This window comes from Lissotriton vulgaris, chromosome 6 (assembly GCF_964263255.1).
Source record: "Lissotriton vulgaris chromosome 6, aLisVul1.2, whole genome shotgun sequence".
Taxonomy (NCBI): domain Eukaryota; kingdom Metazoa; phylum Chordata; class Amphibia; order Caudata; family Salamandridae; genus Lissotriton; species Lissotriton vulgaris.
Window position 1 is genome coordinate 876,676,483 of NC_141694.1, and position 144,179 is coordinate 876,820,661.

Consider the following 144,179-nt stretch of genomic DNA (forward strand, 5'->3'; position numbering starts at 1 on the left):
AAAAAATAACATCAAAGACACTCAAATGCCTTATAAATATGACCCAAAACAACCTATGAAGCTCTAGCAGTACATATCCAGAAATGTAATTGATTTCAAAAATCATTTTTAAAAACAACATATCTGTTTCAGCTTACATAAGAGACCATGGAATGGGCTTCATGTACAATAATAACTTGTGTTACTGCATGCCAGAATGCTACACCGAATATGCAGTTACAATTTCTCAAAGAAACAAAATCTACATGTATATCACTAGAGACAAAGCCACATTTTAAAAACACAGCTTTCTTCATCATTTTCTCCTTAAATCATACTATTCTCTATCTAAATTAAATAAATCTTTTCTCACCTTAGCAAATACTTTTTGAGTTTTGAAAACAGTCTCAGAAATACATCAAATTGTCTTCAGCAGAAGAAAAAGGATGCACTCCAGAGGCTGCAGCTATTGAAAGCACAGAAATACAGATATTCATTTCACATATCTCTCATATTAGCCAATCATAACTCTTCCCTCACTTTTTTCAAATCAAAACCCTTCCCCCCTCTGCCCTCTCTGCCTTTTTCCATAGCAACCACCTCCTGGAAGACCTCTCATGTTTGCAAATTCACACAACAATGTTTCAATTGAACTCTGAACTCTCAGTGCACCTGCGTATCCAGTGCAATCTTTCATTAAATGTTTCTTCCTTGACCATTCAAATTACATCTTTCAAAGAACACATCCATGCACCCTAACTTTCTGTTTTCAGAAATGGAAATGCACCAATCACTGCTAATGAATCATTAGCATTGGAAATCCACAGTTTTTTTTCTTTACAAACTCCTACTGTTTCAACTGCCCTTTCATTACCACACTTCATCTGACTGCAGCACAACCTTCTCCCACCATGTTTAATGTCTGGATTGTTGGACATAGTTACATCCACTGGGCTCAAAGGTATGTTGAGAACAGAAATTTACCTAACCTCAATTTACAAGATGTGGAAATTAAGTGGTTGGGCCAAAGAGGATTAAAATGTCACCAATTGATACCATTGGTGAAAACCTTTATGCATTTGCCAAAACCTGACCTGTTAATTGTGCACTGTGGAGGTAATGATTTGGGCACTTTGACTGGGGTAGGTCTGGAAATGCTTTTAAAGGACACCTTTGAGCAATTAATGGCACTTTTTCCTCAAACTGCCTTGGTATATTCCAATATATGCCAAAGACAGAAATGGAGGTGGTCCAACCAATTTTGTCCACAAATTGAGAAAGCGAGGAAGCATGTAAACAAATCTGTTTCAGCTTACATGAGAGACCATGGAATGGGCTCCTTGTACAACAATAACTTGCGTTACTACATGCAAGATATCTACAGAGGAGATGGAGTTCACTTCTCAGATGAGGGCAACAGAATTTTCATTCTGAATTTAAGACTGTGCATTGGTACCTACTTATAAGTACCTAAATGTACCATAAACCCAAAAGCTCTTCTCAGAGCTACCCTTCATCTGATCACTCACAATTATTATTTTTCTCTAACTTTTTTCTGTAATTTTCAACAAACTACGCTCAAAGAGCGCTACCCGGTACGCGAACTGGAAGCTAACCGCGCAAAATTTAAAAAAAAAAGTTTTTTCTTCGCACATATGGTCCTCCTCAGCCACCCTCAGAAAACCTAGGGGGTCAAAATACTTGTACCGTGCCCCCTTCTACCCATTCTGAACATTCTTTACCCTCCATTTTATATCTTAATTCGACCGAAACACAAAATGGTGGACTCCCGTTACGCTCCTAGTTCGCGGACCGGACCGTTTCCCGGGAAACGGTCCAAAAAAAAGGTGGGAAAGTAATTCACAGAAAAACGACTGGAGACACTCTCACCAAATTTAGATTAGCTTATACTACATAACAATCCCTTTCTTTTTCACTAATTTGATTGAAATTCCATTTAGCCATTAAGTCTATAGACCTCTCTAAATACCGTGAGGTAAATTACTTCACAAAACACATCTGAAGTGTTGAAATTGACAACCAATGAAAACGTTACTTTCATTTTCTACTTTTATAACCTGACATTTGATTGGTTAAATACCTGAATATATATAAAGGAAGAGAAGAAAACACAGCCATTTTGACTACTACTTCTTGTTGTACATCACATTTCAATAGCTTCCAAAAACTTCAACTTCTTTGTGAAGGTAAGTTATAATTTTTAAAAATGAAATATATTGTGCACTATAACTTAATATAGTAAACTTTTTCTGATAGATATATACTATCCCTCTGTAGTAGTTATGGATTTAGATAGACTTCTCTGTTATAGTTATGAATGGAGTTAGGCTTCTCTTGGTTAAATCACATACACTTTTTTATAGTCCTATTTCCACTCTGATACTATACACTACCAAAAGAAGAATTCACAGATAAAAACTGCCTATCTAACATTAATCCCAACAGTGCCCTATCTCTACTAATATATATTTTTTTATTTTAAAATTTCAGGCAAAATGGAAGGCGAGCAACAAGTTACATTTTCAATTGAACTGAAGGAGAGCAGCCAAGACAAAATTGATGATTTTATGGATCAAAGTAGAGACCACAAACTTCTACAATGTGTTGAAGCAGTGGATAACCTGCTTCAAAATGAGAAAATGTTACACCCTATATTCAATTTTGACATTTCTGACACTGAAATGTTAGAAAGTTTAATGAAGTATGAAACACAATCAAAATAAAAATAATTAAAAATAAAGAAAACAAAAAAAAACAAAAATAAAAACAACAAACAATTAACATTCAGTATTAAAAAAGTCTATCATTCTATTATCCTTATAGTACGCTGCCCAGAACGCTTTCCGGTTCGCGTACTAGGCGCTCACCACGCAAAAAAAAATTTTTTTTTTTGCCCTGCTGGAACCTTTTACAACCTCCACATAAAACCTAGGGGGTCAGGGAGGATCTACTATGCCCCCTTATGGAAATTTCCCCCTTTGTTTTGGCCTCCTCTGTCTCTCGATCCTACCGAGAGACAAGATGGCGGCCGCACCGGACTGTTTAGAATGTCGACAGACACCGAAGAGCCAATCAGCTTTCCGTGCGCAAAGTTCCGTTACGCGAAAAGTACGCGAACCGGATCGCTGCCCGGACCGCTGTTACAGATATATATCTTGTTTTAAACGTTAATTTCTCAAAATCCACTGGAGCACATATATTGAGACCTAGCAAAGGCACATCGGGCTAACAGTCCCTACAATTTTGCCAAGTTTCGTGCAAATCCATTCAGCCGTTCGGGCTAAAAGTGAGGCCAACCGCCCTATGGAAATGAACATGGGAAAAACGCGTTTTGGGACCCCCCTTTTTTCTCTGCCCCCCCTTGCCGAACACCCCCCAAATTTTCAGGGGCTGCTCAAAAACAAACTGTGCCATTTTCCTGAAAATTTCAGCCGATTCCGTCCACAAACGCCAAAGTTATTAGACATAGAATTTTCAGAAATCCCATAGGGAAAAAATCCTAACTATATATACCTACTGGCGACCGCCAGTAGGTAATATATATATATATATATATATATATATATATATATATATATATATATATATATATATATATATATATATATATATATATATATATATATTCACTGAAAAAACCATAGGTTATAAACCATATATAGTTAGGGATTAGCATTTACAAAACCTTATTTTACTCGCATAAAACCATTGAAATTCCATATATAGTTAGATGCGCTAACTATATATCGCGCACCCGCAATCCACTGCTGATGATGTCACATATTACATCATTCATGACATGGTCAGTGACATCACTGATGACATCACTGATGACATCATCCAGTGACTGTATGATTCTGTAAAGTTAAAATATGTCTTACATATTGAAGAATGAGTGGATGTATAAGTGTCTGGATGAAGGATTTAGTAGGTGCATGACTGACTCTATGAGAGAGTGATTAAATGTGTCTCACTGAATGCATGGGTTAGTGACTAAACTGTCTTAATTTGTGCATCCTTATATCTGTTGTTCTATAAACTGCTGCATGTGTTGATCAGTAGATATATGAGTAACTATATGGGTTATTGATTGGTTGTCCAAGTATTTGTATGGGAGAGTGAGTGTGTGTGTGGGGGTGGCTGGGAGGTGTGTGACTCTGTGCATACATGTGTGAACAGTTGATTCACTAGATCTATGGGTTCAAAACTGCATGTGGAAACAGCTGTATGGGTGGTTGACTGTGTACGAGTGTATTGGTGAGTGAATGGATATCTCAGTGCTACATGTCAAAGTAAGTACATATGTAAAACACAGTACATGTGAGAGTTGACATATATAAATTACTGTGCATAAGAGCCAGTGAATGTGTGAGTGGCTGCATGGATCATTGAAAACTTGTATCAGTGATTGTATAAGAGAGTAAATATGTGTTAGAATATGTTTGAATAAGTAAGGTGTGTATAACTGTATAGTTGAGCAAATGGAGGTGTGATTGATTCTTTGCATGACTGACTAGGTGTGTGAGTAATTCCATGGATGAGTGACAGTCTGTGAGTGTCTGTTTACTCTGAGTGTATCTAAGGTTATATTAGAGTCTGAAGAGGTTAATCGTATTATCACATGAATGATGTCATCATTGATGTGATCAGTAATGTCAAATGAGATGTCATCAGTGATGTTATCAGTGATATCATTTGAGATGTCATCAGTGATGTCATCAGTGATGTCACTGACCATGTCATGAATGATGTAATATGTGACATCATCAGCAGTGGATTGCGGGTGCGCGATATATAGTTAGCGCATCTAACTATATATGGAATTTCAATGGTTTTATGCGAGTAAAATAAGGTTTTGTAAATGCTAATCCCTAACTATATATGGTTTATAACCTATGGTTTTTTCAGTGAATTTGCAAGGTTTTGTAAATGCAAATTCCTAACTATATATGGTCTATAACCTATGGTTTTTTCTGTGAATTTCATTGGTTTTTTAAAAGCTAACATTTGTAGCTGTAAAATGTATTCTTCTTTAAATCCAAAAATATATTTTAGATGTCTATTGATAATTTTTTTTTTATATTTTTTTTCTCCGCCTCCGGTAAGCGAACCGGGAAGCTTTCCGTTAGCTCATCTTGATGCCGCGATCTAGTACGCGAACCGGTAAACGTTTCGTTAGCGCAACTGTGACGCGTCGCGGAAGCGCGACGTATCACGTTGTCGCGTAATGCGTCTTATGACGCGCCGCGTTAGCGCTCCCGGAAGTGCTCCGGACCGCGAACCGGAAGCGATCCGAGGCGCGGCGCGCTCCGCGTAACGTGAGCGGAACAGGTCATGTGACTTGTTTATTAAAGTTTTCATTGGTTCATTTCACTTTCGGTTTCCTAATGATGTAAAACTAGGTCATGTGACCTAAAAATAACACTTTTCATTGGTTTAGAACTATTTCTTTTCCCAAATGATGAAAGCCCCCACCTTTTTTCTCACTCTGACTTTCAACTTTGTGAAAGGAAGACCTGATTTTTTTCTGTGATGGCTTCAATAGTAGCTTCAGCTTCTGCACCCCCACCACCACCACCCCCATCTCCTAATAGGAAGAGAGGACCCCCTCCACAATTTATTGGAAACATAGAGGAGGAAGAGGAAGAAGAAGACGGAGAGGAAGAAGAGGGACAACAATTTGTCCAAGAGTTACCCCGAGTATCTCATCGGAAAGAAAGCTTTATATGGCAATTTTTTAGCATTCCTTCTGACGAAAAAAAAGTCAATGCACGATATGCTAAGTGCCTTATCTGCAAAAAAAAATTATCCCGAGGAACAAATAAAAAGTACAGCTTTGGAAATCACACAATGCACCGACATATGCAGAGGTGGCATCCAATGAACTACTGTCGTGGAGAGATGCGTGAACTGCAACAAAACCCCCCAACTTCGGTGCCTTCAACATCTTCTGATCTGTCTCTGTCAGTGGCCGAGGCGAATGAAACAGTGCCCAACATACAAAAAAATTTTGTGCATCTAAAGCTGACATGCTTGTATTGTGGAACACTAATTTCATGCGCTAACATGAGTGTGAAATTGATTAATCTGGCTTTCGAGAAACACCAATGTTCCAAACGCAAGAATTTTTAATTTTTTTTTTGCTCCTGTTGAGCCATTTTCAATACCTCTTTCTGTTCATTCCCTTTAAAAAAACAACAAAAAAAACAAAAAAGTGTTCATAAAATCCAAAAAAATGAAATAATGTTCAAAAAAGTTAAATAAAAAAATAAAAAAAAAGTTCTTTTCAGAACTACCTCCCCTTTTTACAAAAATTGCTAGAAAGTGTAACACTCTGGCAAGCTGTTTTTTTTTAGTTCGCTTTCCGGTTAGCTCTCCGGTACGCGAACCGGGAGCTAACCCCAAATTTTTTTTTTTTTTTTAAAAAAGGAGTAATTACAAGAGAACATGGCTAAGAACTGCTCACAAATGAGGCCTATTTTGAAACATGATGCTTCTTTTGCATTGCTTATGTCTCACAATAGTGATGCAATAACAGCGCAAAAGAGATGTAAAACCATCATAAAATTGTGTCAAACATTTTAAATGATTGTTATAGGATGCAAATAAGATGTGTGCTTTCAAGAGCTTTCTTTGAGGTGAGGCTTATTTCTTTTTTTTTAAAAAAAACAGTACCCAAAAGTACAGCACTGTAAGCATTAAAATTGACACTTACAGAAGACTCAGCTTCTCCATATCTACCTCACATTTCTAAATGTATATCATAAGTACAAAAAGCATAACATTAATTATACATGTTAAATTGTTTATTTTTGCTGTTCTCAGAATGTATCAAATTTCACTTAAATCAGTGACTTGAAGGTATTCATCATGTAACAGCGGGGAAAAAAAAACACAATCAAAATGACTGTGTTTAAAAAACCCATACAAGCTAAGAAATCTGATTTCAAAACTCCTTAAAATTAACTTACTTTCAATAAAGTCGAAGGATCTCCTATGTACAGCGTCCACTCTGTTGTGCTATAAATATTTTCAGCCCGCCACTTTCTGAAAGAAAACCTCCATCGATACGAAAAATATGTTACATAGAAAAAAAGACTTCTCTCATTCTATCACATGTTTCCACTAGGCCAAATCATGTTGCCGCGATTCGCAAGTCTTGTTATTCTTCCAATCAAATCCCGACATTTTCTATTTTTGCAACTTTCAAAAAGAAAACATTTGAGATTATTTTCACAATCCTGGACTACTAATAACTTACTCTTCTTTGTCACTCATGTTCTCCTTTTCCTATGACACTGATACTGCTTACTATGAAGCAGACTTACTTGCATCAAGTTTATATAGTTGGATTTTTAATCTAGACAGCATTGCAGACTTACATTCCCTCTACTTAAAATTTTGGTTTTAAAAACACCAGGTAAGAATTTTTAAGGTCAAACGGCAATTTTTTTTAAAAGTTACAGCGGAATCATTACAGAATGACCAGCCGTTTCCAGACTTTAAGTAAGCTGTATAATGTCCTGATGTTGTTGATGGACCATTGTGATAGATAATTGCTACAGTTACAAAAGTCCTCCCTGATATTGACAGCTGAGAAGCCACAAAATTTTTTATTAAAGTTGACAATTTTGATCCATCAGGCCTACATCGTTGGATCATTAAAATGACATACTGGCCATATCTACGTATAAATAATGTTGACATCATATCACATTTACATTGGCTACACTCCATGTTGTGATCCGCTGCATTTACTAGCTTATTAAAGGACACTGATTTACTGTCTGGCAAAGTTAAATATATAAATCTTTCTGAGTCTACACTAGTAGTACTTGATACCATACAGTTCTCGCAGTCATGCTGCCATTGATAAGAAAGCCCAAACAGGTGATCTACATCTACACCCTCATCTTGCAATACATCAAGCATATACATTAAAAACTCCTGACAATCTTGCTGATTATTTTCAGAGAAGTCTGTTTGACCTGAACATTCATCTAACAGATAACGAACTTCAGACACACTTTCTACTTTTGTTCGATCAGTGCTACATTTCTCGAAAACAGAATTCAACAAACAGCATAAAATTTGTTCTGAATTCAACAGAATCTGTTCTCTTAAACTCTCTAGTGAAAAGAGAACATTAACCACTACATTTGCATAGCAGTTGACACCAGAACTGTTTTCAAATTGAAAACCGACAACATCTTCAACAGAATCCACTTTCTTTCTGGTAACAATTTTCGGTTCATTGACTTTTAGTCTTTTTGCAACAACCTCCCTACTATTACTGATATTTCTACGTTTCCGGCCTACCACACGTTTCTCAAACAAAGGATATTGAGGCAAATGTGGCGCATACTCTCTTCTTAACCTATTGTATTCCTTAACACAATCTAGATCCGCACAAATGTTTGTGACATCACAGTCAATCAAGTACAATCCCGATAAAGTTCTAACTCGTGACAATGCCACATATGCCATACCCTCCTTGAACACAGAACTGCCAATATTCACCAATGCACAGTCTACACTTAAACCTTGCGATTTATGGATTGTCACCGCATATGCCAAGCAAACAGGAAACTGTTTACGGCGAACATATAAGTCTTTAACAAGCAAAAACCTAGCAGAACAACGACCAATTTGCTGTACTTCCTCAATGCCATCAAATTTAATTCTTAAAAATTCTATTCCATCTCTATTTCTGTATTTCTCAAAATCAACAACATTACCCATTGATCCATTTACCAGACCTCTTTCTACATGTAAATTCCTTCTCAAAATGATTCGGCAATTTAAACACACATTCAAAGTCTTTTCAAAACCCGCTGTTTTAGATATAGTCTTCTCTAATGAATCCAATTTTGATTTCAAATTGTCTGATAAAATAATTGTTGATCCCATATGCTCTAATTTGTCGATAGCTTCAAGTTTCACAATCTCTTGCTTTTCTAAATTCAACATTTTGTTGTTGAAAATGGCACATTCTGCAAGAGTTGGCATCAAACATATCCCGGATTTCTTCTCAGTAATTTTCTGAAAAATATTCTCAGGCACAATCTCTTGTTTGGGATATAAATTTGTCAGTAATCGTGCATTTAAAGCTTCTTTCCCATGCTCGGTCACTTTTCCAATTCTAATATCTTGTAGAATATTCTTGTAATCTTCATCCTTTGCCTGACGCATATTTTCATGCAGTTCAGCATAATTGAAGTTTAACCATATATTGACGTTGCCAATGCTCCCTAGGCACTTCCTGGTATCTTCATGCGTGAGTATTTTGAACACAGGTTGACCTTTTACTGGTGTCAGCTGCAGAAGATCTCCGAAAACAATGATGTGTTTGCCACCAAATAACACATCATATTCAGTTTTAAGTACTTCTTGCATTCTCAAATGCACAAAGGCAAGCATGACATTGGAAACCATGCTTACTTCATCAATGATAAGTAGTTTCATTTTCCTCAAGACTCTTGAAACTTCACAGCAAGCATCCCCAGATAACTTGTTGTATTGTAATTTGTTGTCATGCTCCACCGGCAGCATCAGTAGACGATGCAAAGTAATACCTTTAATGTTATGTGCTGCCAGTCCAGTAGGAGCGGTGACAACACAAGACAACGATGACTCAGTCCTTTCCTGCAAATAACAAGAAATTGCTTTAATGAGGAAACTTTTTCCAGTTCCCGCTTCTCCACTCACGTACAGTCGGACAGGCTTCAACGATGTACATGAGCACTCGTTCTTCTCATGACTTAATCCGTGCTCAATTTCCTTGGTAACTTCATCATATATTTTCCTCTGCTCAACGTTGAGTTGTTTTTCCAAGTCTTCTAAGTTAACTGAATCCTCCTGAGCATGTGCCATGGCTCTTTCTACTTCATTCATAGCAGTGGCAGCTTCATTTTCGATAATAGGTCCTCCAAGTGGATCTTGACTCAATGAAACAGAACTCTGACTGTCCTGAGAACTGTCTCTGGCAATCTCGGCTGCAATCGTTGCTTCCTGCTCAATTTCCAAAGTAAGCATTTCTTGATATTTAGGAAAAGCAGGACATTCTATGGACTCCTTGGCTGCATTGAAAGAGTCTTCGTAACAGAGGAAATCTCCATACAGTTCCTCTTCTGCACGCCAAGGCTTGAAAAGTTGCAAAAGTGCTAAATAGAAAAACTCCTTTTTTTCTGGAGATTCGCCACTCAATTTTCGATGGTTTACTAATTGGCATTTTCTTTGCTTGACCAGACATCCCTCACTTCCAATTACAGCATACACTCCTTTCTCAATATCTTCTTTGATGTTCCTCTTGAATATATAATTTTGTAGAACCTCATATAGACAAACATTCTCAAGGTGACTGCTTCGATTTGGATAATATGTATCCAACATGTTGGTCTTCAAAATGTCGGTACTGTTTGGCTCCTTTTCCGCCAAATACTCAATTTCCCGGACAGGTTTTAGAACTCGATTTCGCGTTGCAGCAAGACCAAGACTTGCCCAAACGATACTCCTGGATTTGGCATAGAGACTTGCTGAAGACAAGCGGTCAGAACATTCGTAAGCTCCGATTTCTCGATGCGACAACATCTTCAGACTGAAACTGTACAACTTCTTGCTGAGGCTCTTTTCATGGGAAATGTCCTCCCACATATCCTTCAGTTCTGTCTTTTCTTTTTTGGTGATGTAAGATGTCACATACCGAGCCACAGCCATACAGTTGTCAGCCACAAACTGTATATCCATCGTAGCATTCCACATGGACAAAATCACTGGGTTGTAGTCATTGATGTACTTGGACTCTTCGTTCCTTTTCAAATTGTATGTATTCTTGGGTGATTTCCTCGTCACATTATGTCGCAGCGAGGACATCAAACTGTTCACTCTTCCTTTAGAAATCACCGGTCGTGGAAAGTTGAAACGACATTTGGTGTAGAACTTGTCCTTGTTTCTGAATTTACGACGACAGTACTTTCCACAACGATGGCTTTGGAAACGTAGAACTTGTTCTCTTAGGCTTTTCTTCTCTGTTGCGTTTGGAACAGCACACGTAGAATACTGTTCTATGAAATTCATCACTAAGTCATCCGGATCTGTTCCAAATTTAGGTGCATCCTTGATCCACAACAACATATGTATATGAGGGGCACCTCTTGCTTGGTACTCCTTTCTCCAGAAGAAATCCAACACCTCTCCAAGAGGTGGATTCTTTTTATTTGTGATGAAAGACATCATAGCTTCAAATCTATGATTGAAGTACCTGCATACATTCACTGGATCCAAAGAACACAGTTCTCCAGGTGTCTTGAATTCAATGTTTTCAATATTTCCATTTGCCTCTCGTAGAAATTCAAGTAAGTCTTCCCAGCCATACTCGGCACAGCTCAGAGTGAGGAACCATGTCGGAGTTCCTAAGTTCCTCAACATACATTTTAAATCACCATGACGACGGTACCAGTACTCATTAGTACCACGCTGACACGCCATGAGATTAATTAAGTGAGAATCCAAAATACTGTCTTGGACATTGACTTTATGCATAAAGTCACTTGCCGAGATGTTTCGCATCTGTATACCACTTTTTAAGATGTGGTTCACTGCATATGACAGTCCAGACAGATCGCTTTCAAACAGGAGATGAAACAAATAGGGAATGCATTGACGAAACCTAGCATCTTCTGCATACAATCGTAAAGTCCGGTATTCAGACGCAGGAATTTGACGAAGTCGCTCATCATATCTTCCTCCTTGACCTGTGGGAAATAGCTGTGGGAAACACCGAGCTTCCAAACTTTCCTCCCAAACACTAATGGGACTCCCTTTGGCTTGTTTCATTTGAAACAACTCAATAGCATTCCCCATGACTTCCTTGGAATGCAAAGGATGAACACTATAATGTTCATATATTTCTTCACTATTAGACACCTCTACTTTCTCAATTTGGCCAGCACACAAAACGCTATCCTCTTCATCACTTACTTCCTCTTCTGCAACATATACATTCTTATAGTACTTATTATTTTTCTTCAAATACAAAGTTGCATTTTTCACTTTCCTAACATCCACTAAATCTTGCCATATTTTCTTATTCTTTGTCGGAACCCCATTAACCAAGATAACCAGAGGTTCCTCTTCCACTTTCTCAACTCCAATTGTGTTAATGTTTTTGTTCAAATCTAGAGGCAAATAAACAACTCTTCCCTTTAATCCTCTCTGTAAATCTGCTGGAGGCAACTTCCCTGTCTTTGGCTCCATTCTTACAATAGCCTGAAAGGGATGGATACTTTGAATCAAAATAGATTCATAAGTATTTAAATCCTTCAATTCTGAAGGTATCTCAACCAATTCCAGATTATTATGAACTGCCCTAGCAGGCATCTGGTTTTGATTTAATTTATTACAACAATAAGTACACACACGTTGATCCACTCCCAAATCAAAACAATTTTCTACCATCAAGTATGTGGCAAAATCCTTCCATTCACTATTATTTTCCCTTTCAGTTTTTGCATATAAATCCACTAACTTAGTCTGATTCTTATAATAAGTGCGTCGACAACATACACAAGTGAAATTAGGCCTCTCACTTGATTTCATCTGAAACGTGGCAATTTCCTTCTGAAAATTATCTGAACTAGAAACCTGTATATTATCTTCAACATAACCCTCTACTTCTGGGTCAATTTGAACATTCTCATCTCTACTACCAAAGTAACAAAAGTCAATTTCTTCACAAATATTCTTCACATCTATTTCAGAACCATGCAAAAGAGCAGCACATAATTGTTTAAGCATAATTGCTGGACTCTTAGCATAATACAACATTCTCACTAATTTTCTCACTTTATTATGATGCACTGCTAGCATCCTGAAATGATGAAAAACACTCTGGCATACTCTCCTGGAAAGACAAGCCAGTGAATGACCACGCAAACCTGTCATTTGTCTCACTCTGCAAGGATCTAAATCTTGCAACAACTTCATTTTCTGCTTCAAACTTTTCTTATTAAATGTCCGTATAAAATCACAAAGCAAATTGATGGAAACCTGTCGCACACTGCAAATAGAACTACACTTCCAAATGTACACAGGACCCTTAGGACGTCTTCCTAAAACCTCATCACTTAGCGCCTCTTCTGTCTCTGTTGTCACAAGTTGTTCTTTTTCAACTGGACAACCATCCTTCACTTCATAAGCTCGACCACTGGTGTCAACTGCAAACACCAAATCATTATCCTGAAAATAACTCTCCTCATTAAAAAATGCCTCACAACTAGAACTATGCATCCATTCTCCGGAAAAAACTTCACAAAAGTTAGTACGATTTACTACTCTCTACCATCTACTTTTAGTTTTGAAATCAGAAATTACCTTGCTTAGTTTCCTAATTCTATTGATTACCAAAATAAACAACTTTCGCTTAATTTCAAAAGCATGATCAATAATTTTCTCTACATTTTTCTTCTTCTTATAAAATGCCGCTTTCTGTTGGCCTTTTTTTTAATATTTTTCAATAAATTAACTATTATCCTATTACGGAACATTCGATGTCGAATGTCCCTAAACTGTTGTTTCCTTCTACTATCATGCACAGAGTTATCTCTTCCTCTACCAGTAACATTTTTGATGGGTCTCTCCTTTCCATTTAAATTGCTTTTCTTTTTGAGGACTGAAACATTTTTTGGAGAAATACTTTTTTTATGACAAATATGTCTTAAGAATGATTTCGTGCTCTTACCCGGACCTTTCTTGGTGTTTTGACAAGTATTTGGGGAAGAGGACTGCTGCAATAAAACATCATCCTGCTGTCTTTGACGTTTTCTCGCCTTTTTAATTCTATTTTTTGTAGGCATTTTCCAAACTATGAAAGAATCTGCAGTTGAATCTGTGGAAAAATGTATTAAAAAATGTTATTAACCACTATTACCAAACAGTAAATGAATAACAGTCATCTAAAACTTAATGCCCTACTAATTATTTAACATAGCAAATCTTTTGCACCAGCACTGCATCACAAAAATGACACTCAATGGTACAAAACAGGCATAGAACAATCATAAATCTCTCCCTAATATTTTAAATGATTAATTCAGGATGACGATAAGATGTAGCTTATCTAAAGGTTTGTTTAGGCCCAGATAAACATTGCTATTAGCAAGGTTTATCACAAATGCGATAAAAAACGGCCGCAATGCATGAATATCGCTGAAAAGTCAGCGATATTCATGCATTATCCAGCAAATGCTCTTAGCCATGTTATCCACCTTCCATTGAATAACATGGCTAAGAACTGCTCGCAAATGCAAAAAAAAACGGCCACAATGCAAGAATATCGCTGAAAAGTCAGCGATATTCATGCATTTTCCAGCAAATGCTCTTAGCCATGTTATCCACCTTCCATTGGATAACATGGCTAAGAACTGCTCGCAAATGCAAAAAAAAAATGGGCGCAATGCATGAATATCGCTGAACAGTCAGCGATATTCATGCATTTTCCAGCAAATGCTCTTAGCCATGTTATCCACCTTCCATTGGATAACATGGCTAAGAACTGCTCGCAAATGCAAAAAAAAACGGCCGCAATGCATGAATATCGCTGAACAGTCAGCGATATTCATGCATTTTCCAGCAAATGCTCTTAGCCATGTTATCCACTTCCCATTAAATAACATGGCTATGAACTGCTCAGGGCCCCATGAGGAACCCTATCCATTTTAAAAGGAAAACATAACATCAAAGACACTCAAATGCCTTATAAATATGGCCCAAAACAACCTATGAAGCTCTAACAATACATATCCAGAAATGTAATTGATTTCAAAATTCGTTTTTAAACACAGCATATAAATCAATTGTATACCTGCATTCATGAAGAAATGACTGAAAATGTCCTTGAGACACATGAAAGTGTTTTCTGGAATGCCCTAGCACCATTTTTGGGACACTATTAACATGGCTAGGTAACTCCCATAATCAAAATCTAAATTTGCCCAGAGCAATTGGGAGCGTATTTACAAGACACTTGCCCCATGAAGAACACTTTCCATTTAAAAAGGTAAACCACAATGCAAGAATATCGCTGAAAAGTCAGCGATATTCATGCATTTTCCAGCAAATGCTCTTAGCCATGTTATCCACCTTCCATTGGATAACATGGCTAAGAACTGCTTGCAAATGCAAAAAAAAACGGCCGCAATGCATGAATATCGCTGAACAGTCAGCGATATTCAAGCATTTTCCAGCAAATGCTCTTAGCCATGTTATCCACCTTCCATTGGATAACATGGCTAAGAACTGCTCGCAAATGCAAAAAAAAACGGCCGCAATGCATGAATATCGCTGAACAGTCAGCGATATTCATGCATTTTCCAGCAAATGCTCTTAGCCATGTTATCCACTTCCCATTAAATAACATGGCTATGAACTGCTCAGGGCCCCATGAGGAACCCTATCCATTTTAAAAGGAAAACATAACATCAAAGACACTCAAATGCCTTATAAATATGGCCCAAAACAACCTATGAAGCTCTAACAGTACATATCCAGAAATGTAATTGATTTCAAAATTCGTTTTTAAACACAGCATATAAATTAATTGTATACCTGCATTCATGAAGAAATGACTGAAAATGTCCTTCAGACACATGAAAGTGTTTTCTGGAATGCCCTAGCACCATTTTTGGGACACTATTAACATGGCTAGGTAACTCCCATAATCAAAATCTAAATTTGCCAAGCGCAAGTGGGAGCGTATTTACAAGACACTTGCCCCATGAAGAACACTTTCCATTTAAAAAGGTAAACATAACATCAAAGACACTAAAATGCATTCTAAATATGACCCCAAACAACCTATGAAGCTCTAACAGTACATATCCAGAAATGTAATTGATTTCAAAATTCGTTTTTAAACACAGCATATAAATCAATTGTATACCTGTTTTCAAGAGGAAAGGAGTGAAAATGTCCTAGAGACACAGGAAAGCGTTTTCTTGAATGCCCTACCACCATTGTTTGGACATTATTAACATGGCTATGTAACTCCCATAATCAAAATCTAAATTTGCAAAGCACAAGTGGCAGCGTATTTACAAGAAATTTGCACCATGAAGAACGTAAAATAGCATAATAGACACTCAAATGCCTTATAAATATGACCCAAAACAACCTATGAAGCTCTAGCAGTACATATCCAGAAATGTAATTGATTTCTAAATTCGTTTTTAAAAACAACATATCTGTTTCAGCTTACATAACAGACCATGGAATGGGCTCCATGTACCACAATAACTTGTGTTACTGCATGCCAGAATGCTACACCGAATATGCAATTACAATTTCTCAAAGTAACAAAATCTATTTCTATATCACTACAGACAAAGCCACAGTTTAAAAACACAGCTTTCTTCATCATTTTCTCCTTAATTCATACTATTCTCTCTCTAAAATGAATAAATATTTTCTCACCTTAGCAAATACTTTTTAAGTTTTGAAAACAGTCTCAGAAATACACCAAATTGTCTTCAGCAGAAGAAAAACGATGCACTCCAGAGGCTGCAGCTATTGAAAGCACAGAAAAACAGATATTCATTTCACATATCTCTCATATTAGCCAATCATAACTCTTCCCTCACTTTTTTCAAATCAAAACCCTTCCCCCCTCTGCCCTCTCTGCCTTTTTTCCATAGCAACCACCTCCTGGAAGACCTCTCATGTTTGCAAATTCACACAACAATGTTTCAATTGAACTCTGAACTCTCAGTGCACCTGCGTATCCAGTGCAATCTTTCATTAAATGTTTCTTCCTTGACCATTCAAATTACATCTTTCAAAGAACACATCCATGCACCCTAACTTTCTGTTTTCAGAAATGGAAATGCACCAATCACTGCTAATGATTCATTAGCATTGGAAATCCACAGTTTTTTTTCTTTACAAACTCCTACTGTTTCAACTGCCCTTTCATTACCACACTTCATCTGACTGCAGAACAACCTTCTCCCACCATGTTTAAGGTCTGGATTGTTGGACATAGTTACATCCACTGGGCTCAAAGGTATGCTGAGAACAGAAATTTACACAACCTCAATTTACAGGATGTGGAAATTAAGTGGTTGGGCCAAAGAGGATTAAAATGTCACCAATTGATACCATTGGTGAAAACCTTTATGCATTTGCCAAAACCTGACCTGTTAATAGTGCACTGTGGAGGTAATGATTTGGGCACTTTGACAGGGGTAGGTCTGGAAATGCTTTTAAAGGACACCTTGGAGCAATTAATGGCACTTTTTCCTCAAACTGCTTTGGTATATTCCAATATATGCCAAAGACAGAAATGGAGGTGGTCCAACCAATTTTCTCCACAAATTGAGAAAGCGAGGAAGCATGTAAACAAATCTGTTTCAGCTTTCATGAGAGACCATGGAATGGGCTCTCTGTACAACAATAACTTGCGTTACTACATGCAAGATATCTACAGAGGAGATGGAGTTCACTTCTCAGATGAGGGCAACAGAATTTTCATTCTGAATTTAAGACTGTGCATTGGTACCTACTTATAAGTACCTAAATGTACCATAAACCCAAAAGCTCTTCTCAGAGCTACCCTTCATCTGATCACACACTTTTATTATTTTTTTTCTAACTTTTTTCTGTAATTTTCAACAAACTACGCTCAAAGAGCGCTATCCGGTACGCGAACTGGAAGCTAACCGCGCAAAATTTCAAAAAAAAAGTTTTTTCTTCGCACATATAGTCCTCCTCAGCCACCCTCAGAAAACGTAGGGGGGCAAACTACTTGTACCATGCCCCCTTCTACCCATTCAGAACATTATTTACCCTCCATTTTATACCTTGATTCGACCGAAACACAAAATGGTGGACTCCCGTTACGCTCCTAGTTCGCGGACCGGACCGCTTTCCGGGAAGCGGTCCAAAAAAAAGGTGGGAAAGTAATTTATAGAAAAACGACTGGAGACACTCTCACCAAATATAAATTAGCTCATACTACATAACAATCCCTTTCATTCTCACAAATTTGATTGAAATTTAATTTAGCCATTTAGCCTGTAGACCTCTCCAAGTACCGTGAGGTAAATTACTTCACAAAACACATCTGAAGTGTTGGAATTGACAACCAATGAAAATGTTACTTTCATTTTCTACTTTTATTACCTGACATTTGATTGGTTATATACTTGAATATATATAAAGGAAGAGAAGGAAACACAGCCATTTTGACTGCTACTTCTTGTTGTACATTACAATTGAATTATCACTAAACTCTTCAACTTGTTTGTAAAGGTAAGTTGTTATTTTTAAAACTGAAGTATATTGTACACTATAACTTAATATAGTAGACTTTTTCTGCTAGATATACACTATCCCTCTGTACTAGTAATGTATTTAGATAGACTTCTCTGTTATAGTTATGAATGGAGTTAGACTTGTCTTGGTTAAATCACATACACTTTTTTATAGTCCTATTTCCACTCTGATACTACACACTGCCAAAAGATAAATTCACTGATAAAAAATGACTATCTAAAATTAATCCCAACAGTGCCCTATCTCTACTAATATATATTGTTTTAATCCAAATTTCAGGCAAAATGGAAGGCGAAAACCAAGTTTCTTTTGAAATGGACCTGCAAGAGAGCAGCCAGGAATTGATTGAACAAATTGACATGGAATTTATGGATCAAAGCATGGATAATGAACTGCTGCAATGTGTCCAAGCAGTAGATGCCCTCCTTGCAAATGAGGACATTTTACAACCTCACAGCTTGCAAACAATATTTCAAGAAAATAATGACATTTCAGACACTGAAATGTTAGAAAGTTTAATAAATTATGAAAAACAATAAAAATTAAAAAAAAGAAATAAAAAAAAAGAAAACAAACAAAAAAAAAAACAACAAACAAAACAACAAACAATTAACATTTAGTCTTTGAAAAGTATATCATTCTATTATCCTTAAAGTACGCTGCCTAGAACGCTTTCCGGTTCGCGTACTAGGCGCTCATCGCGAAAAAAAAAAAAAGAAATTTTTTTTTTGAACCCTGCTGGGCCCTTTTAAAACCTCCACATAAAACCTAGGGGGTCAGGGAGGATCTACTATGCCCCCTTATGGAAATTACCCCCTTTGTTTTGGCCTCCTCTTATCTCTCGATCCTACCGAGAGACAAGATGGCGGCCGCACCGGACTGTTTAGAATGTTGACAGACACCGAAGAGCCAATCAGCTTTCCGTGCGCAAAGTTCCGTTACGCGAAAAGTACGCGAACCAGATCGCTGCCCGGAGCGCTGTTACAGATATATATCTTGATTTAAACGTTAATTTCTCAAAATCCACTGGAGCACATATATTGAGACCTAGCAAAGGCACATCGGCCTAACAGTCCCTACAATTTTGCCAAGTTTCGTGCAAATCCATTCAGCCGTTCGAGCTAAAAGTGAGTCCAACCGCCCTATGGAAAACTCAATGTTAAAAACGCGTTTTGGGACCCCCCTTTTTTCTCAACCCCCCCTTGACGACCCCCCCCAAATTTCCTGGAGCTGCTCAGAAACAAAATGTGCCATTTTCCTGAAAATTTCAACCGATTCCGCCCACAAACGCCAAAGTTATTAGACATAGAATTTTCAGAAATCCCATAGGGAAAAAATCCTAACTATATATACCTACTGGCGACCGCCAGTAGGTAATATATATATATATATATATATATATATATATATATTACCTACTGGCGGTCGCCAGTAGGTAGTTATAGTTAGGATAATTTTCAATGTTAAATCTCAACATTCTATTTTGAATAACTTTGGCGCCGGTTGACGAATCTGCCTGAAATTTTCAGGAAAATGGTCTCATGGCGGTCCGGTCCTTCCCTGAAAGTTTGGGGGGGATTCGTCAAGCGGGGGCCGAGATAAAAGGGGGGTCCCAAAACGCGTTTTCCCCATGTTAATTTCCATAGGGCGGTCGATTTCACTTTTAGCTCGAACGGCTGAATGGATTTCCACCAAACTTGGCAAAATTGTAGGGACTGGTAGCCCGATGTGCCTTTGCTATGTCTCAAGATATGTGCTTCAGTGGATTTTGAGAAATTAACGTTCAAAAAAATATATATATCTATAGGCGCTCTCCGGTGCGCGCACCGGTGAGCGCTCCCGGCGCGACACGCGACTTGCGCGCAGAAAGCTGATTGGCTCTCAGTTGTCTGTAAACATTCTAAACAGTCCGGAGCGGCCGCCATCTTGTCTATCGGTAAAATCTAGTCATAAGAGGTGGCAAAAACAAAGGGTGGAATTGACCATAAGGGGGCAGGGTAGACCCCCCCTGACCCCCTAGGTTTGATATGGGGGCCATTAAAGGGCCCCGCGGGGCCTCAAATTTTTTTTTTTTTTTTTTCGATTTTCGCGGGGGAAGCGCCTGGTGCGCGCACCGGGGAGCGTATCGAGGAGGGTACTATGGAAAAATAATCACTTCAAAAATTGTATGTTTATGAATTGTTTTTTTTTTTATTTTTTTATTTTATGTAAGTACCTACATGTAGGTACTAATGAAGAGACTTAAATTTAATGTTCACCATCTTCTTTGTAGACATCTTGCATGTTGTTATTGTATTTTTTGTGGTATATGGAATTCATAATATAGTCTGTCTGGAAAGGAGAAACAGATCTTTTAAGCACTCCCTGAGAATTTCTAGGGGATCATGAGTAGTCTATCCTGTTCACTTATGAAAATGAGGTGTAAAATATTCATATGAGATAATATAGTGGGAGAAAGGTAGTAACTATGAGTAAACTTACTATGTAACAGAAAAATAGTTGAACAGTATACTATAAGTCTCACTTTATATTTTAAACATTTTTGGTAATACTTCATGAATTACATATAAAAAAGAATATTGTCTGAAACAATTGAAATTATTAAAGATAAATTTATTCCTCTGATTCTTTTTCATAATTTAATAAAATTTCTAACATAATATTGTCCGGAATTTCCTCATAATTATATGTACATGATTCAATTTCTTCCAAACATTCTATAAACTGTTCATCCAAAGAGTCATCCATGAAATCAACTTCTTTTTTTTCATCTTCTGGTTTTTCCACCTTTACTTTGATAGAAGTATCATTTGCCTTATTTTCTCCTTCCATTTTCTTTCTGAAAATTGCATATAAATTAACTATATTAGTAGAGCTAGTATACCAGAGAAGCCTAACTCAATCCATAACTATTACAGAGAAGTCTATCTCTATCTCTAACTATTAAAGAGGGATAGCATATCACTAACAGAATATTTTTTAAGAAATAAACTTAACGTGTACAATATACTTCCATAATTAGAAGTTACCTTAGAGAAATTAGTTGAAGTTGTCAGTGAAATTTGTTTTCAAGTGTACTTCAGGAAGCAGTAGTCAAAATGGCTGTGTTTCCCTCTCTTCTTTTATATATATTGTTGTACTTAACCAATCAAACGTCAGGAAATAATCGTAGAAAATGAGAGATACTTTTTAATTGGTTGTAAATTCTAACATTACAAGTGTGTTTTTGTCATGTAATTTACCTCAGGATATTTAGACAGGCCTGTAGCCTAAATGTCTCAATGGAATTTCACCAAATTTGGGCAAATGGTAGGGACTGCTATGTAGTAGGGCGTATTCTATATTTGATGAAAGTGTCTCCATTGGGTTTTCCGTAAATTACTTTCCCACCTTTTTTTAACGAGCGCTTAGGGGTGCGCGCTCCTTTACGCGCACTGGCAGCGTTACGGGAGTCCTCCATTTTGTGTTTCGGAACAATCGAGACACAAGATGGAGGGTAAACAATGTTCGGAATGGATAGAAGGGGGAACTGTAGAGACTTCTTGACCCTCTAGGTTTTCTGAGGGGGGCTTAGGAGGCTCATAAACGTAAAAAAAAAAAAAAAAATTCTTTAATTTTTCGCGGGGGTAGCGCCTGGTGCGCGCACCTTTAAGCGTACCCGAAAGCGTACTTTGGTGAAAAATAGTGAAAAAAGTTAGAAAAAAATAAACGCTTTGAATGATCAGAGTTAGGGTAGCTCTGAAAAGAGCTTTTGGGTTCTGTGGTTGATTTAGGTACCTACAAGTAGGTTCCAATACACATTCTTAAATTCAGGAGGAATATTCTATTCCCCTCATCTGAGAAGTGCACTCCATCTCCTCTGTAGATGTCTTGCATGTTGTAACGCAAGTTATTATTGTATAATGAACCCATTCCATAGTCTCTCATGTAAGCAGAAACAGATTTATTTACATGTTTCCGTGCTTTCTCAAATTGTGGACCAAATTGGTTGGACCAGTTCCATTTCTGTCTTTGGCATATATTGGAATATACCAAGGCAGTGTGGGGAAAAAGTATCATCAATTGATGAAAGGTGTCCTTTAATAGCATTTCCAGACCTACCCCAGTTAATGTGCCTAGATCGTTTCCACCACAGTGCACAATTATAAGGTCAGGTTCTGGCAGATGCAAAAAGGTTTTCACCAATGGTATCAATTGGTGACATTTTAATCCTCTGTGGCCAATCCACTTGATTTCCACATTTGATAAATCAAGGTTATGAAAATTTCTGCTAGCTGCATACCTTTGAGCCCAGTGGATGTAGCTATGTCCAATAACCCAAACAGAGTACATGATGTGAGAAGGTTCTGGTCCAGTCAGATGAAGTGTGGGAATGAAATGGCAGTTGGAACAGTAGGAGTTCACAAAAAAATAATTGTGGAGTTTCTGTGCTCTTGAATCACTAGCAATGATTGGTGGATTCAGATAGTTGAAAACTGAAAGTTAGGGTGTATGGTTATGTTGTGTGAAAGAAGCAATTTGAATGGTTTAAAAAAAGTCACCAAAAGCAAAAATACCCTGTATAGGCTGCTGTATTGACAGGTCAAACATCCTTGCTGAGTTAATTTGCAACATTGTAAGATAAACTTTTGAACCTTACAGTTCAGTTAGGAGGGAGTTGCTATGGTAACAGATAGAAAGGTTTGAGAGGGGGATGGGTGTTGGTTTGAAAATAGTGAGGGAAGAGTTTTCATTGGTTGAATTAAGGCATATGTGTACAAAGATAGAGATTTTCTATGCCAGTCTTGGTTTCAGTGTATTGAGAGCACACCTTCTCCTCTGCTAAAGAAAAATTGGTGTGTGTGTCTGACACTGTTTTCAATCTCCAAAAGCATTTCTAAAGGTAAGTAATGATTCATTTAATTTAGATAGAGATTTATTTTCTCTATGGAGAATATTTGGAAGCAGATAGTTATGTTTTAGAAGTGAAATTGTATGTTAGTATATAAGTCCTGCGCAGTGTTTTTTACATGTTATTTAAAAATCGATTTTGGGTGCAAATGAATGGTATTTTTATTTGGCCTTTTTTATGATTGCCATGTGCAGTTGATGCATGACTTTAAACATGGGTAATAAGTGATGCACTGGTGGCGCCAGGCTTTTATAAATGAGGCCCTGACTTTGTTTGATGATATTGAGTGGTTGTAGTTAGGTTCTGTGCAGTGTTTCTTACATGTTATTGAAAAATCGATTTTTGGGTGCAATTGATTGGTATATGTATTTGGCCCTTATTTATGAATGCCATGTGCAGCTGATGCATGACTTTAAACATGGGTAATAAGTGACGCACTGGTGGCGCAAGGCTTTCATAAATAAGGCCCTGACTTTGTTTGATGATATTGAGTGGTTGTACTTAGGTTCTGTGCAGTGTTCCTTACATGTTATTCAAAAATCGATTTTTGGGTGCAATTGATTGGTATATGTATTTGGCCCTTATTTATGATTGCCATGTGAAACTGATGCATGATTTTAAACATGGGTAATAAGTGACGCACTGGTGGCGCAAGGCTTTCATAAATAAGGCCCTGACTTTGTTTGATGATATTGATTGGTTGTACTTAGGTTCTGCGCCGTGTTTCTTACATGTTATTGAAAAATCGATTTTTGGGTGCAATTGATTAGTATATGTATTTTGCCCTAATTTATGATTGCCATGTGCAACTGATGCATGACTTTAAACATGGGTAATAAGTGACGCACTGGTGGCGCAAGGCTTTCATAAATAAGGCCTGACTTTGTTTGATGATATTGAGTGGTTGTACTTAGGTTCTGTGCAGTGTTCCTTACATGTTATTCAAAAATCGATTTTTGGGTGCAATTGATTGGTATATGTATTTGGCCCTTATTTATGATTGCCATGTGCAGCTGATGCATGACTTTAAACATGGGTAATAAGTGACGCACTGGTGGCGCAAGGCTTTCATAAATAAGGCTCTGACTTTGTTTGATGATATTGATTGGTTGTACATAGGTTCTGTGCAGTGTTCCTTACATGTTATTCAAAAATCGATTTTTGGGTGCAATTGATTGGTATATGTATTTGGCCCTTATTTATGATTGCCATGTGCAACTGATGCATGACTTTAAACATGGGTAATAAGTGACGCACTGGTGGCGCAAGGCTTTCATAAATAAGGCCTGACTTTGTTTGATGATATTGAGTGGTTGTACTTAGGTTCTGTGCAGTGTTCCTTACATGTTATTCAAAAATCGATTTTTGGGTGCAATTGATTGGTATATGTATTTGGCCCTTATTTATGATTGCCATGTGAAACTGATGCATGATTTTAAACATGGGTAATAAGTGACGCACTGGTGGCGCAAGGCTTTCATAAATAAGGCCCTGACTTTGTTTGATGATATTGAGTGGTTGTACTTAGGTTTTGCGCAGTGTTTCTTACATGTTATTCAAAAATCGATTTTTGGGTGCAATTGATTGGTATATGTATTTGGCCCTTATTTATGATTGCCATGTGCAACTGATGCATGACTTTAAACATGGGTAATAAGTGACGCACTGGTGGCGCAAGGCTTTCATAAATAAGGCCTGACTTTGTTTGATGATATTGAGTGGTTGTACTTAGGTTCTGTGCAGTGTTCCTTACATGTTATTCAAAAATCGATTTTTGGGTGCAATTGATTGGTATATGTATTTTGCCCTAATTTATGATTGCCATGTGCAGCTGATGCATGACTTTAAACATGGGTAATACGTGACGCACTGGTGGCGCAAGGCTTTCATAAATAAGGCCTGACTTTGTTTGATGATATTGAGTGGTTGTACTTAGGTTCTGTGCAGTGTTCCTTACATGTTATTCAAAAATCGATTTTTGGGTGCAATTGATTGGTATATGTATTTGGCCCTTATTTATGATTGCCATGTGCAACTGATGCATGACTTTAAACATGGGTAATAAGTGACGCACTGGTGGCGCAAGGCTTTCATAAATAAGGCCTGACTTTGTTTGATGATATTGAGTGGTTGTACTTAGGTTCTGTGCAGTGTTCCTTACATGTTATTCAAAAATCGATTTTTGGGTGCAATTGATTGGTATATGTATTTGGCCCTTATTTATGATTGCCATGTGCAGCTGATGCATGACTTTAAACATGGGTAATAAGTGACGCACTGGTGGCGCAAGGCTTTCATAAATAAGGCTCTGACTTTGTTTGATGATATTGATTGGTTGTACATAGGTTCTGCACAGTGTTTCTTACATGTTATTCAAAAATCGATTTTTGGGTGCAATTGATTGGTATATGTATTTGGCCCTTATTTATGATTGCCATGTGCAGCTGATGCATGACTTTAAACATGGGTAATAAGTGACGCACTGGTGGCGCAAGGCTTTCATAAATAAGGCCTGACTTTGTTTGATGATATTGAGTGGTTGTACTTAGGTTCTGTGCAGTGTTCCTTACATGTTATTCAAAAATCGATTTTTGGGTGCAATTGATTGGTATATGTATTTGGCCCTTATTTATGATTGCCATGTGAAACTGATGCATGATTTTAAACATGGGTAATAAGTGACGCACTGGTGGCGCAAGGCTTTCATAAATAAGGCCCTGACTTTGTTTGATGATATTGATTGGTTGTACTTAGGTTCTGCGCCGTGTTTCTTACATGTTATTGAAAAATCGATTTTTGGGTGCAATTGATTGGTATATGTATTTTGCCCTAATTTATGATTGCCATGTGCAACTGATGCATGACTTTAAACATGGGTAATAAGTGACGCACTGGTGGCGCAAGGCTTTCATAAATAAGGCCCTGACTTTGTTTGATGATATTGAGTGGTTGTACTTAGGTTCAGCGCCGTGTTTCTTACATGTTATTGAAAAATCGATTTTTGGGTGCAATTGATTGGTATATGTATTTGGCCCTTATTTATGATTGCCATGTGCAACTGATGCATGATTTTAAACATGGGTAATAAGTGACCCACTGGTGGCGCAAGGCTTTCATAAATAAGGCCCTGACTTTGTTTGATGATATTGAGTGGTTGTACTTAGGTTCTGCGCCGTGTTTCTTACATGTTATTGAAAAATCGATTTTTGGGTGCAATTGATTGGTATATGTATTTGGCCCTTATTTATGATTGCCATGTGCAGCTGATGCATGACTTTAAACATGGGTAATAAGTGACGCACTGGTGGCGCAAGGCTTTCATAAATAAGGCCCTGACTTTGTTTGATGATATTGATTGGTTGTACATAGGTTCTGCGCCGTGTTTCTTACATGTTATTGAAAAATCGATTTTTGGGTGCAATTGATTGGTATATGTATTTGGCCCTTATTTATGATTGCCATGTGCAACTGATGCATGACTTTAAACATGGGTAATAAGTGACACACTGGTGGCGCAAGGCTTTCATAAATAAGGCCCTGACTTTGTTTGATGATATTGATTGGTTGTACATAGGTTCTGCACAGTGTTTCTTACATGTTATTCAAAAATCGATTTTTGGGTGCAATTGATTGGTATATGTATTTGGCCCTTATTTATGATTGCCATGTGCAGCCGATGCAAAACTTTAAACATGGGTAATAAGTGACGCACTGGTGGCGCAAGGCCTTTATAAATCAGACCCTGACTTTGTTTGATGATATTGAGTGGTTGTACTTAGGTTTTGCGCAGTGTTTCTTACATGTTATTGAAAAATCGATTTTTGGGTGCAATTGATTGGTATTTGCATTTGGCCCTTATTTATGAATGCCATGTGCAGCTGATGCTTGACTTTAAACATGGGTAATAAGTGACGCACTGGTGGCGCAAGGCCTTTAAAAATAAAGCCATGTGTTGCTATTGTATAAACTTAAATATGTTGCAATTTATTGTTTATATTGTTTGCTTTTTAACATTACTTTGTTGTTTGCTAATAGTGGTCTTTCATGTGTTTTTTTAACAGAACAACAGATTCAAATCAACTTCTGAAAAGGAAGCAAAAATGCCTTCAAGGCAAAGAAATATCAAAAATACCATACGGAAAAGGAGAACATCAACAACAGAGTTTATGGAATCCTCTTCAACAACTACTTCAAAAAACACCAGAAAAGCTTCTGGTAAGCCAATTAAGTCTTTTCTTCGCAACATATGTCGTAGGAAAAAAAATGAAATTGCTAATGTGAATATACAGAAAAAGTCAACAAATCTAAAAAGGAAAGAGAAGCCCACAAAAAATGTTTCCATTGGACCAGGAGAGAAGAGAATGGTTAGCAATAGAAGGGTAAATGTTTTTAGGGACATTCGTAGGCGAATGTTTCGCAATAGGGTAGTTTTAAATTTGCTAAAAAATGAAAAGAAAAGTAAACTAAAAGCTGCTTTTTACAAGAAAAAGAAAAGTGTAGAAAAGATTGTTGATCAGGCTTTTGAAGTTAAGAAAAAATTATTTATTTTAATAATCAATAGAATTAGGATACTTAATAAGGCAATGGATGTTTTCAAATCGAACAGTAGATGGAAAAGAATTATTAATCGGAGTAATTTTTGTGAAGTATTTTCTGGTGAATGGATGCATAGTTCAAGTTCTGAGCCTTTTTTTAATGAGGAGAGTTACTTTCAGGAAAATGATTTGGTGCATGCAGTTGACACCAGTGGTCGTGCATATGAGGTGAAAGATAGTTGTGTGATGGAAAAAGAGAAACTTGTATCTAGAGATGCAGAAGAGGTCTTAGCTGATGAAGTTTTAGGGAGACGTACTAAGGGTCCAGTGTACACATGGAAATGCAGTAGTATTTGTAGTGTGCGACAGGAATCAATTGATTTGCTTCGAAATTTCTTACGTACATATAGTAAAAAAAGTCTCAAACAAAAAATGAAGATCCTGCAAGAGTTAGATCCTTGCAGAGTGAGAGAAAGCACAGGTTTGCAAGGGCATTCACTAGCATGTCTTTCTAGAAAAGTTTGTCGGAGTGTTTTTCATCATTTTAGGATGTTAGCAGTGCATCATAATAACGTAAGGAAATTAGTGAGGAAGTTGTATTATGCAAAAAGTCCTGCACTTAAGCTTAAACAGTTAAATAGTGCTCTTTTGCATGGATCTGAAGTGGATGTGAAGACTATTTGTGAAGAAATTGAGTTTTGTTATTTTGGGAACAAAGAGGACAGTGTAGAAATAGATATAGTAATGGATGGTAATGCAGAAGATAATGGACAAATTTCAAGTATTGAAAAGTTTGATGAGGAAATTATCAAGTTTAAGGTGAAATCAAGTGAGAGGCCTAATGTAACTTGTGTGTGTTGTCGACGGACTCATTATAAAATTCAGACTAGGTTAGTTGATTTATATGCAAAAAGTGAATTGGAAAATAATAGTGAATGGGAGGATTTTGTAAGTTATTTGTTGGTGGAGAATTCTTTTGATTTGAGTTTGGATCAGCGTATTTGCACTTATTGTTTGAAAAAATTAAATGAAAATAGAATGCCTGCAAGAGCAGTTTATAATAATCTTCAGTTGATAGATATTCCTTCTGAATTGATGGATCTAAATACTTATGAATCTATTTTGATTCAATGTGTCCATCCTTTTCAGGCTATTGTTCGCATGGAGCCTAAGACAGGGAAATTGCCTCCATCAGATTTACTGAGAGGATTAAAGGGAAGAGTTGTTTATTTGCCTCTAGATGTAAAGAAAAATATTAATACAATTGGTGTAGAAAGAGTAGAAGAAGATCCTTTAGTTATTCTAGTTAATGGGGTTCCAACAAAGAGTAAGAAAATTTGGCAAGATTTAGTGGATGTTAAAAAAGTCAAGAAGGCAACGTTGTATTTAGTTAAAAACAATGAGTACTACAAACATGTAAGTGTTGGAGTAGAGGAAACAGCTACAGAAGAAGATAGTGATTCTTCAGTTGGTCAAATTGAAAAAGTTGATGTGTCTAGAACTGAAGAAATATATGAACATTATACTGTTCATCCTTTGCATTCCAAAGAAGTAATGGGAAATGCAATTGACTTGTTTCAAATGAAGGCAGCAAAAGGAAGTCCCATTAGTGTATGGGAAGAAAGTTTGGAAGCTCGTTGTTTTCCACAATTATTTCCAACAGGTTGTGGTGGACGATATGATGATCGACCAGTTCTAATTCCTGCAGCTGAATACCGGACTCTAAGATTATATGCAGAAGATCCAAGGTTTCGTCAATGCATTCCATATTTATTTCATCTACTGTTTGAAAGTGATTTGTCTGGGCTTTCTTATGCAGTTAATCATATATTAAAAAGTGGACCTCATTTGCAAAATGTATGTGCAAGGGACTTTATGGAGAAAGTTAATCTGCAAGACAGTATTTTGGAATCTCAGCTAATCAATCTCATGGCATGTCAACGTGGAACCAACGAGTATTGGTTTCGTCGTCATGGAGAATTGAAATGTATGCTAAGAAACTTAGGAACTCCTACATGGTTCCTCACTCTTAGCTGTGCTGAGTATGCCTGGGACGATTTACTTCAATTTCTACGAGAGGCAAATGAAAACATACCAAATATAGAATTGAAAACACCAGGAGAACTGTGTTCTTTAGATCCAGTGAATGTTTGCAGATATTTTAATCATAGATTTGAAGCTATGATGTCTTTTATTACCAACAAAAAAAATCCTCCCCTTGGAGAGGTTTTGGATTTCTTTTGGAGGAAGGAATATCAAGCGAGAGGTGCTCCTCATATACATATGTTGTTGTGGATTAAAGATGCACCCAAATTTGGATCAGATTCAGATGAAACAGTGATGAGTTTCATTGAAGAGTATTCAACATGTGCTGTTCCAAAATCTACTGAAGAAAACAATTTAAGGCAACAAGTTTTACGTTTTCAATCTCATCGTTGTGGAAAGTACTGTCGTCGAAAATTTAAAAACAAGGAAAAGTACTACACGAAATGTCGTTTTGCATTTCCTCGACCAGTGATTTCTAAAGGAAGAGTAAATAATTTGATGTCATCTCTACGACATACTGTGACGAGAAAATCTCCCAAAAACACATATAATTTGAAAAGAAATGAAGAATCTAAGTACATCAACGATTACAACCCAGTGATTTTGTCCATGTGGAATGCTAACATGGATATTCAGTTCGTTGCTGACAACTCTATTGCTGTGGCTCGATATGTGACATCTTACATCACCAAAAAAGAAAAGACAGAACTGAAGGAAATGTGGGAGGACATTTCACATGAAAAGAGTCTAAGCAAGAAATTATACAGTTTCAGTCTGAAGATGTTGTCGCATCGAGAAATTGGAGCATATGAATGTTCTGATCGGTTATCATCAGCAAGTCTCTATGCCAAATCAAGAACAATCATTTGGGTGAGTCTTGGTCTTGCTGCAACACGAAACCGAGTTTTGAAATCTGTACAAGAAATTGAATATTTGGCGGAAAAAGAACCAAACAGTACAGATATTTTGAAGACAAATATGTTGGATACATACTATCCAAATAGAAGTACTCACCTTGAGAACACATGTTTGTATGAAGTTCTTCAAAACTACAGTTATAAGAGGAACATCACAGAAGATATCAATAATGGAAAATATGCACTCATTGGCTATGAAGGATGTCTAGTGAAGCAGAAAAAAGGCCATTTGATTAATCATCGAAAATTGAGTTGTGAAGTTCCAGACAAAAGAGAATTTTACTATTTAGCTCTTTTGCAACTCTTTAAGCCATGGCGTACAGAAGAGGAACTACTTGGAGATTTTCTCTGTTATGAAGACTCTTTTAATGCAACTAAGGATACCATAGAATGTCCTATTTTTCTAAATTATCTGCAAATGTTGAATGAAGAAATGGAGCAAGAAACCACAATTGCTGAAGAGATAGCTAGAAACAGTTCTCAAGATAGTCAGAGTTCTACTTCATTGAGCCAGGATCCACTAGGAGGACCAATTATCCAAAATGAAGCTGCCACTGCCATGGATGAGGTGGAAAGAGCTATGGAACAAGCTCAAGAGGATGGAGTTAACTTAGAAGATTTGGTAACGCAACTAAACATTGAGCAGAAAAAGATATATGATGAAGTCACAGAGCAGATTGAACATGGATTCAGACATGAGAAAAAAGAGTGCTCATGTATATTATTTGACCCTGTCCGACTGTATGTAAGTGGAGAAGCGGGGACAGGAAAAAGTTTTCTAATTAAAGCCGTTGCAAGTTATCTGCAGAAAAGGACTGATTCACCACTGTCTTGTGTTGTAACTGCTCCAACTGGTCTGGCAGCACATAACATTAAAGGGATTACTCTACATCGTTTATTGATGCTGCCAGTTGAACATGATAATAAATTGCATTACAACAAGCTATCTGGAGATGCGTGTTCTGAAGTTTCAAGAGTCTTGAAGAAAATGAAACTTCTTATCATAGATGAAGTAAGCATGGTCTCAAATCTAATGCTTGCTTTTGTGCATTTGAGAATGCAAGAAATTCTTAAAACAGACTATGATGTGTTATTTGGAGGAAAACACATTATTGTTTTTGGAGATCTATTGCAGTTGACTCCAGTAAAAGGACAACCAGTGTTTAAAATGCTCACGCATGAAGATACCAGGAAGTCCCTTGGAAGCATTGGAAATGTTAATATATGGCTAAATTTTAAATATGCTGAACTGCTTCAAAATATGCGACAGGCCAAGGATGAAGATTATAAAAATATTCTACAAGATGTAAGAATTGGAAAAATGACTGAGAAAGGGAAAAAAGCTTTGCATAGTCGATTAATTTCAAATTTGTATGCAAATGAAAACATTCTTCCAGAGAATATTTTTAAAAAAATGACTGAGAAGAAATCTGGGATATGTTTGATGCCAACTCTGCAAGAATGTTCCATCTTCAATCAAAAAATGTTAGACTTAGAAAATGAAGAGATTGTGAAACTGGAAGCAATAGATAAAATAGAGCATATGGGTGCAACAATTGTTTTGTCAGAAAATTTGAAAACTAAATTGCATTCATTGGAGAAAAGTATTTCAAAAACAGCTGGTTTTGAAAAGACTCTGAATGTGTGTTTAAATTGTCGTATCATTTTGAGAAGGAATTTAAATGTTGAAAGCGGTCTGGTAAATGGAGCAATGGGTTATGTTGTTGATTTTGTGAATTACAGAAATAGAGATGGAATTGAATTTTTAAAAATAAAATTTGATGGCATTGAACAAGTACAACAAATAAGTCGTTGTTCTGCTAGATTTTTACTTGTAAAAGACTTATATGTTCGCCGAAAACAGTTTCCTGTTTGTTTGGCGTATGCAGTGACAATTCATAAATCTCAAGGTTTAAGTGTAGATAGTGCATTGGTGAACATTGGAAGATCTGTGTTTAAAGAGGGTATGGCATATGTGGCATTATCTCGAGTCAGAACTTTATCAGGATTGTACTTGATTGCGTGTGATGAGACAAAGATTTCTGCCGATCTAGATTGTGTTAAAGAATACAATAGGTTAAGAAGAGAGTATGCTCCACATTTGCCTCAATATCCTCTGTTTGAAAAACGTGTGGTAGGCCGAAAAAGAAGAAATGAGGATAATTGTAGTGAGGTAGTTGCAAAAAGACAAAAAGTAGAGAAAACTGTAATTGAAAACAGGAAGAAAAAGAATTGTGGAGAAAATGTTGTTGGATTTCAGTTTGAAAACAGTTCTGGTGTCAACTGCTATGCTAATGTAGTGGTTAATGTTGTTTTTTTTCTTAAAAGTTTACAAGAACAGATTGTTGAAAATCGGGATCAAAGATTGTGTGGTTTATTGAATTCTGTGTTTCAGAAATGTAGCAGTGTTACAGCACAAATAGAAAGTGTAACAGAAATTCGAAATATTTTAGATTTGTGTTCTGGTCAAGATAAATTTTCACAGAACATTCAGCAGGATTGTCAGGAATTTTTAATGTATATGTTTGGTGTTTTGGAAGATGAAGGTGTAGATGTAGATAATCTTTTCAGTCTTTCTTATCAATGGCAGCATGACTGCCACAATTGTAGTTTATCAAGTACTACTACAATAGACACTGAAAGATTTATATATTTGACTTTACCAGACTGTAAATCAGTGTCTTTTAAAAATCTAGTTAAAGCAGCAGATCATAATATGGTGTGTACCCAATGTAACTGTACAATGCTGTCCACATTATTTATACAAAGGTATGGGCAGTATATTATTTTAGTTTTCCAACGATGTAGACCTGATGGAACTAAATTGACAACTTCTATCAAAAATTTTGTGGCTTCTCAGTTATCAATTTCTGGAAGGACCTTTACAACTGAAGCTATTATTTATCATGATGGATCTTCGACCACCTCAGGACATTATACATGCTACTTAAAATCTGAAAATGGATGGAGTTACTGCAATGATTCTCATTTAACTTATAAACAACGTTTGCCTTATGACTCTACAAATTCTTATCTAGTGTTTTTAAAACCAAAGTTTTAGTAAAGGGAATTGGCCTTTGAAGACGGGAATAGTTAATAAAAGTTAGTTAGTTAGTTAGTTAATCTAATATTTGAAATTATTTATCTCATGTAGATACTTTAAGTGGATCTCAAAGTAAAAAATACTGATATATCTGACACAAATTGGCCGTGAGGAAAATGTAAGATATGATGTTGTTAGAAGTTGATGAAATCGAAGTTATAGAGCACAGCAGACTTTTTTTCACCAAAAGGACCTTCACTATCTGCAATCTCATGTAGATACTTTAAGTGGATCTCAAAGTAAAAAATACTGATATATCTGACACAAATTGGCCGTGAGGAAAGTGTAACATATGATGTTGTTAGATCTTTTTTCATAGGAAGTCGATGAAATGGAAGTTATAGAGCACAGCAGACTTTTTTCCACCAAAAGGACCTTCACTATCTGCAATTTGGTCTCACGGAAAAGTAAGTGAATCAAAGATTAGTGTACTTATATGAGATGTATGTTTGAATGGGTTTTTTTAAACACAATCTTTTAGATTGTGTTTTTTTTTTCCCGCTGTTATATGATGAAGACTTTGATCTCACTAATTTAAGTGAAATTCAATATATTCTGAGAACAGCAAAAATAAATAATGTAACATATTGTAGAAGTTATTGTGTAGTTTGCATTGTGTAATTTATATTGTGTTCACATTGTCTTATACTCATTTTCTTTTTCACCCTTATTTACCTCTCTTTACTAATTTACACTCTTTTTTCATCGCTGTTTCTTTAGTGCACTTCATTCACAACTTCTTAATCTAATAGGAACTGTCTGCATTTCCTCTGTTCCTTCCACCACTTTTTATCTTTTTCATATTCTCACAGTACCACTGCTTTAGTTTCCTAACCCTCTCTTTCTTTTTCTCCTTTTTTTTTCTTTCGCATCCATTGTACTGTAGTTCACTTAGTTCTTCCTTTTGTCTTTCTGTGTACTTACTCTCTCACTCCTGTTTTATCCATCGTTCTATACTAACTTCATTCCTTTCATCCCTTCACTCTGTTACTTTACTTCACTCACTCTCAATCATCTTCTATTCCTCTTTTTTATTTATAGTTTCTCAATCAGACTTCTCTCCTTTTCACTCATTTTTCTTTTATTTTCTTATCTTTACTGATTTTGATTTGATATCTTACATTCTTTTAGTATCTTATTTACCTTTAGGAATTTGTTCTCTTTCTATTTCTTTTTCCTTTCTTTTTCTCTTTCTACATTACTTTCTTTCTGTTTTTGTATCCTTCACTATTGCATCATTTCTTAGTAAACTTTTGTAGATTTTTAAACCTCATGAACTGTTGTTTCTATTTTATTATATATTTTTAAGAAATTATAACGTGTTTTTTCTTTTATCTTTCATAGATACAAGTTTGCATTGATTATATGGTAAGTGTGTTTACAAAATCTTTTTTGTTATCACCTTTTGTTTTATTTTCACTATTTTTCTGTCACCCTACCGCACCCCTATTTCCTTACTTTGCTTCCCTCACTTATTCTTTTGTTCCATGTTTACTTCCGACCACATTCAATTTCTTTCAGTACTTCTGCCTATGCACACTCCTTCACTTACCTTTTTTACTGGTTCACTTAGTCCCTTTGTGACAGTCCTTCTTTTACTCTCTCTCTTGTTTGTCTCTATTACTCCCCATGTGTTACCCTTATTCACTTACATGTACCCTCTTTCACCCCTTTTTACTTATATTCACTGATATTTACTTTCCCTCAATCACTGCTATTCTTTTCCTCTGATTCCGTCACTACCTGACATTCCCATACTTAACTGTCCTTCTTTTTACTTTCAACATCCATTTACAATCTCCCTTAACCTCTGCTTTAGTCTTCTTCCTATTTCTTCTTTCTTTTGCTCCCTTATTCATTTTTCTTTTCTCAGTTACTTCCTTTTACACTTTTTATCTGTCTTACTATCTATTACACAGTCCCTCCTTCATTTTTTTTTCTTTTTTTTTGTTAGTGCGCTGACGGTACGCGCACCGGTGCGCGCACCGAAAGCGAAATATAAAAAAAAATATTTTAAATTAAAAATATTATCTCAATATACATTATAGTGTTCATTTTTACAAAAACATACTTTAGCAATTCACTAAAAAACACATAGGTATGAGTCTGTATAAAAAGTTAGGAATTAGCATTAAAAAAACCTATGAAATTCACTGAAAAAACCAAAGGTTTCACACCAGTTATAGTTAGGAATTAGCATTTAAAAAACCTATGAAATTCACTGAAAAAACCATAGGTTTCACACCAGTTATAGTTAGGAATTAGCATTTAAAAAACCTATTAAATTCACTGAAAAAACCATAGGTTTCACACCAGTTATAGTTAGCTGGAAATTTTACTGATATAAAACCATTGAAATTCCCACGTTATAGTTAGTCGGACTCACTATAACTTGCGCGTGCAATGCACTGCTGATGACATCACATATTACATCACTCATGACATGGTCAGTGACATCACTCATGACACCATCCTTGTGACATAGTGACAGACCTCCTTTCAGTATAATGTAACCCTTGAGACACATATTCAAAAATAGAAACTGAAATTTTTAATAAAATGGAGATACCTATATCAGTAACAACAAGCAATTCAGTAATTCCACTATCTATATACACATCCACTCATTCACCAACAGTTCTATATAGTCACTCATACATATACTCACTCATCATATGAAGTGATACACCTATACATCCTGTTACACACCGACATTCATCCAAAAGTTACTCACACACATATTCACACGTGCAAATAAACTATTGAACATCCATTTATTTGAATATAGAGTTATACACACACTTCCACCTTACTTCTATTTAAAATTACACATATTTATTCTCTTAAACAATCACTTATAGAAACACATACTTATTTAAACAGGAACTCTTACAATCTCTTACTCTCACATATACTCACTTATATACATCAATATTCATATATACTAGATTAAAACATATGTAGTTACTGATAAAGACACTAGTGAGACAGTCATTCACTCACTAACAAACACATATAGACACTCATCCACCCATACAGTCCTGTACATATGTTGTCTTCAAAACACATACAAACAAAGAGTCAGTCACTCATGCATCTATGTGCTAAGTAATACCCCCACCAAACCATATAGACACTCATACTGATACTAATAAAAATATCTAATAACCCATATACATACACATGAGTGGATGTGTATTAGATGGTGATATTACTGAATTGGTTGTTGTAACTGGTATGGGTATATCCACTTTTTTGAAAATATTAGTTTCTATTTTTGAATATGTGTTTCATGGGTTACATTACACTGAAAGGAGGTCTGTCACTGTGTCACAAGGATGGTGTCATCAGTGATGTCATGAGTGATGTCACTGACCATGTCATGAGTGATGTAATATGTGATGTCATCAGCAGTGCATTGCACGCGCAAGTTATAGTGAGTCCGACTAACTATAACGTGGGAATTTCAATGGTTTTATATCAGTAAAATTTCCAGCTAACTATAACTGGTGTGAAACCTATGGTTTTTTCAGTGAATTTAATAGGTTTTTTAAATGCTAATTCCTAACTATAACTGGTGTGAAACCTATGGTTTTTTCAGTGAATATATATATATATATATATATATATATATATATATATATATATATATATATATTCACTGAAAAAACCATAGGTTTTACACACGTTATAGTTAGGAAGTAGCATTTGAAAAACCTATGAAATTCACTGAAAAAACCATAGGTTTGACACCAGTTATAGTTAGCTGGAAATTTTACTGACATAAAACCAATGAAATTCCACGTTATAGTTAGTTGGACTCACTATAACTTTCGCGTGTAATGCACTGCTGATGACATCACATATTACATCACTAATGAGATCACTGATAACACCATCTAGTGAATGTCTGTCTTTTAAAAAAATAAATATGTTTTATATATGTATATGTAAAGGTCGATGTAAAAATAAATGTTTAAATAAGTGTCTTAATGGATGTGGAGGACTGTATGGATGGCTGAGTGTGTATATGTGTGTGTTAGTGAGTGAATGCATGCCTCACTAGTGTGTTTATCAGTAACAATATATGTTTTAATCTAGTTTATGTAAGTATTGATATATATAAGTGAGTATATGTGACAGTGAGAGATTGAAAGAGTTCCTCTTTAAATAAGTATATGTTTCTATAAGTGATTGTTTAAAAGAGTAAGTAAGTGTAAGTTTACTTAGAAGTAAGGTGCTACTGTGTGTATATCTGTCTATGTAAATAAATGGATGTTTATTACTTTATTTGCAAGTGTGAATATGTGTGTGATTTACTTTTGGATGTCTGTCGGTATATAACAGGATGTATAGCTGTATCACTATATATAATCAGTGAGTATATATACGAGTGACTATATAGAACTGTTATTGAATTATTGGATGTGTATATAAATGTTGGAATTACTGAATTGGTTGTTGTAACTGGTATAGGTATGTCCACTTTTTTTTATATGTTAGTTTTTTTTTTCAAAATGTGTTTTAAGGGTTACTTTAGAGTGCAAGTAGGTTAGTCTCTCTGTCACAAAGATGGTATCATCAGTGATCTCATTAGTGACGTCACTGACCATGTCATAAGTAATGTAATATGTGATGTCATCAGCAGTGCATTACACGCGCAAGTTATAGTGAGTCCAACTAACTATAACGTGGAATTTCATTGGTTTTATGTCAGTAAAATTTCCAGCTAACTATAACTGGTGTCAAACCTATGGTTTTTTCAGTGAATTTCATAGGTTTTTCAAATTCTACTTCCTAACTATAACGTGTGTAAAACCTATGGTTTTTTCAGTGAATTTCATAGTTTTTTTGAATGCTAGATCCTAAGTATGTAATCACGTTCGTAACTAGATAGTGTCACCGCCTACACGTCCTGAGAAGCGCATGTAAAGTCATGTGACTTGAAAACAAGACTTCCAATTGGTTCTTAGTAGTTTCTGTTCCGGAATTTACACGAAGCATTCCACCCCCTTTCCTCACAATCTTTTCTACTCTCAAGAGACAACAACGTCGAGCATCTTCCGGAAAAGTTTGCTGAAATGGCTGCCGTTCTGCATTCATCCTCCGAATCAGAAGGAAATGAGCGACCACCGTTAAGAAGAAAAAAGGAATCTTTCATTTGGCAATTTTTTACTTATCCTGAAGATCAAAAGAAAGTGAATGCGCCAAAAGTAACCTGCACGATATGCAATACTGAGCTCTCAAGGGGAAATCCAAATAAAAAATATTCCTTTTCTATACACACCATGCAGCGGCATGTTAAACAAAGGCATCCTGAGCATTATGCAAAAGCATCGACAAGAGCCCTGGCCATGCTATTACCATCAGAGGTGGCCAGCACATCTTCTGGTGGACGACCTGTATCTCCATCGAGTGCTGAGATGGACTTGAGACCATATCTTGCGAAGGTGCACATGAAATGCAACGAGTGTGTAGAAATTCTTTTGTACGGAGAGCAGAGCCTTGTTCTTATTCAACTCAAAATTGAAAGTCATAAATGCCCCAAGAAAAGATAAATTTCTTCACTCCACTTTCATAGTATTACATACTGAAAAATGTAGTACAAACTTTAAGAAATCAAAATCATCATACGACTTGTTTCCCAAAAAAAAAAAAAAAAAAAAAGTTCTTTTCAGAACTAACTATTTCTACCAAAACATGCTCCAAGAGCATCTTATGACATGTTTTTTCACCGCTTCATTGTAGTGCGCGACCGGGTGCGCGCACCCTCCTATCGCGTACAGGACCTGACACTTGCATGTGAAGTCATGTGACTTCTAAACAACACTTCTAATTGGTTCTTGGTAGTTTCTATTCTGGAATTTACACACAACACTCCACCCACTTCCATCACTTTCTTTTCTACTCTCAAGAGAGAACAACGTCGAACATCTTCCCTACAATGGCTACCGTTCCGCATTTATCTTCCGAATCTGAAGGAAATGAGCGACCACCTTTGACAAGAAAAACGGAGGCGACGCTATTACCATCAGAAGTAATCAGCACATCTTCCGGAGGACGACCTGTATCTCCATCGAGTGCTGAAATGGACTTGAGACCATATCTTGCGAACGTGCACATGAAATGCATGAACTGTGGAGAACTTCTTGTATACGGAGAGCAAAGCTTTACTCTAATTAAACACACAATTGAGAGTCATAAATGCTCCAAGAAAAGTTAAATTTCTTCACTTTATTTGGATAGTATGACATACTGAAAAATGTCGTAGCAACTTTAAGAAATCAAAAGCATCAAAACACTTGTTTCCAAAAAAAAAAAAAAAAGTTCTTTTCAGAACTAACTCTTTCCACCAAAACATGCTCCAAGAGCATATTATAAGATGTTTTTTCGCCGCTTTATTTTACTGCGAGACCGGGTGCGCGCACCCTTCTATCGCGTACAGGACCTGACACTTGCATGTAAAGTCATGTGACTTCAAAACAACTCTTCTAATTGGTTCTTGGTAGTTTCTATTCTGGAATTTACACGCAGCACTCCACCCACTTCCATCACTTTCTTTTCTACTCTCAAGAGAAAACAACGTCGAACATCTTCCCAAAGACTTCCCTGCAATGGCTACCGTTCCTCATTCATCTTCGAATCTGAAGGAGATGAGCGGCCACCTTTCACAAGAAAAACTGAGGCTACGCTATTACCATCAGAAGTAATCAGCACATCTTCCGGTGGATGACCTGTATCTCCATCGAGTGCTGAAATGGACTTGAAACCATGTCTGGCGAACGTGCACATAAAATGCAACAACTGTGGAGAACTTCTTGTATACGGAGAGCAAAGCTTTACTCTAATTAAACACAAAATTGAGAGTCATAAATGCTCCAAGAAAAGTTGAATTTCTTCACTTTATTTGGATAGTATAACATACTGAAAAATGTCGTAGCAACTTTAAGAAATCAAAAGCATCATAACACTTGTTTCCAAAAAAAAAAAAAAAAAGTTCTTTTCAGAACCAACTCTTTCTACCAAAACGTGCTCCAAGAACATATTATGAGATGTTTTTTTGCCGCTTTCTTTTAGTGCGCGACCGGGTGCGCGCACCCACCTATCGCGTACAGGACCTGAGACTTGCATGTGAAGTCATGTGACTTCAAAACAACACTTCTAATTGGTTCTTGGTAGTTTCTATTCTGCAATTTACACGGAACACTCCACCCACTTCCCTAGAAAACCAGTTTATCGAAAAACTTTTAAAGCCTCCTCTTATGAAATATTCGACATCAATCACATAGCAGAGTACTAAATAGCACTATATACACTCCGTCCCTTAATTATAAGAGACTTATTGCTATGTAAAAGCAACTTTTGTTTTCACGCGATAATGTGAAATGCTGAGCCTATTACATAATTTTATTTCACATATATGTTACTATTCTCCTTCGAGTACTAACACCGTAGAAAATACCACCAATAGCGGTGATATTTTTACACCGAGAACGGGCGATTTCTATCGCTTAGAGCCCTTACAATTATAAAGTTTTATTTCCTAAGTCTCTGATCTCCAACTGTGCAACGTAGCTCCCCTGTGTGTCGTAATAAGGTCCATAAACAAAAACTACAGGGCCAGCATTATAAACATGCACAAAACCACAAAACGACAAGAGCCACCATGTTGATATATATCCTTAATATAATAAACCTCTGAGAATAAATACATATTTCCGTGGCACCCCATAACACAAATGTGGCGTCCTCTGACTCTGCTCCATTACCAAACACCGTAACTCCCCGCCCCCCTCACTTTTCACTAAACTCCGCACTACACCCCACCCGAACCCCCTATTTCAAACCCCCAACCTACCCTCCCTGCCCAAACCCACCATGAACCTCAAACCGCCCCAAGAAAACTTATAAGACACAGGATTACTAAAACTCAAGAATACGCAACAGGCAGAAAATGTAAATAGTACATAAAGGCACATATTTTTTCCAAAATACTATTTAAAAACATGTTCTATTTTTTATAAATCTATCATGCATCTGACCCTCTACAACTGCTTTCAAAACGTGAACTATAAACCTCTACCTTTCATTTTCAAACCATACACTTTCATCTGACCCTCTAGAACTGCTTTCAAAACATGAACTATAAACCTCTACTTTTCATTTTCAAACCATACACTTTCAATTACATTATTTTTTTTTCCACAATTCATGTAATGTTACACACCTTTTCTAAAATACACCAGTCCCTATCATTTATATGGATTTATTTTCAGTCTTCATCAGTGACACTTTCTTCACATATAATAGAAATCACTATAACTTTTTAAACGACAATGCTAACGCGGGAAAAATAACCCTGCATTTGCTTTCCTTTAAGAATGCACACTATGTACCCCACGCATGCGTTTCCTAATCTTTCTATTTGGCAGCGAATACCGACCTTGAATCGGAAGACATGAACAAGACCGCCATTGTCACATTTAAAACTGAACGTTGCATCTGCTCACACACATATCTTTCACTAAGCTAACATTCACAGAAAAGAGCATTGATGTAAAAAAAAATTAACCTTGCTTTACAACTCCCTCAAATCACTCCCTTATTTTTTAACGCATCCTCCAGTTCAAAAAAAGCTACTTTTTTGATAACCACTAAGCAATATATAAGTGACTAGACTCCTAGAAAATGTATCAAGTCATTCTGCTCCTCTCCACTGCATAGCCGGCGACCTAATTCTGTGGAGTTGCTATACAACCGACAGTGCTGTGCCGTTTCCTGTACCATCTTGGGAAATTCAAAATGGATGTCCCTCCTGCCTTCGCAAACGAACCGGACTACTTGGAACTATTTCGACAGAGAATGCTTCTGTACTACGGCACCTTACCACTCTCAACTTTGAATACTTCATATCGATTATCATTTCGAAATTCGTATTTCACCTGTGTGCAGCCTGTATTTCATTGCCTGAGCTGTGATTTCACGTGGGCCCTGGATTTATGTCTCTGCAATTTGGTACCTCCTGAACCGAATTACAATCACATCATGAATCCGTTACTTGATCATGAACAGCTTTGTTACAATGGAGGGTTTATGGCCTTTGCAGCGATACAAGGAGTTCTGGGTCATTGGAATATATTCGCAGCGGCGCAAGATTTCCTAACAGAGAGCTACATCGAAAACCCACCGAGCTGCCCTATGATGGTAAAAGACGCCCCAATAATGACAGATCATGAATGCTCCTTTCATCTTCTCAATTGGATGGCTGACATGTTTTCAGATGATAACAATGATTTCATGTTAGAGGCACTTGCTGCATACTTTGCCTACACAATGGACGGTTAACTCTTTCCTAACAGCGAGCTACATCGAAAACCCACCGAGCTGCCCTCTGATGGTAAAAGAGGCTCCGATTAAAACAGATCATCAGTACTGCTTTACTCTTTTCCATTGGATAGCTGAATTAATTTCAAATGATAAAACTGATTTCCTGTTACAAGCAGAAGCTACCTATTTTGCCTAAACAATGCTTCAATAACTCTCAAACAAACCATTGACGTCCTCATTTCCTTTTGGTTTTCTATATTCTTCACGTTCTTTTCCATATTTTCTTTTGAAGAACAGACCTATTTGCTTTACTAACAGTGGACATTATGATTTCGTGTTGTTTGACAGCTGATTCATAAAGTAATGATGTATAACCACTTGCATTTTCATATATCGTTCCTAAACTGAAAGGCCAGAGACCTTCTTCCATTTATTAAAATATAATATACTTCCTTATAAGACTGTACAATGTTTTTTTCCAACTATATTCATTTTTCTTCAACTATAGCGTTTGTATTCCATGTACTACTGACAATACCAATTACTGTGTTTTTTGCAATTTCTGTACTCATATTACATAATGATTTGCCTTCAAAACAGTACATTTCTAAATAAACATTTCAATATTAACAGTTTCTCTTTTAATCCATAATCTCAACTGAAATGATTTCATATTGAAAAACTATTCATGGGTTCCACATAACCTTAACTGTAGTCACTGAGGACCTTATTTATGAAGACCTTCCGCCGCCAGTGCCTCATTTTTTAAAATGGGAAAAAGTAACGCACCAGTGGCGCAAGGCCTTCATAAATGAAGTCCAGAATGTTTTCTTTTCTCGACCTCACTTACTGATACTAGAACCTGCAAGCCAATTACGGCCCGTGAACTCTTTCTTAGTAGGTCGCGCACTGTAAAGACAGTTATACCACTGTTAACATTTTTTTTTTCTGTTACCAAGCACCGACACAGTTCCGCTTCACTCAGAGTTAATCACTGCTCCCACGCTTCTACAGGCCAGACGCTATGTCGTATTTCTCTCCTTATCACCCTTTCATCTCCACAATAACAAACAGTTGTCCGCCTGCCACCAGAGAACAGACTCAGATGCAGAGGCACCAAAGAGTGAACCCATCACCAACTGCCATCTCCGGCTGTTTCCATGGTTACAGCTCATTCTGAACCTTGCTGAAGGCACAGGTCAAAAGTTCATGTCTTAACGTTCTACAACAAACTAAGAACACTATTTTCCCTCCAGAAACACCTACCAATACACAGCTCTGTTACATATCTTGTTTTTTCACACCCAATAGTACTTTTCGTTTAACATAAACATTAACCTGTTCAATCTCCACTTGTTACAATCAACCAATCATTTTTATTTTTTAAACCACACCCAGCCTCTTCCTTTTTCGTTATTTAGAATTTCAACTTCTAACTACCATTCCACTTCCAGAACCGATCGGAGGACGACTACAAATCCCTTGAAAATGAAGGTCTGGCTAATAGGACACAGTTATATTCACTGGAGTGAAAAATATGCAGTAAGCAGACGAATTTGCAACCTCAGCTTACCAAATGTACACATAACATGGATTTCCAAAAGAGGATTGAAATGTCACCAATTGATTCCATTGGTGAAAACTTTTATGCATCTCCCAGAACCAGACCTTATAATTGTGCACTGTGGTGGGAACGATCTAGGCACAATCACTGGGGTAGGTCTGGAAATGCTTCTAAAAGACACCTTTCGACAATTGATGACACTTTTTCCTCGATCTGCCTTGGTATATTCCAATATATGCCAAAGACAGAAATGGAATTGGTCCAATCAACATTGTGCACAATTTGAGAAAGCAAGGAGACATGTAAATAAATCTGTTTCTGCGTTCCTCAGAGATTATAGCATGGGTTCTATTTACCACAACAACTTGCGATACCACATGCAAGACGTCTATAGGAGAGACGGTGTTCATTTCACGAATGAGGGAAACAGAATCTTCCTCTGCAACATCAGGCTCTGCATCGGTACTTACTTATAAATGCAGAAAACACTCAATTGACACAAGGGCTCTTTTCAGAGCCACCTTATATCTAAGCACTCAAACTTCTGATTTATCTCCATTTTCACACTCTTGTGAATAGGTGTGCGCGACCGGGTGCGCGCACCCCATTATTTTTTTCCCGAAAAAAAATATATCTTTTCGCGTTTAAGGGCCTTACTGCACACCCTGAGAAAACCTACGCAGAAGGACAATCTCTACCTTCTCCCCTTTCCATGTTTCAATGCTTTGAAATGAACAATATATTTACTCGCAGTGACAAAATGGCGGACAAAACTTCCTGATTTCCTTCGAATCGAACGTTAACAGACGTCACGCAGCAAAAACAAATTCCGCTCACGCGCAGCACATGTGCGCGCCTATGGATATATAATTGACTTTAACTTTAATTTTCTCAACAACTACTGAACGGATTTACACCATTCCAAAAAAAGCGTAATCTGCGAACAAGACTCTACAGTTTTGGCAAATTTCTTATAAATCCATTCAGCCGTTCGACCTGTAGCCGAGTCTAAAGGTCCTATGGAAAATAACATGGAGAAAACACGTTTTGGGACCCCCCTTATATCTCAGCCCCCACTTGACCAATCCCCCCCAAACTTTCAGGGAAGGAGCGCAGCGGACCGAGCCATCTTCTTTGAGAAATTCGCAAAGACTCATCCACCAGGGCCAAAGTTATTCCAAATAGAATGTTGAGGATTTCCTATGGAAACTAGGTCCTAACTATAACTACCTACTGGCGACCGCCAGTAGGTAATATATATATTTATATATATATATGAATCAACAAAATTTCCCTCTCCAAAAGGAAATAACGCAGGATACCTCTGGATGCTTGTAAAGATGTTTTATTTAGGCAAACGTAGCAACTGCCTACCGACGCGTTTCGCCAGTTACGGCTTGTTCACGGTCCGTGAACAAGCCGTAACTGGCGAAACGCGTCGGTGACCGGCACCCACGCAGGATCGCTACCGAGTGAGCGCCAGGAGCAACCGGACTTTTGTGGTTAAATTACCTACTGGCGAAAGCTAGTAGGTATATATAGTTAGGATTTTTTCTCTATGGAACTTTTGAAAATTCTATGCCTAATAACTTTGGCGTTTGTGGACGGAATTGGCTGAAATTTTCAGGAAAATGGCACATTTTGTTTGTGAGCAGCTCCTGGAAATTTGGAGGGGGGGGTTCGTCAAGGGGGGGCCGAGAAAAAAGGGGGGTCCCAAAACGCGTATTTCCCATGTTAATTTCCATAGGGCGGTTGGCCTCACTTTTAGCCCGAACGGCTGAATGGATTTCCACGAAACTTGGCAAAATTGTAGGGACTGTTAGCCCGATGTGCCTTTGCTAGGTCTCAATATATGTGCTTCAGTGGATTTTGAGAAATTAAAGTTTAAAACAAGATATATATCTGTAACAGCGCTCCAGGTAGCGCTCCGGTTAGCGAACTTTTCGCGTATCGGAACTTTGCGAAGCGAAGCTGATTGGCTCTCCGGAGTCTTTCAACATTCTAAACAGTCCGGAGCGGCCGCCATCTTGTCTCTCGGTAGGATCGAAAGACAAGAGGAGGCCAAAACAAAGGGGGAAATGAAGGAAAGGGGGCAAGGTAGACCCCTTCTGACCCCCTAGGATTGATGAGGGGGATATTATAGAGCCACGTGGGCCCCAAAAAAAAAAAAAAAAAACGATTTTTTCGCCGTAGAGACGCGTCTTGGTACGCGAACCGGGCAGCTAACCGGGAAGCTAACCGGCAGTGTAACGGGAGTCTGAGGAGTAGCTGATTGGCTGTCAACATTGTAAACAGTCCGGAGCGGCCGCCATCTTGTCTTTCGGTAGGATCGAGAGACAAGAGGAGACCAAAACAATGGGGGAAATGAAGGAAAGAGGGCAAGGTAGACCCCTTCTGACCCCATAGGATTGATGAGGGGGATATTATAAAGCCACGCGGGGCCAAAAAAAAAAAAAAAAAAATCTGATTTTTTCGCCGTAGAGACGCGTCTTGGTACGCGAACCGGGCAGCTAACCGGGCAGCTAACCGGGAAGCTAACCGGCAGTGTAACGGGAGTCTGAGGAGTAGCTGATTGGCTGTCAACATTGTAAACAGTCCGGAGCGGCCGCCATCTTGTCTCTCGGTAGGATCGAGAGACAAGAGGTGCAAAAAAAAGGTGTAAATGAATGAAAGGGGTAAGGCAGACCCCTCCTGAACCCCTAGGATTGATGAGGGGGCTATTAAAGTTTCCTGCGGGGCAAAAGAAAAAAAAATTGCGATTTTTCGCGGTAAAGGTGCTTCCTGGTACGTTAACCGGGCAGCTAACCGGCAGCGTAACGGGAGTCCGACATATTGTGTTTTTTGAACGTTTGTGATATGTGCACGTGTGGATTTTGTCTAATTAAGGTTAAAAAAATATATATATATCTTTAAGCGTGCTCTGGCGCGCTTACGTTTTGGGTTTGGTTTGCGCTGCAGACGATACGTCACGGTTATGCGATGCATCATGAGGCGTCTCACGGGCTACGTGATACGTCACTTAATAAAGAATATATTTTACAGCTATAGATATTAGCTTTTAAAAAACCAATGAAATTCACAGAAAAAACCATAGGTTATAGACCATATATAGTTAGGAATTTGCATTTACAAAACCTTGAAAATTCACTGAAAAAACCATAGGTTATAGACCATATATAGTTAGGGATTAGCATTTAAAAAACCTTATTTTATTTGCACAAAACCATTGAAATTCCATATATAGTTAGTTGCACTAACTATTTATCGCGGACCCGCAATCCACTGCTAATGATGTCACATATTACATCATTCATGACATGGTCAGTGACATCACTGATGACATCACTGATGACATCTCAAATGACATCACTGATGACATCACTGATGACATCTCAAATGACATCACTGATGACATCACTGACATCTCATTTGACATTACTGATTACATCACTGATGATATCATTTATGTGATAATACATCTTCAGACTCTAATATAACCTTAGATACACTCAGTGTAAACAGGCACTCACAGACTGTCACACATCCATGGAGTTACTCACACACCTAGTCAGTCATGCAAAGAATCAATCACATCTCCATTTCCTCAACTATACAGTTATACACACCTTACTTATTCAAACATATAGTAACACATATTTACTCTCTTATACAATCCTTGATACAAGTTCACAATGATTCATACAGCCACTCACACATTCACTGGCTCTTATGTTCAGTTATTTATATATGTCAACTCTCACATGGAGTGTGTTTTACATATGTACTTACTTTGACATGTAGCACTGAGATATCCATTCACTCACCAATATACTCATGCACACAGTCAACTGTCCATACAGCTGTTTCTACATGCACTTTTGAACCCATACACCTAGGGAATCAACTGCTCACACATCTATGCACAGAGTTATACACCTCCCAGCCACCCACACACATACTCAGTCTCCCATACAAATACTTGGGCAACCATTCAATAACCCATATAGTTACTGATATAGCTACTGATTTAAACATGCAGCAGTTTACAGAACAACATAAATAATGATTGCCAAATTAAGACACTTTAATCACTAACCCATACACTCAGTGAGACACATTTAATCATTCTCTCATACAGTCAGTCATGCACCTACTAAATCCTTCATCCAGACACTTATACATCCACTCATTCTTCAATATGTAAGACATATTTTAACTTTACAGAAACATACAGTCACTGGGTGTTGTCATCAGTGATGTCATCAGTGATGTCATTTGAGATGTCATCAGTGATGTCACTGACCATGTCTTGAATGATGTAATATGTGACATCATTAGCAGTGGATTGCGGGTCCGCGATATATAGTTAGTGCAACTAACTATATATGGAATTTCAATGGTTTTGTGCAAATAAAATAAGGTTTTTTAAATCTTAATCCCTAACTATATATGGTCTATAACCTATGGTTTTTTCAGTGAATTTTCAAGGTTTTGTAAATGCAAATTCCTAACTATATATGGTCTATAACCTATGGTTTTTTCTGTGAATATATATATATATATATAAATATATACATTACCTACTGGCGGTCGTCAGTAGGTAGTTATAGTTAGGATTGTTTTCCATAGGAAATCCTCAACATTCTATTTGGAATAACTTTGGCCCTGGTGGATGAGTCTTTGCGAATTTCTCAATGAAGATGGCTAGGTTCGCTGCACTCCTTCCCTGAAAGTTTGGGGAGGATTGGTCAAGTGGGGGCTGAGATATAAGGGGGGTCCCAAAACGTCTTTTCTCCATGTTATTTTCCATAGGACCTTTAGACTCGGCTACAGTTCGAACGGGTGAATGAATTTATAAGAAATTTGCCAAAACTGTAGAGTCTTGTTCGCAGATTACGCTTTTTTTGAAATGGTGTAAATCCGTTCAGTAGTTGTTGAGAAAATTAAAGTTAAAGTCAATTATATATCTATAGGCGCGCACACGTGCGCGCACCCAAGCGGCTGCGCGTGAGCGGTATTTTTTTTGGCTGCGTGACGTCTGTTAACGTTCGATTCGAAGGAAATCAGGAAGTTTTGTCCGCCATTTTGTCACTGCGAGTAAATATATTGTTCATTTCAACGCGTTGAAACATGGAAAGGGGAGAAGGTAGAGATTGTCTTCCTGCGTAGGTTTTCTCAGGGTGTGCAGTAAGGCCCTTAAACGCAAAAAGATATAATTTTTCTCCGAAAAAAAATACGGGGTGCGCGCACCCGGTCGCGCACACCTATTTACAAGAGTGTGAAAATGGAGGTAAATCAGAAGTTTGAGTGCTTAGATATAAGGTGGCTCTGAAAAGAGCCCTTGTGTTAATTGAGTGTTTTCTGCATTTATAAGTAAGTACCGATGCAGAGCCTGATGTTGCAGAGGAAGATTCTGTTTCCCTCCTTCGTGAAATGAACACCGTCTCTCCTATAGACGTCTTGCATGTGGTAGCGCAAGTTGTTGTGGTAAACAGAACCCATGCTATAATCTCTGAGGAACGCAGAAACAGATTTATTTACATATCTCCTTGCTTTCTCAAATTGTGCACAATGGTGATTGGACCAATTCCATCTCTGTCTTTGGCATATATTGGAATATACCAAGGCAGATCGAGGGAAAAGTGTCATCAATTGTCGAAAGGTGTCTTTTAGAAGCATTTCCAGACCTACCCCAGTGATTGTGCCTAGATCGTTCCCACCACAGTGCACAATTATAAGGTCTGGTTCTGGGAGATGCATAAAAGTTTTCACCAATGGAATTAATTGGTGACATTTCAATCCTCTTTTGGAAATCCATGTTATGTGTACATTTGGTAAGCTGAGGTTGCAAATTCGTCTGCTTACTGCATATTTTTCACTCCAGTGAATATAACTGTGTCCTATTAGCCAGACCTTCATTTTCAAGGGATTTGTAGTCGTCCTCCGATCGGTTCTGGAAGTGGAATGGTAGTTAGAAGTTGAAATTTTAAATAAAGAAAAAGGAAGAGGCTGGGTGTGGTTAAAAAAATAAAAATGATTGGTTGATTGTAACAAGTGGAGAGTGAACAGGTCAATGTTTATGTTAAACGAAAAGTACTATTGGGTGTGAAAAAACAAGACATGTAACAGAGTTGTGGATTGGCAGGTGTTTCTGGAGGGAAAATAGTGTTCTTAGTTAGCTGTAGAACGTTGAGAGATGAACTTTTGACCTGTGCCTTCAGCAAGGTTCAGAATGAGCTGTAACCATGGAAACAGCCGGAGATGGCAGTTGGTGATGGGTTCACTCTTTGGTGCTTCTGCATCTGAGTCTGTTCTCTGGTGGCTGGCGGACAATTGTTTGTTATTGTGGAGATGGAAGGGTGATAAGGAGAGAAATACGACATAGCGTCTGGCCTGTAGAAGCGTGGGAGCAGTGATTAACTCTGAGTGAAGCGGAACTGTGTCGGTGCTTAGTAACAGTAAAAAAAAAATGTTAACAGTGGTATAACTGTCTTTACGGTGCACAACCTACTGAGAAAGAGTTCACGGGCCGTAATTGGCTTGCAGGTTCTAGTATCAGTAAGTGAGGTCGAGAAAAGAAAACATTCAGGACTTTATTTATGAAGGCCTTGCGCCACCGGTGCGCTACTTTTTCCCATTTTAAAAAATGAGGCACTGTCGGCGGAAGGTCTTCATAAATAAGGTCCTCAGTGACTACAGTTAAGGTTATGTGGAAGCCATGAATAGTTTTTCAATATGAAATCATTTCAGTTGAGATTATGCATTAAAAGAGAAACCGTGAATATTTGAAATGTTTATTTAGAAATGTACTGTTTTAAAGGCAAATCATTATGTAATATGAGTACAGAAATTGCAAAAAACACAGTAATTGGTATTGTCAGTAGTACATGGTATACAAACGCTATAGTTGAAGAAAAATGAATATAGTTGGAAAAAAACATTGTACACTCTTATAAGGAAGTATATTATATTTTAATAAATGGAAGAAGGTCTCTGGCCTTTCAGTTTAGGAACGATATATGAAAATGCAAGTGGTTATACATCATTACTTTATGAATAAGCTGTCAAACAACACGAAATCATAATGTCCACTGTTAGTAAAGCAAATAGGTCTGTTCTTCAAAAGAAAATATGGAAAAGAACGTGAAGAATATAGAAAACCAAAAGGAAATGAGGACGTCAATGGCTTGTTTGAGAGTTATTGAAGCATTGTTTAGGCAAAATAGGTAGCTTCTGCTTGTAACAGGAAATCAGTTTTATCATTTGAAAGTATGTCAGCTATCCAATGGAAAAGAGTAAAGCAGTACTGATGATCTGTTATAATCGGAGCCTCTTTTACCATCAGTGGGCAGCTCGGTGGGTTTTCGATGTAGCTCGCTGTTAGGAAAGAGTTAACCATCCATTGTGTAGGCAAAGTATGCAGCAAGTGCCTCTAACATGAAATCACTGTTATCATCTGAGAACATGTCAGCCATCCAATGGAGAAGATGAACGGAGCATTCATGATCTGTCATTATTGGAGAGTCTTTTACCATCATAGGGCAGCTCGTGGGTTTTCGATGTAGCTCTCTGTTAGGAAATCTTGCGCCGCTGCGAATATATTCCAATGACCCAGAACTCCTTGTATCGCTGCAAAGGCCATAAACCCTCCGTTGTAACAAAGCTGTTCATGATCAAGTAACGGATTCATGAGGTGATTGTAATTCGGTTCAGGAGGTACCAAATTGCAGAGACATAAATCCAGGGCCCACGTGAAATCACAGCTCAGGCAATGAAATACAGGCTGCACACAGGTGAAATACGAATATCGAAATGATAATCGATATGATGCATTCAAAGTCGAGAGTGGTAAGATGCCGTAGTAGTCAAGCATCCTCTGGCGAAATAGTTCTAATTGGCACGGCTCGTTTGCAAAGGCAGGAGGGACATCCATTTTGAATTTCCCAAGATGGTACAGGAAACGGCCCAGCACCGCTGGTTGTATAGCAACTACACAGAATTAGGTCGCTGGCTATGCAGTGGAGAGGAGCAGAATGACTTGATACATTTTCTAGGAGTCTAGTCACTTATATATTGCTTAGTGGTTATTAAAAAAGTAGCTTTTTTTTAACTGGAGGATGCGTTAAAAAATAAGGGAGTGATTTGAGGGAGTTGTAAAGCAAGGTCAATTTTATTTTACATCAATGCTGTTTTCTGTGAATGTTAGCTTGGTGAAAGATATGTGTGTGAGCAGATGCAACGTTCAGTTTTAAATGTGACAATGGCGGTCTTGTTCATGTCTTCCGATTCAAGGTCGGTATTCGCTGCCAAATAGAAAGATTAAGAAACGCATTTAAAGGAAAGTAAATGAAGGGTTATTTTTACCGCGTTAGCATTGTCGTTTAAAAAGTTATAGTGATTTCTATTATATGTGAAGAAAGTGTCACTGATGAAGACTGAAAATAAATCCTTATAAATGATACGGACTGGTGTATTTTAGAAAAGGTTTGTAACATTACATGAATTGTGGAAAAAAAAAATGTAATTGAAAGTGTATGGTTTGAAAATGAAAAGTAGAGGTTTATAGTTCATGTTTTGAAAGCAGTTCTAGAGGGTCAGAAGAAAGTGTATGGTTTGAAAATGAAAAGTAGAGGTTTATAGTTCACGTTTTGAAAGCAGTTCTAGAGGGTCAGATGCATGATAGATTTATTAAAAATAGAACATGTTTTTAAATAGTATTTTGGAAAAAATATGTGCCTTTATGTACTATTTACATTATGTGCCTGTTGCGTATTCTTTGAGTTTTAGTAATTCTGTGTCTTATAAGTTTTCTAGGGCGGTTTGAGTTTCATGGTGGGTTTGGGCAGGGAGGGTAGGTTGGGGGTTTGTAATAGGGGGTTCGGCTGGGGTGGAGTGCGGAGTTTAGTGAAAAGTGAAGGGGCGGGGAGTTACGGTGTTTGGTAATGGAGCAGAGTCAGAGGACGCCACATTTGTGTTATGGGCTGCCACGGAAATATGTATTTATTCTCAGAGGTTTATTATATTAAGGATATATATTAGCATGGTGGCTCTTGTCGTTTTGTTGTTCTGTGTATGTTTATAATGCTGGCTCTGTAGTTTTTGTTTATGGACCTTATTGCGACACACAGGGGATCTACGTTGCACAGTTGGAGATCAGAGACTTAGGAAATAAAACTTTATAATTGTAAGGGCTGTAAGCGATAGAAATCGCCCGTTCTCGGTGTAAAAAATATCACCGCTATTGGTGGTATTTTCTACGGTGTTAGTACTCGAAGGAGACTAGTAACATATATGTGAAATATAGGCTCAGCATTTTACATTATCTTGGAAAACAAAAGTTGATTTTACATAGCAATAAGTCTCTTATAATTAAGGGACGGAGTGTATATGGTGCTATTTAGTACTCTGCTATGTGATTGATGTCGAATATTTCATAAGAGGAGGCTTTAAAAGATTTACGATAAACTGGTTTTCTAGGGAAGTGGGTGGAGTGTTCCGTGTAAATTGCAGAACAGAAACTAGTAAGAACCAATTGGAAGTGTTGTTTTAAAGTCACATGACTGCACATGCGTGTCTCGACGCGATAGGTGGGTGCGCGCACCCGGTCGCGCACTATAAGAAAGCGGTGAGAAAATATCAGCTAATATGCTCTTCAAGCTTGTTTTGGTACAAAGAGTTAGTTCTGAAAATAACTTTTTTTTTTGTTTTTTGTTTTTTGGAAACAAGTGTTATGATGCTTTTGCTTTCTTAAAGTTGCGACGACATTTTTCAGTATGTCATACTATCCAAATAAAGTGAAGAAATTTAACTTTTCTTGGAGCATTTATGACTCTCAATTATTTGTTTAATTAGAGTAAAGCTTTGCTCTCCGTATATAAGAAGTTCTCCACAGTTCGTGCATTTCATGTGCACGTTCGCCAGATATGGGCTCAAGTCCATCTCAGCACTCGATGGAGATACAGGTCGTCCACCGGAAGATGTGTTGATTACTTCTGATGGTAATAGCGTGGCCTCCGTTTTTCTTGTCAAAGGTGGTCGCTCATTTTCATCAGATTCGGAAGATGAATGCGGAACGGTAGCCATTGTACCGAAGTCTTCGGGAAGATGTTCGACGTTGTTGTCTCTTGAGAGTAGAAAAGAAAGTGATGGTAGTGGGTGGAGTGCTGCGTGTAAATTGCAGAATAGAAACTACCAAGAACCAATTAGAAGTGTTGTTTAGAAGTCACATGACTTCACATGGGAGTGTCAGGTCCTGTACGCGATAGGAGGGTGCGCGCACCCGGTCTCGCACTAAAATAAAGCGGCGAAAAAATACCTCATAATATGCTCTTGGAGCACGTTTTGGTAGAAAGAGTTAGTTCTGAAAAGAACTTTTTTTTTTTGGGGGGGGAAAGAAGTGTTATAATGCTTTCGATTTCTTAAAGTTGCTACTACATTTTTCAGTATGTAATAGTTTGAAAATGAAGTGAAGAAATGTATCTTTTCTTGGGGCATTTTTGACTGTCAATTTTGAGTTTAATATGAACGAGGCTCTGCTCTCCATACAAAAGAATTTCTCCACACTTGTTGCATTTCATATGCACCTTCGCAAGATATGGTCTCAAGTCCATCTCAGCACTCGATGGAGATACAGGTCGTACACCAGAAGATGTGCTGGCCACCTCTGATGGTAATAGCGTGGCCAGGGCTCTTGTCGATGCTTTTGCATAATGCTCAGGATGCCTTTGTTTAACATGCCGCTGCATGGTGTGTGCAGAAAAGGAATATTTTTTATTTGGATTTCCCCTTGAGAGCTCCGAATTGCATATCGTGCAGGTTACTTTTGGCGCATTCACTTTCTTTTGATCTTCAGGATAAGTGAAAAATTGCCAAATGAAAGATTCCTTTTTTCTTCTTAACGGTGGTCGCTCATTTCCTTCAGATTCGGAAGATGAATCTGGTAGGGAAGCCATTTCAGCAAAGTCTTCCGGAAGATGCTCGACGTTGTTGTCTCTTGAGAGTAGAAAAGATTGTAAGGAAAGTGGGTGGAGTGCTTCGTGTATATTCCAGAACAGAAACTACTAATAACCAATTGGAAGTTTTGTTTTCAAGTCACGTGACTTTACATGCGCTTCTCAGGACGTGTAGGCGGTGACACTATGTAGTTACGAACATGATTACATACTTAGGAACTAGCATTCAAAAAAACTATGAAATTCATTGAAAAAACCATAGGTTTTACACACGTTATAGTTAGGAAGTAGCATTTGAAAAACCTATGAAATTCACTGAAAAAACCATAGGTTTGACATCAGTTATAGTTAGCTGGAAATTTTACTGACATAAAACCAATGAAATTCCACGTTATAGTTAGTTGGACTCACTATAACTTGCGCGTGTAATGCACTGCTGATGACATTACATATTACATCACTCATGACATGGTCAGTGACATCACTTATGATACCATCCAGTGAATGTGTGTCTTTCTAAAAAATAAATATGTTTTATATATGTATATGTAAAGGTCGAGGGAAGAATAAATGTTTAAATAATTGTCTTAATGAATGTTTTTTTCAAAAAGAAATGATTGGATAACTGGCCTATTAAGTGTACCTTAGTGAATACATATATTGGTGAGTAATGTTTAAATATTTGATTATATGTATCAGTGTTTCACTTTGTGAATAACTGGTTGCATGGATTGATGAGTACCTACATGTGTAGGTATTTGGGTTCTTAGATGTTTTTTTAGTATCAGTATAAGTGTTTCTATGGTTTTTTGGGGGTATTACTAATCACATAGATGCATGAATGACTAACTCTCTTTTTGTATGTGTTTAGAAGACACCATATGTGCGGGACTGTATGGGTGGTTGAGTGTGTATAGTTTTATATGCAAATAAATGGATGTTCAATAGTTTATTTGCATGTGTGAGTATGTGTGTGAGTAACTTTTGGATGATTGTCGGTGAGTAACAGGATGTATAGGGGTATCACTACATATGATGAGTGAGTATATGTATGAGTGACTATATAGAACTGTTGGTGAATGAGAGAATGTGTATATAGATGGTGGAATTACTGAATTGGTTGTTGTAACTGGTATGGGTATCTCCATTTTTTTGAAAATGTTAATTTCTATTTTCCAATATGTGTTTTAAGGGTTACATTACACTTAAAGGAGGTCTGTCATCAGTGATGTCATAAGTGATGTCACTGACCATGTCATGAGTGATGTAATATGTAATGTCATCAGCAGTGCATTACACGCGCAAGTTATAGTGAGTCCAACTAACTATAACGTGGAATTTCATTGGTTTTATGTCAGTAAAATTTCCAGCTAACTATAACTGGTGTCAAACCTATGGTTTTTTCAGTGAATTTCATAGGTTTTTCAAATGCTACTTCCTAACTATAACGTGTGTAAAACCTATGGTTTTTTCAGTGAATAGATATATATATATAATTTCCAACGCTTCAGTCCCTCAGTCCACGGAACTTGTTTCAAAGAAGAGCACTCAAAGTCACTCCAGCGTGGCTAGCCATATTTATTCACAGCTTTGCAGTATAACAAGGGTTACAAACGCGTTTCGGTGTTGCCGCCTTCGTCAGTGTAAACCATCGCATTTTTTTCAGTGATTTAAATAACAATTCATTGTGACTTCCTGTCACGTGCACTAAAAGTAAAAATAAAAAACTGCACATTTCATACAATCCCATCATTGGAAATGGCGGCCATCTTATAGTGGTAAATAACGCGCTGACACAAATATAGGGTGCAGTGTAAATACAATCATGTATATATTTGAGCGCTTTCACAAATCATTTCGTGATTATACTGATCAGTTCATTAGTAATATTAATTCATATGTCAGTATAATACTGTATAACATATTACTGGTCGCCTATCATTTCTAAAGGCCGTTATCATGTACAGTTCTCATAATCACTCCCTTTATTAGACAGCTATCTTTAGCTTTGATGTTGGGAACTATATTAGGTGGTTCACGGATATTTTGCTTGGGAGTTTGCTTGGTTGTTGGACTCAGTGTGGCCCTTGCAATCAAGCCCTGAATGGGCTTTATTGTATTCTAACCAATGTTTTGTCCGATCTTCGGGTTTGGGAGACAGATTCTTTTTTCTCTTTTCTAAGTTGAACTCTCCCCCAAGGAATGGACAATTCATTAGATGTGGGTCCACATTTCTTCCTCGTTGTTCATACCTCCTGGGATCTTGGTCTGGAGTAGGATGATAAACCTGGATTCCAAAGTCCGCAATTTTCTTACCCAATCTCCACCTCGCTCGGTTCTGACCAGTTGGTCTAGTATAAAGAAGGTAAGTAAATTGCTGTTACTTTAATGCATCTCCTCGAAATGCCGAGCCACTGGGTAGCTCTGGTCTCTCGTTGAGATGGCTCTCATGTGCTCAAGAACTCTTAATTTAGTCTGCTTTATTGTGCTCTCTATGTATTTTCTCCCACAGGGGCACATCAAGCAATATATAGTGTATTCCGAGTTGCAATTGAGCAATGTGGATATTTGGATTTTGTTCATTTTTCCAGGTATTTGATATTCTTTAACCTTGTGTGAGTTTGTGCATGCCCTGCATTTCATGCAGGGGTAAAAACCCACCATTGGCGGTTTCTTCCTACTCTTACACTCATAGTGGCTGTTGACAAGATGGTCCTTAAATGAATTTCCTTTCCAGTATGATATTAGGGGATATTCTGATAGTGTCTTCCCTATCACACTGTCTGTCTTCAAGATATTCCAGTTTTTTTTCATGATATTGAAGACTTCTGCTGATTTCTCTGAGTATTATGTGATCATTATGACCTGATCTTGGTTTATAAATGAGTAGGTCATTCCTCCCCACTGCATTGCTTCTTATTTCAGCCTGATCCAGGACTCCTTTACAGTATCCCCTCTGACTAAATCTCTTCCTGGACTCTCCTCGCGCTTTCTCAAACTCCTTGTCTGTCGAGCAGTTTCGCTTCATACGCAAAAACTCTCCTAGTGGGATATTGTTAATCACACTTCGCGGGTGATAACTTCCTGAATGAAGGATAGTGTTGCCCGATGTTGGCTTACGGTATACTGCAGTTTGAATAGCATTACCCTCGAAATAGACTCGAAGGTCTAGATAGGAGACCTCCTTTTTACTGATGTTGCTTGTAAAGTGGAGGTTCAGGTCATTTATTTGATATTTGATATTTATTGGCATTTATAAACCGGAGGGAGCATCTTGGCGCTGGGCACACAGAAGGTCATCTAGGGGGGCATGGATCAAATAGCTGCAAGAACCAAGGAGTCGGACTGAGAATAAATCCAAGTTTTCAGAGATTTCCTAAATAGGCTTTCTGAGGGAGCGTGCCTGAGGCTTGGGGGGAGACGGTTCCATGCCTTAGCCGCCAGAAAAGAGAAGGTCTTTCCACCCTTGGATTTTAGTTTTATACGGGGTTCAGAAATAAGATTGGCGCCAGATGACCTCAAATAGCGGGTTGGAGTGTAACGTTGGAAGCGCTTGGTCAGGTAGAATGGGCCCAAGCCCCTGTTGGCTTTGAATACAGTGACCAAGAGCTTGAATAAGATTCTCTTATGGAGGGGTAGCCAATGGAGAGTGTCAAGGGCTGCAGAGGCTGAGGACCTGCGGGGAAGTTTCAAAACAAGCCTAGCTGCCGCATGTTGGACACTCTGCAGCTTTTTCAAAGAGGACTTCTTGATGCCTGCAAGGAGGCCGTTACAATAATCCAGCCGGGAGAGGATAAGTGCCACCGCGACTGCTTTCCTGGCTGTGATAGGCAAAAAATTAAAAAATTTCTTTAGTTGCCTGATCAAACTGAAACAGCGCCCTGCGGTAATACGCACATGTTCGTCGAAGCTGATGGACGCGTCGAATTGAACGCCCAAGTTGCGGGCTGAGGCGACCGCGCTTGGTGGTGCTTCAGAGTTATGGGGCCACCAGTCTTTGGGGGAAAAGAGTGTGCCTTTGCCAAGGGGAATTATTTCTGTTTTGGCGCTGTTGCATTTTAAATGATGCCGGTTAAGCCAAGAAAAAACCTCTGACAGACAGTTTTGAAATCTGATGGCTGCATCCGGAAGTCTTTTATCAATAGTGACGACAAGCTGGGTGTCGTCAGCATAGGATGTCACGAGAATCCCATGTGACTCAATCAACGTGAGAAGGGGGGCCATATATACATTGAAAAAGAGGGGGCTCAGGATGGAACCCTGAGGTACCCCTGAGATGATGGATCGTTCACCGGAGAGGAAGGGACCCAGGGAGACCGTTTGAGAGTGATTGGACAGGAATGAGGTTATCCAAGCAAGCGCGGGGCCCGAGACACCAATCTCACGCATCCTATTAATTAGAATAGCATGTGAGATGGTGTCGAAGGCCGCGGTTAAGTCGAGCAGGATGAGGACAGCCTGCCTGCCCTCATCCTGCAAGAACTTGATGGTGTCTGACAACTCAATCAAAGCGGTCTCTGTGGAGTGGCCGGAGCGGAAGCCAGATTGCTGTGGGTGCAGGATACAGTGAGTTTCCACAAAGTTCTTTAATTCCTCATGGACTAGTTGTTCCGTGATTTTGCCTAGCACAGGGAGGAGTGAGATTGGGCGCATATTAGACAAATCGGTAGGGGATTTATTTTGTTTTTTCATGAGGGGCTTGACTGTTGCCTTCTTCCACTCAGGGGGGACAATGCCGGAGTCAAGGGATTCATTCACGATCGCATTGATTAGAGGGTTAACGGCCTCAATAAGATGGTGCAAGATGACTGGGGGGCAGGAATCCGTGGGCGCACCTGATTTGCAGGCTAGTATGGCTTTACGCGTTTGCAATAGGGAGACTGTTTTGAATTGGTTTAGTGAGGGAAAAGTTGTGTCAGGCTCCTGGGTGGGGTTGGGAGCAGGGGGGAAGTCCTTGTGGATATTATTAATTTTTTCCTCGAAGAAATCAGCAATTTGATCACAGAGGACTTGCGAGGGGGGAATTTCAAGTGCCAGTGCTTTGGGGTGAGTAAAAGATTTTACGATATTGAAAATCGTTTGTTGTTTCTGTTTAGCAGAGTCTATTGCTTGAGTGAAGAATGCCTTTTTTGCTTTTTTTATATTGGAGAGATATTGCTTTCTCTGGAGAATGTATGTGGATCTGGACGTTAGATCGTAGGTTTTTCTCCATTCTCTCTCTAAAAGCCTACACTTAAGGTGGCAGTCAGCGAGGGCCGGAGTATACCAGGGAGCATTGGGTTTCTTTTTTCCTCGGACAGGTTTTTGGTTGACGGGTTTTGCATTGGCAGAGATTACTCTCTCAATCCACATGTGGAAATTTGTGGAGTCTAATGAAGCATCACCCGTGATGGAAGGGTGGGGTACAGCCGGTTGAGGGTTAAGTTTGATGTACTCAGCGACCTTTTTCCAATTAATGGGGAAGGGGGTTTGAGGAAGTTTCATGGGGGGGAGGGCAGGGTTGTGTTATCGATGGAGAAGGGAATGAGGCAGTGGTCTGTCCATATTTGTGGCACAGGGGTAGAAGCATCTAGGGCGGTCAAGTTTGTGCAAATTCCGTCCAAGGTGTGTCCGGCACAATGGGTAGGAAGGGAGACTAATTGGGAAAGACCAAAAATCTCAAGAGAGTGGCGGAAATTGAGAGTGTGGGGGTCAGTATCGGATTCCAAATGGAGATTAAAGTCTCCAAGGAGGGTGAAGGTAGGGTAGTGGGTAAGAAAAGCTGCAAGAGTATCATCAAGGGAGTCCAGGAAAGTAGCGGCATTTCCGGGGGGGCGATAGACGAGTGCTCCAGAAAATGCGGAGGAGGGACTAGTTTGGATTACAAATCCCAAGGATTCACAGTCCTTGAAAGAAGCTAAATCAAATGTGTGACACTTGAGTGCTTTTTTTACAATGATGGTCAATCCGCCTCCCCGACCAATGGGCCTGTCTCGCCTGAGGATGGTGTAATCAGGGGGGAGAGCGGTGGCGAGATCGGGATTTGAGGCATCGTGTAACCAAGATTCGGTGATGAACATGGCATCAAATTTGGCTGTTATGATAAGATCATGGATGTCTTGTCCATGTCGCGCTAAAGATCTGGCATTGATAAGACCACCGTTAAAGGAGGTTGGCTTATGCCGAGGGCGAGGGGGAGGGGGAGTAATGGGGCTGGCGGGGCTGGAAGATGACCATCCACACGGTCGGCAGGTGTAGGGGCCGCCGAGGTGGTCAGAAAAGGAATGCACACGAGAGGAAGGACTAGGTAAGGGGGGGCGCATAGATAGCAACTCTGAAGAGTCGTACCTGAGAGCAGGGGAAGTAGAAGCAGCGTGTCCTGCGCCTGGCGCGGTCTTGGCGCGGACGGGCGCAGATGGGCTTGGCTTAGGCGCGGCTTCGGCACGTATCCGGCGCGCCCGCTGCGCCAGCCCGCTGCGCCGTCTGGTTGCTATGCACATTATGTAGGGAGATAGGAGGGTGGGAGTAGGGCGCGACTAGAGCGCTCTCCCCGACTCCTCACTCAAGATGGCGCCCACCGCCGCCGAAAATCGGCTGAGGAGCGGTAGGATGAATTTCAAAGCAGAAGATAGGTATTTAGGGTGTCAGAGTACCTAGATGATCAATTCCCCTTAATGTTTGAGCCCCCAGAGTAAATTCCAAGCAGTTTTTAAAAACGGGTAAAAAGCGCTCAAAATGCGCTAATCACGAAGCTGTTAAACAATAAAATTCCTAATTACACATTCATGTGAACAACAGTTGCTCGCAGCCCCAGTTCCCTCGCTAGGGAGAGCTTCTGTAGGGCGAAGAGCTCTGCACAAGTTCCACTCAAATACACCAGGAGGGCGGGAGTAGGGCGCGACTAGAGCGCTCTCCCCGACTCCTCACTCAAGATGGCGCCCACCGCCGCCGAAAATCGGCTGAGGAGCGGTAGGGTGAATTTCAAAGCAGAAGATAGGTGTTTAGGGTGTCAGAGTACCTAGATGATCAATTCCCCTTAATGTTTGAGCCCCCAGAGTAAATTCCAAGCAGTTTTTAAAAACGGGTAAAAAGCGCTCAAAATGCGCTAATCACGAAGCTGTTAAACAATAAAATTCCTAATTACACATTCATGTGAACAACAGTTGCTCGCAGCCCCAGTTCCCTCGCTAGGGAGAGCTTCTGTAGGGCGAAGAGCTCTGCACAAGTTCCACTCAAATACACCAGGAGGGCGGGAGTAGGGCGCGACTAGAGCGCTCTCCCCGACTCCTCACTCAAGATGGCGCCCACCGCCGCCGAAAATCGGCTGAGGAGCGGTAGGGTGAATTTCAAAGCAGAAGATAGGTGTTTAGGGTGTCAGAGTACCTAGATGATCAATTCCCCTTAATGTTTGAGCCCCCAGAGTAAATTCCAAGCAGTTTTTAAAAACGGGTAAAAAGCGCTCAAAATGCGCTAATCACGAAGCTGTTAAACAATAAAATTCCTAATTACACATTCATGTGAACAACAGTTGCTCGCAGCCCCAGTTCCCTCGCTAGGGAGAGCTTCTGTAGGGCCTTTTTTTATATTTAAACCCAGATGTACTCCTCAGCTTCACCCTGTGGACCACGCCATACCACGAACAAGTCGTCGATATAGCGGGTCCACAGTATGATTTGTCCATCCATCGCTCATTTTCAACCGCCCAGGCCACGTGCTTCTCCACCAGCCCACGAAAACATTCGCATAGCTGGGGGCGAAGTAGGTGCCCATCACGGTCCCCTGGAGTTGCAAGTAGAGTTGTCCTGAGAACAAAAAAATGTTGTTTCTCAGGCAAAAGTGTGTTAATTCAATTGACATCCTATTATGTCTGCGGAATTTGAGAGCCCTTTTTTCTAGGAAACTTTTCATCGCCAGCAGCCCATCCTCATGTCTGATCGAGGTGTATAGACTTGTAATGGTATTATGTATTTAACACTGGGTGTATCAAAGGTTATATTAGAGTGTGAGGAGGTGCATCGTATTATCACATGAATGATATCATCAGTGATGTGATCAGTGATGTCAAATGAGATGTCATCAGTGGTGTCATTTGAGATGTCATCAGTGATGTCATCAGTGATGTCACTGACCATGTCATGAATGATGTAATATGTGACATCATCAGCAGTGGATTGCGGGTGCGCGAAATATAGTTAGTACAACTAACTATATAGGAGCAATTTCAATGATTTTTTAAATGCTAATTCCTCACTATATAAGTCCTGAAACCTATGCTTTTTTAAGTGAATATATATATATATATATATATATATATATATATATATATATATATATATATATATATATATATATATATATATATATATATATTCAATGAAAAAACCATTGGTTTTAGGCCATATATAGTTAGGGATTTGCATTTAGAAAACCTTATTTTACTCGCATAAAACCATTGAAATTCCATATATAGTTATAAGCGCTAACTATATATCGCGCACCCGCAATCCACTGCTGATGATGTCACATATTACATCATTCATGACATGGTTAGTGACATCACTGATGACATCACTGATGACATCTCAAATGACATCACTGATGACATCACTGATGACATCACTGATGACATCTCAAATGACATCACTGATGACATCACTGATTACAACATCCAGTGACTGTATGTTTCTGTAAAGTTAAAATATGTTTTACATATTGAAGAATGAGTAGATATATAAGTGTCTGGATGAAGGATTTAGTAGGTGCATGACTGACTGTATGAGTGAGTGATTAAATGTGTCTCACTGAGGGCATGAGTTAGTGACTAAACTGTCTTAATTTGTACATCATTATATCTGTTGTTCTACAAACTGCTGCATATGTTGATCAGTAGCTATATGAGTAACTGTATGGGTTATTGATTGGTTGTCCAAGTATTTGTATGGGAAACTGAGTGTGTGTGTATGGGTGGCTGGGAGGTGTGTGACTCTGTACATAGATGTGTGAGTAGTTGATTCACTATATGTATAGATTCAAAACTGCATGTGGAAACAGCTGTATGGGCGGTTGACTGTGCATGAGTGTATTAGTGAGTGAATGGATATCTCAGTGCTACATGTCAAATTAAGTACATATGTAAAACACAGTACATGTGAGAGTTGACATCTATAAATAACTGTGCATAAGAGCTAGTGAATGTGTGAGTGGCTGTATGGATCATTGTGAACATGTATCAGAGATTGTATAAGAGAGTAAAGTAAATATGTGTTAGTATATGTTTGAATAAGTAAGGTGTGTATAACTGTATAGTTGAGAAAATGGAGGTGTGATTGATTTTTGGCATAACTGACTAGGTGTGTGAGTAACTCCATGGATGAGTGACTGTCTGTTTACACTGATTGTATCTAAGGTTATATTAGAGTCTGAAGAGGTTCATGGTATTATCACATGAATGATATCATCAGTGATGTGATCAGTCATGTCAAATGAGATGTTATCAGTGATGTCATCAGTGATGTCATTTGAGATGTCATCAGTGATGTCATCAGTGATGTCACTAACCATGTCATGAATGATGTAATATGTGACATCATCAGCAGTGGATTGCGGGTGCGCGATATATAGTTAGCGCTTATAACTATATATGGAATTTCAATGGTTTTATGCGAGTAAAATAAGGTTTTCTAAATGCAAATCCCTAACTATATATGGCCTAAAACCAATGGTTTTTTCATTGAATTTTCAAGGTTTTGTAAATGCAAATTCCTAACTATATATGGAGTATAACCTATATTTTTTTCTGTGAATTTCAATGGTTTTTTAATAGCAAACATCAAAAGCTGTCAAATGTCAAGTACGTGATAGGTAAAAACGTTTCGTGTTTATGCACGCTGATGTGCTTTGAACGCTGCCCCCCCTCCCCACTCCCCTCTTTTCTCTTAGTAGTACTCTCTCTTTGCAGATAGTGAACGGTAGTTAACGCAGACCTTTACCCCTGTTGTAATCCGTCGTACCTGCTTGTCTCTCCATTTGATTGATTATTATCCAAGCATTTACTGTTTTACAATTGGTTCTCTTTGGATCATTCTCTATTTACAAACAAGCACAAAGTCGCAATACTCTGTTTAGTCTTTGCAGATAGTGAAAAATCGTGTAAAAAAATAAAAGTAATCGAGCAAAATCAGTAGGCCACTAATTGGATCTCTTTTTAACCTCGGTAAAATACAAACATTAGGAATAACCCTTCATGAGAAATACGAAAATAGTGAAATGAATTGAGCTCCACACCATGAGGGCTGCAAAACAGCTCGACTCCGCCACCCACACCGCCCAAAATAACGGCAAACCCTATGCAAATATTATAAATATACACAACACACCACCAAAGAAACAGAATAAAACATTTTATTAAATAACTATTTACATAACTATTTTATACTTTTTATTGCCCGATCCGGCTAGCTCAATCGATCGAGCATGAAACTCATGCACTGATAACAAGCGTTGAGAGTTTGTAGAATGATGGCTTCAGATTTTCCACATACGGTGTAGTGGCGCGAACTGGCAGGGGGCGTTTGGATTCTACCCCTTCTCCAAATAAGATTTTCATACGTGAATGTTCGTTCATGCTTTTTGTCCCTGAGTTGCTTCCATGTCACTGCCTTACATAAATGGCATAAGTCTTGGTTATTGAGTGCCATACTTCAGAATTCTAAGCAGTTCTTGTAACACTGTTTAAACCTTATTTGCACCTGCTGCAGCTTCACTATTCAAAGTAAGTGGGGTCCATTTGTGGACCTGACTGCATTGGAAAACAATGTGATACGGTGCCTCCCTAAACCGCTTGACGGAGGCCCCCGAGGGGCGGTGAGATGGCGCGGACTGAGAGGGGGCGCTTGGCTCCTGCCCCCTCCCCAAGTCGTGTTGCCCTGGTGAGGCCTGAGATCGCCCCCGGCATAGGCGGCCGGCTCCCGGGGTCCGGCGGAATTTTTTCCCTTTTGAAGAATCTTTCATTCTGGACCTTGTCCCACAATCCGTTTCACCTGAAGACACGCTGTCGTAGGGCGCCCCTTTACCGTTTTAGTTGCCATTCCGCCCGCTTTTGGTACTCTGTGCCTCTTCCGCCATTCAGCTGTTTACCGCTCGCTCTTGCGACTACAACGTCTCGCTCACCATGTAGTTGAGTTGCTCCCGCTCTTAAGATTTGACCGAACTTTTTGGACTGCTGAAAGCGGTGGAATTCCGACCGCTGGTTGGTGGAGACATTTTGACTATATTCTGCACCTGCATTGTCGCGTAATGCGTCATATGACGCGACGCGTTAGCGCACCCGGAAGTGCTCCGGTGCGCAAGGCGCAGCTTCCCGGAAACGATCCAGAGCGCGCCGCGCAGCGCGTAACGTAAGCATAACAGGTCATGTGACTTGTTAATAAAACTTTTCATTGGTTCATTTTACTTTTCTTTTCCTAATTATGTAAGACTAGGTCATGTGACCTAAAAATAACACTTTTCATTGGATTAAAACATTTTTTTTCCCCAAACGATGAAAGCCCCACCTTGTTTCTGGATGTTTCAGACTGAAGCTGGCGTCACCATGAGAGCACCACCATCTCGTAGCTCCGCCATGGCCATTCCGCAAGCAATCATGGCAGCCGCTCCCCACCGGAAGCCTGCGGGAGTCGAGGGCCCCCAAGACTTTTGTACAATCTTCAAGGCTGAGGGGACGCTTTCGAGAATGGAACCCAAGCCCTGGCAGACAAGCGTCCGAGTTCCAAGGTGTCCCAGGGCCATTTTACTGGACCAGGCCCAAATCCGAAGAGCCGGCCGCCATTTTAAGAGTCCTGTGGCAGCCGCCTACCGCTGCACCGCAAGAGTGGGAACAACTCAACTACATGGTGAGCGAGACGCTGTAGCCGTAAGAGCGGGCGGTAAACAGCTGAATGGCGGATGAGGCACAGTGTAGCAAAAGCGGGCGGAATGGCGACTGAAACGATAAAGGGGGGCCCCACTACAGCAGACAAGCCTCCGCCATGTTCTTCAAAACTGCATATGTATCTCGTGATATCAAGGTTGGGCAACCAGTACAGAACAAGCAGTTACGAGTCCCATTTACACCGGCGCCATTTTGGGCGCGGCCGGGCAGGTCCAGGATCTACTGAAACATAAAAAATGAGGCTGACGTCTCTGAAGCAGTTCACGAACAGCAGGACATAGCAAATAAACATGAACTCTCTAAAGCTGTTAACTCACTGCAGAACAAAACAAGTGAACCTGAAACCTCTGGAATAATTGTCGCTCAAAAGAACAACACACAAAACTCTGTAGAGCCTGAAGAAAAAAAAACAGAAGGGCACTGTAGTTTCAGACACACTTAACACTAATGACGAAACAAAGATATCGTCTGTTTATAAAGCAGTTATCATCTTGACAGAATTGACAAAGAAGTGTACAGACACCAATGCATCAGCATTCTCGGAGATAACATCTTAAGGAACAAAGAAAGACCTGTTCACTCTTGACACCCCAGGTGCTGTGTATATTGCACTATAGTGCTGCATCGAGAAAACGGGCAACCCTATTGATGTGGATTTTTCATTATTGATTATTGTAAAGAAATGGCGACTCCCCCCTTTAGCAGATTAGCTAAATGTTTGCGTAATTTAGGCATAAAAGTTATATTATTGCTGTTGTTGTTGTTATCGTTATAGTTCTGGTTAATTTAAAAAAATGGTTAAATATATTTACAGTTTTTGTTGCGTTCGTTATATTTAAATATTAATAAAGTTTTAAAATGTAACTGTCTTGGAGTACTATATTTTTTTTTAAAATCGGGTGAATGGGGCCTTGAATCGGGTTATTGTCATGTGTGGGCTTTGCAAGTGTACTACTACAAGATCGGACATTTCAAACTCAAATGCACGTTCTTTTTCTTACCTTTCCGAAGCATGGAGCGCAATAGCAGGCAGAGAAAAGGTGATGCACGTGTTGAACACTGCCTGGCCTGCAAATTGCTGCCAGTGCCCCCCCCGCCCCGAGTACTTCACAAATCTTTAAAAGACCATGCGCTTGTTCAATGGGAAGTGGATAACATGGCTAAGAGCATTTGCTGACTAATGCATGAATATCGCTGACTTTTCAGCGATATTCATGCATTGCGGCCGTTTTTTATCGCATTTGCGATAAACCTTGCTAATAGCAAGGTTTATGTGCGATAAAATTCGCCGAAGTGCGGCGATAATTATTGTCTCTAAACAAGTTAGAGACAAAAATTACCGCTAGTTGTTGGAAATATGCCCCCGGGTTTTTCCTTGCAGGAATCGGGAAACGAAAGACTAGCACTGAAATCAGTAGTCTCACACCTGAATCGGGAGGGTTGGCATGTCTGGATACTCTACAGCTGGAGCCATACACTACATCCGCAGGGCTAGGTGATAGCCTAGGTCCGGCCTGGACAATCGGACACAGAGGAAGAGAAGTGTCAGAGGGTGCGGTAGTGAATAGGGTGAAAGGGAGGTGTCGAACGGGCACAGGGTGTGATTCTCAGAGAAGAGCAGCGCAGATGGGGGAAGTATATGGCCCATGCATGAGAGAGAGAGCGGGGGTGACCATTGCGTGGGGGAGATGCGTGCGAGGGTGGGGAGCCATGCTGAGAATCGACGGCGTGCAGAGAGTGGCCCTGGTCAAGGCATCTAAAATGGCTGCCGTGCACGACAAAATTGTGGCATTGGACAAAAACGCAAGATGGCGCAGACAATGTTTATCAATAAGGATTCATTTATAACAAAATATTTACTCGCAGTGACAAAATGGTGTTCAACACTTCCTGATTTCCATCGAATCGAACGTTAACAAACGTCACGCAGCAAAAAAAAAAAAAAAAAAAAAAAGCTCACGCACAGAGCGGTTTTTAGCCATGTTATCCAATGGAAGGTGGATAACATGGCTAAGAGCATTTGCTGGATAATGCATGAATATCGCTGACTTTTCAGCGATATTCATGCATTGTGGCCGATGTGCGGCGATAATTTTTGTCTCTAAACAATTAAAACGAAGCACAAAATGGCGAATTCCCGTTTCGCTACCAGTTTGCGGCCCAGTTCGCGGCCCGTGAAGCGCTTCTACCGTGAAAAATAATTTTTTTTTTATTTTCCCCACGGGACCCTTTAATAACCCCAACAACATTCCTAGGGGGTCAAGAGGGGTATACCTTGCCCCCTTTCAATAAATTCCCCCTTCGTTTTTCACCTCTTCTTCTCTCTCGATCCTACCGAGAGATAAGATGGCGGCCGCTCCGGACTATTTAGAATGTTGACAGACACCGGAGAGCCAATCAGCTTTCTGTTATCCAATGGAAGGTGGATAACATGGCTAAGAGCATTTGCTGGATAATGCATGAATATCGCTGACTTTTCAGCGATATTCATGCATTGTGGCCGATGTGCGGCGATAATTTTTGTCTCTAAACAATTAAAACGAAGCACAAAATGGCGAATTCCCGTTTCGCTACCAGTTTGCGGCCCAGTTCGCGGCCCGTGAAGCGCTTCTACCGTGAAAAATAATTTTTTTTTTATTTTCCCCACGGGACCCTTTAATAACCCCAACAACATTCCTAGGGGGTAAAGAGGGGTATACCTTGCCCCCTTTCAATAAATTCCCCCTTCGTTTTTCACTTCTTCTTCTCTCTCGATCCTACCGAGAGATAAGATGGCGGCCGCTCCGGACTATTTAGAATGTTGACAGACACCGGAGAGCCAATCAGCTTTCTGTTATCCAATGGAAGGTGGATAACATGGCTAAGAGCATTTGCTGGATAATGCATGAATATCGCTGACTTTTCAACGATATTCATGCATTGTGGCCGATGTGCGGCGATAATTTTTGTCTCTAAACAATTAAAACGAAGCACAAAATGGCGAATTCCCGTTTCGCTACCAGTTTGCGGCCCAGTTCGCGGCCCGGGAAACGCTTCTACCGTGAAAAATCATTTTTTTTTATTTTCCCCACGGGACCCTTTAATAACCCCAACAACAATCCTAGGGGGTCAAGAGGGGTATACCTTGCACCCTTTCAATAAATTCCCCCTTCGTTTTTCACCTCTTCTCTCTCGATCCTACCGAGAGATAAGATGGCGGCCGCTCCGGACTGTTTAGAATGTTGACAGACACCGGAGAGCCAATCAGCTTTCTGCGCGCAAAGTTCCGTTTCGCGAAAAGTAAGCGGACCGGATCGCTGCCCAGAGCGCTGTTACAGATATATATCTTGGTTTGAACGTTAATTTCTCAAAAACTACTGGAGCACATATATTGAGACCTAGCAAAGGCACATCGGGCTAACAGTCCCTACAATTTTGCCAAGTTTCGTGCAAATACATTCAGCCGTTCGAGCTAAAAGTCAGTCCAACCGCCCTATGGAAAAATGAATGGAAAAAACGCGTTTTGGGACCCCCTTTTTTCTCAGCCCCCCCTTGACGAAACTCCACCAAATTTTCAGGGGCTGCTCAAAAACAAAATGTGCCATTTTCCTGAAAATTTCAGCCGATTCCGTCCTCAAACGCCAAAGTTATTAGACATAGAATTTTCAGAAATCCCATAGGGAATTAATCCTAACTATATATACCTACTGGCTATCGCCAGTAGGTAATATATATATATATATATATATATATATATATATGTACATCCAAGCTATTTCTGTCTCTCCAGTGCGGCACCACAGAAATCACGGATCACCAAGCAGCATAGAGTATTTAGGGTATGTTTATTATACCTTCTTTGTTCACTCTCGGCATGACGCGTTTCGGGTAATGAATACCCTTGCTCACATAGCGAACATGCAGTACAAAATAGCATTTATATGCTCATTTTTTCCAAACTTTGAAACACCACGTGATCATGGAAAGTGAAGATATACTTATATGCATGAGAAAACGGCAATACAATGGAATTTTGACTCCTTTTCCTGTTTCAAACATAATACATCACTGTTGATTTCATTTTTGCCTCATGTCAGAATATAGCAGCTTAAATGCATGAAAAATATGTGCAACAATACGCTATAAATATTAGTACATGAAAATTGCAACAATAAATAATTTAAAATTATAAGAGTATTTACACATATTACAAAAAGAGATCTTTTTTAAAAATCACATAAATAAATCTCATTATGATTGTAAAAAAGTTTATGGATCCATCTGATGTTCATTTTGGTTCCAATGTGCAAAATTCCAGCTTCAATGCTGTGATGCATGTGCAAATTACGCCATTTCTTGTGCAAAATTACTGCCTCAATATATATATATACACATTATTTTAATTTAATTAAAACATTTATTATTTTAAATTGTAATATTTATATTATTTTTATTTATTTTATTTTATTACCCTTTACAATCTAAAAACTAATCCCACCCTGCTCCCTTTAAATACCCCTGTACCCCATATTCATAACCCACCCGTACTCCTTAAAATACCCCAACACCCTTAAACACTAACCCATCTTAACCCTATAAATATACCATGTACCTCAAAACCCAAACCTATCCCTAAACCCTAAAAATACCCCTGTACCCCAAAACCCAAACCTAGCCCTGAACCCTAAAAATACCCCTGTACCCCAAAATCCAAATCTACCCCTGAACCCTAAAATACCCCTGTACCCCAAAACCCAAACCTAGCCCTAAACCCTTAAAATTCCCCTGTACCCCAAAACCCAAACCTACCCCTGAACCCTAAAAATACCCCTGTACCCCAAAACCCAAACCTAGCCCTGAACCCTAAAAATACCCTGTTCCCCAAAAGCCAAACCTACCCGTGAACCCTAAAATACCCCTGTACCCCAAAACCCAAACCTAACCCTGAACCCTAAACATACCCCTGTACCCCAAAACCCAAACCTAGCCCTGAACCCTTAAAATACCCCTGTACCCCAAAACCCAAACCGGCACCTGAACCCTAAAAATTCCCCTATACACCAAAACCCAAACCTAGCCCTAAACACTAAAAATACCCATGCACCCCAAAACCCATACCTATCCCTAAAGCCTAAAACTGCCCCTGTACCCCATAATCCAAAACTATATCTGAACCCTTAAAATACCCAAACACCCCAAAACATATACCTCAGTACCCCAAAACATATACCCCTATACCCATACTTACCTTATCCAAACATAAAAAAACATGAATTTCATTGTAAATGTATGTGTGGTAAAAGCATATAAAATGTAATGCCATGCGTTAGAATGGCATTGCGGAGTCATGGTACTTTCGTAATGAAAGTATGCGGATTGATGGTATGCGGAAAGAAAGTTGCGGAATAATGAGTGTTTACCCTCCCCGGTAAGTCAAAGTCAAATTTGTTTTATTCGAGGTAAAAAACTCATAAAAGCATAGAACATTTAAAACCATTACATCCACATTTAAGAGGTTATTAAAACATATTCACATCCTCAATGGAATTTTTAAAATGACAAAGCATTGTGACATCAATAATGTTAAAATTGGTCAATAAAACCTAAAATTCATACAGTTATTTAGCCAGTATAATCACAAAAAAGTGAGCTCTCATTAGCTGGGAGAGCAGACAATGGCCTAGCTTCATCTCATCTAGCCTATTGTTATGCAAGAAATTTCCTTCTAATAACCCATGCCCAACCCAAGAATTTAGCAACTGCCACAGCGATAATTGGCAAAGAACTAGTGCAGATAATCCTTAGGGTCACATCGCTCTCCTTAGTGCCTAGCTGTTTGCACATAGCCCTCAGCCAGACACGTCGGGGGAACGAGTAAGCCCCACACACAAAAAGTAGATGAGCAATAGTCTCAGTGCTGGATTTACAGGCTGGGCAGACATGAGAATTACCCTCTACCCATCTTTCAGTTAGTGATCTAATTGGGAGAGACCCCACTCTAAGCTGGAAGTATAGCTTCCTGTCCTGCGGTTTGGTTATAATATCCCAATAGGACACAAGAGAAGGGGAAGTTTTTATCTCCAGAATTAATCCCTCCAGGGTAGAAGGGGCGGCATCATTCCAGTTCCTGTTTTCTACCATATCCCAGTACTTTGCTTTTATGGTTGCTTTTGTCTCCTGTCCTCTCCCATAACTCATTCATGCCTAGAATCCCTAGCATTCTACGCAAATCCCCTAACCAGCCTATCATGTGGAACTTATCGCAGTTAATTACATCCAGAAAGCCCCTTGCGTAATGAGCAAGTTCGGGGGTGACCCAGATACGCCGCCAGTATAAAATGGGTCTTAATCTAGCCATGTCTGAGATGGCTCTCCTGCCTAGCTCAAAACGCAGAGGCTTCATGGGTGTACTTTTAGGGAGGCCGAAAAGGTTTCGAAGGAATTTATTCTCAGCGAGCGTTAGTGGTGATAGATTACCATAACCCCAACGCTCTGCGCCATAAAGCGCCGAGCTAATGGCTTTGGCCTCGTATACTTGAAGTGCTGGTGCGATGGGTTTAGTCTAAGACCTTCTGTGTTCAGCACTTATAACACCGGAATTTGAGAGCTGCCATTTCTGTGTGTTTCCCCCACTTTACGCCCTTAGCTATATGTATACCCAAAGAAACAAAATCCGAAACCATCTCAACCTTTTGGCCATCCATGAAGAAATTCCCTCTGAAGCTGAAATGGGGGTTAAATGTCATGAGCTTCGTTTTGGCTACATTTACTTCGAGCCCATGATCAGTGCAAAAACCCTCAAAAATATTCAAGGCACGCTGCAGGCCGCTGGGGGTTTTAGATAGTATGAGCATGTCGTCTGCAAATATTTGGATTGGCGTTTTCACACCATCCAGAGTTGGGGCATCTACAGAGGCAGACAACATACGCTCCAATACTCCATTAATGTAGAGCGAGAAAAGCATCGGGACCATGGCACAGCCTTGGCGTACCCCCTTTCTACCGGGAACTCACCAGTTACTTGCCCGTGTCTCCCCCACTGGATCTTTGCAGAGTTAGATTCGTGGAGTCTCATTACTAATGATAGAGTTTCAAGTGGCATACCCATCTCAGCTAGGACTTTCCAGAGAAGGGAGTGAGGGACTAGGTTGAAAGCTGCACGTAAACCTATAAAGGCAGCGTAAAGACTGCCCTTCGCCAACTGCACTGTCTTCCAATGCAGCAGCGTAAACCTAAAGATCTGGTCTGTCGTGCTAGTCAGTTTACGCAAGCCCGCTTGATAAGAAGATAGAACATTATTTTCTTCCTCCCAGGTCATGATTTTAGCCAGGGTCATTTTGCCTACGACCTTCTGTACTGTGTCTATAAGACTGATGGGCCTGTAACACCCTGGTGAGATTTTGTCCCCTTTTTTATATACAGGGATTATTACCGCCTCCAGCCAAGACGTTGGTACCGGTGCCCCTAGCACTACTTATATAGCCAGATTCAAAATATACTTGCCCCAGCGTAGTTTCTCGTGGAGAAAAACATCCACAGGCACCCGGTCTGGGCCTGGAGCCTTGCCCCATTTAACTGCGTCCAGGGCCACTGCTACATCCACGTTGGTAAATGGAGGGGCTTGAAATGTAGCAGTTGCTGCAGACTCCCTGTTCCTGTCCTCTGGACGGCACCTGTATTGAGGCCCGAAATATTCCAACCAGCTACTCTGGGAGACATGGTTAGAGGGTGGTTCTGGGAACCCCTTTTCCCCACCTAACAATGTTCCAAAATAATCTGGAGTCTTTGGCAGAACTGGCAGCTTTAAGATCTTGCCAGTGCTGCTCTTCCCATTGCTTCTTGGCTATAAATACAATGGACTTGTAGTTCCGCCTTGCTTCCCTAATGGCGGCTGGGTCATTGCTCTTAATGGCCATCCCCAGAGAGGTTCTAGCTGTCCTACATGTAGCGTTATACGACCCCGCTACTTGTGGTCAACTTTTCTTTTTGCCCGGCTGCGAGCGTACTACCCTGTAGAAATGGCCCTTTATCCTGTTAAAGAATTCGCAATGCAAATTAGTGATCTCTTCCATATCTGTTTTGCTCCCCGATTCTGACTTCAAAATTGCTTCCATAGCAGAGGTGGTGTGATCCAGATCTTTACTAATACTTTGTAGCGCCTTATGGTTAGCCACAATTTGGGGCCACTTAACCCGCCTCATATTGTTCGTTGGGACGATCTCCGCTATCGCTTCCGTTGTGGTATTTTGCCCCTCATGGTCCCCCCCACAGCAAGTGAGTAATACAGAGGGGGTTGTGATCACTCTCTTGTCTACCGACCACCCTCATGGCTTTTTTGCCTGTAGGGAGCTCAATTATCTTATCAAAGAGTGCCTGGCGAGCCCAAATGGTTAGACCCCCTTTCGGTCTTCCCTTGGGGCCTTTGACTGCTGGAACGAAAAAATTAAGGAAACACAGGAGAAACAAAGGCTCGCAGGCCCACGTCTCTTGAAAGATACAGACGTCGAAGCCATTTATAAACTATACCCATTCTGGTGATTGCATTCTGGAGCCCAATCCCGCAACATTCCACAAGACTATTCTACCCCCAACTACGCCAGAATCACCCCCAATGCTGCGGTGCCTAAAAGCTGTACTCCTGGGCCACATACACTTTGCGGGTCGCAACCTCCTACTGGCTCCTTATTGGCTGCGCCAATTTCATTCACCCCATCTAGGCTGGCCACATCGACCTGGGCCAAGGGAGAGCCTGCCGAGCCTAAATGTTCTGTCCTCTCTATCCTTCTACATGTCTTTTGGTGGTTACTACCCATTGGCCCCTGTTGGGCTATTGACAACTCTCCTATCCCACTAAGGAGCAGTCAATCAATGGAGTTAAGTCTGGATTTATGTGGCCCGTTCCCAATCTCTCTTGAGGGCATGGCTATGGCTAATGAGAAAGGTAATGGGGGGATTTTCCTCAACTGGATGCCCGAATTTTCTGGGGGACTTGATCTATACTCCATCGTGAATAAGTTCTCTGCTAAATTATCAGACACCGGGGTTAGTTCAATTACATCATGTGAGGCCCCGGAATGGCTGATTCTCCTAGCTCTAGCAATGTCTTCTCTAATAATCGACCGGCACCCTCCAACATTCCTTAGCCAATGGATAGCCTTATTCGTCAAAGAATCTACCCCCTCCGTCCTTCCATTGGTTCGTATTTGGCATTTGGGCACATTAGTCATATATATAGTGTTTGTTACAAAAGTACCCATTGCATGTGAATGGTGCTCAGATGGTTCCATACTATGACTTGTTGATTTTTTACAAGATGTTAAGGTGGCATTGGGCAGAGCCCTACAAGGTGTTCCTGGCTCATTTTGTTGTTGCAGCCCTTTTGGGGCCTCTCCTCCCTGTGGGTCCCCCATGAGTCCCCTGGGCACTATCATTATACCTGTTTACCACTTGGATTCCCTCACAGTGGGTCCTCAGGGTGATTGCAGTCGAAGTCGAAGTAGGGGCAGTACTTGTGATTACTGCTCCTCCTTCAACCTGGGCAGGCCAGGGCAGCTTGGTGTTTGTAGTGTCATTTTTTCTAGCTACTTGATTAGTACCCTGGGCTTTTGTAGGATAAGCAGTGAGTATATTAGGAGATGGCAAATGATGTTGACAAGTGGCACATAGGTTGCCATTTGGAATGGTAGTTAAATTTAAAATTAGTTTTTTCATGCCCTCTATCTCATCTCTTAATAGAGAGACCAAGTTGGCCAGATCACCAATAGCGCTAAAATTTGCATCTTGTAGCTGGGAACCCTCAGTTCCATTGTTAATGGTTTCTCCCTGTGGCTCCTGCTGAATTTCGGCCAATACAGAAAACCTATTGGTGCATGCTATTGGGTCGTTAGTAGTAACAAATGCAACCTGAGGGTTAGCCCCACTCACCTCACTACCTTTTCTTAGGAGCGAGTCTACCCTTCGCCCCTTAGGCCGGCTGTCTCGGCCAGACTGATCAAGAGCAACTTCCCTTTGCTTGACACTAGCTCTAAACATTTCGGGGATTACGATAGCTGAACCAGCCACCTCATGTGTGAATACATTTACATCCCCTGCCTCCCTTGCCACCTCATCAACCTGCGGGAGCCCCACATCAGAAGTTAAAATGTCTTGGCAGTCCTCAATGATAGTATCAATATTATCAATTATGCAGATCAACCCCGCATGGTTAGGCACTCTCTTTGATTTTTGGTTTGTTTTTGGCGTTTGGCAGCCTCTGCAACCACCACCCTCCCTCCATGGATTTACGCTTGCCCATTTTCACCTCCCAACAAGCGAATAGGTCCCAATCGGGTAGTCAAATGGTAAAACATGCTGTACCTTTAGTGGTGATGGGGCTTCACATCCAACTTCTTAGTAAATGACAGAGAAAGGGGGTCATTAGGGGTGTTAGTGGAGAGGCCCGTCCCGTCCTCTATCGTCCACTGATGGCCACAGACAGCCCGCCCTTTGTCCAGGCTTCATCCGGCTCGTCCCGCGCACGTCCCGGGCTGCGGAAATCGGATGCTGATTTTAAGGCTGGTGGGCGGGGCTGTGCACAGGTGGATCACGCACGGGCTCCTGGTGAATGGAGTCCCGTGCGGCGTGCAGCGGAAGCCCTCCTTGACAAATTCCTGGCGCTGGAGACAGAGCCCCTCTGGGGGCGGCGGCGGCAACATGGGTGCAGGAGGACTTTGCCTGCGAAGTGGGACCCGCGCCAGCGGGTCGGGCAAGAAGTTATCAGGTGCCGGTGGGCTGGTGGGCGTGGCTGCACACAGGTGGGTCACGCACGGGCTCCTGGTGAATGGAGTCCTGTGCTGCGTGCAGCGAGAGCCGTCCTTGACAAATACCTGGCGCTGAAGACAGAGCCCTTCCGGGAGCGGCGGCAACACGGGTGCAGGAGGACTTTGCCTCCCCGGTAAGTACATTGGTGGCACAGCGGCCCACATCTCCAGCAACATACTCATATTTTTTTACCACCCATTTGAAAAATGCACAGGTCTCTCTCATTGATGGCCAGCACCGACATACACTTTTATACACACCTCCCGCCACAAGTTCTAGAATTGCGAACTTTAGAGCTGGGGAGGTACATTCGAATCTCGGCATCAGCTCAACATTCTGTGATTCCAGGCAAATCGCTTTGTCTCCCCGTGCCTACCACAAATGAATGTGTTCTTCTGTAATGTAAATTGTGCTCATGCAATGTTGTCGAGTTCGCGCTATAGAATATTGCAAGGAAAAATAAAGTAGGGAAAGTTGAGTTCACACACTACTGAACGTGCAATCTTAAGTGCATCAGCAGTGCACTGTGAATCGGAGCGTTTCACAGGCCTGTCACAGATACGAAATGCTATCAAAACGAAATCCTACAAAACAATATACTACTGGCCGGCAGCAATTCATGCCCGGACAACGTCGGGACGGGCTGCTAGTGATATAACAAAATCAGACTTGGTCAATATGGAATGTGTGATAAAATTGGATAGTGTTCCCCAGGGGTTAGGTCCTTTGCCTAATGTTCATGCTGTGGCTACTCAGAATCGGTCAAGTAAGGTAGAAATGCTAGAACCTACTAATGGCCAGTGTCAACCCCCAGTACAAATATTTCCTGAATATTTACTGTATCTAAAGAAATTCAGTCAGGTTTACTAAGCCCCATGTGTGGCAGTCAGGACCATAGTTGTAAAAATGGGGACACTAAACTAGTAATGCACCCGTTTTATGAATCTCAGGGAACCCATGATAGCCTCAACCGAAGTTTACTATTGAAAATCATTTCAACCATCCCTGATTTAGCATTTATTAAATCCTCTGATTTGGTGTTATTACAATTCAGACAGGTTCAGCCCAATACTCCTCGTGAGTCCACTATTACCACTTAGTCATCGAGCGATATTGTTACTAAGATTTTGGGATCCAGGTTGAATTTTATGGACTGTGGAATTAAGGTTGAGATCTGGACCTCTCTACAATATCCCCCGATCTTGAAGGTATTAGCCCTTAAGATGGATATTGGTTGTAAAAATATTGAAAGTTCCAAGTTAAATCCAGTGCTTAGAGTTGCAGTAGTCCAATAAATAACCAATCTTGTAGTTCTGGTTTGTTGATTACCAATCCCCACTCAGGGGACAAAACAATATGCGAATGGAGGACTGGTCTTGGTTGCCAGCATCATTGGCAAAGGTGCCTTGTATCGATAGTAATTGAACAACCGGTGCTACTGGAGATAATATAAATGAAATTGCGATTCTCATTATAACATGACTAGAGAATCTTGATTTCATTAAAGACACGGAGGCTGACATTATGCTGCATTATGCATTATTCCTTTAATGCAGTCCAAGCAGCCGCTTACATCACAATATGAAAAGATTCCAGAATAGAAAAATAGCAGCACATGAAAGACATGAGACATCAACAATCTGCCTCTTTTAAATGTGGAGGAAAATAAGTTCATGAAACTTGAAACATCAAAACGATCTTCTGATGAGCAGGATGAAGGAGAAGGAAGAACGAAGGTAAAACCAAAGGTCAGACGACACACAGTTAAGGAGCATTACCTGAAAAGAGAAAGAAGTAAATATCTCTTGAATGTAAAAATAGTGTCAAGCTTATCAAGCTGAAAGGACAAGAGATTAAACAAGTACTGGTAATAAAAAGTACAGTAATAAACTGCAATAAAAACAGCATTAAATCATTGTAAGACCACCAAGGTGTGGGATGGGACGGATAATGTCAGCCTCCATATCTTTAATGAAATCCAGATTCTCTAGTCATGTTAATATGAGAATCGCAATTTCATTACAAGAACGGAGGCTACATTATGCATGTTGGTATCTTTGTAAAACAACATCAGACATATGTTCAATAGGCTTGCAATAATGATGTGCATAGGTGCTAGCATATGACCAGTCAGCAGCTTTGAGAATGTTGTCCAACTTACCTCCAGAGCATAGTCATAGTCATAGTCACAATCTCTTGTATAGCGCGCAGATCACCAAAAGGTCTCAAGGCGCAGAGAGATTTACTGGCAATAGCACCCCTCTAAGGGAGTGAGCTTGAAATTTCTTTTAGTCAATACCTGCTAAACTCAGGACAGTCTTAACCCATCTAGGTTATGCCTTTGTGGGGTTTACCAAAGGATAAAAGTAATTGGTTAACATCCTGAGGGTGAAGAACAAACATTCTGCGATCATACTCTCTCATGCAGTCCACAACGCAAAGTTTTGGATATAAATCAAAACGTGGGTAAGAGATTGAATCAGACATAGTCTTTGTTCTTATAAATCTCAAATTTGACTTAGAACATGTAAGATCTATTCGTAATCTCCAAGGCTTTGACATCAGAAACCCTTCTGCATGAGATTAGGCATAGTAGAGAAGCCATCTTAATGGAAAGTTTTTTTTTTTTTTTTATTGAGCAGAGTATTAACAGGCCAGTTATTGAAAAGATCAAGGATTTCATATTTCGGTTAGGAGGTCTTCTTAAGCTAATGCTTTTCATCACTCTAAAAACAATGACATTTTTACCTACCGCTTTACCATTGACAAGGACATGGCCAGCAGAAATAGCCTATTGTGTTGATATTAACTACAATTTTGTGAGTTATTCAGTTGCAATAATAGTCTATCAATACCAATAGGTACCAATCTTGTGAGTTCCTTCCATGAATGGGTCCCGTTATGTCGAATCCCAGTTTTCTCCAGGGTGCCATAGGTACTTCCACTGGAATCAAAGGAGAATGCTTAGATACCTTGGATTTGTCGCTAATGCTACAAGCGTAACAATCTCGTACCTTCTCCTCCATTTCTCGATCCATCTCCGGAAACCAGTAGTCTGCTCTTAATCTTGACTTGCATAGGCTTCTGCCCAAATGACCTTCATGGGCCAAGGTGATCACTTGCTGCCCCATTCCCTCTGGTGGAACAAGTTTTCCCGACTTCATGATGAAATTCGCTTCCACTGAAAGATCATCTTTTACATTCCAATACGGTTGAATTTCATTACTCAGCTCCTTGCACTTCTGGGGCCACCCTGACACAATGTACCTCTTCACCTTCCTCAATGTCTCATCCTTTTCCATATGCCTTTCCCATTCTTCTTTTGCCACAGCTGCTACACTTATTTCCAATATAGTGTCCTCCACCTTTTCTTCTTCTGGCTCGCAGCGGACGGGGGAACTTGAAAGAAAATCTGCCACTCTGTTTTGTTGGTCCGGGTTGTATACAGCTCTGAAAATATATCCTTGCAGGCCCAAGACCCACTTTGCAATGCGCGGGGTCATTTCCTCCATGTTCTTCTTGGTGAACAAAGGCACCAGTGGCTTGTGGTCCGTATGCACCTCGAATTGTACTCCCCAAACGTAGAACTTGAAGTTTTTGATTGCCCAATAAACAGCCAGAGCCTCCTTTTCCACTGTAGAATAGTTTGCTTCCGGAGAGGTGAGAGTTCTTGAGGTGAAAGCCACTACCTTTACTTGCTTCTCTACTCTTTGCGATAAGGTTGCGACTATTCCCGGGTTACTTGCATCTGTGGTAATTATTATGTCTCTTTCTGGATCAAATTTTCCAATAAAGGGTGCCTGTATGATTCATTTTTTATATCTCTGAACGCCATCTCTTGTTTCTCTCCCCAGTTGAAAATGCTTCCTTTCTTCACCAATTCTCTCAACGAATAAGTTCTGATGGCAAAGTCTTTAATGAATTTCGACATGTACTCCGCCAAACCAAGAAATGACACCACTTCCTCTCTGCTTGTTGGTGTTGGGGCATCTCTAACGGCGTTGACCAAGTCACATTTAGATTTGATACCTTCTTCTGAAATTGTGTGGCCCAAGTAATCCACTGAGCTCACCCCCAATTTGCACTTGCTCACTCTGGTGGTGAACCCTACCTCCTTCAACCTCCTTAGCACTCCTTTTATGTTCGCACTGTGTTCCTCCTCATTTGAGCCATAGATCAGGATGTCATCCTTGAAGCACATTGTTTTTCTGCAATCTTTGAGAATGTGCTGCATCACTCGCTGGAAGGCCACTGCCGCAGACGCCAACCCAAAAGGCATCCGTAGAAATTTGAAGTTGCCAAAGGGAGTTGTGAACGCCGTCAGAGACTGTGACTATGGGTGCAGCTCTATCTGATAGTAGGCAGAGGACAAATCCAACACGCTAAAGAATATGACCCCTTGTATAGTGCTCAACATCTCTCCAATTCTCGGGAGGGGGTATCGGTCTTTCTGAATGTTAGCGTTCAAGTCTCTCAGGTCTACACACAGCCTAATGTTCTTTCCTCCATCCAATGGCAGGGTGGGAGAAACCATTAGATAAGTTACAACACCTATCTATAGCAATTGATAGTTCTATAGCTGAGGCAGTTATCAAATTGTTTAACAAGGAAGTTAACTTTGTCAAAAATAGGTGTTTCCAAGGAATCCAGGTTCCTTTCCAGGCACCAACGCACCCAGATTCTCCATATGTAGTTATATCTGTAGTGAGTGCCTGAGGCCCAAGACTCTCTGAGGAAAGTTGCAGCCATTGCCGAAAGTCCTGAGATTTCATTGTATCTCCTGACACTTTCCAGGCAAGAAGGGTTAAACTCCTGTTCTGAATTAGGGGGTGAACTCCTCCGTCTACGTCTGCAAGAAGATTCTCTAGGGTAGGAATTAAGAAGGGGGGTTACAAGCTAGTTCTAGAGTTGTGGGGAACCATGCTTGGGATAGCCAAAAGGTTAGTTATTAGGACAAGGGAGCAATGATCCTGTCGCACTATCTGAAGAACTCTTTGAATCATTGTAAAGGGAGGGAATGCGTACACCTTGGCTCCTCTCCAAGATTGTAGTACGGCTTCGACTGATAGAGCACTTGGGTCAGGCATCCAGCTGAAGTTGTTCCCCAGTTGAAAGGTTAGTCTGCTAACAAATAAGTCTATCTCTAGAGGGCCCCAGGTACTGAACACGGAAACATTCAGTCTCCAATTGCTGTAATCTAACAGGAATCTTGAGTTCCAGTCTGCAGAGATGTTCGATTTCCCCAGAAGGTATTCCGCTTTGAGAGCGATCTTATATTCCAGACGTAACATCCAAAGTTTATTTGCTAGATTCGATAGGTCCGGAGATTTGGTATGCTCCTGAGGGCGTAAAGCCCAGCTGTTAGTTCTAAATCATTTATGTGGAGAGATAATTCCTCTTGTGACCAGATACCACCAGTGTTCTGATTGAGAAGGCAAGCTCCACAGACATGAAGGTTTGCATCTGATTCTAAAACAAACTCTGGTTTTGAACCAAAAATTGCTCTTCCGTTCTAAGCGTCTAGGTTTTTTCGAGCCACCAGACTAATTCTGATTTGGCTTCTTGATCCAGACAGATTCAATCTCCGTACCAGCCAAGGGGCAGAGGATAGTTCAAAAGGAAGAGCCTGAAATTGGTAAAGGTGATTTTTCCAGACAAATTGAAGAAAGGCTGGGTGGGATTCGGCCATAGGAATGGTGAAGTAAGCATCCTTTAGGTCTAGTGAGACTAGCAAGTCTCCCTCTAGAAGAAAATCCCTAAAGAGATGGATGCCCTCCTTCTTGAAGTGTCTGTAAACCAATAATTTGTTTAGTTCTCTTAAGTTTATGACAGGTCTCCAACCTTTGTTTTTTTTTTTTTTTACAATGGGACCTCTATTATGTCTCCTTTCTGAAGCATAGAGGAGATATCCTCTATTATTTTTTGTTGCTCTGGAGAGAGGCATGTCTCATGGGAAAAATGTTTTTAAAGGTATGTGATTCAAATCTATCATAAACCTATTAACAGTGTTTAATAACCAAAAATCTTGAGTGATCAATCTCCAATTGTGAAGGAAGTATTTGAGACTGCCACCCACTTTTTGGGGGAAAGAAGGAGAAGGGAGAGGGGAGAGAGTTATCGCGGCTAATTTAAATCTAACTGTGAAAGTAGTAAACTTCAATTTGGGTTGGTTACAATGCCTTGTGGTAAATACCTCTAAGTTAAGGTTAGTTTTTCCTAACGTATATCTGAGTGCAAGTAAAAATAAGTCTGCACAGCAATATATCCTTTGGGATATACTGAGTATATTAATACTCCAATACCAAGATGCTGGCTTAATAGTATCAGGTGATTTTAATTTGCAATTATTTCGGTACTCAGAATCTAACTTTAAATCAGGAGGTTTAGCTAAGGATTGCTGTGATATTATGTCTGAGGCTGGAACCAGCCACTGGATCAATTCCCACAATCAAGAATTCTAAGCAAGGTTCAATCATCGATTATACTTTTATTTCGGACAATATGATATTTCACTTGTCTGAATATAAGGTAATCGGCCGGCCACAAAGTGAACACAATCCCCTGGTTGTAAAAAAAAAAATTGGGGAAGAAAGTCTTATAAAATCTAAAGATCTTCCCAACACTACATGTTCTGCATATAACCTGGGAAAGCTGGTATGGAATTTAGCCAAAAAGGAGGGTATTATGCAATCGGCTGAGGCATTGATTAAATGAGCAAGGCACTCAGGGTGACATGAATATGATTATTAAATGGAATTCTATCACAGAGTCTATCGTGGGGAAATTTTCTACTGGAAAGATGAGGAAAATTAATACCAATTTTAATATACATAAAATATGGTTCCCCCAAACTATTAAGGTTAAAGAAAGAACTCAATAGACCTGTTTGTGAGGCATCACCCGTAGATTTTGTCAGACCTACACAGTGTATAAAGAAAACCTGAAGGAACTTAAGAAGATCTACAAACAAGAAATTTGGAAAGCAAAACCTAAATTTCAGACGGGGATTTGAAATAGCTTATTATCTGCCACTAAGCAAAATCATGCAAAAATATTTGGGGGAGTTATTTATAACCTCGAAAGGGGTGGCTGTACGGCTTTTTCTGTAAATATACCCAAACCCACTTGGGTAATGTTTACTACCAATTTGTATGGTGTATCGGTTCGGGTGGGAAAATATGCAGAAAAGTTGGCTTCAGGTGAGGTAAATAATACATCATTAACTAGAAGAGTATCTCCATTTGAACTCTAATGATCATGCTATTGGTTCTAGTCCTGACCCAAATTTTGATTTAGTAATTCCAAGCTGTAATCAAATATTGACCCTGTTATGTGGGCTGCGAGCAAATGGTGCCCCGACACCTAATGGGTTACTGAATGCCCTGTTTTGTGTTAATAGTAATTTGTGGGCAGGCTTTTTGCATAATCTATTTAGGGATGTTTTGACATTGGGTGTTGCTCCAGAGTCGTGGCAAGGTTGCATAATGCAACCAATTCATGAAAGCGGCACGGTGTCAAACCCCACTAATTATCGGCTACTTTCATTGACTTGTGTCGATGCAAAGGTATTTGCTTCTTGTCTTCTAATAGAACCGGAAGACTGGGCTATGAAGGAGAGTATTATTCCAATTAATCAGACTGGTTTTCAGAAGGGTCAATCCACTACCACTAATTTGTTGGCTCTAACCCTGCAGCCTTTTTTAAAATGATGACGCTCCCACGGTTTTTATATGTATTAGAGAATGCCCCATTTCCCGTTCCACTAAAATATTTTAAGAAAATAGAGGCGGTTGTCTCTGGCCTGCTCTGAGGAAGCAAACCGGCACGCATAGCATGGGGAAAGCTGATTCGGGACTGGTACGACAACGGTATAGCCCTTCCGGATATCCAGTAATGTTATTGGGCAGCTCAGTTGAAAATAATTAACTAATGGTTACACACGCCCCAGACAGAACCAGCGTTCCAGGCAGACAGACAGGAGCTGGGAGAAGCAGGAATTCTCTCCACACTATATGATAAGGGTAGATCCTCTTCCCTCATGGGACCGACAGTGCACACAATTAGCATACGGTACACGGCGCAGGTTCGTCTTAAATGCAAAGATACTATCACTCAAATGACTCCACTCTGGTCGGCACGACAGCTGGGAAGATTTCATAACAGCATGGGATTCAGGGCATTGGACCTAATAAGTATCTCCACGGTAGGGGATTTATAGAAGAAGGGTGCAATGGTGCCATTTGAACAGCTTAGGACCCAATATGAGCTAGCGCCCACCAAAAGGTTTCGGTACATACAGATCAGTCATGCACTAGGCTCGGTTCTCCCGCCTGGCACCGATATACCGTAGGCCACCCTTTGGAAGACAGACTTCTTACTGAGCACATGCCCAAAAAGGCAACCTCATTCACTTATCGTAAACTAATGAATAACATGCCTGACCCGACACTGACACTTAAGCACAGATGGTCCACTGACTTGGGGGAGATCGACGAAGCGGATTGGCAGACCGCTCTGTCATCCCCACGGGAAGTGGCCAGATCTTCGAGACTCCGATTTAGTGCAGCAAGATACTTCATCGCGTGTACTACACCGGGGTCACCCTGCACACCATAGGGAGAGTCGCACACTATTTTTGCCTGAGAGGCTGCGGGGAGGTGGGAACCTTTTTTCACACTATATGGGAATGCGCCCAGATTGCAGCATATTGGGCCAATGTCATTCGAACATTGTCACAGGTGGTGGAGGTGTCGGTTGTACTGGAACTGAAGTGTTTTGCCACTGAACTTATGGGAGCCGAATGATCTTTTCCACTCTGCTCAGTACTGGGTTAAACTGGGTGCAATGTTTGCCAGACGGAATGTTGCCAGAAACTGGGGGTCCGGGGAGGTACCAACGCTTAGAGATTGGTGCAAGGATTTAGATGCGGCTATGATGGCGGAAAGAGTGGTATACATGCACCGGGGTTGCCCCTGAAAATGGGAAAATATATGGGGTGCCTGGAACAAATTCAGAGGCTATCTGTGTGAACCACCTGTGCAGGATGGGGATAATGAGTCAGAGTGAGGGGTGGAGGTGTGGGTTCCCGAAAAATGCCAACAAGGATAATTATGTTACATCAGGTTTTATTGATGTGTGTGATGTCACTGACGTCTGTTATAATCCATGATGCCCAATGTGAATGCCATTTGATTGTAGTATGCCCTGCTAATGTTTTCAATAAAAACACATTAAAAAATGTATAATGTGATTAAAGATGTAAGGTGGCTAGATTTGGGCTTATTAATAAGGTTTTAAATTGCATTTATGGGACTGTTTTTTGTATTATGTGAAGAGAAGATCTCCTGTTTTTAATGTAAATGTGTTTTTCTTGGTGAATTATGATGCTGTAATTGCAATGATTTTAATTAATCAAGCAAAAAGATTATATATATAGTCAATCATGTCACCAGAAATCCTGAGGCAATTCCACCACCACACCTGGAGACGCGAAGGCCCTCCTAGGTATCTTTACCAGGGTAGGGTTTTCCTAGGAGGTAGTGTGAGACAGAGGTAGACACTTTGTGTCCCAATACTTTAATCACTTGTGAACTGAGGGTGGAGAAACCTATAGGGTGACTACCCCCAGAAAAAGTGGCTTGTTGAAAGGTTTAGCAAGACCCTAAAAGGTATGATTGGTAGACTCCTTGAAAAACTCAGAAGGAGATGAGATGTTTAATTACCATGCTTGTTTTTTTCTTACAGGGAGGTGCCGCAGAAGAGAACAGGGTTTTCCCCTTTGTACTACTGTTAGGACACCCTGTAAGGGGACCACTTTGTTTTGAAAAGGAAAGACGAGAAAGACTTCTCAAAGAACCTAAGCAGGATATTGTGGATTATGTACTCGGCCATCATTCCTGGAATGATGAGTACATGACAAAAGCTAACAAGGTCCCTGAGAGCAGCCAAGAGCTACAGAAGCTCTGCTATGGCCAAAAGACGGTCATGGTGGAGTTCCAACCAGGGCAGACATTGTGGGTTTGGAGCTTGTGGCAGCTATATAGACCCACAGGAAAAATGGCTACACCCAACCTTATCCTTGAAAAAAAGGGGCAGTAAACTATTTGTTTGACCTTGGCACATGTAGGAACCCCAAAAGTCATACATGTAAACCACATTAAACCCTATAATGACAGGGCTGACTTGAATATGCTAGTAGTCATAAATGAGGATCAGGAAGCAGATAGTAACCCTCTCCTTGACCTCCTCCCTCACAACACTAAACAGGAATCTGATGAAGGAGCAGCCTTGTCAAACACCCTCACTGACCACCAGCAGACTGATTGCAGGCAAGTCCTGAATCGGTTTGCTGAGCTCTTCTCCCTGACTCCTGGTTGGCTAACAGGTGTACATATGATGTGAACACTAGTGACAGCCTAACTGTCAACCACAAAATATACTGGGAGTCTGACCATGTCAAGGAGAGCTTCAATGCTGAAGTAAGCAAAATGCTGGAATTTGGTGTCATTGAACCCTCAGAGAGCCCCTGGGCCAGCCCAGTTGTTTTAGTCCACAAGCCTCATCCCCAGAGTGGAAAGAAATACACAAGGTTTTATTTGGCCTAATGGGGCCTCAATGCAGTCACAAAAATGGATGAGCATCCAATTCCTAGGACTAATGAATTAATTGACAGGTTGGGGGCAGCCAAACGTCTAAGTACTTTTGATCTCATTTCCGGATACTGGCAGATAGATCTTAATCCTGGAGCAAAAGAGAAGTCAGCATTCTCAACTCCAGATATGCCTTTCCTGTTTACTGTGATGCTTTTGGTTTGAAGAATACCTCTGCTACCTTCCAGAGGTTGGTGAATAAAGTCCAGTCTGGATTCGAATCCTTTAGTGCAGCATATCTGCATGAAGTTGCTCCCTTTATCTCCACCTTGCAAGATCACCAGATCCACCTTGGGAATCTCCTGAAGGTTCTGCAGAGTGAAGACCTCACTATAAAGGCATAAAAGTGCCAGAGCGAGAGTCGGAGGCCACAGGAAAGAGACAGGACAAGGTTGCACACAGGCCACCTAGTAGGTGAAGGCCAGGTTCAGCCCCTAGCACCCAAAATCCAGACCATTCTGGATTGGGAAGCTCCAGCCACCCAGACTGAAGTCAGGGCATTCTTGGCTTGTTTTGGTATTATCAGAGTTTTGTGCAGAGGTGTGGATCCATTATGACTCCATCGCAGAACTGACCTCATAGAAAATGCTCAAAAAGGTTAACTGGACAGTGAGTTGTCAAAAAGATTTTAATACCCTGAAGGAAATATTGTGCTCAGAACCCATTCTGAAAGCTCCAGATGATGCCACCAGTTCATAATGTAGACAGATGCCTCTGAAAATGTGAGAGTAGCAGTCCTATCCCAAACCAATGATGATGGCCATGAGCAACCTATTGCTTTTTGTTAGCAGGAGACTTCTCCCCAGAGAACAGCGTTGGAGTGCCATTGAAAAAGAAGACTGTGATGTGGTTTGGTCCCCAAAAAAGCTGAGACAATACTTGTTTGGCTCTCACTTCCTTGTTCAAACTGACCACAGACCTCTCAGATGACTCATGCAGATGAAATGAGAAATCCACAAACTGTCAAGGGGGTGCATATCCCTAAACGCAATGGACATTACAGTGGAATACAGACCTGGGACTGACCATGCCAAGGAAGATGGCCTTTCAATGTTCTTCCAATTAGATAATGAAGATTCTGATAAGAAAAGGTTAGTCTCATCCTTTTTTATAAGGGGAGTAATTTGGGAAAGTACCTCTTTTGACATTGTTAGCCCCCACCTTTTTACTGATGCATTATGTGATTTGAATGAATGAATGACCAACTTTTAAAGCACAAAATAAATGCCCAAAGGCATCAAGGCAATTTTAAACTGTAAGTGAAGTAGGCCGCAGCTAACCAGGTTCCCAGTGCCAGATCTCTTTCCCAAAACTGTACCATGATAAGCACAACTTCAGCAACCCCTATAAGTCCTTAGCAAATGGTACCCCTGGTACTTAGTGCATTGGGACTGAGGAGGGTTCTCTGGGGCTGCAGCACCACTTTTGCCATCCCAGAGACCACTCATCAAGACTATGCAAACTGTATCTGTAACTACACCATATGTCGATGATTTAATCTGCTTGGAATAGGGGGCAAGATCCGAGGGCTGGGGATGTAGTTATGAAAATAATGTCAAAGACTGTTAATTAAAAAAAATAAAGAATATTCAAACTGCCATTGTAGACTGCTTGTCTTGATGCAGAGAAAAACGAAGAGTCGACATGACACACAAACCTGTGTGCTATTCCCCAATAAACTGTATGAGGTATAGGTAGGTCAACCCCACAGCAGGCCTTACAGCCTTAATGAAGGGCGCACTATATCCCATGTGTGGACATATCTGCATTAGCAGATATGAACCTGCAATATATGAGCCATTCTTGGATGTTGTAAGTGCACAGGGAACCCATAGAGAGTACATGGGCTAAATATTTGTGATTTAGAGTTTCCTAGCTCCACGATGGCTTCACTGCACCCTAAGATGTTTGGTATCAGATATCTTGCCTTAATAAATCCTCAATGATGCCAGTGCTAGATTTATTTATAAATGTAAAAAGGAGATCCTTTAGAGGGTCCCCTGAAAACCTACAAAGCACTGGTGTGGTCTCTGCACAGTCATAGCAGGGTTGCTACCACCAGATATGTTTCTGATGTCATGGGCAGTGACGGTTTTCTGAGTGAGGGCGTCGGGGCTCCTCCCCCTTTACTTTCACCCCCCCCCAGGGTTGCCCATTGCAAATTTTAAAAACAACTGTCTTTTTCTTGTTTTAATTGCACACACATGCGTCGCTTGTGACTGTAGTTTGAGACTTGGTTGAGATGATTGATTGATGAGTCTCACGTTATGCAAGCAATGCCGATCCATTGCACTCCTGAATGCTACCTGTGGGCGGATCCTGAATCTACATGTGTATTTGCCGGGCTGAAGAGCTCACGAGCTGAGGCCTGTGAGGTCATCAGCTCGGCATAGACATTGCCTTGAGGACCAGTCTCCACCCCCTGATGGCGTGTTGGTAAAGTTAGCCCCGGGCGCTTCAGGCTGAAACCCTGTAGCACCAGGGGATCACGTCAATCAGGAAATGGAAACAATGGAACTCCACCCTTTCCCAACTCGTCACAGGGGTTGGGTCGGCCCTGTGACGCTTTGAGAAAGGGTGGTGTAGAGGCTGCAAGCAGACGGGAGGCCTAGAAATCGAGTATGCGCAGTTTGTCATCAGGATTTTTGAAGACACCCTGCGCAGACTCAAAGTGTCTGCTTCGTGCTCTTCTCTTAATTGCTGGACCGTGTGGATGACTTTTGCAGCTCCAGACTAGCATCTGTATTAGGCTGGCAGTAGCAGGCAGGAGCTTAGGAGCAGCAGAGATGGTGGTGCCTAAGATACCAATGTTTATTGTGCAGGTGTTTTGTCCAAAACTGTAGCGTCCATCCGGGCTAACAGATCGTCTGCATGGTTGTTAAGGAGGGGGTTAACTGTACTAAACATTCTCCTTTCTCGCCACATTACTCTTCAACTTTCAAGGGAATATTGAGGGTTCAATGACTTCATCACCACCTTTCCACTGACTTAACTTTACAAAACTTATAGAAATTCCAATGCTTGACTTGATAGTTCTGCGCTGGGGCATCACTTACTAGATTGCCCTTTTCCCTTTTCAGCCTGGAAGCAAGCAGCGAAGGGAGACACTAGGGTCAATTTCAGCATTCAGTGCACGAAGGGCAAGGAGTGTATAGTCCATGTAAGAAGAAGGCCTGAGGTGCTTGAATGATACCAAGGTTGGTGGGGGTGGGGAGAGTGTCAAGCCACTAAGAGGGTACAGAGTGTTGTTGGCACATAAAGTAAACAAGATGGCTATCAGAGATAGGATGGCTACAAGTGTCTCTGGGGATCAGGCAGCAGCGTCCAGTTATGAACAGGGGTGGGGGCTTACCCTTGATCTCAACTCACTCATAATGTCTCCCCAACACAAAGAAGTGATTCAAATGATGCGACAAGTGGCGCTACGACCAAGCTCTGGCTTTTTAGCTAGTTGTACTTTGTATGTTTTCATTTTGAGACTGTGAAATATGTTAAAGAGAAACCACAAGTCCCAACATGCAAAGTCCTGTTGACTACAATGTCTGCACTGGCAAAGGCATCACCCATTACAGCGGGGATAAGATAAGGCAGTAACACTCTGATATAAATGTTAAAATGAACACATTTCACAAATGCGCTTCCAGTACTTGTGCATATAAATATATATGTACTTTCCTTGTTTGCTTGAAGATAACCGCACACTGAAACGTCTTCTTAAAGTTGCAGGATAACAACAACAAGACTAGCTTTCTGGGATTAAAACACACAAAGCCTGGAGTGTCCATGTCAGGGGGAAGGCTTGATATCAACAGTCATACCATGTTTGCTATGAGCTTTATAAAACGTGTGGTTAAAAAACGTGTAGCAGTGAGAAACTGAACTCAAGATGACCCCGTTGATAGATGGACTGCCTTCTCCTACAGACTCACAGTACTTCATCTAAGGCCATGTTTGTATAAATGCGGGTGATTAGCTATATCAACTACTGAATTTGTGTTGTATGCCTATTATTTTTGGTCAGTTATGCCGGCTTTAATACACATTATTGGCACAACTAAAATTGAAATTTCATTATTTTACACTAAGCACTGGTGAGCCAAAAATAGGAAATTATTGTTTGAGTGGGAACTGATGTAGTCACAGTGGGTCTTGTACAAGTGAACCTGTTGAGGAAACTGGTATTGTTTTGACTAGTGAACAGCATGTGAATGGAACCTACTAGAAGATGTATTGGGTTGACAACTACCTTCCATTTTATCTGAGAGTTTTCTTTAGAAATAAGCGGCTGGATTGATTCCTTTTTCTACCTTCCTTTTGAGGTCTTGCCTATGCAGCGCGCATGCGGTGCATAGGAAAAAGACCTTCAGCCATCGATTCCCTTTTTCTGCCAAAAACGTGCATGCGTTGCATTTCTTTGAATGGCAATGCGTGCACGTTTGACGATTCCCTTGCGGGAGCGAGCTTTGACACCATATGTTTGCAATTAACTTGCAAACATGTGGTGCTCCTTCTCACTCCCGCAAGGGAAACTGGTGCAGGCCCCCTCGTAGATGCTACTGTGGGTTTCTAGGAAACGAGAGAGGATGACAAAGAGCAGAAAGCTCTAGCAACCTCCAAACATCCAGCACACACCTCGCACGTCAATTGCCGAGAAGATTGCAGCAAGACTCTGACCTGGAGCCAGCATTCCACACATTTCACAATGTTTTTTGTGCATTAGAAACACACTACAAGAATAGAAAAGCTACATTTGTGCCGGAATCAGGCAAGTGAGGTTTGCTTTGCTTCGCTTGTGAGCCACTTTATGCTGATCTGTGAACGAAACATCACACTGCTGCGAAAAATGCAATCAAGATTGTTCCGTATAAATGAGCACTATTTAGAACCCATGGACACCAAAACAGTGAAAATGCACCTAAAAAGCAACTGCAACAGGGCAAGTTTCATAACCGTATGTACACACATCGACACAAGAGTGATAAACTCCTGCAAACACACTAATGAAAATCTCACACAAGGGGACGTCTCAAACATGAACCGAAAACATACCGGTGCTACCCTAACACAGGGATATGGTCAGCTCATCAATCCTGAAGAATATAGCCCACAAACTAAAGAGAATTAATTGGGCCTTAATCCTGACTTGGAAAAACTCTCTAATATAGGAGAGCCCCCTCTGATTCGCCGATTAACTTTAGTCCCCAGTGCAGTCTCACTAGATTACAATCTATGAGATGCTAAGGAAAGTGTTTTTAAGCACTGTGAGGGCATGTACTCTGGGAACCACAAGAGAGTTCTAAACCGGTTACCCAGAGAAGCACCCTTAACTTTATAAATGTTTGTCATCACTAACAGGCACTCGTTTCAGATTCTGCGAGTTTTCAAATCACAAGGATGGGATAAAATGCTTATGTGGTGGAACAAACACTGATGAAAACCTTTCTTGTAAAATGAAAAGTTATCAGTCCTAGTGAGCTCTCAAAGGAAATCAGCCCCTCCTGTTTTTTCTTGGGGGGAGCGGGAAATAGGATGATCAACGAGCTAAACAGTTTCACATGAATGTTCTACAAGTGTCGTAGTGAAGATGGGTTTGGTTTTATCATGTAAGCGCGCCTGTGCAATGGAAATAAGCTGCTTCTTTGTCGGACTTTCCTAAATTGATTAGTTAATCTTCCAGGTAAAGAAAAATGTGAACTTGTCTGAGGTTGCCTCCCAATAAGGTCAATACATTCATAAAGACCCTAGAAATCACATGAAGGCAGAAGTGCAGGGTGGTAACCTGAAAATACTTCCCTTTAACGTCACCTCTTGGCAAGTTTGACAGCTGTGAATTGCAATATGACAACATGCTTACCAAATGTGCAAAGAGCAGACACAGGGCTTGCAGACTCAAAGAAGAAAAACCTATTCTGAGCTACTTTCTGAGAAATCTCTGAAGTCTATATAACGCTGTAGACTACCTGCCTTATTTGGATGGATTGAAGAATCTAGAATAATTGCATGGTTTCCTTTTTTGCCCGGAAAATTGTTTCACCCACAAACTACACTTTCATTCCGTTTTGGGTAAGGCTCTGAAAACCCTAGACCAACCAAACAAGTATTGGCATATCCAATAGGTCTCGCTTTTGGGAGCTTGTAAGTAAGTAAAGAGACTTCATGTTTACATTTACTTCATATTTAGGATTCAGTAAATGTAAATGGCAAGTCTTACACTTCAGGTTTTTTTACTTGCCAGGTCACAAAGGCAAAACCTATTGGCTATGCCAATGCTTGTTAGAATATGTGGTACTGTAGGGTGTACACTTGACTATGCTCCAGTGTGAAATACTCCCTCCATGGTGCTCCTAGGTGGCCTCCTAGAATAGGTATCTCAAGTGAAATTGCACTCCGTGCCATCCTCTTTGGCCAGGTTTTGGGACAGACACTGAGTGATGAGAACCTTGCTCTGTGGAGGTGGAGGCTCGGTCTCTTAATGTTGTCATCTCCCTGTCACATGTTGGACACTTTACTCTATGGTGAGAAGAGATGGGACTCCTGGAATAGGTGTTGGGGTAGAAACATCTGTCAGTAGTGCTCCTGGGTGAGTGCCTAGCTATGTGGTGCCCTAGGGAGTCTCTGCAAGTTGTTGCAGAATGAGTGGCTTGACAACCACTATTTCAAGAGTGTTCCAAGGTGAGTAATGGGGTGCCAAGCGTACAAGGAGCATCTTACTGATGTCAGCACAGAAACTGCTCTCCTCGTGATGTCATGGCTCCATCTTAGCATGGGCGATAATATGGACCATGCAATTCTTGCTGTCGTAGAACAGGCTTACAAAAATAAGTGGCTGGGTGAACACTGACCTCCACTGTGTTCCAGGGTGACCACAGAGAACATGGCCCAATAAATGTAGGAGAGTAGGGTCTGCTTCCTATGGTCACTCTCCCTTTTTGCTGTGATTCTCTGGTTTTTCGACTTTAGTGTGGCTGTGGGCCTGCCAATCAGACCCACAGCCCAGCTGGACTCTCTCTAAATTGATACCATGTACTTTAGGTGCATACCAGATTGGTTACTGGGTCACCCTTGTGAGCCCCTGTATAGTGTACCATAGGTACCCAGGACTAAGGGTGGGCGTAAAATCCGTTTTCCGCGATTTCGCGATCCGCGAATGTCGCGAAATCGCGGTAAAATCCGCGAATCAGCGGGGACGAATTTTCAGCCAAGTAAGGGTTACAGCAGCAGGTGCAAAAGTTGAACCTAATTTCTTTGTAACCTTTTACAAAAGGGTTACAAACAAATTAACTTCAACTTGGACACCTGCTGCTAATTGCTTCCTGGCGCCTCGTTGCCTACTTGCAACTATTCTCTGACCCTGCTCTGACCCTTGAAGCAGGGTCAGAGAATAGTTACAAGTAGGCAACGAGGCACCTGTCCAAGGAATTAAACCTCATCAAGAAGCACTTACAGATATAAAAAACAGGAAGAAGGGAGAGGATGGCAAATACACCCATTTTGAGTTGTCAGGAGGGGTTAAACTAAAAAGAGACCTTTACAGCACAATTTTCATATGCATTTTACTAAAAATAAAAAGCTGTATGTTCTGTAGGGGCAACTCAGGAATCTGGCCCTTCATAGATCTGGCCTCTCTTTCTTTCTCTCGTTCTCTCTCTCCCTCTCTCTTTCCCTCTCTTTCTCTCTCTTTCTATCTATCTATCTATCTATCTATCTATCTATCTATCTATCTATCTATCTATCTATCTATCTATCTATCTCTCTCTCCCTCTCCCATAAATGACTGCATGGGTAACTTCGCTAAGCAAGCGGCTCGCGAAGACGCAAAAATCCCCGCGAACATGCATAAAACCCCGCGAACACGCAAAAAACTCAGAGAACACGCAAAAAAACAAAAATCTGCAAATTCGCACAAATTCGCGAATTTTGCGGATCGCGAATTCACAAATCCGCAAATTCGCGGATCGCGAATTCGCAAAATTCGCCCATGCTTACCCAGGACATAGGTGCACCCTAGGCCTACCAGGGTCTGCAGCATGTATTGTGCCACCCCTGGTTTGCCTTCCAAACTGAAACCACGGGTCTGTTCAAACAGCCTGGGTAAGGTGGTGTAATCACCCATTTCTTAGATATAGTAAACCTATATCTACCTTTACATATAGACACATATACACCTATAAGCCACTCCTATGGTAGGCCTCCACAATCCTGGAGGCAGAGTGCTTGGTTATATGTGAGAGAGTGCCCTAGCATGAGCTGAGCACTCCTGCAGCTTTCGGAACCATCTCCTCATAGCTGTTCTATGATATAGCCATACCATTTACTATTAAGTGCATTATAATCCTCACGGTTAATGCTAACTTTGGTTTGACTTTATCAAAACATGTCATGTAAGGTGTCAAACACTTTGGAATACTCCCCCCCCCCCCCCCAATTATGGCGGTGGGGGTAGCATTCCACCCTTCTAGAGGGAAAAGACATGTAGTTACTAGTTTACCTGGTTAAAGTTAAACAGAGCCTCAGCATCACAAAATGGATGCTGCTGCCACAGACATGCATCTGACCTCCTGTTGCTGGGGGAAACTCCAGCAGGGGAGGCCTGGACAATAGGTTTCCTGTCCAGGGAGGTGCTGGAACCTCTCCAGACAAGGGTTTTGTGTATTGAGTCAGGGAGGGCTGCATTCAGTGAATGCCTCTAGACACTGCCTGGGGCACACAAGGTGCTCCATGCATAGCCCGGTTCAAACCAGTTGCTGGGGCACTCCAGCCCCAGCTCTGGTGTGAAACTGGACAAAGGGAAAGGAGTGTAATCACCTCTTCTCAGGTCCACCCATTGGAGGGACCTAGTCAGGTAACACAGCCCCCTTTTTTTTTATAAGTATAGGGGCTGTGTCCCCAGGACTTTAGATTATCCTGGATGAATCTTTGAAAGACATATCTTGGACCTTCGACATTCCATTCTGACTGGAAGATGGAAGACTTCTCCCTTGTGGTCAAGGAGTGACCACCCTGTGCAAACAGGCACCAACAGCAACTTCGCCAGTCTACAGTTTCAAGGCTCCTGTCGGAACCCGGAGACTCTGCAACTCAAGAACTGGACTTTCTGACTTCTCTAACCCCGACCCACATCCACAGCAAAGCTGAGATACATGGCGGACACGAGAGACATTGGACCGGACATCTTGGACATCCTTCATTTTTCTGCCTGCACTCCTTTCCTGAAGCCTCAGTAAATTGTGCATTAGGGTACAGAAGCCCCAGCCCAAGCACTATTTGCACTGAAGCTCAAACCCCCACACTCTGTGAGTGTTCCGTTGGCCCCGCCTTTGCATTTAAGCTTGACACGTCTTCCCAGTTCCTTGCCCATTAGCTTGTGAACCCCCTGAAGACCTTCCATTGAACTTAACTTACTTATCTGGTTGCGCCAGGCTTGCTCCAGCTTCCCTGAAAAGGAGAAGCGCCACAGATCTTGCTGGTCTGCAGCAGAGCCAATCTTGACACCCTGCATGGGTTGCTGTTGCCAAGGCTTGTTGGGTCCAATCCGGATACCGACACCGCAGTCATCTAGATCCATCAAGGGGCAGTAGAAATCCCGTGCTTGGTCATGGTCGATGCCTCCTGGACCTCGTGGCTGAAGAGACAGATTCACCTCTTCACCTTAAAGCACCCGACATCGCCTGGTTCCTTCCTGTTTCCTTCCTGGTCACTGGCTTGTGACCCAGAGTCTGTCCCCTCTGCTTTCAGGTTCTTCACATCTCTGATCCACCCTTTGATCCACCCGGACACTTACCCTCTGGTCGCCTGCAGCACTTCTTTGCAGCTCTCCATTGAAAACAATGACGAAACCCGACACAAAAAGACACCTCTGCACCCGGCTTCCCTGGGTGAGGTAAAACGAATACTCTGGTGCTCCCATGGGTCTTGACTCTCGAAGTGTCCTAGTTTAAAAGGGTTTCATCCTAGTCCATCCGGAAGTGTCCTTAAATTGTAACTTTGTAACTTTTACGATCTCCATAGAAAGTCATAGGGAACCCGCGCCTGTGTTTAGACACTGCGCGTGTCTCCGTGGGCCTCCTACTTCCTAACCTCTGGTTGTTTATTGTAGCCCTAGCGATTCCACATGACCTAGCTGTGCTTTCTAACTCTCTCGTGGTACTTATACCACTTTCTTAGTATATGGTTTGTGAGGCCACTAGGGTATAACGTATACTGTGCAACTTATCGTATATTAACTGTGTGACTTGTATTGTATTTTTACCTCTGACCTCATAAAGAGTGCAGAGGGGTTGTGTTTAGATTAAATATATATATATTTGATATATACCTTGTGTGGTGTCCTTTAATTTGGTATTCAAGGGATTATATATGGTAAAACAACTTGCTTAACTCGCCTACTGAAGTCTTAGCCTGAAGACTGCTGGTTCATGCTACCACTAGGATAGCTTTCTATAAGGTTGACTTTACAACCACCATCAATAAGGGTCGATTAGACTGATGCAAGGTGCCCACTAGAACTAGTGGACATCATATGCCAAGCTAACTTCTCACATTGGGGAGCAGCAGTTGGGATAAGAGCTTGCAATTTGTTTTACCAAATAATCTTGAAATATCATCTGAAAGATCATATCAAGGTACCTCTAGGTACATATAAATCAGGTCTTATATACATAAGTTCTACTGAACTTAGTAGTTGTAGGTGGTATGGGCTTAGCACATACTGACTACAACTCCTAGAGAGGTTCTAGTAATAAACCAAATAGTGTAGGTAGGTGCACACACGACACCTCATTAGAAAATGTCCTTGGAAGCAGGTGCTAGTGGACCTCTTCAAAAAGACATGCAGAGGGTGACTTCTAAGTATGACTCATTCACTTTTCAGGAATTGAGAAGCCTGTGTGCAGTCAGAAAGTTGAGACAAGGACAGAGTCCAACCTTTAACAACCTGGTAGATATCTTAGTGGCTCATGATTTAGAGAATGCATCAGACCCAGGTAGCCAAGGGAGTAGAGAGGGGGCCATCTCTCAACAGAGGAGAATACAACTGGAGAAGATCCAGTGGTCTCTGATGAGGATGCTGACCAGGATGCAGTTGATGAATCTGCCCTGGGCAACTTAGGACTAACTGGAAGTGGAGAGGGCCAAGGTAGGCCCCCCTCCACTCACCCCAGTAGGGTAAAACACCTTCACTCCGCAACTTTCACTGCACATACCTTCACTCCTCATACCATTACAACGCAAGTACCTTTACTTCGCAATACCATTATAACACATACCATTACATTTTATATGCTTTTACCACGCATGCTTTTACAACGAAATCCGTTGTAAATGCATGGATGAGTTTAAGGTAAGTATATGGTTTTAGTTTGGGGGTGTTGGGGTATATGTTTTAGGGGTTTAGGGGTATTTTAAGAGTGGGTTTGGGTTATGGGGTACAGGGGTATTTAAGGGTTAAGGGATAGGTTTGGGTATTGGGATACAGGGGTATTTTTAGCCTTCAGGGCTAGGTTTGGGTTTTGGGGTACAGGGGTATTTTTAGGGTACAGGGCGAGATTTGGGTTCTGGGGTACAGGGGTATTTTAGGGTTCAGGGCTAGGGTTGAGTTTTGGGGCACAGGGGTATTTTTAGGGTACAGGGCTAGGTTTGGGTTCTGGGGTAAAGGGGTATTTTGAGGGTTCAGGGCTAGGTTTGGGTTTTGGGGTACAGGGGTATTTTTAGGGTTCAGGGTGTTGTAGATGATTCTAGGACTCCAGTAAATATTCCCGATTTCATGCCCTTATGCGGTTATATCAAATCATACCCTTATACAGGCAAAATAATCGTACCCATATTAAGACATAGCCAATGCAGTCCAAATACGGCAAGGCTACTCCCATAGACTCCTAGAAAGCACAACGCATTCTTAAACAAACCAAGCCTCCAGCAGCCCGGGAATTCCCCCTGCTACTGTATTGATTTGTGCTAGAACTCCAGGAGTCCTGAAAGAACTGCGAGTTCTTAGTGACGTCTTATGTCCAATCTTATGTCAAACTCGGCACCTTCCAGGTATTAATATACCAGCATCTGCCTTAAGCAAGACACAGTGGTTTGGAGCACATCAGCTCCCTACTTGCCCGATGCCCTGCTGATGCGATTGTCGAAGGAAGCCGACCGTCCCTGCTGACGCACTGAGAGAGACGCTGTCTTTTCTCCTGCAGAGAAATCCAGCTCTAGTGTTTCCCTGTCACCCTTGCGGGTTGCTGGGAGATCGTGTCCTGAGAAAGAGATACAAGACCTCCTTCATTCTATAACCAAGGTACGGAGCTGATTAGACCCACAGAGAATTCTTGATTCAGATTCTTGGCAAAAACTGTAACTCATCTACTCCTTTCGTGTACTAGGCTTAGGTTAGGTATACTTGGGTAGGCATATCTTAGAAACACCAGTTGAGTAAGTTTAGTCATTATTTTATCGTTGTATGTATTTTATCCATTTTAAGTATCTTATGGCTTAGAACCCATGTAAATGCTTTTACAGTTTTATTTCATAATACTCATTTTACTGTATGCACTTTACTTTATGACAAGTATTGCACTTGTGGCAATTCACTTCTCTTGCAAGAGAAAGTAGACTGCTCAATAAATAACCACTTTTATTGAAAACGCCCGTCCCTCTATTTCTCTGCACTTCTGGTGAAACGAAGCATGCACACTTAACTGAGTGAAATAGCTATCTATTGTTTCCGCGACTCTAGATATATATTCCTTATTGCAGGGGGAACAAAGTTGTCATGGGATATGGTTGTCAGAAGCGAATCCCTTCTTGTCTATTCCGGAAAGCTAAACACCTTCTTGTTTACTCAAGAAAGTTTCTAGTGACCTCTGAGCTAGCTGGCACACACAATTAAGTCTAACATATTCAATAGAGACCTAGTCGACCTCAGTCCTATGTCTAAACTATTGTTTATGTTATTCCAATGCGCAGAGCCTATTGGGAATATAGGAACTACACTACATGGCGCCCAACGTTTGGTAAAGCGATAATTTAACGCTAGATACTAGAGTAACTCAGTTGTGCCTTTCACACAGACCCCTTTTTTTCCGTAAAAACTCCAATAGACATCTGGAGTGGGTAAAAAGGTCAAATATCCGCCAGAACTAAGTAGGAAGAGATTCCTATGTATTAGTTTTTGGTTTAGTCAACATTGAAGGATACAGTGTTCCAAAATATTGTGCACCTAATCTTTGTTTCCTTGAAACTTGCTCTGCTAAACTTTCTGTCAGCAAAATGACGGAGAGTGATGATGAAAGCGAGAGAGCTAGAATAGCAACTCAACTATTAGAGGAAGACACAAGTCTTCAGCAAAAAAACTCGGATGAAATAATCATCACGGTAAATGTAAGGAAGAGTGTAACTATAAACTTATAGAAAATGGTGTATCATCGAGAGGTGGTACAGTAATATTTGTGGTAGAGGCACATGAATGTCGGCAGACAGAGGTATTCTATTCTTGGATACATTTTCCAGCAGTAAATGCTGTAACACACGAGTTTCACTACTACAAAGCAGGGGAACCTCCAGCGGAATACATTCCTTTCAAGGACGTTGAAATTCCACTAACTTTCCAGGAGCATCAGCTCTGGTTTAATGGCACCCGAAAACATCAAAATCACATTACCAGGCTCGGTCCACTAGGTAGACCAGGAGCCAGATGGCCGGTTCTAGTCAGCTATACACCACATCCTGACATTGAAGAAATGTCAGACAGAGAACTTTTAGTTCAACTAAAACAATTAATTAAAATACATAGACAATTGGTACAATATGTCATGCGGACTTTAACAGTCCAACCTGCTGTAAAAATTCCACAGCACACCCCTCACCAGGGGAACACTAATAAAATTACACCACAGACTATACAATTAGTCATTGGTAAATTACCCGCAAAACGGGAACAAATTCCGTTCTGGTTAGCTCAAAAAATTACTCAAATAGAGGCAGTATTTCCTGATACTACCCCTCACGAACAACACAGAATTCTGACAATCTGCCTACCAATGGGGATTGCACCACATGCGGAGGACTGTGACACTTGGGGAACAGTCTTTGCTTCAACCTACACAAAACACATGGTGTTCCGTCTATGACGGTTATACCAGATGTACTAAGACAGATTCAAAATGAATACAGTCCAGAGCCTGCTTTAAATCTAGGTATGAAATTACTGATAGACTTTAAGCAAGTCTCGGCTATACTACTAGCCAACATAAAAGGAGAAGCAGCATCTGTGGCAATCCACCAAAAATTAAAAGAAACAGATATAGCAGAACAACCTTTTGAACTTGCCAGAATAATTAAAAAATCCTATGAAGAATTAGGTAGAGACAGTTTTGGTGGGAAACCACTAAAACCACAACTAACAGAAAATCCTGAAAAGACTTTCATTAAAAATAACTTAATAACTCAAAAGAAGAAGTGGGAGGGTAATAAACAAACCACTCCCAGAGAAAAACAGTTTCAGACCAGAGGAAGGTCTCCCCAACGGAGAGATAGATCTCCAGACGGGGGGTAGGTCTCCCCAACGGGAGCTCTCTGAAAAAAATATATAACCTTAGAAATAGGGAAAATTTGAGAAAACCTGTCAGATATCAAGATATTGATACACGGCCCCCTCGATCTTTTCAGACTTCCTCACAAAAATCGGAAAGAAGAGGACGGTCAGAACATAAAGAAGAGCGCGTCAAGTACAAAGACAAAGAACCTGCTCATCAAAGTAAAAAATGACAGTTTCCCAAAAAGAAGGTAGGCAGTATTAAAGTAAAACATGCGGAGAATTCTGAGGACACAACTCAAGAACAGAGAATGGGCCCAGACAATGCTAGACAGCGCAGCAGAAGTGACCATAGCTCGCAAGATCCTGATGAATCTTCTGGAGACAGTGGACACGAATGAATACATTCAAGTGGAAACTGCAGACACCAGAGTCAGTGTTCCCCATAAATTATATGAAATAACATTACGTATAGAGGGGGACAAAACTAGGAAAATAAGAGGTCTCTTCTGGGAGAACCTATCTAAAGGTTATGATATCCTTCTAGCAGAAAAGGACTGGCCACCAGAGTTTGTCAGGGAGTGCCCACATGGCGAAGAAATGATTATGCCTGCCTTCTCAAATCACATTCTAATTCATAAAAAATACACATATGCTAGAAAATGGGCAGTGGCCCAAGCTCCTGCATAATATAAAAATCATGTAGGATGGGATGAGGATTCTCCTCACCATAAAATCCAGTTAAAAAATCAAACTACTGCACAGAGAAAGTATCCTGTTAAGCAAGAAGGTAAAAAACAAGTCAGGAAGATCTTAGATCAACTTGAGTACCGAGGGGTGATTGAAACATGCACCTTACAAATGAACAATCCTTGGTTTCCTGTCTCCAAACTAGACAATTCATATTGTCTAGTATTGGACTACAGACACTTAAGCTCCTGTTGCAAAACATTTGCAGTACAAAATTCACACAGTGCAGCACTGATGAATAACATCGTGGGCAAAAAATATAAAACAACATTAGATATTTCAAATGATTTCTTCTGTCAAAACATTGCACCAGAAAGAAGGTATTTGACCGCTTTCTCCAGTATGGGGGCCCAAAAGAAATGTTGTTGTTTCCCACAGGGATTCAAGAATAGCCCAGGATTATTTTCAGCCAGACTAACAGAGTTACTACAAATGTATGATGATGAGGCATTATCTTATGTCGATGATATCTATCTAACAGACGATGGCCTGGAGACACACTTGAAAAGAGTAAACACCATAATACTTGGGTTCGCATCTGAAGGGTACAAATTCAACTTTAAAAAGTCACGAATTGCCCACCTCACTGTCCTATTTTTAGGATATGAGTTATCAAATGAAGGCAAAAGCCTAGAAGACAACTTCTTAGAGAAGTGTGCAGTACTCCAAGCTCCAGAAACGCTGAAAAACTTACAATCAATTCTAGGTTTCCTGAACTTTGGAAGAACTTACATTCTAAATTATGCAGAGAGGGTTAAACCACTCTACAAACGAATAAAACCTGATTTCAAAGCAATTAATTGGACTCAGAAACACACAGAAATTTTACGATCAGTACAAACAGACATGTTAACTGAAACAAAACTACAAACACGCGTGAACGAACGCAACCTTGTAATCCGAGTCATTCCAGGAAGATGCAGATTTACATACCTAACCTCTAATGCGGGAAAAACTGTACCAATAGCTTACAAATCACACTTGTACACACAAGTTGAAATGAAATTCAGTTCCACTGAAAAGATTCTAACTGCGGTACAAACTGCTGTAGCAAAGGAAAGAGCCCTGGCACAAGGTAAACGCATAATAATCCCTACACCAATGCCTGCCCTAGAAGCAGTAACAAGAGCCATCATTCCAAATGCTAAAGCCTTACATCCAATATGGATACAATGGGTTAATTCTCTTGCTGCATCAGACGTAGTATACGAATTTGATCCTAACTTAAAAACGCAAGAATTTCTCCAATACGAATACGAATGTCCTCTGTCAACTGAAATTCTACCTCTGGAACAGTACACCTGTGTAATCTACACAGACAGATTTGCACAACACTATGTTGTGGATAAAAAAGTTTACAATGCTGCGTTCGCGATTGTAAAAGGTCGCTAACGCATAGGTAAATTTAGACCATTAATCACTAAAACTGGATCGCTCAGAAACTGTACAGCTCAGCGAGCTGAACTACAGGCTTTTAAGATGGCGCTTGAAAATGCAGATCGCAAATTCCCCACACTAATAGTGTGCGATTCGCATTACTGCATCGAATCTTACAATAATTCCATGCAGACCTGGATTGAAAACGGTTACAAAGATGAGACAGGTGGCACAATAAAACATAAAAAACTATGGGAACAAGTAGTTCTTTTACAGAAAGAACTACAAAAGACTCACGTGATACATACGCAGAGTCTTCAACGTGATGGCATTCACGTTGCAGGGAATTCATTGGCTAATAAAGCCACAGCGGCAGCTGGTCAACTGGCTTCCGTAGCTACAAAAAAGGGTTCTAAAAAACAAATAGATGGTGAAACACTACTTGCAGTAAAAGCCTCTATGGAAGCAATTATGCGGCGTTACCTCTGAATTATCCACTCGGAAATACATACATAATTGATGCGAACTCCGTTCCTTTTGCTCAAATCCCTGGAGTGGGGGATAGAGTAATTCCAAACACGAACCGGAGAGTCTTCTTGATTCAAGAAGCACACATGGGAATGGGTCTGAGGCACCAAGAGATTCTGAAATCTCTAATAGAATTGCAATCAAGATACGGGTGGCCGGGAATGAGCGTGCAAGTTTATAACTTTGCAATGGATTGTCAGGACTGCAATAGAGATCGCAGTTATGAACCAGACCAGATATCTGATTCTAGCACAGTAAGACCTGCCCAGACACCACTATTAGACAGCATTAGACTATCTACACGCATGCGTCCGATCGGACAAATGGGATCCCATGAATATTAAGACGAGATTCATTTGGATGTGGCCCCAGCGCTCGGCTGATGCCAGAACTGTTATAAAAGATTTGCATTTCTTTATCGGCAAATACGCTATTGGCATGCTACATTCTGACCAGGGTCCTGCGATTAGCTCTCGAGCTTACAAGGAGGCCATGAACAGCTTGGGCATTGCATTGCAGTACTCTAGTCCATTCCATCCTGAGGGAAATGTGGTAGTGGAAAGAAAAAACCGTGACAGAAAGCAATCTATAACAGCGAGGGTATTAGGTTCGGGTGATGGGTGGGTCAAACATCTAATAAGTGACCAACGTAGTCTTAATAATCTGCCAAGAAATTATCTGGGTGGAATCACTCCGTATGAACTTTTGTTTGGTACAAAAATGATAATAGAAGATGTCGATTGTCAAACTTCAGTGGTGGAACAAAAAGCGTTTGTTATCAAAGATCGTTTAGCTATTTTACAGGACTTGAATGAAACAAGAGAAGAAGTCTAAGTACCACAAAGCTAAAGTCAACGGCCACTGAAGAGAAACCACCTGTCCCAGCAAGACCTGTCTGGATTCCAAAGAATGGGGATCTGGTCAAAGAAAAAATCGCGGTAAAGAAGGAATTTGGGCCTTCTTACAGAAAAGCAGTTCCTGTCTTAGCTATCAACGGAACAAGATCAGTCGTGCTACCGCCTCTTGCTGGTAAAAAGGAGAACAGAGTTGTATCAATCGACCTGGTAAAACCACAACCATGTGGCCAATAATAAGTAGTAGGCCCAGTGGACTCCCAAGAAGTAGCAGAAGACCAAGCCTTACTACAATCCAAGAGGTTCAAAGTGAGAGACTAATCACATTCGATAAACTTGCAGTGAATAAAAAAGGACTATGAAACAAAGCCATGGAACCTGTGCCTCTTGAAACCCAAATTGCAACAGTTCGTCAAGAAACACCTGTCTACAATGATGTAGCCTCGGACTATACCAATATGAAAAAGGAAGAAGCAACTACAAAGATTAATAACAATCCTGATGCCATTCAAACAATTGACAGAACTGCATCTGGCTACTTCATCAATTTCGATGACTTTTCCGATGATCCAAGTGAACATGAAGACAAGCCAGCAAACAAAACTTTCAAAGACAAAATTACAGAAATCTTTCATCAACTTGGGGAAACATATCTGATTTCACCGTGGATTGAATTGTGGATTGTGTTAGGTGTACTTTTCCTCCTGCTCTGGCTCATTTTGGTTCTAAGCTTTGGAAAAATGATTGATGGAAATACAGTACAATGGACACAGCAAGTCAGAACATCAACTTGGTTCTAAAACCTCACAGATCCTCTCACATTGAGAAAAGAGAACTATCATCAGTGAACATCACAGCCATTCCTATACTTGGTGGTGTAGCATGGGACACTACTGATTACAAAATCTATGGCCCGGTTAAACTCTTGAAATATCCACATCAGTTCAAGATTTCTTTAAGTGACTTTGTATCACCTAGTACTTTCTCTGTTGATTGGGACTTTGAAAATATTAACAATATGATGTCAGATTTAGAAATGTCAGCTAAATATACAGAACACGATTATTTACAAGGTTCATCAAATAATGAAGAAATGTATTGCTATAATCATTATGGGCATCACTATTTGCATAAATCGGCAAATCCTAGACATGTTTTTATGTATAATCAAAGGAAACATTGTCCAACTCTGCCAAAAGGCAGCTCAAAAATATTTTATGAGAGATTCCCATACTTCTCAGGGTTTAATATCACTGATCCCGAAACGTTTTATTTTAAAATTATGAATAAGACAGGAATGAAAAACATGTTGACAAATACTAAACTCATTTATTCTGAAAAATGTTATGAAAAAATGTCTACATTTGGTTTTGAATTTTGGAATAAGAACATTGAGACAAAAACTGTCTGGGGTACAAAAGACTGGCAGGTACAAGGTTTAGAATCATTATTCAGAGCCTGCATGATCCCAGAACAAATAATGTTCCTGAATGACACCATTCAACAAACAACCTGTCTTTGCCTAGCCAGGATAAAATACCTAAACAAACCGTCTATACCCAAACCCATACCTGATAGTAATAGCACTACAGAAGTGGAGATAGACGTATCCCATATTTTAAAACATACCAGAACACTTCCTAATTGGAAAAAATGGTTGATCTGGCCCACAGACACTAATAACTGTCAAGATAGATTCCTGAACAAAATACAGGGGTTCAAACAGAATAGGCGAGACCCAAGATATTCCCAGAGACAACATCCAGGGATAATAACAACCTACAGTGTAGGAAAACTATGCCTCGAATGGCTACAGAAATCCACACTACCTGAAATCAAGCAACACTTGACTTTACTTAAAGAAGGTGCTGACTTGCGAGATTTCTTACTGGGACCTCGCAAACAGCGTCAAAAACGTTTCATATAGGCCGGTATATACGCAACTTACAATGAAGCTTGGAAAGTAACGCAAATTGAAACTGCAGAAAAAATACGAGAAATTGATCGTATTAATTTGGAAAAATCACTTTCTGTAATGGATAATGGGTTAACGACTCTGTCCTCCAGAATTTATTCACTGGACAGCATTGTATCATCTGCTATTGATATAATAGAACAGGATATGCTAATGTTACAACATGGCCAGTCCCAATTACATTCTATTGTACAGTTAGGCTGGACGTTACAAAATCTGCGTTCAGGCTACCTGCCATGGCGTCTGATAAACACAACGTCATTATTTTCTATCTTTAACCTTACTGATAAACAAATCTCTTTTGCACAAAGAGGGGCAGACTATACGGTGCTGAGCATCGAAAAACTAGAAAGATTATCATTGACAGTCTCAGAAAGACCTGTCATTGAATGGATAATACATGGCACCATTACAATTCCGATAACAACTTTTCAGTTTCAATATTGCCAAAAGTATATACCAGCAGGCCTGTATAAAAGGTTGGGTAAAGGGTACATCAAGTCAACCTGGAATTTACCTTACACACATAGATGTTGGACTGGGGGCAAGAAAGAGGTATTTCTTAGTGGTAACAACTGTAAAAATTCACTAAGCGGTACACTTCTGTGTCAAGGAATTAACTTACACAGAGCCTGCGAAGGTTCATCAAATAACCTTTTATGCCACCTGCAAGGCACCCCTGCTAAACAGATATAGCCTTTTTTCAGACAGCTTTCCAACGGCAGCTACGTTCTAATAAGTGACCACAGTTGTTGTGGCATGGTGCCAGGAATGGCCTATCTCGTGAGCGTTACTTCCAGGGTCACTTGTTGTATGCAAGTATTGTATCCAAACAACAAGTTAGACATGGAGGCGGCAATATGGCCTTCTTTGAATATCTCTTCTATTCAAATTGATACTTTAAGCAGAATGAAGTCTATTCTTTTACAAACAACTGTGCCTTTAACCTCGTCTAGAGAAACGTATGATCTGCAGGTTGCAAGGACAGCAGCAGAGATACATACATTATTATCAACAAATTGCCCCGTACATTTTGTAGAAATGTTGTTAAGCCAAATCTTAAACATGTATGATACCAGTGGCATCGCACATGTGTTTAAGACAATTTTTTCGGGACTGTTAGCACCCTTTGAAGCAGTCCTGAGCATCTTCCCGAATTTCGTGCACTCTGTGTTCGGGGGCCTGCCTCTCATCTTGGGACTCGTAGCAGGAAACCTATTTTTGTTCCTTCTGCTCCTATATTGCAAGTCAAGTCACAGACAAAACTCAGGCTACAATGGAAGACACGATCCTAGCAATGCAATACCGAGAGCGGATTACTAAAGTCCTCGGCTTGGCTCGGCTAATAGATCTGAATACTACCTGGTTTCTTTCATTCAGACCAATCTGATAAGATTGCATCTTACCTGTTCTACTATGCCTGCTATGCGGAGAAGAATGCATGTTAGACGTCTGTCTCACACTTCCATCAGCAGTACCTATGAATATCGATACTTTGCTTGGTTCGGTAACGGCTCATGCTGTACCCAGTGGCTACCCATTCTGATGACGGCATTCTTTGAGACCTCACCATTATGATTAGGTAGCGGTGAGGTACGAGATGGAAGCGGCACACAGGTACAACCATCTGTGAACATTGCTGATCCAGATAACGCTGACGGTAATGCATCTCACATATGCACTATTTCCACTTTTTCAAAAATGGCCCAACTTTCACCTACTGTTGTAGACAATTTTTTTGCCAGCCTATCTGAGTTGATGTTCTCCCCTAACAACGAGAATAACCGTTGAAAAAGCAAGCACATGGCGTTCCCTAAAATCTGAATTCGGCCTTCAGTTTTGGTAAACAGAACCTAAAAAACTTTGGAACTATTTTTTTTCCCGAGAGAGCGAAATAGATTTTTTCCAGTTCCCAAAATATTTACCTTGTGGCACATGATACTCTGCTTAAAGTAGAACTATTCTTAGAGAACCAGATTTCTATTTTTAGAAACTCTAGAGACAATATGTTCTTAGTATCTAGCACATGTACAGTCTTGTATAAATATGTGATGAAATAGTCTCAACCTACTCTTCTGTATTAAGAGCCATTTCATAAATGTAAATTTTATGATTCATTCAGTCAACATTCTAAATGTACAATATATGCATTATCTGAATTACACCACTGCTTACAAAAAACGTACAGTATAATACTCATTTTCGTGTATATACCATTTCAAATGCATCTTATGTATTTTGGGATGGGATGGAAAACACATGCTTAGATATGCTTAAACATTGCTTAGTATTTAGTAATGATGAACTTTATACGTGGAGTGGGTGTTGTAGATGATTCTAGGACTCTAGTAAATATTCCCGATTTCATGCCCTTATGCGGTTATATCAAATCATACCCTTATACAGGCATAAGAATCATACCCATATTAAGACATAGCCAATGCAGTCCAAATACGGCAAGGCTACTCCCATAGACTCCTAGAAAGCACAACGCATTCTTAAACAAACCAAGCCTCCAGCAGCCCAGGAATTCCCCCTGCTTCTGTATTGATTTGTCCTTGAACTCCTGGAGTCCTGAAAGAACTGCGAGTCTTATGTCCGACCTTCCATCAAACTCGGCACCTTTCAGGTATAAATATACCAGCATCTGCCTTAAGCAAGACACAGTGGTTTGGAGCAGATCGGCTATCTACTTGCCCTACGCCCTGCTGATGCGAGTGCCGAAGGAAGCCGACCCTCCCTGCTGACGCACTGAGAGAGACGCTGTCTTTTCTCCTGCCAAGAAATTCAGCTCCAGTGTTTCCCTGTCACCCTTGTGGGTTGCTGGGAGATCGAGTCCTGAGAAAAAGATACAAGACCTCCTTCATTCTATAACCAAGGTACGGAGCTGATTAGACCCACAGAGAATTTTTGATTCAGATTCTTGGCAAAAACTGTAACTTATCCACTCCTTCCCTGTACTAGGCTTAGGTTAGGTACACTGGGGTAGGCGTATCATAGAAACACCAGTTGAGTACGTTTAGTCATTATTTTATCGTTGTATGTATTTTATCCATTTTAAGTATCTTATGGCTTAGAAACCATATAAATTATTTTACAGTATTATTTCATAATACTCATTTTACTGTACGCACTTTACTTTATGACAAGCATTGCAATTGTGGCAATTCACTTCTCTTGCATGAGAAAGTAGACTGCTCAATAAATAACCACTTTTATTGAAAACGCCTGTCTCTCTATTTCTCTGCACTTCTGGCGAAACGAAGCATGCACGCTTAACTGAGTGAAATAGCTATCTATTGTTTCAGCGACTCTGGAGATATACTCCTTATTCTGGGGGAGCAAAGTTGTCATGTTTATGCGGTTGTCAGAAACGAATCCCTTCTTGTCTATTCAAGAAAGTTAACACCTTCTTGTTTACTCTAACAAGTTTCTAGTGACCTCTGCGCTAGCTGGCATTTCTTAATTACGTCTAACATATTCAATAGAGACCTAGTCGACCTCAGTCCTACGTCTACACTATCGTTTATGTTATTCCAATGCGTAGAGCCTATTGGGAATATAGGAACTACAGTACAAGGGCTAGGTTTGGCTTTTGGGGTACATGGGTATTTTTAGGGTTCAGGGCTAGGTTTGGGTTTTGGGGTACAGGAGTATTTTTAGGGTTCAGGGCTAGGTTTGGGTTTTGGGGTACATGGGTATTTTAGGGGTTAGGGCTAGGTTTGGGTTTTGGGGTACAGGGGTATTTTTAGGGTTCAGGGCTAGGTTTGAGTTTTGGGGTACAGGGGTATTTTAGGGTTCAGGGGTAGGTTTAGGTTTTGGGGTACAGTGGTATTTTAGGGTTCAGGGCTAGGTTTGGGTTTTGGGGTATAGGGTTATAGGGGTATTTTTAGGGTTCTGGGGTAAGTTAGGGTTTTTGGGTACAGGGGTATTTTTAGGGTTCAGGGGTAGGTTTGTGGTTAGGGGTACAGGGGTAATTTAGGGTTCAGGGCTAGGTTTGGGTTTTGGGGTACAGGGGTAATTTTAGGGTGCAGGGCTAGGTTTGGGTTTTGGGGTACAGGGTTATTTTTAGGGTTCAGGGGTAGGTTTGGGTTTTAGGGTACAGGGGTATTTTTAGGGTTCAGCGCTAGGTTTGAGTTTTGGGGTACAGGGGTATTTTTAGGGTTCAGGGCTCGGTTTGAGTTTTGGGGTACAGGGATATTTTTAGGGTTCAGGGCTAGGTTTTCGTTTTGGGGTACAGGGGTATTTCTAGGGTCAGGATGGGTTAGTGTTTAAGGGTGCTGGGGTATTTTAAGGAGTAAGAGTGGATTAAGATTTTGGGGTGCTGGGGTATTTTAAGGGAGCAGGGTGGAATTAGTTTTTGGGGTGAAAAGAGTAATTTAAAAAATATTATATATATATAAATTTAAGAATTATTTGTAAAAAAATATAAATGTAAGATATATATATATTTATATACATATGCATTATTAGGTATATTACCTACTGTCGGTCGCCAGTAGGTAGTTATAGTTAGGATTATTTTCAATACAAAATCTAAACATTCTATTGTGAATAACTTTAGCGCCGGTTGAGAATTCTGCCTGGAAATTTTCATAAATTTGCCTCGCGGCGCCCCGGTCCTTCTCCTAAAGTTTGGTGGGGATTTGACTAGCGGGGGCCGAGATAAAAGGGGGGTCCCAAAACGTGTTTTCCCCATGTTAATTTCCATAGGGCGGTCAACCTCACTTTTAGCCCAAACGGCTGAATGGATTTCCACCAAACTTGGCAAAATTGTAGGGACTGGTAGCCCGATGTGCCTTTGCTATGTCTCAAGATACGTGCTCCAGGGAATTTTGAGTAATTTAGGTTTAAAAAAATATATATATCTATAAGCGCTCCTCGGTACGAGCACCGGGGCGCTAACCAGGGTGCTACGCGAGTTCGCGCGTGGAAAGCTGATTGGCTCTCGGGTGTCTGTCAACATTCCAGACAGTCCGGAGCGGCCGCCATCTTGTGTCTCGGTAGGATCGAGACACAACAGGTGGCAAAAACAAAGGGGGAAATGACCATAAGGGGGCAGAGTAGACCACCCTGACCCCCTAGGTTCGATGTGGGGGCTATAAAAGCCCCCCCCATATATGATTTTAAGAGGTTTTTTAAATGCTAATTCCTTACTATAACTGGTGTGAAACCTGTGTTTTTTTCAGTGAATATATATATATATATATATATATATATATATATATGTATTACCTACTGGCGGTCGCCAGTAGGTAGTTATAGTTAGGATTTTTTTCAATGTTAAATCTCAAAATTCTATTTGGAATAACTTTGGCGCCGGTTGACGAATCTGCCTGAAAATTTCATGAAAATGGCCTCGCGGCACTCCGGTCCTTCCCTGAAAGTTTGGGGGGGGATACGTCAAGCGGGGGCCGAGATAAAAGGGGGGTCCCAAAATGCGTTTTCCCCATGTTAATTCCCATAGGGCGGTCGATTTCACTTTTAGCCCGAACGGCTGAATGGATTTCCACCAAACTTGGCAAAATTGTAGGGACTGGTAGCCCGATGTGCCTTTGCTATGTCTCAAGATATGTGCTCCAGTGGATTTTGAGTAATTAAGGTTCAAAAAAATATATATATCTATAGCCGCGCTCCGGTACGTGCACCGGTACGCGCACCGGGCGCGCCACGCGACTTGCGCACGGAAAGCTGATTGGCTGTCTGTTGTCTGTAAACATTCTAAACAGTCCGGAGCGACCGCCATCTTGTGTCTCGGTAGGATCGAGACATGAGAGGTGGCCAAAACAAAGGGGTAAAAGACTATAAGGGGGCAGAGTAGACACCCCCTGTCCCCCTAGGTTTGATGTGGGGGCCATTAAAGGGCCCCGCGGGGTCTCAATTTATTTATTTATTTTCAATTTTCCCGGGGGGAGCGCCCGGTACGCGCACCGGGGAGCGGACCGGGGAGCGTACTATGGGAAAAAAATCACTTAGAATTTTTTTATGTTTATTAATTGTTTTTTTTGTTGTTTTTTTAATTTTATTGATTTTTAAAATGTTTTTTATTTAAAATTATTAAATATAAATGTATTCCTCTGATTCTTTTTCATAATTTAATAAAACTTGTAACATAATATTGTCCGGTATTTCCTCATAATTATAAGTACATGATTCCATTTGTTCCAAACATTCTATGAACTGTTTATCCAAAGAGTCATCCATGAAATCAACTTCATCTTTTTGCTCTTCTGGTTTTTCCACCTTTACTTCGATAGAAGTAACATTTGCTTGATTTTCACCTTCCATTTTCTTTCTGAAAATTGCATACAAATTAACTATATTAGTAGAGTTAGGGTACTGTATACCAGAGAAGCCTAATTCAATCCATAACTATTACAGAGAAGTCTATCTCAATCTATAACTATTACAGAGGGATAGTATATAACTAAAAGAATATTTTTTCTTAAATTAACTTAAAGTGTACAACATACTTCCAAAATAACAACTTACCTTGGAGAAATCAGTTGAAGTTGTCAGTGTTATTTGTTTTCAAATGTACTTCTGGAAGCAGTAGTCAAAATGGCTGTGTTTCCCTCTCTTCTTTTATATATATTCTTGTACTTAACCAATCAAACGTCAGGAAATAATCGTAGACAATAAAAGAAACTTTGTAATTGGTTGTAAATTCTCACACTTCATATGTGTTTTTGTCATGTAATTTACCTCAGGATATTTAGACAGGGCTACAGCCCAAATGTCTCAATGGAATTCCACCAAATTTGGGCTAATGGTAGGGACTGCTATGTAGTAGGACGTATTCTATATTTGATGAAAGTGTCTCCAGTGGTTTTTCTGAAAATTACTTTCCCACCTTTTTTTATGGAGCGCTTACCGGTGCGCGCTCCGATACGCGCACCGGCAGCGTAACGGAAGTCCTCCATTTTGTGTTTCGGTACAATCGAGACACAAGATGGAGGGCAAACAATGTTCGGTATGGCTAGAAGGGGGCACGGTAGAGACTTCTTGACCCTCTAGATTTTCTGAGGGGGGCTTAGGAGGCTCATAAACGTAAAAAAAAAAAATTCTTTAATTTTCCAAGGGGGAATGGTACGCGCACCGGTAAGCGTACCGGTAAGCGTACTTTGGTGAAAAATAGTGAAAAAAGTTAGAAAAAGATAAACGTTTTGAATGATCAAAGGTAGGGTAGCTCTGAAAAGAGCTTTTGGGTTCTGTGGCTGATTTAGGTACCTACAAGTAGGTTCCAATGCACAGTCTTAAATTCATGAGGAATATTCTATTTCCTTCATCTGAGAAGTGCACACCATCTCCCCTGTAGATGTCTTGCATGTTGTAACGCAAGTTATTATTGTATATTGAACCCATTCCATAGTCTCTCATGTAAGCAGAAACAGATTTATTCACATGTTTTCGTGCTTTCTCAAATTGTGGACAAAATTGGTTGGACCAGTACCATTTCTGTCTTTGGCATATATTTGAATATACCAAGGCAGTTTGTGGAAAAAGTGTCATCAATTGATGAAAGGTGTCCTTTAAGAGCATTTCCAGACCAACCCCAGTCATAGTGCCCAAATCATTTCCACCACAGTGCACTATTAAGAGGTCTGGGCTTGGCAGATGCAAAAAGGTTTTCACCAATGGTATCAATTGATGACATTTTAATCCTCTCTGGCCAATCCACTTGATTTCCACATTTGATAAATCAAGGTTGTGATAATTTCTGCTTGTTGCATACCTTTGAGCCCAGTGGATGTAGCTATGTCCTATAATCCATACAGAATACATGATGTGAGAAGGTTCTGGTGCAGTCAGATGAAGTGTAGGAATGAAATGGCAGTTGGAACAGTAGGAGTTTACAAAAAAATAATTGTGGAGTTTCACTGCTCTTGAATCACAAGCAATGATTGGTGGATTCAGATAGTTGAAAACTGAAAGTTAGGGTGCATGGTTGTGTTGTGTTAAAGAAGCAATTTGAATGGTTAAAAAAAGTCACTAAAAGCTCAAATACCCTGGATAGGCTGGTGTATTGAGAGGTCAAACATCCTTGCTGAGTTAATTTGCAACATTGTACAATAAACTTTTGAACCTGAGAGTTCAGTTAGGAGGGAGTTGCTATGGTAACAGATTGAAAGATCTGAGAGGGGGAAGGGTGTTAGTTTGAAAATAGTGAGGGAAGACTTTTGTTTAGTTGAATTAAGGCATATGTGTACAAAGTTAGAGATTTTCTATGCCAGTCTTGGTTTCAGTGTATTGAATGCACACTTTTTGCTCTGCTAAAAAGAAATTGGTGTGTGTGTCTGACACTGTTTTCAATCTCCCAAAGCATTTGTAAAGGTAAGTAATGATTTATTTAATTTAGATAGAGACTTGTTTGCTCTATGGAGAATATTTAGAAGCAGATAGTTATGTTTCAGAAATCAAATTGTATGCTAGTATATAAGTCCTGTGTTGTGTTTCTTATATGTTATTCAAAAAACGATTTTTGGGTGCAATTGATTGGTATTTGCATTTGGCCCATTTTTATGATTGTCTTGTGCAGCTGATGCATCACTTTAAACATGGGTAATAAGTGACGCACTGGTGGCGCAAGGCCTTCATAAATAAGGCTCTGACTTTGTTTGCTGTTGATTTGATTTTGGATTTTTGATAATGCTTGATATCAACATTTGAAAGATAGAGGATTTGTATTTGGGGAAACAGTGACGTTTCAAAAGTGATATTCTGTGCTTGTATATAGGTTGTGCGCAGTGTTTTTTAAATGTTATTCAAAAAACGATTTTGGGTGCAAATGAATGGTATTTTCATTTGATCCTTATTTATGATTGCCTTATGCAACTGGTGCATCACTTTATACATGGGAAATAAGTGACACTCTTGTGGCGCAAGACCTTCATAAATAAAGCCCTGACTTTGTTTGCTGATATTGAGTGGTTGTACATAGGTTCTGCGCAGTGTTTCTTACATGTTATTCAAAAAACGATTTTTGGGCGCAATTGATTGGTATTTGCATTAGGCCCTTTTTTATGATTGCCTTGTGCAGCTGATGCATCACTTTAAACATGGGTAATAAGTGACGCACTGGTGGCGCAAGGCCTTCATAAATAAGGCTCTGACTTTGTTTGCTGTTGATTTGATTTTGGATTTTTGATAATGCTTGATATCAACATTTGAAAGATAGAGGATGTGTATTTGGGGAAACAGTGACGTTTCAAAAGTGATATTCTGTGCTTGTACATAGGTTCTGCGCAGTGTATTTTAAATGTTATTCAAAAAACGATTTTGGGTGCAAATGAATGGTATTTTCATTTGGCCCTTATTTATGATTGCCTTGTGCAACTAGTGCATCACTTTATACATGGGAAATAAGTGATACTCTTGTGGCGCAAGACCTTCATAAATAAGGCCCTGACTTTGTTTGCTGATATTGAGTGGTTGTACATAGGTTCTGCGCAGTGTTTCTTACATGTTATTCAAAAAACGATTTTTGGGTGCAATTGATTGGTATTTGCATTTGGCCCTTTTTTATGATTGCCTTATGCAGCTGATGTATCACTTTAAACATGGGTAATAAGTGACGCACTGGTGGCGCAAGGCCTTCATAAATAAGGCTCTGACTTTGTTTGCTGTTGATTTGATTTTGGATTTTTGATAATGTTTGATATCAACATTTGAAAGATAGAGGATTTGTATTTGGGGAAACAGGGACGTTTCAAAAGTGATATTCTGTGCTTGTACATAGGTTCTGCGCAGTGTATTTTAATTGTTATTCAAAAAACGATTTTGGGTGCAAATGAATGGTATTTTCATTTGGCCCTTATTTATTATTGCCTTATGCAACTAGTGCATCACTTTATACATGGGAAATAAGTGATACTCTTGTGGCGCAAGACCTTCATAAATAAGGCCCTGACTTTGTTTGCTGATATTGAGTGGTTGTACATAGGTTCTGCGCAGTGTTTCTTACATGTTATTCAAAAAACGATTTTTGGGTGCAATTGATTGGTATTTGCATTTGGACCTTTTTATGATTGCCTTGTGCAGCTGATGCATCACTTTAAACATGGGTAATAAGTGACGCACTGGTGGCGCAAGGCCTTCATAAATAAGGCTCTGACTTTGTTTGCTGTTGATTTGATTTTGGATTTTTGATAATGCTTGATATCAACATTTGAAAGATAGAGGATTTGTATTTGGGGAAACAGTGACGTTTCAAAAGTGATATTCTGTGCTTGTACATAGGTTCTGCGCAGTGTATTTTAAATGTTATTCAAAAAACGATTTTGGGTGCAAATGAATGGTATTTTCATTTGGCCCTTATTTATGATTGCCTTATGCAACTAGTGCATCACTTTATACATGGGAAATAAGTGATACTCTTGTGGCGCAAGACCTTCATAAATAAGGCCCTGACTTTGTTTGCTGATATTGAGTGGTTGTACATAGGTTCTGCGCAGTGTTTCTTACATGTTATTCAAAAAACGATTTTTGGGTGCAATTGATTGGTATTTGCATTTGGCCCTTTTTTATGATTGCCTTGTGCAGCTGATGCATCACTTTAAACATGGGTAATAAGTGACACACTGGTGGCGCAAGGCCTTCATAAATAAGGCTCTGACTTTGTTTGCTGTTGATTTGATTTTGGATTTTTGATAATGCTTGATATCAACATTTGAAAGATAGAGGATTTGTATTTGGGGAAACAGTGATGTTTCAAAAGTGATATTGAGTGGTTGTACATAGGTTCTGCGCAGTGTATTTTAAATGTTATTCAAAAAACGATTTCGGGTGCAAATGAATGGTATTTTCATTTGGCCCTTATTTATGATTGCCTTATGCAACTAGTGCATCACTTTATACATGGGAAATAAGAGATACTCTTGTGGCGCAAGACCTTCATAAATAAGGCCCTGACTTTGTTTGCTGATATTGAGTGGTTGTACATAGGTTCTACGCAGTGTTTCTTACATGTTATTCAAAAAACGATTTTTGGGTGCAATTGATTGGTATTTGCATTTGGCCCTTTTTTATGATTGCCTTGTGCAGCTGATGCATCACTTTAAACATGGGTAATAAGTGGCGCACTGGTGGCGCAAGGCCTTTATAAATAAGGCTCTGACTTTGTTTGCTGTTGATTTGATTTTGGATTTTTGATAATGCTTGATATCAACATTTGAAAGATAGAGGATTTGTATTTGGGGAAACAGTGACGTTTCAAAAGTGATATTGAGTGGTTGTACATAGGTTCTGCGCAGTGCATTTTAAATGTTATTCAAAAAACGATTTTGGGTGCAAATGAATGGTATTTTTATTTGGCCCTTATTTATGATTGCCTTATGCAACTAGTGCATCACTTTATACATGGGAAATAAGTGATACTCTTGTGGCGCAAGACCTTCATAAATAAGGCCCTGACTTTGTTTGCTGATATTGAGTGGTTGTACATAGGTTCTGCGCAGTGTTTCTTACATGTTATTCAAAAAACGATTTTTGGGTGCAATTGATTGGTATTTGCATTTGGCCCTTTTTATGATTGCCTTGTGCAGCTGATGCATCACTTTAAACATGGGTAATAAGTGACACACTGGTGGCGCAAGGCCTTCATGAATAAGGCTCTGACTTTGTTTGCTGTTGATTTGATTTTGGATTTTTGATAATGCTTGATATCAACATTTGAAAGATAGAGGATTTGTATTTGGGGAAACAGTGACGTTTCAAAAGTGATATTGATTGGTTGTACATAGGTTCTGCGCAGTGTATTTTAAATGTTATTCAAAAAACGATTTTGGGTGCAAATGAATGGTATTTTCATTTGGCCCTTATTTATGATTGCCTTATGCAACTAGTGCATTGTTTTATACATGGGAAATAAGTGATACGCTTGTGGCGCAAGACCTTCATAAATAAGGCCCTGACTTTGTTTGCTGATATTGAGTGGTTGTACATAGGTTCTGCGAAGTGTTTCTTATATGTTATTCAAAAAACGATTTTTGGGTGCAATTGATTGGTATTTGCATTTGGACCTTTTTTATGATTGCCTTGTGCAGCTGATGCATCACTTTAAACATGGGTAATAAGTGACGCACTGGTGGCGCAAGGCCTTTATAAATAAAGCCCTGAGTTGCTATTGTATAAACTTAAATATGTTGCAATTTATTGTTTATATTGTTTGCTTTTTGACATTACTTTGTTGTTTGCTAATAGTGGTCTTTCATGTGTTTTTTTTAACAGAACAACAGATTCAAATCAACTTCTGAAAAGCAAGCAAAAATGCCTTCAAGGCAAAGAATTATCAAAAATACCATACGGAAAAGGAGAACATCAACAACAGAGTTTATGGAATCCTCTACAACAACTACTTCAAAAAACACCAGAAAAGCTTCTGGTAAGCCAATTAAGTCTTTTCTTCGCAACATATGTCGTAGAAAAAAAACATGATATTGCTAATGTGAATATTCAGAAAAAGTCAACAAATCTAAAAAGGAAGGAGAGGCCCACAAAAAATGTCTTGATTGGAGCAGGAGAGAAGAGAATGGATAGCAATAGAAGGGTAAATCTTTTTAGGGACATTCGTAGGTGAATGTTTCGCAATAGGGTAGTTTTAAATTTGCTAAAAAACTGATAAGAAAAGTAAACTGAGAGCTGCTTTTTACAAGAAAAAGAAAAGTGTAGAAAAGATTGTTGATCAGGCTTTTGAAGTTAAGAAAAAATTATTTATTTTAATAATCAATAGAATTAGGATACTTAATAAGGCAATTGATGTTTTCAAATCGAACAGTAGATGGAAAAGAATTATTAATCGGAGTAATTTTTGTGAAGTATTTTCTGGTGAATGGATACATAGTTCAAATTCTGAGCCTTTTTTCAATGAGGAGAGTTACTTTCAGGAAAATGATTTGGTGCATGCTGTTGACACCAGTGGTCGAGCATATGTGGTGAAAGATGGTTGTGTGATGGAAAAAGAGAAACTTGTGTCTAGAGATGCAGAAGAGGTGTTAGCTGATGAAGTTTTAGGGAGACGTACTAAGGGTCTAGTGTACACATGGAAGTTTAGTAGTGTTTGTAGTGTGCGACAGGATTCAATCGATTTGCTTCGAAATTTCTTACGTACATATAGTAAGAAAAGTCTCAAACAAAAAATGAAGATCTTGCAAGAGTTAGATCCTTGCAGAGTGAGAGAAAGCACAGGTTTGCATGGGCATTCACTAGCTTGTCTTTCTAGAAAAGTATGTCAGAGTGTTTTTCATCATTTTTGGATGTTAGCAGTGCATCATAATAAGGTGAGGAAATTAGTGAGAAAGTTGTATTATGCAAAAAGTCCAGCACTTAAGCTTAAACAGTTAAACAGTGCTCTTTTGCATGGATCTGAAGTGGATGTGAAGACTATTTGTGAAGAAATTGAGTTTTGTTATTTTGGGAACAAAGAGGACAGTGTAGAAATTGATATAGTAATGGATGATAATGTGGAAGACAATGGACAGATTTCAAGTATAGAAAAGTTTGACGAGGAAATTACCAAGTTTAAGGTGAAATCAAGTGGAAGGCCTAATTTAACTTGTGTGTGTTGTCGACTGACTCATTATAAGATTCAGACTAGGTTAGTTGATTTATATGCAAAAAGTGAATTGGAAAATAATAGTGAATGGAAGGATTTTGTAAGTTATTTGTTGGTGGAGAATTCTTTTGATTTGAGTTTTGATCAGTGTATTTGTAATTATTGTTTAAAAAAATTAAATGAAAATAGAATGCCTGCTAGAGCAGTTCATAATAATCTTCAGTTGATAGATATTCCTTCTGAATTGATGGATCTAAATACTTATGAATCTATTTTGATTCAATGTGTCCATCCTTTTCAGGCTATTGTACGCATGGAACCTAAAACAGGGAAATTGCCTCCATCAGATTTACAGAGAGGATTAAAGGGAAGAGTTGTTTATTTGCCTCTAGATGTAAAGAAAAATATTGATACAATTGGTATAGAAAGAGTAGAGGAGGATCCTCTAGTTATTCTAGTTAATGGGGTTCCGACAAAGAGTAAGAAAATCTGGCAAGATTTAGTGGATGTTAGAAAAGTCAAAAAGGCAACGTTGTATTTGGTCAAAAACAATGAGTACTACAAAGATGTAAGTGTTGGAGCAGAGGAAACAGCTATAGAAGAAGATAGTGATTCTTCAGTTGGTCAAATTGAAAAAGTTGATGTGTCTAGAAGTGAAGAAATATATGAACATTATACTGTTCATCCTTTGCATTCCAAAGAAGTAATGGGAAATGCAATTGACTTGTTTCAAATGAAAGCAGCAAAAGAAAGTCCCATTAGTGTATGGGAAGAAAGTTTGGAAGCTCGTTGTTTTCCACAATTATTTCCAACAGGTCGTGGTGGACGATATGATGATCAACCAGTTCAAATTCCTGCAGCTGAATACCGGACTTTAAGATTATATGCTGAAGATCCAAGGTTTCGTCAATGCATTCCCTATTTGTTTCATCTACTGTTTGAAAGTGATTTGTCTGGGCTTTCTTATGCAGTTAATCATATACTAAAAAGTGGAGCTCATTTGCAAAATGTTTCTGCAAGGGACTTTATGTAGAAAGTTAATCTGCAAGATAGTATTTTGGAATCTCAGCTAATCAATCTCATGGCATGTCAACGTGGAACCAATGAGTATTGGTTCCGTCGTCATGGAGAATTGAAATGTATGCTAAGAAACTTAGGAACTCCTACATGGTTCCTCACTCTTAGCTGTGCTGAGTATGCATGGGACGACTTACTTGAATTTCTACGAGAGGCAAATGGAAACATACCAAATATAGAATTGAAAACACCTGGAGAACTGTGTTCTTTGGATCAAGTGAATGTTTGCAGATATTTTAATCATAGATTTGAAGCTATGATGTCTTTTATTACCAACAAAAAAAATCCTCCCCTTGGAGAGGTTTTGGATTTCTTTTGGAGGAAGGAATATCAAGCGAGAGGTGCTCCTCATATACATATGTTGTTGTGGATTAAAGATGCACCCAAATTTGGATCAGATTCAGATGAAACAGTGATGAGTTTCATTGAAGAGTATTCAACATGTGCTGTTCCAAAATCTACTGAAGAAAACAATTTAAGGCAACAAGTTTTACGTTTTCAATCTCATCATTGTGGAAAGTACTGTCGTCGAAAATTTAAAAACAAGGAAAAGTACTACACGAAATGTCGTTTTGCATTTCCTCGACCAGTGATTTCTAAGGGAAGAGTAAATAATTTGATGTCATCTCTTCGACATACTGTGACGAGGAAATCTCCCAAAAATACATACAATTTGAAAAGAAATGAAGAATCTAAGTACATCAACGATTACAACCCAGTGATTTTGTCCATGTGGAATGCTAACATGGATATTCAGTTCGTTGCTGACAACTCTATTGCTGTGGCTCGATATGTGACATCTTACATCACAAAAAAAGAAAAGACAGAACTGAAGGAAATGTGGGAGGACATTTCACATGAAAAGAGTCTAAGCAAGAAATTATACAGTTTCAGTCTGAAGATGTTGTCGCATCGAGAAATTGGAGCATATGATTGTTCTGATTGGTTATCATCAGCAAGTCTCTATGCCAAATCAAGAACAATCATTTGGGTGAGTCTAGGTCTTGCTGCAACACGAAACCGAGTTTTGAAATCTGTACAAGAAATTGAATATTTGGCGGAGAAAGAACCAAACAGTACAGATATTTTGAAGACAAATATGTTGGATACATACTATCCAAATAGAAGTACTCACCTTGAGAACACTTGTTTGTATGAAGTTCTGCAAAACTACAGTTATAAGAGGAACATCACAGAAGATATCAATAATGGAAAATATGCACTCATTGGCTATGAAGGATGTTTAGTGAAGCAGAAAAAAGGCCATTTGATTAATCATCGAAAATTGAGTTGTGAAGTTCCAGGCAAAAGAAAATTTTACTATTTAGCTCTTTTGCAACTCTTTAAGCCATGGCGTACAGAAGAGGAACTATTTGGAGATTTTCTGTGTTATGAAGACTCTTTTAATGCAACTAAGGATACCATAGAATGTCCTATTTTTCTAAATTATCTGCAAATGTTGAATGAAGAAATGGAGCAAGAAACCACAATTGCTGAAGAGATAGCTGGAGACAGTTCTCAAGATAGTCAGAGTTCTACTTCATTGAGCCAGGATCCACTAGGAGGACCAATTATCCAAAATGAAGCTGCCACTGCCATGGATGAGGTGGAAAGAGCTATGGAACAAGCTCAAGAGGATGGAGTTAACTTAGAAGATTTGGTACATTATTTTGTGTGATTCCTCTGAGGCGGAAGCCGGAGGACTGTGACCTTGATACTTTTAAAAAAAAAAACTGTTTGAACTTTTAAAATTGCTACCTCCTGCTCTTGTGTGTGATTGATTCCTGAGAGCTCACCTGTTATAGCGCTAATCCCTACGCGCTGACACAGCCCTCCTCGTTCTTCCCTGAGACAGCGACCTGCGCTGAGACAGGGAAACGCCCAAGGCGGTAGCCATGCCCACTGCGAGGCCACGCCCACCCTCAAGCGCTACAAATACGCTGAGAACAAGCGGTTTGTTATTATTTTGTGTGATTCCTCTGAGGCGGAAGCCGGAGGACTGTGACCTTGATACTTTTAAAAAAAAAACTGTTTGAACTTTTAAAATTGCTACCTTGTGCTCTTGTGTGTGATTGATTCCTGAGAGCTCACCTGTTATATCGCTAATCCCTACGCGCTGACACAGCCCTCCTCGTTCTTCCCTGAGACAGCGACCTGCGCTGAGACAGGAAAAGCCCAAGGCGGTAGCCACGCCCACAGCGAGGCCACGCCCACCCTCAAGCACTACAAATGTGCCGGCCATACCAGCGCAGCGGGAGCACCTAAGGCAAGCCCGTCTGCGCCCGTCCACGCACGACCGGGCCTAGGGCCAGACTCTATGCCTGTCCCTGCCGCCACAAAAGTAAGCTACTCGCGTAGAGAGCTTCTCAGCCTAAGACCCATTAAAAACAGTACATGTCATGTAATGCATGATAATAATGTTTCTTTTTCCAGCTGTAACAACTGAAAACCAGGAAAGCTATTCCTTCCTAAACCCTCTGTCCCACCCCCTGTCCTTAAAATCTCGACACTCAATTGCAGATCGCTTCCTAAGCATGCCCTGCTCATTAATCATCTCATTGTCGACCTTAATTTGGACATACTTTTCCTTACAGAAACGTGGATCACTGAGCATTCCAATTCGGACATAGTACTGGCTTTACCCCCGGGCTTCCTTATCATGTCTCAACCACGCCCCTTAGGTAGAGGAGGTGGATTAGCCATCATCCACAGGGACCACTTCGCCTGCCGAATCAATGAGATTGCGACCCAGGAATCAGAGAGCTGCCTCTTCACGATCCAGCTATCCTCGACTAGCTCCCTGTCAGGCCTCTTGGTGTATCAGCCTCCCGGCCACTTTGGCCCCCTTTGCGGCCGCCCTTTTGGAAACTGTTTCTTCCTCGGCCCACCTGACATCTAACTTCCTAATAACAGGAGACCTAAACATACACTTCGATGATCCACTTGACATAGGAGCATCCGACCTAATCTGCAACCTGGCGGCCTATGGCCTTCTCCTTGCCAATACCGGTCCAACACATACGAAAGGGCACCTACTTGACCCGGTGTTTTCTAACATCCCCTCTCTCCAATTCATTAATTCCCTACCTCTCCCGTGGACGGACCATTTCTTGGTAACGATCCACCTTCCTGGGGCATTCAAGAACCCTCAAAAACCCTCTACCTTCACCAGAGACAGATCGTGGGCCAGACTCTCGGTGGAGGACTGGTCCAAAGCTCTGGACTCCTCGACCCCGAGTCTCGTGGAGGACTCTTCCATCGCTGACACCCAATTCAGAGAATGGATCTCCTCCTCCCTCGACAGTATCATCCCCATAAAAAATCGGGAGATCAAAAACAGGATAAAGGGCCATGCCCCATGGTACACTTCTGAACTCCGAGACCTCAGCAAAGAGTGCAAAAAGGCTGAGAGACAGTGGAGAAAGGACTGGCTCCATAGTAATAAAGATATTTAACACAGCTCGGTAAGACGCTACAAATCGGCCCTAAAACTAGCCAAGGCCGCATTCTATGATAATAGAATAAAAAATGCCACTAATTCTGCAAAAGAATCTTACCTGATAGTCAAGGAACTACTTAATATTCCTATGGCATCCGCTGCTTACCCCCCTCCCCCGGATAGAAGTAACGACCTAGCCACCTATTTCGACTCAAAAATTTCGCGGATACTGGACTCCCTCCCTACTATCAGCCCTCATAATCACGCTGATATAGAGGCCTGCACTAACAGCCCGCGGCTGACCTCCTTCAGAGCAGTCTCCCTCAGTGAGGTCACCTCCACGCTAGCCAAAATGAAAAGCGGATCTCCCCTTGACCCGGCCCCGGCTAGACTTTTAAAAACTGTGTCTCCCAGCATAGCCCCCATCATCAGGGATCTCATTAACACCTCTCTCTCCCAAGGCACAGTGCCTCCCAACTGGAAGAACGCGTCGTCAAGGCCCTGTTGAAAAAGCCCCAATTGAACCCGGACGACATGGCCAACTACAGACCCATATCGCTCCTTCCTTGTATCAGCCAGATGGCTGAGAAATTAGTTAATGTGCAACTTTCCCAATTCCTTGAGACTAACAAAATCCTGCGTCAATCTCAAACAGGATTCCGGCCCGGCCAGGGCACGGACACTGCCCTCCTCTCCATCATCGAGGAGGCAAGGTGCATCCTGGATTCAGGAGGATCAGTGGCAGTGATCCTCCTGGATCTCAGTGCCGCCTTTGATACAGTGGACCACCGTGTCCTTCTCCATCGCCTGGCCAGGGCAGGAATTGTGGGAACTGCACATGCATGGATTGACTCCTTCCTATCCGGTCGCTCATTTCAGGTGTGGGACGGCAACTCTTGCTCAGACCCACTCCCACTCACATGTGGAGTTCCTCAGGGGTCTTCGCTTAGTCCCACCCTATTTAATGTTTACATGGCCCCTCTTGAAGATGTCGTGACCCCTTACGGGATAAAAATAGTAAACTATGCAGACGACACCCAACTTGTCGTCTCTCTTTCTCACCTGGATAAACACCCAGACAGCCTGCTGAACTGTCTCCAGGATATTCACACCTGGATGTGCGAATCCTCCCTGAAGCTGAACGGTGCAAAAACCGAAATCATGCTTCTGGGCAATAAATGGTCCTCCATCCCTCCATCAGTTTGGCCGGACGCCTTTGGTGATATCCCCACACCAAAAAAAGAAATCAAAACACTAGGAGTCTGGCTGGAACCGGACCTCTCCATGAAGACCCAGGCAGCCAAGACCGCTGGAACATGCTTTGGCCTCCTGCGGTCAATTCGCAAGATTCTCCCTCTCCTTCCCCCCTATCCAGGAAACTACTGGTTCAAGGGCTCATCTTAGCCCGGCTTGACTATAGTAACGCCGTCTACCTCGGCGCACTGGAATTCACCCTGGCCAAACTCCAACAGGCACAAAACGCTGCAGCGAGGCTCATTATGAACCTCCCTCCCAGAGCCTCTGCCAAACCGGCCCTCAAGGCTCTGCACTGGCTTCCTGTTCGCCAGCGAGTAGAGTTTAAAGCCCTGTGCACCACCCATAAACTCATCAACGGTGTTGGCCCAGACGCCCTGAAAGACATGGTCATCCCCTACAAAGCCCCCAGAATCCTTCGCTCTGACGGCGAACATCTGGCCATAGTTCCAAAATTTAAGAAGGCTCGCACCGGTGGCCGTCGCTTCTCGGTCAAGGCCTCCGCAGGATGGAACGCACTTCCTCGCAATTTGCGTCTGGAACCCTGTCACGCCCTCTTCCGAAAAAAACTAAAAACCTTCCTGTTCCCCAAATAGTTCACCCGGTCTTCCTCTCCTGGATCTCACAACTCTACAGCGCGGGGATGCCTACGGGTCACCAGGCGCTCTATAAATCATAAAATAAATAAATAAATAAATAAAGCAACTAAACATTGAGCAGAAAAAGATATATGATGAAGTCACAGAGCAGATTGAACATGGATTCAGACATGAGAAAAGAGAGTGCTCATGTACATCATTTGACTCTGTCCGACTATATGTAAGTGGAGAAGCGGGGACAGGAAAAAGTTTTCTAATTAAAGCCATTGCAAGTTATCTGCAGAAAAGGACTGATTCACCACTCTCTTGTGTTGTAACTGCTCCAACTGGTCTGGCAGCACATAACATTAAAGGGATTACTCTACATCATTTACTGATGCTGCCAGTTGAACATGATAATAAATTGCATTACAACAAGTTATCTGGAGATGCGTGTTCTGAAGTTTCAAGAGTCTTGAAGAAAATGAAACTTCTTATCATTGATGAAGTAAGCATGGTCTCAAATCTAATGCTTGCTTTTGTGCATTTGAGAATGCAAGAAATTCTTAGAACAGAGTATGATGTGTTATTTGGAGGAAAACACATTATTGTTTTTGGAGATCTATTGCAGTTGACTCCAGTAAAAGGACAACCAGTGTTTAAAATGCTCACACATGAAGATTCCAGGAAGTCCCTTGGAAGCATTGGAAACGTTAATATATGGTTAAATTTTAAATATTCTGAACTGCTTCAAAATATGCGACAGGCCAAGGATGAAGATTATAAAAATATTCTACAAGATGTAAGAATTGGAAAAGTGACTGAGCTTGGGAAAAAAGCTTTGTATAGTCGATTAATTTCAAATTTGTATCCAAATGAAAACATTCTTCCAGAGAATATTTTTAAAAAAATGACTGAGAAGAAATCTGGGATATGTTTGATGCCAACTCTGCAAGAATGTTCCATCTTCAACAACAAAATGTTAGAGTTAGAAAATGAAGAGATTGTAAAACTGGAAGCAATAGATAAAATAGAGCATATGGGTGCAACAATTGTTTTGTCTGAAAATTTGAAAACTAAATTGGATTCATTGGAGAAAAGTATTTCTAAAACAGCTGGTTTTGAAAAGACTCTGAATGTGTGTTTAAATTGTCGTAACAGTTTCCTGTTTGTTTGGCATATGCAGTAACAATTCATAAATCACAAGGTTTAAGTGTAGATAATGCTTTGGTGAACATTGGAAGATCTGTGTTTAAAGAGGGTATGGCATATGTGGCATTATCCCGAGTCAGAATTTTATCAGATTGTACTTGATTGCGTGTGATGAGACAAAGATTTCTGCAGATCTAGATTGTGTTAAAGAATACAATAGGTTAAGAAGAGAGTATGCTCCACATTTGCCTCAATATCCTCTGTTTGAAAAACGTGTGGTAGGCCGAAAAAGAAGAAATGAGGATAATTGTAGTGAGGTAGTTGCAAAAAGACAAAAAGTAGAGAAAACTGTAATTGAAAACAGGAAGAAAAAGAATTGTGGAGAAAATGTTGTTGGATTTCAGTTTGAAAATAGTTCTGGTGTCAACTGCTATGCTAATGTAGTGGTTAATGTTGTTTTTTTTCTTAAAAGTTTACAAGAACAGATTGTTGAAAATCGGGATCAAAGATTGTGTGGTTTATTGAATTCTGTGTTTGAGAAATGTAGCAGTGGTACAGCACAAATAGAAAGTGTAACAGAAATTCGAAATATTTTAGATATGTGTTCTGGTCAAGATAAATTTTCACAGAACATTCAGCAGGATTGTCAGGAATTTTTAATGTATATGTTTGGTGTTTTGGAAGATGAAGGTGTAGATGTAGATAATCTTTTCAGCCTTTCTTATCAATGGCAGCATGACTGCCACAAATGTAGTTTATCAAGTACTACTAGAATAGACACTGAAAAATGTATATATTTGACTTTACCTGACTGTAAATCAGTGTCTTTTAAAAATCTAGTTAAAGCAGCAGATCATAATATGGTGTGTACCCCATGTAACTGTACAATGCTGTCCACATTATTTATACAAAGTTATGGACAGTATATCATTTTAGTTTTCCAACGATGTAGACCTGATGGAACTAAATTGACAACTTCTATCAAAAATGTTGTAGCTTCTCAGTTATCAATTTCAGGAAGAACCTTTACAACTGAAGCTATTATTTATCATGACCGTTCTTCGACAACCTCAGGACATTATACATGCTACTTAAAATCTGAAAATGGATTTAGTTACTGCAATGATTCTCATTTAACTTATAAACAACGTTTGCCTTATGACTCTACAAATTCTTATCTAGTGTTTTTAAAACCAAAGTTTTAGTACAGGGAATTGGCCTTTGAAGTTGGGAATAGATAATAAAAGTTAGTTAGTTAGTTAGTTAATCTAATATTTTAAATTATTTATCTCATGTAGATACTTTAAGTGGATCTCAAAGTAAAAAATACTGATATATCTGACACAAATTGGCCGTGAGGAAAGTGTAAGGTATGATGTTCTTAGATCTTTTTTCATAGGAAGTCGATGAAATGGAAGTTATAGAGCACAGCAGACTTTTTTTCCACCAAAAGGACCTTCACTATCTTCTATTTGGCCTCACGGAAAAGTAAGTGAATCAAAGATTAGTGTACATATATGAGATGTATGTTTGAATGGTTTTTTTTCCCGCTGTTATATGATGAAGACTTTGAACTCACTAATTTAAGTGAAATTCAATATATTCTGAGAACAGCAAAAATAAATAATGTAACATATTGTAGAAGTTATTGTGTAGTTTGCATTGTGTAATTTATATTGTGTTCACATTGTCTCACACTCATTTTCCTTTTCCACCCTTATTTACCTCTCTTTACTAATTTACACTCTTTTTTCATCGCTGTTTCTTTACTGCACTTCATTCACAACTTCTCAATCTAATAGGAACTGTCTGCATTTCCTCTGTTCCTTTCACCACTTTTTATCTTTTTCATATTCTCTCAGTACCACTGCCTTAGTTTCCTAACCCTCTCTTTCCTTTTCTCCATTTTTTTTTCTTTTGCACTCATTGTACTGTAGTTCACTTAGTTCTTCCTTTTGTTTTTCTGTGTACTTACTCTGTCACTCCTGTTTTATCCATCGTTCTATAATAACCTCATTCCTTTCATCCCTTCACTCTGTGACTTCACTTCACTCACTCTCAATCATCTTCTATTCCTCTTTTTTATTTATAGTTTCTCAATCAGACTTCTCTCCTTTTCACTCATTTTTCTTTTACTTTCTTATCTTTACTGATTTTGTTTTGATATCTTACATTCTTTTAGTATCTTACTTACCTTTAGGAATTTGTTCTCTTTCTATTTCTTTTTCCTTTTTTTTCTCTTTCTACATTACTTTCTTTCTGTTTTTGTATCCTTCACTATTGCTTCATTTCTTAGTAAAGTTTTGTAGATTTTTAAACCTCATGAACTGTTTCTTCTATTTTATTATATATTTTTAAGTAATTATAATGTGTTTTTTCTTTTATCTTTCACAGATACAAGTTTTCATTGATTTTATGGTAAGTGTGTTTACAAAATGTTTTTGTTATCACCTTTTGTTTTATTTTCACTATTTTTCTCTCACCCTACCTCACCCCTGTTTCCTTACTTTGCTTCCCTCACTTATTCTTTTCTTCCATGTTTACTTCCTACCACATTCAACTTCTTTCAGTACCTCTGCCTATGCACACTCCTTCACTTACCTTTTTTACTGGTTCACTTAGTCCCTTTGTGACACTCCTTCTTTTACTCTCTCTCTTCTTTCTCTCTTTTACTCCCCATGTCTTACCCTAATTCACTTACATGTACCCTCTTTCACCCCTCTTTACTGATACTCACTGCTATTTACTTTCCCTCCGTCACTGCTATTCCTTTCCTCTGATTCCGTCACTACCTGTCATTCCCATACTTAACTGTCCTTCCTTTAACTTTCATCATCCATTCACATTCTCCCAGAACCTCTGCTTTAGTCTTCTTCCTATTTCTCCTCTTCTTTTGCTCCCTTATTCATTTATCTTTTCTCAGTTATTTCCTCTTATACCTTTTCTCTATTTTACTATCTATTACACAGTCCCTCTGTGTTCCTCTCTCTAACTCTCTTTCTCTTAACACCACTCTCTCTATCCCCATTCCTCATAGTCACTCCTTCATACTTTTTTTTTCTTTTTTTTTTGGGTGCGCTAACGGAACGCGCACCGGTACGCGCACCGGGAGCGCTCCTGCGTCACATATAAAAAAAAGTAAAATACAATTCAAAAACAAAAAAATTATCTAAATATACATTATAGTGTTCATTTTCATAAAAACATACCTTTTCAGTTATAGACATTTTTGAAAAAATAGGCATAGAAATTTACTAAAAAGTACATAGGTATGAAGCCCTATAAAAAGTTAAAAATTATCATTTACAAAACCTGTGAAATTCACTGAAAAAAACAGAGGTTTCACACCAGTTATAGTTAGGAATTAGCATTTAAAAAACCTATTAAATTCACTGAAAAAAACAGAGGTTTCACACCAGTTATAGTTAGCTGGAAATTTTACTGACATAAAACCATTGAAATTCCCACGTTATAGCTAGTCGGACTCACTATAACTTGCGCATGCAATGCACTGCTGATGACATCACATATTACATCACTCATGACATGGTCAGTGACATCACTCATGACATCACTGATGACACCATCCAGTGAATGTGTGTCTTTCTGAAAAAAAATATGTTTTATATATGTTTATGTAAAGGTCGATGGAAGAATAAATGTTTAAATTATTGTCTCTATTAATGTTTTTTTTTTTTTAATTGATTGGTTAACTGGCTTATTAAGTGTATCTTAGGGAATACATATATTGGCGAGTAATATTTAAATATTTAAATATATGTATCAGTCTTTCACTTTGTGTATAAGTGGCTATATGGGTTGGTGAGTAGCTACATGTGTGTGTATATGGGTTATTATATGTTTTTTTTAGTATCAGTATGAGTGTCTGTATGGTTTGGTGGGGGTGTTACTTAGCACATAGATGTATCAATGACTGACTCACTGTTTGTATGTTTTTTGAAAACAGCATATGTGCAGGACTGTATGAGTGGATGACTGTGTATATGTGTGTGTTACTAATTGAATGCCTGTCTCACTAGTGTGTTTATCAGTAACAAGATATATTTTAATCTAGTATATGTGAGTATTGATGTATATAAGTCAGTATATGTGAGAGTGAGAGATTGTAAGATTTCCTGTTTAAATAAGTATGTGTTTCTATAAGTGATTGTTTAAGAGAGTACATATGTGTAAGTTTCCTTAGAAGTAAGGTGGTAGTGTGTGTAAATCTTTATATGCAAATAAATTGATGTTTATTAGTTGATTTGCATGTGTGAGTATATGTGTGAGTAACTTTTTGATGATTGTTGGTGTGTAACAGGATGAATAGGGGTATTACTACATATGATGAGTGAGTATATGTATGAGTGACTATATAAAACTGTTGGTGAATGTGTGAATGTGTATATAGATGGTGAAATTACTGAATTGGTTGTTGTAACTGGTATGAGTATATCCACTTTTTTGAAAATGTTAGTTTCTTTTTTTGAATATGTGTTTCAAAGGTTACTTTACAGTGAAAGGAGGTCTGTCACTGTGTCACAAGGATGGTGTCATCAGTGATGTCATGAGTGATGTCACTGACCATGTCGTGAGTGATGTAATATGTGATGTCATCAGCAGTGCATTGCATGCGCATGTTATAGTGAGTCCGACTAACTATAACGTGGGAATTTCAATGGTTTTATGTCAGTAAAATTTCTAGCTAACTATAACTGGTGTGAAACCTCTGGTTTTTTCAGTGAATTTAATAGGTTTTTTAAATGCTAATTCCTCACTATAACTGGTGTGAAACCTCTGGTTTTTTCAGTGAATATAGATATATATATGTATATACATATATATATATTCACTGAAAAAACTGTAGGTTTGACACCAGTTATAGTTAGCTGGAAATTTTACTAACATAAAACCATTGAAATTCCCACGTTATAGTTAGTTGGACTCATTATAACTTGCGCGCCTGCAATGCACTGCTGATGACGTCACATATTACATCACTCATGACATGGTCAGTGACATCACTCATGACATCACTGATGACACCATCCAGTGAATGTGTGTCTTTCTGAAAAATAAATATGTTTTATATATGTATATGTAAAGGTTGACGGAAGAATAAATGTTTAAATAAGTGTCTAAATGGATGGGTTTTTTTTAAATGTGATTGGTTAACTGGCTTATTAAGTGTATCTTAGTGAATACATATATAACCGAGTAATGTTTTAATTAAGCATGGGCGAATTTTGCGAATCTGGCGTTCGCGAAATTGCGTATTTGCCAACTCGCAATCCGCAAAATCCGCGAATTCTTGTGAATTTGCAGATTTTTTTTTGTGTTCGCAAGGGTTATTGCCAGTTCGCGAGGGTTTGGTACCAGTTCGCAATAACAAACTTACTTTTAGGATCGCAACGGTCGCGACTATGTTGTTTCTACATCTGGTTCATCATCACAGGTTCCCAGCACCCTCTGTTTCACCACTGCCACCCTCTGTTTCACCCATGCCACCCTCTGATACATCAATGCCACCCTCTGGTTCATCATCACTGTAGATTATGGGGGGGGAAAGCAAGCACACCTGCCCTGCTTCAACTGACATGAATTAATTTGGGGTTGGTTTATTAATGTGTCACTGTTTTAAAATTCCAGTCAGGCACCTGCTTCCTTATCAGTAATTTGCTTTCTGTTGCAGTGCATTTTTTTTCCAGAACCTTTGTAGCCTACTTGTAGCTATTCTTTGAGCCTGCTGCAAGGGTCAGAGCAGGGTCATACAATTGTTGCAACTAGCAACTGAACTCTGGAGGGGCTCCAGTCAGGAAGCACTGCAGGGAATGGTTACTAATGATGAGTTTGAAATTTTGCACCTGCTGAGTGCTTTCAGTCTTGCAAAACTCGTTTTTCTGCAATTTCGCGGGATTCGCGGGGCGAGAACTTGCGCAAGATCGAATTCGGAAGCCACAAATTCGTCGAATATGCGATTTGTTTTTTTGCGGCGTGTTAGTTCGCATGGTTTTGTGCGTTTTAGCGAGCCGCTTATAGCGCAACGGCGGGAAGTTACCCTTGCGGTCGTTCACGGGTGCGGCCATCTTGTTTGCATGTTATATTTCCGTTTCCGGGCGCGATGTGTAATCTCGTAAAGTGTGCAGCTCGCTAGTACAATTGCGCGTGTGTTCGAGAGGAAAATCTTGCGCGAACTTACCCACGCTGTCGTGAACAGGCGCTGTCATCTTGTTTCTCATTCATTGCTATGGTTCTGGGCATGCTTTTTCTATCCTCTCTGAATCTCTGCCATCGTTTGCTTGTTTGAAGTTTTTTTTATCTATTTTACTTATTATCTATCCCTCTATTTTTCTAGCTCTATATTTTTGTGTTTTCTGCTACTTTTGGTTAATTTTAAACTACTTTTTTAAACTCTTTTCTTTTCTTCTCTTCACTATTCTATTTTCTTTATTACTTAGCTTCCTTTCTGCCCAGACCATGGTAAAGGAAGCCGGGAAGCATCCCGATAAGGGGAAGGGTCCCGCACCCAGTGCCCGGCTCTCGTGCAGGCGTTTGAGGGGGGAGCAGGTCGCACCCCGGGAGATCTTCAGCCGAGGAGGTGGCTGCACTAATTTTTTATGTTCAGCGCCGCCTCCCCAGGACCATCATGGCAGGCGGCAAGATCGCTAGTGGGTACGGGATGCAGGAGCGCCGAAAGCTGTGGGAGAAGGTGTGCCGGGCCATGTACCACCACACTCGGGTCCGGCGCCCCTACAACCAGGCCACCCACCGCTGGACGGATGTCCTGGACCGGGAAGTAGTAGTAGCTATTTCTTTACTATGTTTTCTCCTGCTCTGTGTGTTATTATCTTGCAAATTTTTGTTTTTTACCAAGAGCAATAATCCTGATGATTACATTGTAGGTAAATTATATTTCAAAATCATCTGTGCATTTCAGGTGCACTGCTCTCCTTCTCAGTAGCGCTGCTACTATGCTTATTTGTTTTCGATTTTGTGCTCATTTCATTGGCCTGTGAAATTATGCATGAGTGTAGTTTAAAGAACTGCCTAATGCTAGACACTAAGGGTCAGATTTTTAATTACCGGCGCATCCCTGCAAAGTAGCAGGGATGCGCCAGTAATTGTGTGCCACGCCATCACCACCCATGGTGCGCCGTGTTTACAATGTGGCTCACCATGGGCCCGAAACGTCACCAAAGCATTACGCATCTGTGCCGTAAAGGCGGCGCATTGCTGGAGTTGCGTCGCAACGATGGCGCAGCTCCAGCAATGCTCTGGGGTGCCCTATCTCCCCAATGCTGCGTCAAGCCGTACGTCTGCTTCAAGCAGGTGCAGGGTTTAAGTCACGCATCATTGTCCTCAAAGTGACTGATTGAAATCTTGTAGATTTCCCTCAGCCACTTTTAGGATGCGTTCCTGCGCAGGAACGCCCTCCCTTGCGCCGGAGCGCCCCATGATGGCGCAGGGCTTTACAACGTGATGCATCTCCCATATGCGTCACATTGTTAATATACGCCGCACCATGGCGCCTCTTTTGTTCTGCCTCTGCGTCACAAAAGTCACGCAACAATGGAGCAAAAGAGCCGCAAGGGGCTTCTAAATCAGCCCCTACAGACTCAAGTCCAGTCCTTCCTTTGTACACATGGCGATAAGAAGAAATAGTGGTGGTTTATTGATAGTTTGAGTATTTTAATGATTGGTTAATGTAGTAGGAAACTTTAGTGTTGTCGCTGATCTGCAATCAGGATGGACTTTGTCTGTCACTTCGCGTGCTGTGGACTGCTGCCTGCCAGTCCTAGGCAAACCTTTTTAGTACTTTGTTTAGTGAGTTACATGAGAACTTTCCAAGTCGACGGTCCGCAAATCAAGCAATACTAATAACGTAGTAGACCACATGAGATCGGTCAATATATCCCATGGAATAGTTGTCTATTTGCTATTTCGCCAAAATATTTTGTTATTGTTCTTTTGAAATGTTTGATTTGGTTGACAAATCTCATCCATGTTTTCTGGTCTTTCTTTCTTTCATGTTGTACATCAGCTCTCCCCAGGCGCAAGAGGACACAGGAGGAGGAGGCTGCTGTTCGCCAGGATGCAGGCCAGGATCGGACAGGCGAGGGCTCCTTTGCTGGCCCTGGTAAGTATTCGATTTTTTCTAAATCGTCTTTGATCTTCTTGTAGACTGGATCTAAATTCTTATCCTGCCTCGACTATGACTCCCTGTGGTATTACTAGATTATTATTGTTAGTCTGTCTTTGTAGCTAACTAAGATTGCACATTTGGCAATTCCATTGGACTCCCATTCTAGTCAGCAATAGCTCTATGCACTGAGTGCAGTTCTCTGTGATTGTCCATACTGTCTTTTCAAGTCTTCTAAATGTTTATGCTTTGACAATTGCCAACAATAAAAAGGTGAATGACCACCAAGAAAGAATAAGATACTACTTTACTTTTGGTTTGGATAGGAGGACAATCCATTCTACTACTGTTGCAGGGACAAATCTGCACAAACAGAACTATGGACACTAAATAATGTGTTGCTTAGCTTATCAATTATAATAGGCGCTGTTAGACTTTCCACATACCTCAGTGATAACAGACTTTGTAGTCGAACCCCCAATCTCCTTACTGACTAGATAGTGTGGCAGAGTCATTTAGCTCCCAAAGTCACTGATGATTGATCCCCAATGATGATTAGATTATCCAACGCAGGACAAGAGTACGGAGTCAGCTACAAGTATCAATTTACAGTCAGAGTCGAGCAGTGTCAAAGGCATGGATTCATGCTTGCAAAAATTCCAAAACCTTTAGCTCAGCCACTCTATTCTGGAGGACCAAAAACCACAGAGTCTATTTAAGTTTAAAAGCTTTATTAAAAGTAAACACATTTAAAAAATCAAGTTTGTCATAAAAGTAAACGTTGAACTGAAAATTGAAAAGTGCTTAGTGCTGATGATTAATAGGACACATTTCTTGTGGTCGAGCCGAGCTCTCACCTGGTTTGAACTTGATCATGCTCGTGTTCTTAGAAGTCAAGCTTCTGTGTGTTAGGAGAAAAAGTGTTGCGTGTTAAAAATAAAAAGCAAGCATTCATCAGTTGTGCCAAAAAGTGAAGCAAGACAACAGCCTTCCCTGGAAAAAGGGAAAATTTTACTTTAGAGTAGACAGCCACAAATGATTACATTGTTTGCTGTTTTTTTAACATTTCTTTATTCCTAGACCAAATATTATATAGTAGTGAGTGGTGTATTCTAACATTCTTAAATGTTCTTTGTAGGTGGAACATCTGGTGGCGGGGCCAGCGCGGAGGTGGTGGTGGTGGATGAGGGGAACACTTCTGGGGAGGATGCGGTGCAAGTGCCGGACGACACCAGTGTGCCTGTGAGGGTTCACACGGTGGTGGCAGGCAGAGGAAAGCTATATATTCCTTACTTATTGAGATTGAAGACTGCAGAGTGTGCTATCTGGGGCTCTGGGAGGGGGAGGGGGCGCACCAGCAAGTGCAAGGAGCCAGCGCCCGCTATCTGCATGGGTGTATTATAAATCAACTAGGTAGTAGCCTCCTCTAAATGTACTTTGACTTAGCTGTGTAGTTTTTGGCAAGAAGTGTCGTAAATATTTAATTTACCGTCTTAATTTCTATGCAGGTAAGTACTTAATCAATAATAACTCAATCGGAAAGAAAAAAACAGAGTCCGTGGTGTTAGAGTTCTTAGGGGTTTTAATCCTTTAAAAAGGAATCGTTCCGGAACTGGATATCATGTTCCTGCAACCACAAAGGGTTCAGGAAGGGATAGAGCAAACATTTATTGACAATACATAGCTTATATACTTAAGTTACATTATAGAAACCAATACAGTAGGCGTAACAGCTGAGAGAAACAAGATAACAGTATTCACGTGGTAGTGATACGTAATTAGAAGGCGTGAACTAGGCGTGAACATAGAGGTGTGTGCTAGAAACGTCACAGATAGGTATCATAAGTGGGTGGCAACAAAGCAGAATCTTGTAATGTCAGCAGAAATCTGAGGCCTAGATGCGCGCGCAGCTGCATGACGTGTGATTGACGTGGAAACTGGAGGGTGCAGGGGACTTGACATTTACACTGGCGGAAAGAGACAGAAGTCTGGCATGTCAGATCAACTCGTACTTCTATCATATCTGATATCTGATGTTTGGGAACCATATTATCTGAACGGAAAAGGTCTCTGGGGCAGAAGCTATTCTATACTGACTGTGATTGCGTGTATAAGCGCCTAAGTGTCTGCATGCAAAGCGTGGGGGCATGGGCCTTCCATGGGAGCATGGTAACAGAGGCTATGAATTACTTGCATGGAGACAGTGAGGCCGGCCCTTCTGCTCTGCAGCTGGGGGGATGTTTACTTAAACTAGTAGGCAGGAATGCATTTTCGAGGAGCGGAACAGATAATTCGAAGGTTGTAGTCAGTCTTGGCAGGCAGCAGGCTGAGCTAAGCGCGGTGGGCCGCGCTGGAAGTAAGTCAGAGTTCACGGGTACAGAGACAGCCTGGGCTGAGGCTTTCAGAGTCAGAAGCCAGAAAAAGGCTCGATGGCAGGATTCAGGGCCTACTTTGCCAGAGCTGAAAAACTTGTAAAGTACACTACAAAAAGACGTTGGCATAGCATACTTAGGAACGGACTATTCAACCCATTCAGGGTGGGTCTGAAAGAGGACATGTTAACGTTGGACGCAAATGTATTTGCGTCTTCATAGCTGGCACAGGAGGGAAGTTACATGCACTTTAAGCTGGTACATGGAGACGGTGGGGTACACGCTAGGGAACACAACTTGACCATACAATTTATATTTCCTCATTCCCTCCTTGTTCCCTACGGACCCTTCATGATATATCGATCCTCATGAATCGATCAGTTTGTTCTTGTAACATCATTTGCTCTTCTTTCTTTCTTTGACGTTGTGAGAGAAAACTGGAATGTTCAATGCATGATGTGGCACACAGTCCACAAATCGCTGGCCCACACTGTAGGCACAGGCAACAACTGAATACTATGACTAGGCCAATACCTAGGAAGGATAGGATCTTCCATCCCCAAGCAGTTAACGTTGTCCAGAACCAACCGGACCAAGTCCAGGTGCCTGGATTCTGATGTATCAGATTGGCAATTTTATGAAGACGTGTAATAGCTTTGTATACAGATGGCGCGTTTTCTGGAATGAAAACACAGCAACTTGACCCGATGACCTTACAAGCTCCACCTCTATCTGCCAAGATGACGTCAATAACAAGACGATTCTGAAGGACAACAACCCGCATGGCGGACTGCTCTTCGGTTAAGTTACCTAAGGCGGAGGCAGTTTCATTTACTACTGCTTCAAGTGTTCTAGTTAATCTGCGTATGAGTTTACTATTTTGGACGGGGCCTAAGAAGAAAAAGAATCCTTTATTAAAATCGGTGTATTGTTCCCATGCCGTTTCTGTGTAGTCGACAAGCGGGAGATCTCTTCGGAGTCTATTCTTTACTAGATTTGTATTTCTGTGATAATCAGGAGGGGCTAGAAAAACAGGTGGCAGAAGGAATGCAATATAACAGGTACCTTCCCAATCTGGAGGTAAGGGTATGTATGCGGTATGACCACAAACAAAATAGGAATGACGGGTAGCTCTAAAGGACGATTTACCTTGATCACTGAATTCGACCACAGTAGTACATTTACTATGACCTAAGTGTACTGAACCTTTCTTACTGACACATAATTCACCAGTGACTGGTAATACTGACATAGCGGGGAGAACTGGTGCAGCTTCGGATTCAACAGTAAGAATCATAAGGTTAATTGTGTAATTACCTAATCCATATACTTCATTTTCTAGATCAGTTCCTATTCTAGTGCGGAGTCCCTTCTTATCAGGGTAACAGACATTAAGCAGAACTAAGTTCAAGTTTCCCCAAACCCAGCTCCCTTTGAAAACAGCAATATCAGGATCTAAAGAATTAATTATTTTAAACCATGCACCACAGGAGCCATTGTGAGTGAACGGGTACGGAAAGAGGGGCAGAGCTCCCTTGTATTTCTGGTAGGGAGGGAGTCGGCCACATATCCAGCAGTTTGTAGCATTGTTAGTCTGATGGGAATGATGTAACATACTAATGAATGTGTTGTTGCGCAGCGCGAGTCTGTAAGAAAGTTCATGTGGAGGTAACTCACTAAAAGAATGTTCAGCAGAAACATTGTAAGCAGATTGTTCACGCTTGAAAATAGGGTAATAGATAGGAAGCAGTATACTGGCAACAATAATCAGAAGACTTAGAAAAAACATAATTAATAATGTCACTATACAGTGACTACGCAGTGATTTGCAATATGTACGTTTCTTGAGTTGTCTCTCTCTCTCTCTATCTCGATCTAGGGGATACATGTCAGAAACTATTTAACCGATTCACCTAGGGGAGGACTTAAACAATTAAACTGTCTGACTTGCTAGATCGGAGTTTTAGTTTATACTCCTCTTGGGGAGTTTTCTCTCGTTCGGAAACTTTAAAGTCACTAGGCTCAATACAGTCTTTGGAGGGGGTGGACGAGTCTGGGTCTGGTTTCAGTTCGTTGCATTGTTTAATATGACTCGTGTGTATCCACCCCTTTCTGCCTTCCACCTTTACTGCGGTCCTCGTAGTAAGAAGGACGGTCTTCGGCTCTTTCCAGCGGGGCTCCAGCGGACTTTTCCTGTCAAAGTTCCTAATCAAGACCAGATCCCCAGGACGGACATCATGCGGCTTTACATCAGTGTTGTCAGGGAAGGCTGCGGCAACCTGTGAACGACATGATTGGAGTGCAGACATCAAGGAGGCAAGGTAATCTGTCAACATGTTACAATCAACATCAGTAATTTTCTTAGGAATGGGCGTCCCCCACATATTCGGTGGTCTGCCAAAGACCACTTCGTACGGGGATAGTCCTGATCTCGAGTGGGCAACCATTCTCATGTAGAACAGTGCAACTGGCAGGGCGACTATCCAGTCGACCCCTTTCTCTTGACATATTTTAGCAAGGCGGGTCTTTAGTGTCTGGTTATGCCTCTCTACAAGGCCTGCGGCTTCGGGCTGTCGGACACAATGGAATTTCCACTGATATCCTAGCAGCAAGGAAACTTGTTTCATTAATTCGGATGAGAATGGCTGTCCGTTATCTGAGTACACGACACGAGGCAAGCCGTACCGTGGGAAGAATTCTCGAACCAGCTGCTTGGCAGTGGTCGGAGCAGTGTAATCTGGGACTGGATATGCTTCAGTCCAACGGGAAAGTGCACAAACAATTACGAGGACATATTTGAATCCTCGACAACGGTCCATCTGGATATAATCCATCTGGAGGACTTCAAAAGGGTGATCGGGAGGATGAAATCCACCTTGCTCTACAGGGACGCTTTTACCTGGATTGAACTGACAACAGATCATGCAAGTACGCACTTTCTGTTTTGCTGCTGCTCGTAAGTGTTTATTGCTCCAGAGATTTTGTAAACTGTCTAACATCGCTTTCTCTCCTAGATGTGCTGGACTATGTGCTGTATTGATTATGACTTGAACCATAGAGTCAGGGAGAAACCATGTAGATTTTCCCTTTGTCATCCAACCTTGATCTGTCTGGATCCCTCCTAGTTCAGTCCATTTCTTTATTTCATCTGCAGTAGCATGTGTCTGAATATCGATTACATCTAGTGTGGGATCCCTGACTGTCATACAATTTGTCGGTACTATTGTCTTTGTCACGTCAGTTGTCTGGATGTGAGTCAATGCTGTATGTTTTGCTGTCTGGTCTGCCAGGTCGTTACCCTGGGAAACAGAATCTGTAACTTTAGTATGTGCTTTACACTTCATGACGGATATGCCTGAAGGCAGATGTATTGCTTCTAACAGTGCTTGAATGAGGGAACCGTGTTGGATCTTGGCACCATGAGAGGTCAAAAAACCTCGTTCTTGCCATAACATTCCGAAGTCGTGTACAACTCCGAAGGCATAACGGGAATCAGTGTATATGTTGACATTTCTGTTCTTGGCTAGTATACAGGCTCGGGTCAGAGCAATAAGCTCTGCCGCTTGAGCGGACAGTGTGTCAATACGATGTGTTTCTTTAACTTCGGTTTCA

General features: G+C 40.3%; 1 protein-coding gene across 1 annotated transcript; it reads left to right on the plus strand.

Moving 5' to 3' along the window:
- Positions 1 to 23,176: 23,176 nt before the first annotated feature.
- On the plus strand, positions 23,177 to 80,930 carry LOC147708105 (uncharacterized). Its single transcript, XM_086925709.1, has 3 exons — positions 23,177 to 23,209; positions 27,280 to 29,080; positions 80,872 to 80,930. Exons 2-3 carry the CDS (start codon positions 27,319 to 27,321, stop codon positions 80,928 to 80,930), a joined length of 1,821 nt encoding a protein of 606 aa, XP_086781835.1. The 5' UTR covers positions 23,177 to 23,209; positions 27,280 to 27,318.
- The last annotated feature ends 63,249 nt before the right edge of the window (positions 80,931 to 144,179 follow it).

What these genes read in the sequence shown, in the direction of transcription:
- LOC147708105 (XM_086925709.1), top strand. Translation starts at nt 27,319, where the DNA reads ATGCCTTCAAGGCAAAGAAATATCAAAAATACCATACGGAAAAGGAGA. An exon ending in TAATGGGGTTCCAACAAAGA is followed by an intron (nt 29,081 to 80,871) that starts GTAAGAAAATTT and finishes AATTTGACTTAG; the next exon opens with AACATGTAAGATCTATTCGT.